The sequence below is a fragment of the Polypterus senegalus genome, chromosome 16, assembly GCF_016835505.1.
Source record: "Polypterus senegalus isolate Bchr_013 chromosome 16, ASM1683550v1, whole genome shotgun sequence".
In the NCBI taxonomy this organism is placed as follows: Eukaryota; Metazoa; Chordata; class Cladistia; order Polypteriformes; family Polypteridae; genus Polypterus; species Polypterus senegalus.
The window spans coordinates 51,641,627-51,785,805 of record NC_053169.1 but is presented as its reverse complement, the minus strand read 5'-3'; the positions used below and the strand labels follow the sequence as shown (position 1 = coordinate 51,785,805).

Sequence of the window (144,179 nt, the reverse complement as noted above, 5' to 3'; positions counted from 1 at the left end):
GGTGAAGAAAGAGCTGAGACAAAAGACAAAACTCTTCATTTACCAGTTGATCTGCATCCAGTCGATCTACATCCTTACACTCACCTATAGTCATGAGTTTTGGGTAATGACTGAAAAAATGAGATTGCAGTTGCAAATGGCCATTAGGTGGATGAGTTCTCTCTTAGAGATAAGGGTGAGAAGTGTAGATATCCAGGAGAGGCTTAGAGTAGAGCTGCTGACCCTCCACATCAAGAGAAGTCAATTGAGGTGGTTCAGGCATCTGATTCGGATGCCTCCTGGATGGCTCCCTGTGAAGGTTTTATGGGCACACCCAGTTGGAAGTAGACCTCAGAGAAGACTCAGGGCTCAATGGGAGGATTATATCTCTCAGATGGCCCGGAATGCTTTGGGCTCACACAGTATGAGTTGATATGTGTTTGATAGAAACAGAATGTATGGGCCTCACTGTTGCCCCCACAACCTGGCTTCGGATGCAGTAAGTGGTGGAAAATGGATGGATGGAACAAATGCATAAGCAACAGATAACAGCAAAAAGAAGTTCATCCTACACAAAGTGAAAACCAGGGGTAATCTGGTGAGCTGGATGTTGCTTTATTTTTGTTTGAGTAACTTATTTTTCTTTTGGAATCCTTTTGGTATCTTAAGTAGGTTGCTGATAGAGAAGAAAGAAATTGACTTATTGTTTTTTTTTCTTTCTAAATGTTTGTTTGTCTTATTTACAAGTTTTTAACTCATTCACCATGGAAACATTATTTAATAGACTCGGTTGATGGTTTGCATGGAACCTTGAAATCTCATTTTTTAATAAATCTCTCCTCCTTGTTTGTCCTCAGTCATGAACAATTAAATGCCCCTACAGTAAGACGAGTTTAAAGGAGGTCGTCTGTATGGAGTATCAGTGTTCCCCTTTAGACCTGAGCAAGAAAGTCTGGTGGAACCATGACGTCATTCTTCACTACTCTACTGTTCATTTGAGGGGGTGGTACCATGAAACGTCCAACCTAGAAGCTATCCTAATGGACGGACAGTCCACAAACCTTTTTGTATTCATTTTTTTGCTACCTCCCTGCCATTTATCATGATACCAGGTTGGCACCCCAGCCCTCCTTATGACTATATTTACTCATTTTCACAATAACTACCTGACATTTCTATTAAGGGTGACTTATGAGGTCAGGATATATTATATTTTTTACAGTTAGAGCACACCACAGCATACCTGAATTCCTCTGCTAAAAGCAGATGCCCCCCTCCCCATCTGAAAAGAGCAATCCACTGTATTCCAAGAAAGAAACCCGAGTCTTGAAAGTACTGATCTTCATCCCAGCTGCTTCACACTCAGCAACAAATTGCTTGAGTGCATGCTGAAGGCCAGAGTCAGATGAGACAAAGAGGACATCCATTATACTTTATTATACTTTACTTGTCTCCAAGGGGAAACTAAAACCTTACAGAAGCTCCAAAGATAGATAGACAGATAGATAGATAGATAGATAGATAGATAGATAGATAGATAGATAGATAGATAGATAGATAGATAGATAGATAGATAGATATGATAAAATCAAACAACAGCCCCCTAAAAGCACATATAAAAACTTCTGGCAAGGATAAAAAAGAGCTGCTACTGTCAATGGGAGGTCTGTAGGTAGCAGTAAGATGATGTCAGACCTGCTTGGATTGTGCCACAGGTTTATATTTAAAGTCATTAATATTTGTTCATGAATGAAAACAAACCTAAAAGACACTTGAGTCTTTGTTTTAAAGCACTTACCTTCAGAATGATTCATCATTAAGATATTGGCACAAAGTGAATCATGACTGTTGATTTTATAAAGATTCTTCCAGGACCTTTTTGCAGCTAGCTGGGATCAGCCAGGATGATGTAACTTACTTTCCAACGCAGTGACATGGACAAATTCAGTCCGCAATTCAATGTCTGAATCACACATTTAGTTTTAATTATACTGGGCTCGCTTTCTCATCACTACACATTCACAAAAACCTCCACTCCTCCTCCTGCTTTTTCCACTCAGTCTGATGAAACCCATCCAGCATTAAAATATCATCTGAAATGTGAGGTGTAAGCCAGTTTTCTGCAATACCCAAACATCATAGTATCTGAGTTCACCGTAACTCACTATGAGATATTACAGTTCAAACAATGTATATGAAAACAATCGAACATTTCTCATTATGTGAAGTCAGCCCAGGTCTGAATATTTTCCATCTTACTTTAGTCCTCGCTCCGCATCTTCACCTCTTCTATCTCCAGACGAGCTTGTAACTTTTATTCTTGTTCGGGATATTCTTCCTTTCGCCTAATTTCATTTATGTACGAGCAGCTCTTCCGACAGGGCGTAATGGCGGGGCTCTTTAGGCAGCGGTGATCCCAGTGCTACTAAATAAATATGAGAAATGTTTAATACATCCCACTTTTAATTTTTTTAGTCTTTGATATTCTCTGATGTTATAGATTTAGACAGCCATCAGATCTGTTACAATCACCGGGAGACACTTCTCAATTATGCAGCTTGTCTGAGAGGCAGTTGAGGTATGTCGGTGTACAAGTCTGCATTGACAGAAGCAGTCTCTTCAATTTAGTTTAAAAAAAGTATTCAAAATGTGTGGTATCAAGTCACAGGACACATTTTAATGTTATTAATTAATAAAACCATTAATAATTCTAAATACACTTTAAGAAGAGAAAGAGAGGCTCGGTAATGATATACCGATGACACATAAAGCAATGATGCTACCCTTGGCCTCCTCAAACGGACACCTTCATATTCTTGGCTGCACTTTGATATCCTGTCTGTGAAAACTGCAAGCTGGAGCAGTAGCAAATCACAGCCTTGACGAACTCCAACACATATGGTGAACAAATTAAACTTAACGGCAAGTATTCGGACACAGCTCTCACTGCCTTCATGTAGTGTAGCCCACAAGAGTGGCCCATATTCCGTACAACACATGCTGAGGGACACGGTCATATGCTTTTTTCTAAATTTGTTAAACACATGAAGACTGAATGAGAGTTTATTTGAGAAATCAGAAAAGGCTCCCACCAAACAAGCAGACAAATGGGAAAATGTATTTTCTTCATATTGGTTAATTTTGCTTGTCTTCATCACACTCCCATTCATCACTCCATTCCACACAATAAAACTGAATTCCTCTGTTGTGTTGGTGTTTCTTTGTCAGGTTGGGCTGACGTGAGCATCGCCACCCCCCTCAGTCTCTCCATTTTAATATACATGAAAACAAACACATGCTGTAGCACTCCACCTCTACAGACTATACAGGATGTTACACAACAAAGACCAGTCTCCTCTCCTCAAAAGCCTTGTCTTAAACATAGGGCCATAGAAAGAATTAATTTGTCAGCAGCACACTTTCTTTAGCATATGGAAATTGCACATGGGCGGCCAAAGTAATTGACGTGACCTTTTGAAAGAGCTGGCGCAGCCCACAATTGCTGTTTTCTAAACTTCTGACAATAGCCTGAAGTCTTGAGACACAAAGAACTGCCTGCGATCAAGCTCCACGTCGCAGCGTGCTTCCCGTTTTAATTAAGTTCTGGCGGGTGATTGCGTCTCATACAAAGGCTCACTCTAATGACCTTCACAAATCTCACAGTGGGTTTTCCATCACGGGAGACAGGGACCAGCCAGGCAGCGGTTGTGTAGTTCATACCAGCAGTCTGCACAGAAGACCAGCAAGATCTGCATGGGTGGTGAAAGTCACCAGAGGCGGAATGCAGTGGACTGTTGATGTCAATAACAACAACAACAATTTATTTTTTGTATAATGAAATATTACACAAAGAATGCTTCAATGGGCTTCAAAAGGTTATTTTTACTTGACAGTCCCCCAGCCTTGACTCTTCAAGAAGACAAGAAAAAACTTGTAGGAAAAAGTGGAAGAAATCTTGGGAAGAGCAATTCAAAGAGAGACCCCCATCCAGGTAGGCTGGCCATAGAATGGGTGTCAAAACACGGGATAAATACAACACACAAAACAGAATACAAGAAGGCCTTTTCTCAGAGCTAGATGGCCAATCTACCACTGGCACCTCAGAAATACAATACAATAATATAACAGAATTTACTCTTTTTCACAGAATGCAGGCACAGAGAGTCATGACAACTCCTATGGCAAAATAAAAGGAGAGATTATACCAATCACTAAATACAAAACAAGCACATACAAGCAGAAACTGATTAATGCAAATGGAAACCAACTATATCTGTGTATGGTTCTTCAATTGTCTTCAATTAATTCATTGGAGATCTACAGCCAGTTGGCAACGGAGGAGATAAAATTATAAGAAAAAGAGTCAAAGACAAAGTCAGACGCAGTCAGAGCTCTGCTGACCGTAGCCAACTAACCACCTACACCCTCCTGGGCATTCTACAGCAGTGGTAGTGCTGGGCCATCCAATCTGATCAAAGGGCCCTTCAACCCGATGATTCCTTTATCTGAATTTACTTTTCCATAGACAAGAGAACAACTTGGCAGTAGAACTGTGGCACCAAGTGCCACATCAGGACACCGGGAAAAGAAATAGAATAGAGCAAGGGTAGTGATGGTTTATAAATATTGATTATTTATATTTTTGTACAAATGGTTAACAAACATGATGCAGTGTGCATAGCTAACAGCAGCTCTAGTCAGGGTATGCTAAACTGAAGTCTTCAGCCAGGATTTAAAAGCTGACACTGAAGGGGCTCCACTTATTTTAGCAGGCAGATCAGTCCACAGCTTCAGGGCCCTGTAACTAAAAGTCCATCCTGGGTATGACATTAATCTGCATTAAGCCCTCCAAGCAGGTCCTGCAACTTGCAGGAAAAACTCAGGGGTTGGTGGCAGAATTGGCTCTCCAGCCACTGTAAAAAACCCTCACACTGTTCAGTGTGATGCTGAGGTGTTGTAACAGTGCTACTATTAGTTAAAACTGCATCTCCCAGCAGTCCCTGCAGCGGCTGTTGAGGTCAAAGGTGGTTCAGAGGGGCTTAAAAGGAGGGCAGGTGTCCAAGGGAAAAACAAAAGTGTTTTTTGTTGTTGTATTTTGTGTTCCATTTACCTGTCGGACTGCCTTCTGTTGATTAAACCGTGTTTAGTCTTTGAGTCCTGGATTGTTTTGTTGTTCGGGTCTGGATCATCTTCTGTCTACCTGTGTGCTGAGGACTCATAGTGGATTCATTGGCTTCCCCGCAAGAAAAGGAGCGCTCTTGAACCAACCATCTGCCTTCACCCTTACAGTGTCAAGTGTCATGCAGATCTCTGGACTCACTATCATCATCTTTCATTGCAACCGGTGTTGGTTGCATGGACTTTGCTGTGTGGAGTTGTCTTGTGTTTATATGTTTAATGTAATATCGCCGTAGGGGTACAGGGGTGGCATTATTGTTTTCATTTATATTATTTAATTGCATTATATTCTTTGATTGTTGTTAGTTCCCAGTGTGCTTTATTTTGTCTCTGTTTTTGAGTGTGTGCAGATCGGGCCAAGGCTGGAGGCATCCCTGGGATCTCCTCTACAAAAATAAATAAATCACCGTCATATTGACGGTGTGAATCTTAGCGGCACCGGACCGCTACAGTGTCACTCACTGCACTTGGATCCCAATCTGTTTAGTTCATCGTATGGTGGGTGCGGCAACACGCTGTAATCAGTGTATAATCCCAACCTAAACTTAATCGTAAAGCAAAGCAAAGCCGTGTGCCTTTAAAAGTCAGTTCCCCTTACGTCACACCAAAGCACATTTTGGCGAGGACCAACAGGTGTGGTTTGGCCCCCTTCTAACCTTAAAGAGATATCCCACAGACAGTTATTCACTTGGACATAAACTTCTAAAGGGAGCAAGAGGCAAAAACAGTTAAAAGCACACAAAAAAATATGTGACAGCCGTTACACAGGTGTCCCGGTGAGGCAGGATCCCTTGTCACCTGCCACACTGGGAGCCATTGCAAGGACTTGAGAACTGGAGTTATGTGTTCGTACTTTCTTGTTCTTGTAATAATTCTGGTAGTAGAATTTTAAATTAACTGAAAGATGCATAAAGAATGTTTTGGACAGCCAGTGAATAACAACGCAGTAGCCAATCAAACCAGAAATATTGTAAATATTGCATTACCTATATTTCTGTACAAATGCACAACTAATCAGCAGTTCTAGTCTGGGTATGCCAGAGTTAAGTCATGAGTCTTCAGTCGGGATTTAGAAGCTGAGACTGAAGGAGCATATCTTATATTAACTGGTAGATGGTTCCACATCTTCGGGACCCTGGAACTAAAACCTCAACCTCCCACTGTTATTTTATTAATCCTTTGAATCATAAGTAGAACGGCGTCTTCAGATCTCAATGTGTGCTCTGATTTTTAAATAATAATAAGTTCAGATATCATTCAGACACCTTATATGTTCATATTTTCTGGTTCTTGTAATGATTCTTGCAGCAGCATTTTGAATTAACTGGTGAGTGTTTGTTGTAGCAAGTATCTAAGTACAGAAAACATTGTGGCTTGTGTGTTACTTTTGTACATAAAAATATCACATGGAATTATTTCTTTTGGTGGAAGTATTTATGTAAATTGAGTTTTTAGTGCACTGTTAATCTTTGTATATACACTTATTTCATTTTTGAATAGTTTTGTGAATTATTTTTTTTTGGACTGAGTATTGTTTGGGGATCATCTTCCTGACCCAACTGACATCAAGGAAGATTACCTTTAGAGTTGTGAATATACGTTTTTTCATTTATTGTATATATAATATTGCATATATTCACCTATTTTTTTCTTTATTGATTCTGTGCATCATTTGCGGTGGAACAGTGTAAAATAAAAGCTTGCATGACACTTTCTGTTTGCCAATTTAAATAAAACTGCACCATTGCTTTTGAAAAGCTCAATGTTTTTGTCTGTATCTTCCTATATTTGGTTAATATCTGGGATCTGACGAGGCCACTCCAAAGGTTTTTGAAGCCATTCTGTAGTAGATTTACTTTGATATTTAGCATCATTGTCCTGCAGCACTACCCAACGTCAAAGGAGCTTCAGTTGGAGGACAGCCTCCCTGACCTTACAATGTAGAATACCTTGTTAAACTTGGGAATTAACACTTTCAAGGCAGATGTTGACAACAGGCAACATATGAAGAATTGAAGGCTAATCGTCAAGAAAAATCACCCTTGAATTTATTATATAGCTTAATCCATTAGGTGACAGCAAAGACCATGAGCTAAAGATGAATCGCCCTTCATTTTTATTGCAGCATTGTGTCAAATGCCGGCATCTGCTCTCGTCAAGTAAATCCTCCGCCAGAGACAGTTGTTGTATTGTCGATGACTATGATTCTGCACTGTCAGATGAGGATTTTGATCTGTCAGAGGAGAGTGGCGATGAGAATGCTACTGAAAAAACAATTTGTTAGTTTTATGTTTTTCATAATCCGAGTAATAAAAAGGAGTTTGAGAAAACAAAAAAATGAAGTCTCCAAACAGTTAATTTTCCCTTTGATGATGGCAAGCTGTCCAGACCACAAGGCACCAAAGCAGTCCTAAATGATGATGCTTCCTTAACCATATTTCACTGTTGGGGATAATTATTTCATGTTGATGTGCGATGCCCATTGTACTATTGCATATTCTACTAGAAAGATTTAATTCATCAGTCCACAAAACTTGCTCCCAATGACACTGTGGAGTATCAAGACGGTCTTTGGTAAACTTTAGTAATGCAGGAATGTTTTTTATAGAGGGTGTGGAGCTCGGCCTGGACACAGACAGGTAGACATCGTTGATTCCAACCCACACACGGTTATTTATAATAATATTTACAAAAGTGAAGCACACAACCCCAAAACTCCCCCAAAGTCCAGGCCTCTTTCCTTGTCGTCTTTGCCTCTCAGGTCCGGCTCCACTCTCCTCCCGAGCTCTGTCTTTCTTTCACTTGACTCCTTCCATTGAATGGAGGGAGGCAGCCCCTTTTATACACACCCGGACGTGCTCCAGGTGCTTCCCGATTAGCTTCCACCGGGTCTCCCAAGTGTGACGGAAGTACCGGCTGTGCACCCTTAAGCACTCTGGTGTCCCTGGTCTTCTTCCCCCCCAGCACTTCCAGGTATGGTGGAAGTGCTGAGGGCCAGGGCTCCTCAGACATTGGGGCACCCCCTGGCGGTGACCACAGGCCCCTATAGGGTTGAGCTTCTAAGCTCTGTTCCCAGGGTCCCCAAAGACACCAGGGTGGTCGCCCCCTCATGGTCTGGAGGAGACGCAATCCCTCCTCTGGTCCTTCTGGGCGTCCCGGCTGGGTTCCACTTGCCACAAAGGTAATGGCTTCCTCTTTGGTGTCCTGCCATGGACGTTCAGTGTTTTGCATGTAGTGGACTCATAAACAGAGATGTTCACCTGTTTCAGTGATTCCTTCAAGCCTTTAGACGTTACTCTAGGGTTGGTTTTTACTTTGCTGGCCATTCTTGTCTGGACGGCCATTTCTTTTGAGAGTAGCCACAGTACTGAATTGTCTCCATTTATACACAGTTTGTCTACCTGTGAACTGATGAATGTCTAAACTCAATGAAATTATGTTGTAACCCTTTCCAGCTTTTTTCAAAGAAATAATTGATTATGGATCTTCTCAGATCTTTTTGTGAGGCATTTCACACTTCATTGACTTATTTGGCTGACCCCTTTCTCCAAGGTGACTTACAATATTTAGGATTCAATTGATTACATTTCTTTTGGTTTTTCCAAATGGAGCACAGGCAGGTCAAGGGACTTGCCGATGGTCGGACAGTGGTATCACTAGCTGGGTTTGAAGTCCAAAGCCTTAACCACTACGCCACACTGCCAGCACTTCAGCAGATGCTTCTTGTGGATCGCAAACTCAAAATGTTTAAATCTTTTTTTATAGATGAAAGTTTCTCTAAGCCACACCTCCAGTCTTGTTTCATTGGTTGGACTCCTGCTTCCCTAACTCTTGACTTTAGTTAGTGTTTATTGAAGTCATCAGTCTTGGGGTTCACATATATTTTCCAACCTACATATGTGAATGTTTGAATAGTGTGTTCAATATGTACAAGAGTGTTATAATAATTTGTTTGCTATTAGTTAACACAGATTGTTCTTGTTTATTATTGTAACATAGAATAAGATCAAACCATATTTTAAGATAATTCTTGCATAAATGTGGTAATTTCGAAATGGTTCACATACTATTCCTTGTCTCTGTAAAATTCTCAAACCGTCTTAATGTAATTGTAGATGTCCTACCAGGATGTTTAAATCTATCCTTAATTATATATAAAATGTGATTATTTACAAAGGGTTCACATACTTGTCTAGCCGCTGTACATCACTACACTTTCCCACTGAGCACAAACATTCAAACGTTTGCTCCATGGCTGTTTGTTGGAATTGTGGCCATAATGGAAGCCATGGCTGCATGTGGTGAACCTTTTTCAAGGCTTTTTAGTAGAAACAATAGATTCGAAAAAGCCTCTCAAGTCTGAAGTTATTCTTCATGTCTAAGGTTGGCTGAAAGTTCACAAATTAACAGGTCTTGCAGTTTAGCCGTTTAATTTTTAATACTGATTAGTAACCCGAAATCCATAAAGCTCAACCTGAACACCTGAGAGCCACGGTAAGTCTGTCAGGCAAAGCAAACTCCTTCTAGTTAGCGAGAAAGCCATTTAGGTTACCTGTAGGCTCTTGAACACAATTAAATCGTAATGGGAACCTGAAAAAGCCTCCCGTTTTCTTATTAATGCTTCACACTCACTGTCTTCAGTGATTTAAGCACCGACCACCATGACTTATTACACTACATGGACTGGTGAATGTCAAGGAGGCATTGCTTGAGTGATCAAGGCCTGCAGATCTCTCATGGAGACAATTAACTGCTGTGTTTTTTAAAAAGCCTCAGTGTGCTCCCCGCTGAGTGACTGTAGAATGTAATTTTTTTTGGCCTTTGATGGATCCATTTCTTTTGATGGCTTAGTCTTGTGATGTGCAGTTGAAAGTTTCTTCATCCTGAACCCCCAGTATGTGTTTTTTCACCTATTGGAATGATCTGCACATTTTGCTGAGGGGAATAGATCAACACTGGGAGTCAATCGTGGGACACTTTTGCTATTAATTTCCTTCATCCAGTATCTGTTTTGATTTGAAAAATGAAGTCTGTGTTTCAGTAAAGATAGAATGTTACAGGATACAATACAATACAATACAATACAGTTTATTTTTGTATAGCCCAAAATCACACAGTAAGTGCCGCAATGGGCTTTAACAGGCCCTGCCTCTTGACAGCCCCCCAGCCTTGACTCTCTGAGAAGATAAGGAAAAACTCCCAAAAACCTTTTAGGGAAAAACGGGAGAAACCTCGGAAAGGCAGTTCAAAGAGAGACCCCTTTCCAGGTAGGTTGGGCGTGCAGTGGGTGTCAAAAGAAGGGGGTCAATACAATACAGTACACAGAACAGAACAAATCCATAATACAGCATAATAATAAAAATTTTAGAAGTACGGAGCAGAATTTAACAGTAGATGATATCACATAATAAGATTTGGATATTTTTAGAGTTCTGGAGACCTCATCCATCTAGCTGCCTCCCCATTTGGCCATTCCACGGCTGAAACGTTGCTCCGATGAAAAGACCCTCTTTCCCATGATTCCTGTGATCCTCCATCAGGGATGACTTTACCATAGGCAGGCAAACAACTTGGCAGGTGGGCCGTGGCACCAATTGCCACATTTGGGTACCGAGAACAGAAACAGAATAGGTGAGGGTTAGTAACAAATTATGACAATCATGTTACTTATGTTTTAGTGCTAACAACTAACAACAGAGATGCAGTCTGTACAGTTAATTAGCAGCTCTAGTCAGGATATGCTAAACTAAAGTAGTGAGTCTTCAGCCGGGATTTAAAGGCTGAGACTGAAGGGGCATCTCTTATGGAAGCAGAAAGACCATTCCATAGTTTAGGGGCCCTGTAACTAAAAGCTCGACCTCCCACTGTTATTTTATTAATCCTTGGAATCCTAAGTAGACCGGCATCTTGAGATTTTAATGTGCGCTCAGGTTTCAGGATAAGATCAAAATGCTACCTAGTGAATATGGACCAGGTTAAAACCTTAAAGGAACATGGGGATGATGCATGAAAAAAGAAGAATTTAAATAACCGTGGAATTCAGCTGCTCAAAACTATGGCCTCCTAAATACTGCAAGTAATCAGTAGCTGATGTTATACAGTGGACAACTGCCACTTACCACCTGCAGATGAGTGGTGTCACAGCATAAAAGAAATGGGCCTGTAGGCGAGCTCAGGGAGGATCTCTTTGGGAACTTAAAACCACAAAACATCTATGGGCAGTGAACCCATTACATTACTTAGATTCAAAAAGTCAGGGGAGCAAGGAGGACATTTTATAGTATGTTCACAAGTCATTCCAGGGACGGCAAAGAAGTAACTGGGCACTAGAGAGAGAAGCTGAGCTGGGTGAAGACTCCTTTTGGGCTTCAACAACTGTTATTCTGTGTTATCGTCTTTTAAGATTTAGACTGTCTATCCACCTCCAGGTCTATTTTAATGTATTTTCTGCACAAGTGTCCCTGGCAGAACAAAGAGATATTTTTAATATGTGAATTTACCTTAATTTATAGATATACTAGTCTTCCCCCAGCGGCTTCACCCTTGGAGTAGTGAAACAGGACAGTGAAGAGGGCCCGGCCCAGCTTTCTACTCGGCACGCAGCCTCTGTCTCGGATTAGCACGAATATATCCCTCCTGCAACTGAACTATGATTCTTAGCACAATGAGAGAAGTCACAAAATCAACCGGAATGTTCAAGCAAATTAAAGAAAAAAAAAAAGATCTAACTCCGTTAAGTAGTTCTCTCATTTGCTAACTAAGCAGAGTTAAGGTTTCACCCCGAGGCAGACGCGTGAGTGAGGATGGTCCCACCTCCCGCTCTGCAGCCCGATGAGTCTCTCTCGGATTCACGCTAATAAATCTGTACCGCAAGCAAACTATCATACTTTACCACGATGAGAAAGTCGAAAAACCAATGGAATGTTCAAGCAAATTATAGAAAAAATAGATCTAAATCCATTAAGTAGTTCTCGCGTAAAAAGAGGACAGACATAAAAATGGTTCTAAAAAACTGTAAGAAATTTTGCGCTTGGACCACGAAATTTTTAAAATCGTTTTTAAGTGAGCACCTATGGGCCAAGGGTAACCTACATTCCAAATTTCAAGTCCCAAGTCCTCATGGTTCAGGAGATTTCGTGATGAGTGAGTCAGTGGTATTTGGCTTTTATATATAGATAACATATTGAAACAATTACAGCATTTTCTACAAAGGTGCTATCATTTGAAATTCAAATATTCTTCTTCAACAGATCATAACACTTCATTAATTCCCCATATTTCATGGAAGTCTTCAGGTTGATTTATCATACAGTAGATAGATAGATAGATAGATAGATAGATAGATAGATAGATAGATAGATAGATAACATAGCATGTGCAGTGCAGAACAGGAATGAATGGTTAAAAAGACAGTCAGAAATGAAAGGTACCCTATACAGATAAATATACTGTAAATGAAGCAAAGCGTTCACCAGATATTTTCTGTAAATTTCATTCTTTAATACACAAACACAATGTCTCTTTAGTCGGGTGCTGAAGGCACTGCAACATGAAGCTAGGAGCGGGCCTGTTTATTGTTTGGCCTCGGTTTCTCATTTCCTAGCAGCGTGGAAGCAGCCTGGTATGCCCTGTATCTAGGGCATCCTGTTGCCATGGCAATTTAATCAGTGTGATGGCTTTGTCGTTGTGGCAGCTGTTTGGGACATGCATTTTTCAGTCCAGTAGATATTTTATTACCCAGAGGGCATGTGGTGTACAAAAACAAGCAGCACCATGCACAGCTTGGAGCAGCGCCAGTCCCGGCGACCCACACTAAATATTGAATGCCGCTCTTTGTTTTTGTAGCCTCGAGCTTCTGAAACATTATTGTTATGCATCCAGCATTTACGCTTGCATGCTGCTATGAATGTTATTTATTATCCCTTTAGTGGCGTTGTATCCTCAATGTGTGTGTCCTGGTCGGATGAATATTTGGCAGAGAGCGTGTCATCAGAGAGAGTCCGGCCCTTCATAAAATATGTAGCCAGGATCTGCCATGCAGCATTCCCCATATATCAGTTTGTGTCTTACTCCAATTGTGAATTCAGGCAGTGCCCTTCTTGACCAGAAAAAAAGATAGTTTATAGGTCACATAAAATATTAAAAACAGCATTATAATTTAATAACAAAGGCCAAAAAGAGTTCTGTGGCCAGTGAATGCTGAACCAACAGATATTTAAAATCAGTTGGAGGTTTTCTGTGTGGTTGTGATGGACAGGCTCTCTGCGTGGGTTTGTGTTGCTGCTTTGTGCCCAGTGATGTCAGTAAAGGCTCCAGCTTCTCCAGAAATTAATTGGATTAAGTGGGTTTCCCTAATGGTGGCAGACAGAGTTTAGAGTTTATATAAAATATTCAAAAATTGCATTATGTAGAATCCAGTTGGTAAAAGACGGAGCTTGGTGCCTTTGCTGGAAACCCTTTTACAAGACAGGAACCAACTTTGGTGAAGGTGGCAATCCATTGGTACATGCACACTAACACCAAGCTGTGTTAGAAGGGCAAACTAATAGAGGACATGATAAAAGGGAAAAAAAAAAATCAGAAATCCTGGATGACAATGCAAACAGCACACAGACAGTGACTGGGAGTGAGATTTGACTAAACACTGCACCCTCCTGCATCTTATTGTGTCACTCATAAATGTGCGTTCTTACTGGTTTCCAAAGTGGCACAATGAAGACACTGACATACACATTCCCAGCTCCTCCGCTGCTAGATAACACCTCTCAAACTCAGGTATCTGCCTACCAGGCTGAGATTTGATAATCCAAAATGGTGAAGGTTGCACATCTTTAATTTGACATCCACCCATAGGTCATTCAACCCACTGGTCAAGATGAGGGAGTTAAGATGAGCAGAATAGCCTTTCCCCCAGCATCATAGCGATTCTGCCATGTCCTTTGATGTTGCAGGGTCTCTCCTTAGTGTGCTGTGCCCATCTTAACCATCACTAAATCATCTCCACTGGCACCTTGTTATGTGGTGGTTACAGCAGACCCCGAATTGCCCAGAGGGCCTCATGTCTGACACTAGCAAGCATGATCTGAAGATTTTGGTCACCAACATTATATGAAGAATTTGGTGCAAAAATTCAATCCAGCCACTGGCTCAATGGATTGAGCCCCAGACCCACACACCTCCACTAGGGGGTAGCCACCCTGGCATTAGGTGAAGAGAACAGCCCACAGAATGAAACAGGAAGGCAATAAACCAACGAGTCCAACTGAAGGCTTGTCATTCCAGGTTTGATCTTCATTTATATTACTGGTCGTTACTATGTGGGCTTTTGTGCCCCCCTCCTTCCCTCTCTCCCACCCCCACCACTTAAAAGCTGAAATGAGAAGCGGCTCCGTTACATTTTTTTTTTTTCCCTGAATCAGCGGCATTTCGCATCACTGGCAGACAGAAGCACTTAGCTCGCAGACTGTTTCATTTGATTGTGCGCTCCCTGCAGCCCCCGAGGGATGACCGATTCAGACAGAAGATAACTCTGACATCATTACAGGCAGAGCAGTCTCACATCCCCAGAGTCGGTGAAAAAATATCTAAAATTAAATTCCGTCTGCTCCAGATAAAATATAAATGGGGTGCAGTAAGGTCGGAAAGTGGGGGAGAAGATCAGGAGGCGCAAAACCTATTGTGCTTCTAAAAAAAGGAACCCAAAATGGCCGTCATGCCAAGTGGTGTCTCCATTCTTGCCTAATAATGACATTTTCTGATCTGTGACGCTGATGGTGTACATTACAGTTGCAAAACACACAACTCTGCACACCTGCGTAACAGTTCACTCTTTGGAACACACTGGAAGACATTATAAGTGGACCATTAGCTTGCACTTCCACCTCTCATCACAATTTCCAGCAGTGCATAATCTGCACTGTCTATAGACAAGCATTTGATGAGGTGCAATGTGAGAGGGTGGGCATCAAACAAAATGAGGTGGCAATTCAGGGTGTAGATGGGTGCAGAATTGCCTCAGATGCAAGAAGCAGAGGGTGGTGGTGTGAGGAACCTCATCAAAACTGGATGACATTAAGAATGGAGTCCAGTGTTAGAGACACCGCTATTTTTAATTTATAAATGATTTGGATAAGAATATAAGTAACAAACTGATGAAGTTTGCAAATGATACCAAGATAGGAGGATTGACAGATCATCTGAAATCTGTTGAATTATCACAGAGGGACTTGAACAGCATACAGGCTTTTAAGAAATTTAATGCAAGTAGTTGTAAAGTATTACATGTAGGACGTGAAAATGTTAGGTTTGAATACACAATGGGGAGTGTTAAAATAGAAAGTACACCTTCTGAGAAGGATTTAGGAGTCGTAGTGGACTCGACATGATCAACTATCAGACTGTGTTTAGAAGCCATAAAGAAGGCTAACAGAATGTCAGGTTATATAGCGCCTTGATGTGTGGAGTTCAAGTCCAAGGAAGTTCTGCTCAACCTTTATATCGCACTGGTGAGGCCTCATCTGGAGTCCTGTGTGCAGTTTTGGTCTCCAGGCTGCAAAAAGGACACAGCAGTGCTAGAAAAAGTCCAGAGAACAGCGACTAGGCAAGCAAAAGAGGATTAAGAGGAGACACGAGTGAAGTGTTTAAAATTATGATGGGAGTTAGTGCAGTGGATCAAGACTGTGACTTTAAAATGAGATCATCAAGAACACGAAGACACAGTTGGAAACTGGTTAAAGCCAAATTTCACACAAACATTAAGACGTTTTTCTTCACACAGAGAACCAAAGTCACTTGAAATAAGTGGCCAAGTAGGGTGGTAGACATTCGGTACCTTCAAAACTCAACATGATGTTATTTTAGAAGAATCAAGTGGTTAAGACTGGCGAGTTTTGGTGGGCTGAATGGCCTGCTCTCATCTGGATTGTTCTAATGTTTAGTAACACTTTAATGTAGGTACTGCAAAAATCTATTACTATTTTACTTTTATCTAGCAAGACTTTAACAAAGGCTTCCTTTGGTCTTAATAAACTTATAAAACATCCATAGATAGGTTTTCTTCTCTGTGCTGTGTGGCATATTGACATGCTGGTAAATGACTTGTTAATATGAAGGATTCACAGGTATGATACTAAATATGGAATATTGAGCAAAATACATTTCAGTTAAGCCACCTCAGACCACACCAAAGTGTCGTTTTGTTAATTACTCACATTGCAGAGATGAAAAAACACTTTACGGATGCTTTTTAAGTGTTATGAAGACCCAAAAAGGTGTGTTTTTTTAAGGTCTTGTTACATGTAAATGAGAAATAGATGCATTTTTGCAATACCTAAACTAAAGTGTTACCTGAGGTTCTAATGTATGTGTTCTCTTCAAATATTCAGTTTTTATCTCTGTAGATTCATGGTGTGTATGAATGAGTGCCCCATGTTGGTGGTAAAGACACATTAAGGTGCCCAGAGATTATTGTGAGCACAAGAAATACTGAAAGATGATAACAAGAACCTGACATGGACAAGAAAAGCAGGGGTCAGCACTGTGAGATGAAAAATATAACCAGGCTATCAAGAAACCTAAACACAACATTATGAGGTAAGAGGTGTCTGAGGATTGTTGTGAGAAAGGTGAGATGATCACATGACATAATGATTATAGTAAAGGAAAAAGCAGCTCAGAGCTGAAAATAAAATAAAACAAGTATCAGAAGTAAAAGGCAGAAAGACTTTCAATAAACCGAAAAACGAAACCTGATACTAGGGCCTACTTGTTCAAGAAGCTAACAACCACTAGATTTGAGATTGAAGATCTTTTATCAAGCAAGTTGACAATCTGCAATGTGAACCACTAGTGAATGATGCAATGATCGTGGTAACATGACACATTCTGTCATGTCGCGTTAACAAATGGAATGACAGCAAAGTACAAAATGATAAAACGAAAAAAAATAAAAAATTTATTCTACCAATGCAAAAACTTAAAGTTTAGAATGTCTTAATTATTACAGACAAAGATGATACTCAAAGTCAAAGGCAAGACAAAGACACAACTGTTATGTTTCAATTACAGTTTATTCACTCTCTTAAGTACATTTTCCTTTTTACTTTCTCGTATACGAAGTATAAAGAAAGTATTGCAATCGTCCAAAGATTCGATGTTGAGATTTTGATAAATCTCATCGTTTTAGACCTTCCTGACTTTCTCATATACGAAGTATATTGGAATGCTCCAAAAATTTCATTTTGAGGTTTTGATGAATTTCGATGTTTTAGACCTCCTAAAATACCATTTTTGGAATTATATCTGTGTGTGTGTGTGTGTGTGTGTGTGTGTGTGTGTGTGTCTGTGTGTGTGTGTGTGCGTGTGTGTAAACACGATAACTTGAGCATGCTTTAACTTAGGTCAACCAAATTTTGCATACAAGTATTCGGTACAAAACATAGATTTCTGTCAACCTTTGGGCTATTTCCGTTAACCGGAAATAGTACTTACCTTTAGTTCATGCAGCTGCACAATCTGATTTATTATTAATTTGACTTGATTTGTTGTTGATGGTTCTTTAATGTACAGTACAATATATAAAAATATAATCATTGTCTTGTGCTTTACTCCTCAAATATCTATCCCCATATCTGAGTAGACGAGAAAGTCAAAGGGAGACCACTACCAATTTTTTGTTTTTTTGTTTTATTTTTCGTGTGCATTTTTGCTTTTATGTAATTTTTGTTAAAATTGCTTTATGTAAATACTAGGTGGTCTACCTGTTATCAAGAGATAAGGCAGTAGACCACAAAATGGTTTGGGGATGGCCGCTCCGTATACTTGAAAGAGAGTATGAAAAAAAATTCAGACGTGAGCGTCAATAGGCTTTGTGCCATAGGAACCAAGTTACCCGAACTGTTCTATAACATTTCAGTAACTATTTACCACTCAGATGCTGAGCTTTCTGATCATAAAAAAGAGGTCATTATGATAGCAATTGACGAGAAGACTTCATAAATTAATTGCAGAATTACGATATTTGAGGCTTTTGCATGATTTGGCTCAAAAACTAATCAGAACATCATTAGCTCATAACAGGCTTAAGTTTCGAGTTTGGTATTTTTTCCATCCAGCTGTTTTAGCTCCAGACCTTCCTCAGGAAACCGTGACACACAGACACACACCCATCATCGAGATATCGAGGTTTTCGGTATCAGGGGACCCTAAAAAGTTGAGATCCATTGAAAACCAGAGATTCAAATTTTTGATGAATCTAAAGCTTTTGCTCTTCCCCCATAGAAGATAGGTTATGGTAGGGGAGGGCGCAAAGCATAAAAAAACATGCCTTTACAAATTGTAAACAGCTAACAGGATTAGTCTGGTCTATAAATATAGCCAAAACAGAAAGAGGTGGGATGAGGGAATCCAGAACAGGAAGTGATGTTGTCTCTAGGTGGGTTGTCGATGCCAGAAGTGATGTCATCAGTGGCCTTCAGCTGGTGTGCACCAGGACAGGAGGAGAAAGGCACAGATGACAGAGCGAACCCCTGGTCCAACTCAGAAACAACACTATTTGAGCCCATAAATTGTCTCTGCATTGTCTAGTCTGACATACACAATGATTCAGTCTGGCCAGTCCGTGACTTTTTTAGTCTTTAGTTATAGGTCTGGGCTCTGTGTGCATGAGAGCTGACACCCAAAAAATGCTCATCTAAAAGTATAATGCATGTAACCAGTGACGAGGAATAAGGAATGGACCTCACAAAGAGAAGAGAAGCTTGTCATTTGGACGTCTGGAAGGTGGTCACACAGTCATTAAATCAGACCTGTCCAGCGATTTTCAGTCATTTAAATTGACATGGTCTAGCGATGTAATCAGCAATTGTGGTTGGCAAGTCCGACATACCCAATGACTAGAAGTGGCGTAATGTGATATTGGCTTTAGTTGCCAGTGCGATGATCAAGGTCACATGACTTTCAAAACAGGATCACATAAATAAAGGTGTTAACTTTCATAGCCTTAATTTGAACCTTAAAATGAACTTCATAATATAGTATATGCATCATAGGCCAAAAGTGATGATTTGTGTATGTCACAACCAACCATTTCTCAAATTTTACACCACACTTTGAACGCAGATCTGTACATTTCCCCACCCTTGGTGCCGGTACAGGCAGTGAGAGGGGCATTTAAGGGACTCATCATTGCAGAGACATCTGGGTCCAGTAGAGGGCATTCTTGTAGAGGAATTAGAAGATTTTTAAAAGGCATTTCTAACTCCGGAACCAGTGTGGTGTTACTCACAAAAAGTTTCAAAGTCTGATTGCTCCAGATTTTAAGTCGGAAGGTGAGTTGGGCAGAGTGGTAGAAGCTGTTGTTGAACTGTTTGCTGGATGTAGGATAATTTCCTAAGATCCTAGGAATCCCTTAGATTCCTAATATCCTAAATGGTCAGGCTTCATGAAGGGCGCCATTCCATCAAGATGGCTCTATTTACCATTGTCAACACGTTATGGCAGGAAAAACACTTCCAACATGGCATCTGTCCTCTTCCTGGTAGATCTCTCCTCTGCTTTTAACACAGTCAACCAACAGATCCTCCTTGCCACCTTCCTCTTGGGCAGATCCTACCAGGTGTTGAAGTGTGGAGAGACTTCAAGGGTTCACCAGGTGAGCACAGGGGTGCCTCAGGTGCTGGGCCCTCTCCTCTTCTCTACACATCTTCCAACTAGGTCCCATCCTGTTCCATGGCTTCTCCTTTCAGCGCCTTGCCAATGATGCATGACTGTACCTGTCATTTTCTCTCCAGAGGACCACACGGTATCAGCTACAATCTCTGAATGTCAATCTGGATGAAGGAGCACCATTTCCAGCTCCACTTGGCACTTTCATGTTATCCCAGCTCATCTGTCGATTGATCACCCCATCTTTCTTCATCTCATCTCAGACTCCCGCCAAGTCTGTTCTGCAACCTTGGAGTGCTGATCAATAACCATCTGTCCTTCACTGACCATGTTGCTACTGTCCCTCTCTCTATACAACACCTTTAAGGTCAGACCGTATGTATCAGAGTACACAGCACGACTCCTGGTCCAGGCTTTGGTCTTGTCTTGTCTGCACTACTGCAACTCTCTGCTGACAGGAATTAACCAAGGCTCTACAGATGATTCAAAATACAGTTGCATGTTCGGTGTTGGACCAGCTGAGGCGGGCACATGTCACTCCACTGTTCAGACCATGGCATTGGCTTCCCGTTGCAGGATATATTAAGTTTAAAGCCTTGACACTTGCCTACAGAGTCATCAGTGAGTCAGAATTTCAATATTATTGGTGATACTTCTGAGGTCCTGTGATCTTTTCCTGACCAATCAGGTTTGCTGATACATGGCATCTACTTGGCATCAAATCTCAATCTAGACTCTTTTTACATGTAGCACCTAGCTGGTGGGAGAAGCTGTCCACCTCCATTTGAAATTCTGACTCCCTCATTGCGGTTTAGAAGCATTTGAAGACTCTCTTGTGTGGTGAATTTCTGTCTAACTGATATTTTATCCTGAGCTCTTCACTTGGGATGGTCTGTTTGGTACCTTTATCCTTTCACCCTAGTTCCCAAACTGTCCCCCAGACTGATGTTTACTGGGTTACATTAACCTCTTTTGTAAGTCGCTTTGGATAAAATCATCTGATAAGCAAATACATGTAAATGTCAAATGTAATGTCATTTATTTTTAGTTTGACCGGCCTGCTCCCTGACAAACCTTTACACTTTCTACCTGCTGCTGTCGTCTGCGGCGGATCACATTGAAGTAACTCAAATTGGACTTGGCTGTCAGCAGACATTTACAGCTGATGCTTTTCTGTTTTTTGTTTTTAGAGCATAGTGACAGGAGAGAAGAGACTTGACTTTAATAAGGGTCAATCGGTGACTACAGCTGAGGGGTCCCTGTAAGGTCATGACGGGCAGATTCAGGACATGCCAAGCATCGTAATAGAATCTGCTCTGCAAAGAGACGATATTTAAACATTACTCTATTGATTTCTCCTCACAATCACAAGGCAAAGCTATCCACACCCCCTACCAACCCAACAATAGGAATCAATAAAGCTGTCTCGAGCTGCTTGGCCTCTTTAAACTGTAGTGTGATAGATCTCAAACTGTCACGCTGAAATGAAAACTTTAAGTCATCCCGAATGCCTGCTGCACAGCCCCCCGAAAACATCTTAATGTGCTCCGAGTTGAAACGCATGGTGCTGAGTGGCTAGACAGACTCCCGTCCAAGGTAAATGTCTGAAGGGCGTACATTTGCACTTTCTGTTAAATGGCATCATAATGAACAAAAGACCCCCCAACCCCACCCCCCATGTTCATTGGCATTTCTTGTGATTGTTCTTCCAGCCCTGTGGCCTCCTCCTCTGTGCACAGAAGGGATGGCAGCTTCCAGTTTCAGCAAGACTGGGCTCACCAAGACACGTTCAACTGCCATTTTTAATGGCAGAAGTTGAGCGTTTGCAGTTGTGATTATTTTTGTCTTCCTCAGAGGTCTTAAGCTTTGCTTTAAGAAGGGTCTCAGCAGGTATTTGTTATTATTCAAGTTAGGTTTGAGAAGGCCTTTCACTGTCTTTAATGAGACTCTCTTTCACTGAGCCACTCGTCTGTTCATCCATTTTCTAAGTCAGGTTCTTCATGAGGGTGTATAGCATTTTACCCCCCATAAACCGTTGTCCAAGCTGAACTGAGCTTTTCAATCCTTCCTTCATCCCTTCACTCTCTTCTAAACCTGTTTATTTCAAAACAGACATTGTGTTGTGATCCAGTAACAACATAAGAACCGCATACAGCATGGCAGTATTCATTCAGTCATTCTCTGAACTGACTTACTCTCTTCAAGAGTGGCATGGTGCTGCCAGTATTAAACAAATAGCCAGAATCAACCACGGATTTGACATCAGTCCACTGAGGGGCATTCGTTTATCCATTCATTTTATAAGCCCAACACTGAGCGACAGGGTTTCATTCACTCATTCATTCATTTATTCATCCACACATTCTGTAAGTATGATTGTTCCAACATAGAGAGACATGTTTTGTTTCATTCATTCATTCATTCATTCAGTCGCTCAGTCAGTCATTGTATAAATCTAATTGTTCCAGCACAGATCCAAAGCGTTTCATTGATTAATTCATTCATCCATTCATTTTACAAGCCTTGCTTGTTCAAACACAGAGCCTTAGTGTTTCATTCATTCATTCATTCATTTTATAAACCTAATATGTTCCAACATAGAGGCAGAAGGTTTCATTCAGTCAGTCAGTCAGTTTCATCCATTCATTTTATAAACTGAATTATTGCATCTCAGGGCCACATGTTTTTTTTTTCATTCATTCATTCTGTAGGCCTGATTGTGCAACACAGATCCACAGGGTTTCATTTATTAATTTATGCATTCATTTTATAAACGTAAAAATTCTAAATCTGAACCACATCTTTGCAAAACCCATTAATTCATTCATTGTGTTTACCTGCTTATTCCACTACACTTCTATACTGGCAACATCAAATAGACAGCAACAACCAACTCCGCTTGTGATGCCAGTCCATTATCAGGAATTCATTCCTTCCAGTATAGGGTGGGAGTGAAGCCAGTACTGGCAGCATCAAACACATGGTAACGTCAGTCTATTTTAGGGCCTTTATTTGTTCACTCACCTATTGTTGCTGCTTTGATTACAACGGTAAATGGGTCCCTATCAGGACATTCATTCATTCATTGTCTAAATTCACTCAATCCAGCACAGTTTGTGGAAGTGAAGCTTTTTCTTTCAGCATCAAGCACTTAGCAAGAATCAACACTCAGAAGTAATGGCAGTGCATGTTGGGACGTTCATTCATTCACTTACAGTGCCCCTTTATTTCGAAACTAAGTCACAGGGTCACCAAATCTCTCTGGGCTGCATCAATGCAGAAATCGCACCCTAAGGACCCTAAGAACATGTGCAGCCTTGAGTGATTCATTTAACTTTAGGGTGTTTCAGATTTAGAAATATCTGCCGTAAAAATGTCAAGTGATTTAGGATGGCATCTTGTATAAAAAGGCACTATATGCATAGAATCTTGGCATTGTTGCTTTTGCTCTTCCTTACTGATTAGGGCACTGGGTTTACTCAGTCTCCCTGACTTATTCCCAGTTAGTGAGCCCATTCATTCCTCTTCCCAGTGCACACTTTATGCAAACAGAAACAAGCGTATTATGAAAGTAAAGTGCCTTGGATGGCATTCACTATGGAACGATGCTACATAAATTCACAATCGTGCCACTTCCCGCTTTGCAACCCTGAGAGAGTCATTCAACCTGAGGGAACTTCAACACCTGGCCTGGATATGTCAGGTGATTAAGGGTGGCATCAGGTATTTGAAAGGCGCTATATACACTGAATCTTGATGTTGCTGATTTTGCTTTCCCTGTTTTAACATGCACAGCCGCTCCTCCTGAAGCGCTAAATAGATAACCATAACAGAACTGAAATATAGGTCAGCTGTTAAAAATAAACTGGTGACCCACTTTGAGGTGTTTGAATTGCTAAATGCTGGACTGGAAACACGTGAGGTCGGTTACAAAACCTGGAAGAAAAAGAAAGCCAAAGTGCATCTTCCAGCAAGCAAAACATGCTCTTTGTTACTGGATTGGCCTTTTCAAGCTGTTGTCACCCAATCTCTTTTTTTTTAATTCTATGGGCGCTGTGCCGTGTCAGCATGTGCCCAGGTGACAATCGGCAGAATGAGGACGCACCATGGCACCTGCCTACAGCCCTGTGTGTCGATTCAGAAAAAGCAGTTGGATGAAAACCTGCAATGTTTGGCTGTCTCAGCTGTAACTAATATGCTTAGAATAAGCTCAGCACTGATGACATTTGCATCCATGTGCGCCCAGCAGCTATTTATAACAGCACTTGGAAGGCTAGCCATAAAGTGAAGTAAATGAGGGTATCGATCCTAAAATCCCAAGAAACCCAGACTGCCTAGCCTGGCGAATCACAGCCTCATAACAATACACAAAGCGATGAGAAGTCCAACAATGAGAGATAATCAGAGATGACGGGGGAGTGGGAGCAGATCGTTAGCTGAACATAACCCCTTATTTTACAATAAGTTTGGCTGTCTGATAAAGAGCTGCAATGTCTTTATGATTTCTGAAAAATGCATCCCTGCGAGATCCCCAGCCAAAGAAACTGATCACTCATTGAGTAACATGCTGTCATTCTCAGTGTGTAGTGCAGCACGCAGTCAGTCAGGGTCTGCTTTGTCCAGCGACTTCACACTGTGGAAGACAACCAGTGCAGCTTCTCCACTTCATAGCACCTTTCACAATAGCATAGTGGTCACCAGAGCGCTTTATCATGCACCTTTCGTACAGGGTGGCCAAACGGCCTATGGGTCTCACTGCTACTGTGGTAGACCTCTTTAAATCAGGAATCAGGCAGGACGAAGCTTGTTCAATGTGTCTTTTATTACTCTTTAGAAAATGCTGAAGAGGGAACACCCTATACAACAGTCTACTAAGGGAAAGTGGCCTGGGCAGAGGTTGCCAGCAAGTGATCAAACAATAAAGGCAGACAGTCATTCTTATAGATAACGAAAATTGCATAACAGTGCCCAATTAATGCATAGTCATCACCTGACATTTACTCTGATTGGTTACCTGGCTTACACACCTAAATACCTTATCCAAATAAAAGTCTCACTCTACTACACTTTTGGTCTTGTCCTAGTATCTCTAAGGTTCAGATCGTACCCCTTCAATTTCTGTGTATGTGACAACTGTCCAGTCTTGCTGGGCGCAGGATATCTGCTGATTTCTTAATCCTCCTAGAATCTCCTATGTATGACATCAGCCATCTCCTAATACAGTCTTGTCCGTTGTTGGTCACTTGACCTTTATCTGGCTTGCAGATATGCTTCAACAACCTTTTATGCTACTTTTAGGATAAAGCTATATTTTAAACTGTAAAGCATATCAAAACACTTCATACACAATACTGTATCTATATTACCCCTAAATGACAATGTGACCCCTAACTCTAATTTTTCTTCCACATTAACCTCACAGATCCAGATGGAAGGCTTGGAGTTTTCATGTTCTCCCTGTGTCCTCCATGTCTACATGGATTTTATTTTTGGTATTTTGGTCTCCTCTCATTGTGAATTAGCTTTCGCATTATGAGCGAGTGAGTGAGAGGGTGTGTGGATGTCAGTGGACCTTCTCACAGGGCCAGCTTAACCATTTAGGTGATCCAGGCAGTCACCTGTGGAGGCAAAATCTTGGAGGCAACATTTTTTTGCACAATACTGACCCTGACTTACGAACACTTGGACTCAGTGCTACTTCTGTTAACCCCATCTCTATATATAATCTTCATTTGGATCTTGATCTTTGTTTGTCCGCGAATGAATTAGAAGAAGAAGCACTAGATGGCAGTAGAGAGACAGCTAAAACATAGGCATTGCATTAAGAATCTCCTCCAGGCTTATACTACTGAAGACTGTAGTACACCAGTCACAACTCAAAACACAGACATTCAAACTAAACAAATTGTTGTGCTTTAAATTAACTAAAGAGATCTTCATTTAGATCTTGATCTTTGTTTGTCTGCGAATTCCACGCATGCGTAGACCACCTTCCAGTTTAGTACGTTGTTGTTACTCACGGATGTCAACTATGTGCCGGAATAACGAAAGGGGTTGTGGACAGTGTTACGCTGGTTAGCTCCTGAGGCCTGGTTAGAGAATGAGATTGCCGAAGATAAAAGGTACGTGCCTACGTAACATATGGATGAAAGAAAGACAGTGGGTTAAATGAATGACAACGTAACAGCACGTTCCGGAAATTATTATTGTTACGTTGTAGCCGGCGAGTGCTGTGCGTCTCACAGTTGTACTGTGGCTTGCTCACATGTCAGTGAAGTGATCCCTATTTATGCTTTAAAGAGCCTGGATACCTATGTGTCCACCTTTTATAACCATTGCTCCCTGTATATTGCCTTACTCTTTGGATTGCCACAAAGCAACCTGCGAGATTGGTGAAAGGTTGAGAAGATATCGTGAGAGGAAACGACAGCGTCGTGAAAACGAGACGGACTGTGAACGGACAGAAGCAGAAATGCTCCTACACCACCACATAATTACTATTTGGACAGTGATTCCAAGTAGGCCGTTCCTATCGAATCAATGTCCAAGGGTTTTCTTTTGTAATTTTGTTTCCCTTATAAAAAATCATAATGCTGTGCGACGAAGGGCCCAGTTGACAACTGGCAGCCACATTTAAACAGGGAGCCCTTCACAGACAACTTTAACACGTGAAGCATAGTTGGGCGTACATGGCTAGTTTTATTGTATTCACTGTGATACACCAGCCTGGATACCAACAGACGGACACTGGCAGTTCTAAACTACACCCGGTTTATTTACAGAATTGTCCCGCACACAACACAGTGCCCCCTCTCAGTGGTCCTTCCTTCACCGCCTCTGCTCATCTCTCCCAAGCTTTGTCTTCTTCCTCCCGACTCCGGCTACTGACTGTAGGAAGGCGGCCTCTTTTAAATCCACCCGGATGTGCTCCAGGTGCGCTCTGATGATCTTCCTGTTGCACTTCCTGGTGTGGCGGAAGTGCCGCATGAGCACCTGGAGTCACTCCAGGTGTCCCTGGTATTCCTTCCAGCAGCACTTCCAGGTGTGGCAGAAGTGCTGACATCCAGGGCTCCTAAGTCCTTGTGGTGGCCACAGACCCCAATAGGGTTGAGCTCCCTTGCTTGGTTCCCGTGGCCCCCATACAGACCAGGGCGACTGCCCTCTTGCGGCCCAGGGGAGTTATTATCCCTCTCCCGGTCCTTCCAGGCATCCCGGCTGGGCATAAGCCCCCATCCGACTGCCACATCAGATAATAGCAATGTCTAAGGACAGGTGGTCTTCCACATCCCAGGATGCACAGAGGTACTCTTTACATTGAACGTTCTTGTTTTTTTTTATTTTCTTCAGATGCAAGTTTGCATTTTTTTTTTCTTTTAGTATTATTTGCCTTTTGGCCAGTTTGTTCTTTTAAATTTTTCATCTTTATCTTGACATTTAATTAATGCAGATTTTAAATACATATTTTTTCCTTCCATTTCTTCCTTTATTTTGCAAGCACTGTGTTTTACCAGCCGTATTAGAGAGAGCTTTCTGTGTCTGTTAGGAATCCTTCCAATATTTAACCACAGCAGATAAGGAACAAAAATATTCCAATGGTAAATGTCTGCCCAATTTTTTGTTGGATAATTATTATTATTATTGTAGCAGCCAACAGATTTGTCGCACTGCCACATAAGCAAAATATTATAATAATATTTTACTTACCTCGCATGTGCTTTGTTTTGTACATTGTCTGCTCTTTTTTATATGCTGTGTGTCACTGCCTGGGCTCCCACATACATACATGCAGTATATATACTGCATTTCTATATACAGGTGGGGGAGCTTCTTACAGGACAGGACTGTGAACTGCAAAGCATGTGGGTGGGATCTGGGAGGAGCCATCTGAAACTTTTCTGGTCATTAGCCAATGACAGGTGTGGCCGCCAAATTTCAACCGGGGAGAAGGAAGTAATCTGGAGGAATGGCCAATCTGCGTAGCAAGCATAATTAAGGCAGAGACCAGAAAGACGGATTCTATCCATGGGCGCCGGCAGGGGGGTGCAAGTAGGTGCACGTGCACCCCCCTAGCTTTTGAAAAAAAAGGAAATGGAGAAAAAAAATAAATCTTTCAATAATAAGAAAAAACGCGAAAAAATAGTTTTTATTTTAAATTTTAAATTACAATTAGACGTTTACATTTTACAACTATACATAAACAATCATTCACTTTGTTTCTAAAAGAGCATTTCAAGCCTTCTTTTTTGTTGTCCAAACTTGTCTACAACTTTGTCGATAAATTTTGGACAATTATTTATTCTTTTTTTGTGTACACTAAGCATACATAATCCACTTAATCTATCGTCACTCATTATAGATCGGTTCCAGGTTTTGACGCGCCGTAATGTGCTAAAAGATCTTTCAATACTGCAGGTTGTTGCAGGAATTGCACGTGCACCTACTTGCACCCCCCTGCCTGCGCCCATGTGCACCCCCATGAATTAAATCCTGGCGGCGGTAATGATTCTATCGCCTATCAAAAAAATGTAGGAACGACCCTCCCACTGCCAGCTAGGACATGGTTAGTAAGGGGGCCAGCTGCACGCCTTTTTAAGGCTGTCATTACACCCTGGTTAACCACTTTTCAGAGGGTGAGATTCAAAGCTTTTTTTTTCATTTCAGGATAGTGCCATCTAGCTTCATTCATAAAACAATCTGTTGTCCATCTTCCACCAACTTCCCCGCTCCTCATGCACATTACAGCTTTGGACTCTGTTATTGGAATTCCTGGAGGAGATAAAGTTTGTCTTGAGTGTTTTGTGCATATTTATCATATATATGTGTATGTGGGTTAGATGATCAGGAGAGTCTTTTGTGTTGTAAGTTCATATCGCAAGTTTTTATGTATATTTGAGTATATATACTGTATATGTGGGGCTATCTGTACAGGGCATCCTTAACAGTTAAATGCGGGATTGAGTGCATGTGTTTATGGGTATTTTGGTGTATGGCCAGCCGTTCATCCCGGCCAATACCCCCAAGCTGCCAGGTGGAGCCCTCCCTGCAGTATGGAGGTGCCCCGAAGACCAGCAGGGCATCATGGACATTGGAGTCTTTATGCACAGCCCTGCTGAATACCATGGGGGCCACTAGATGATGCTGCAGGGAGGAACGACGTTTATTTGCCTTACGGCCCGGAAGTACATCTGAGTCACATGGACAAGGGGAATGACATGCTTCCGGGGTGAAGAAGAAGACTTTTTATCTGACCCGGAAGTGATAAGGAATCACATGAACTGGGGATTGGGAACACTTCCGGGTCAGGGAATATAAAAGGACTCTGGGAACTCCAGACGACGAGCTGAGCTGGGTGGAAGGGTGGCAACGCGTCTGGGAGTGGTGGAGAGTTTATTGATCGTGTATTGTATTGTTTAATGAGTATTGTGGAGGAGAGGGTGTTTTGTGCACTGTGCAGAATAAATATCTGGACTTTTATCTGGTGTCTGGCATCTTGGACAAGGGTTCAAGGAAGCGATAGCACCCCCAACCTGTCACCGTATTTATGTGTGGGAAACTGATTGAGGGGCAATTCAATGTGACTTTATTTAGTCTGCACTTTGGAAAAAGAAAAAAGTAATTGAATGTTCAGGCAAAATATATCCATTTCTTTTATTGTAAATATCATAGTGAAATTATTTTCTCTTGTTTTCAGTCTTTACTTAACCACAACATTTGGTAGTGTAACTGCAGGACAACCAGGACCATTGTTATAATAAGAATTTAATTCCATTGAGTTTCGGGGGGTTGTGACAGACTGAAACACTTATTAATTGCATGAGGCCAAGTATCCGCAGCGTTAGTGGATGGGGGCCTCCTGGTTGACAGCAGGCTCTCTAGAAGTATTCTGTCTCTTCCACAGTTTTCAAGCCCCAGATTATTAAAACGGGAATACCATGAGGGTCAAGTGGATCTGCCATCTGTAGCAGGTGATGGTATGGAGCCCTGATGATTCACATACAGGAAAAGGGATTAAGAAGAGATAACCATAAGTCAGCAGTCATGGGTAACTTGCACATCTGGGAGGACACCATTAACACTGAAAGATATGTACGCATTTTGGAGCAACACACACTGCCATGTAGGCGCCATCTTTTATAGGGACATCCCTGTATTTCCAGCAAGACAACGTCAAACCACCTTCTGCCCAGGTTACAAGTGCAGAGAGTGCAGGTACGAGTTTGGCCTGCCAGCAGTCCTGACCTGTCAAAGACTGAGAATTAATGAGAGAAAAATACGGCAATGAAGGCCCACACAAAGGTGCAACTGAAGACCTGCATGATGGACGAAGGGGAGAAATTCCATTTGATGCGCTTAACTAAAGTGTGTTTTCAGCTTCCAAATACTTCATCGGTGTTATAACAGAAATGGTGATGGGACACAATGGCAAACACTCGACTGTCCCAAATTTTTTGCAGTCATAAGATTTGATATGAGTGTAAATTTTCCAAAGAAAATAGTTAAATTCAAAAGGTAAAACACCAAATAATGTATTGTTGTAGGGATTTTAATATGGTGCAGGGTAAATACTGAAGAATTTACAAATTGCTCCTTTATGCTTTATTAGAATTTTCCATACTTTTCTTAGCTTCTTTGGACTTCGGTAGTATTTTTTTGGTTGGTAGACAGGTATTTAAACCCACTGTATAATAATCTCTTGAATGATGTCACCTTTATAAAATTACCAAATCCTACTATTGCTGATGTCCTGCATTATCCTTCCTACAGCAGATGCTTTTCTTGGTTCTCACACTCAAATGTTCAGAGGTAGAATACAAACTACAAGCACAGACAGCTGTCACATTGCTTTCACAAGTTATTTTTTTGAAACAAAAATATAACAAGAACAAACATCATTATATTAAAAGTACACAAAACATGTTATAAATAACCTACACAAAGAAATGAATAGCCAGAAAAAAATTCCAAATATTCCATTCCTATTAACCTTGTGTATCATCACACACAGTATCCTCCTCATTTAAATAAAACCAAAGCCCAGTCAACCCAGATTCCCAATGTTGTTCAGAGTATTACTTGCTACATATAACTTCCTTTTTTTTTACAGTTTTTCAATAGTGAGTTATAAATTGATTTTCAATTCTCCCTTCTCTATAGCACACAGTACCCCTTTCGTATACCACACATCCTCAGAAATGTCCATTTTGTGCATTAGTTTATAATAAGTAAATTCTAGTTTGATCCTTGAGTTAAAACGTACTTCCTCCCCACTTTTGCACAAGAACAACTCTATTAGACGCCCAGTATTTCAAGCTTTTGCTTTTGCTTCACATTCTTGCATTGTTTTATCTATTAATGTGTGAATTTCCCCTTGCAATTAATAAAGTATCTATCTATCTATCTATCTATCTATCTATCTATCTATCTATCTATCTATCTATCTATCTATCTATCTATCTATCTATCTTTTCAATAGCACATTTCTTTAATTTGGGACTTCCATACACTCCACCTCTTACCATATGTTTAGTTCCTTTTTATTTGAGTTCCAGACAAACACATCCACACGAGCCTTTATTGATATTCCCCCAGGGCATTTTGCTTACGTGTTCAAAATTCATATTCAACTTTATTATTGTATTATATTTCCTTTCATTTGAGGACTATATGTCTGCATGTTCTACTGTTTATTATTATTGATATTATATATATTACACTTGTGGTGAAGCTGTAGCATTAGTATCAGAAAACTACCCAGCATCATCATGATTTCCATGAAAACTAAAAAATACTGTGGTTGTCCAAGAAATTACAGGTCGATACAATTGGGGTACCAAGCCGGCTATCCCTGTTTATTTGTCAACATTATACAAAATTAAACAACACTTAGTGGATTTTAATATACATATTTACAAAAATAAGGTTGTCTCACAATAATCAGGTAATTTAAGGCTCCTCTCAAGGTTCTGGTGAAGCTCCTCTCCTTGGTCGCTTACTCCACTAGTGACATTTTCCTCAGGACGGCCAAGAGAGCAGAAGGGGCAGAATTAGTTGCCTTCAATGGATAGTCTTTAGGGGCTGCAGAATAAAGAGAAGAAAAGGTAGTTAATGGAGGCAGCACCCCCTCTCGGGTTGGGGTGATATCACCTACCTGCGAGGAACTTGGAAGGTGAACCTCATGGTCCAAAAATGGCTTAGAAATGAGAGGGATTTGGGTCTAAAGGGCCAAAAATGAAGGGGAACCACAAAAAACTTGATATGTTGCACAAGTAAACATTAATACGAGTTGAATGGTATATCATATGTGGGGGTCTTCTGATAGTGGTGAGTCAGGAGGCACCGGATGCAAAAAAAAAATCTGAAGTAATTTCAAAGTGTGAGTAATTCTTATGAACACAATAATACAGAATTAAACTAATAATAAATGAACAGAACAATATTATAAAAAATGAACAATTGTGAAAAAAGATCAAAGAAGACAGAAAAATAAACTTCAGTATAAGCAGAGGAGGAACCCCAGCTTAACCAGAACATCGTCTGTGCATAGCAAGGTGGTAGCACTCACACACAAAATGAGCAACATCATGGCAGCGAGTGCTTGAAAACAATTAAAGAAACAAATTCTACTGATATCAAAAGGTTCTGACTCCTTGAGGCTGAAAAGGCACTTTATAAAATTAAGACTAGGTGGTCCATAAATCACTGCGTGATTGGCTTGAGAGTGACTGGAGTGACTGACTGCATGGCTATGCTGGCCCAAGGCCAGTCGCTCTGACAATTACTGCTGTGTGTGAGAGGTGCTTAAGTTAAGCTTGACTGATTACTTTCTGATTGTGCACGAGTGCTATATAAAACCACTTCATGATGGTCATCACTATGAAGTAATTGACCTGAAGCACTCTTTATGATTGTTTCATCAATGAGTCCTTACTATAAATGGTGCATTATTAGTTGCCTTGTGGCTTTGTTGCTATATAAACTAAAGCTCTATCACTCTGTGTAAAGACACTATATGAACTAAAGCTATATGCCTGCTGGGAATAAGCAAGATGGATCACAGGAGAGGGTTCTATGTAAGTCACCAACTCAGAAGTAGAGCATTGACTCCTCATAACTCCACCCACCTCTCCACCTTCAGACACACCCACCACCGCTCTTATGAAAGGTTCACAGTTTCCAGAATATTCAGTTTTATTATGACCATGAGTTATCTGTCATTTGTTTTCAATTGTGCAAAAAACCAAACCAAAGAACTCCTACAATACTTTACTAAGTGTGGACTTTTCCAGATTTGGAACAGTGGTGAAGTGAACGAGCATCGTGAATCAGACAGGTGGTACTTGAACATGCACTTTAAACATCTACCTGAAAACGAAAAACGTTGATGACATCATGCATGCTCTCTGGCACTCTTGTTGAGCTCACAAATCAATGCCTATGTCTCAGAGTCAAAAGAGTCAAAAAGAAAACACATATCATTTGTGAATTACCCATCACTAATTTACTGTATACAGTGGCGATCATAGCATAGAGACTCAGAAAGCAATCCAGCAGTCTGAATTTACTGCCTTTCACTATGAGGTCTGCTCTATGTTATACAGATAGATAGTTATGAAAGACACTATATAACTGATAGATAGATAGATAGATAGATAGATAGATAGATAGATAGATAGATAGATAGATAGATAGATAGATAGATAGATAGATACTTTATTAATCTCCTCAGGGATATTCAGGTGTCTAGTAGGTCAAACACGTCAATAAAAGTCGTTAAAAAGTTTTACATAATTAAGGGGAACAAACATAAATAAATAAATAATAAAAAGTCCAAATGGGTCAAATCTCATGGCAGCAGGATCTTCTAAAGTGTTTTTTTCTACAGCGCAGTAAGTGGAAATGACTGCTCCGTTTACTTCTCTGACCCACCAGAATGTTGTGGAGAGGGTGACTGCTATTGTTAAGGATGGCCTGTCCCTTCTTCCCCATATGCCTGTCTACCACAATTCCCAGTGAGTCCACAGTACTGCACAGCACCAAGCCAGCCTTCCTCACCAGCTTGTCCAGCCACTTAATGTTCTTATCTGTTGTACTGCTTCCCCAAAAAATGGCAGCAAAGAAGAGGACCATGGTAATGACTATCTGATAGGACACAGATAGCATTTTGCTACATACATTGAATGATCTGAGTCTTCTGAGGAAAAAGAGCCTGCTCTGCTCCTTCCTGTAGAGGACATCTGTGTTCACTGACCAGTCCAGTCTGTCATTAAGGTGGACACTTAGACATTTATAAGTCTGCACCATCTCAATATCCTCCCCTTGGATGTTGACAGGCTGAAGTGGGAGCTTAGATCTGTAGAAATCGACAATAATCTCCTTGGTCTTTGTTGTGTTCAGAGCTAAGCAGTTCTTATTACTCCTGTTACTGAAAGCTCCACTCAGACCCCTGTACTCCTCTTCCTGCCCCTTCCTTATACACGGCACAATAGCTGCATCACCAGTGTACTTCAAAAGTTCAACTTATATTTAAGGATTGCTATGTATAGTGTGAACAGCAATGGGGCCACAACAGTCCCTTGTGGTGCCCTAACGGTATCTTTCAGTGTGAAGACTGTCACACAGTGATTGACAGAGTTTTCAACTTCATGTTATTTAATGCATTTCACACCAAGAGCCAGAAGGTAATGCAAGAGGGTTACTTCATATAGCACCTTTTACAATGTGAATATCTTTGTTTTGAGTAGCACAGCACAGCAAGCAGTATTACAGGGTGGGTAGTTATAATGTGTGACACTAGGCATCCGTCATGGAGGAGATGAGTTGCTATAGAGTGCCATTCATATTGAGGAGAAGTAAAAGGCAATCAGTCAGGATTTACATTATATAGTGCCACTCATGCTGAAGATGTCAAACAGTGATTTATGTAGCAAATGATCTAAACTGTTTACAGCACCTTTCATACCAAGCAGCATGGTGCCACAGTGTTAGTGTTAGTAAGGAGAGCAGGGTTCATATCTCGGGTCCTCCCTGTATGGAGTTTGCACATTTCCTCCAGGCGCTCTGGTTTCCTCCCACAGTCCAAAGACGTGCAAATTAGGTGAACTGATGACACTAAAGTGTGTTTGGTGTGCGTGTGTTTGTGTGTTGTGGGTTGGTACTCTGTCCAGGGTTTGTTCCTGCCTTGTGCCCTATGCTAACTGGGATAGGCTTCAGTACCCAACCTTGTGACCCTATTCAGGACTAAGCGGGTTAGAAAATGACTGACAGGCCTTTCATATCATAGAGAAACAGAAAACAATTCATAAGATCAACATCATATCCATTACTGCTCAAAAGTTTTAGAAGCCCCCCTCCTACCCCCATGTTTCCAGTTTGTTGCAATTTAAGCCAAGTTAGTAACCTGAAATGGTACAAAAGAAATGGTAAACTGCAAGAGGTTAAAAAACAGAGGCCAGATGTTACCATCCATCTAATCATCTTTCAACACTTTTTATAATGGTCCTCCTTTGTTAATTGACTTTCTCTCGCCATTACAGTACAAACAATACAGTGCAATATTGTGCATGTAAAGCTTCAGAGGGTCTAGCAGCACAGTTTGTCCCAACACTGCTTTTATGCAGATGGGGGGTTTGTAGTAAGTAATCCACAAAAGTCAGGACACCTGCATAAATTGTGTGCATCAACTTAATGAACTTCCATTGCTGCAGAAAAGCAATTGCTGACCCATTTACTTACAACTTGAAAACAGCCTTTTGGTATAACTCTAAAAATTATATTCATTTCCAGTTTTGGATGACCTCAACTTTTTTCTAAGCTTTAGTAGGTTACTGTATACCTTTTGTACCATTTCAATTTATCGACAGGACTTGAACTGCTTAAATTTCAATAAAAAAACTTTAACAATGGGGGTCTTTTAAAGATTTTGACCAGAAGTGTAGTTCCTTTCACGATGAACTCTATCACCTAGCGGTTAATGGAATGATGATCTTTATCTTATAGCACACCTGTCACTCTAAAAACAAAAAAAGCAATCTAAAAATTTCATTTTAGAATCCCTTTAAAACTGAAGGTTACCATATACGTTTCTGGTACGGTTCATTTATACTGTATACAATGCCTGTTATTTTTTTTTAAATCCTTTATTTGCCAATTATACTACCTTGTATTAGGACTTTGTCATTTTTTGTATACCCCCACTTACGCTCCAGAGAGTTTTGGGGTCAGCTGTTTGTATAGCACCCTGGAGCGATTGCTGGTTAAGGGTCTTGCTCAAGGGCCCAACAGAGTAGCAGTCATTCTGTCACTGCTACGATTCGATCTCCAACCTTCAGATCCTTTAGTCACAGAGTCACCACTCTGCCAGTCACAGAGTCACCACTCCATCTTATAAACATTTTTGCTTTGCTCTCTCCCCCACCATAACCTATCATCTGTCGGGGAGGAGTGAAAACTTTAGGTTCGCCAAAAGTTTCAATCTCTGGTTTTCAACGGATCTCGATATTTTAGGGTCCCCTTATAGCGAAAAGCTTGATATTTTGATGACGGGTGTGAATCTGTCTGTTAGTGTGTGTGCCATGGTTTCTTTAGGATGGTCTAGAGCTAAAACGGGTGGACGGAAAAATACCAAAGTCGAAACTTAAGCCTGTTATGAGATGATAATATGCTGATTAGTTTTTGAGTGAAATCGTGCAAGAGAAAGAGGCCCTCTGGAGGAACCTTCAAATACCATAATTCTGCACTTATGAACAATTGCTATCATAATGGCCTATTTTATGGTCACAAAGATCAGTATCAGAGCAGTAAATAATTACTGAAATGTTATAGAATAGTTCAATTAACTTGGTTCCTCGGGTGCAAAACCTATCGACACTTACGTCCAAATTTTTTAGATGTCTATTATAGCATTTTTTGGTGTTTGGTACACTTTAATAATCCCCAGAGCAATTTTCAGGTTAAGTGTTTGCTCAAGGGCCCAACAAAGTAGGATCCCTTCTGGCAGTAACAGGATTTGAACCGGCAACCTTCCAGATACCAACACAAATCATTAACATCACTTTACATAGCACAAAGCATTTTCTTATAGCATAATGAAACAAAAAGAAATTCAAAAATGAAACCGAAAATAAACATCAAAAATAGAATAAACTCAGGATGTAATATAAAATCAGCAGTACTTTCATACCAGAGTGGCATGTGTGATATAGCGGGTCCACAGCACAGAATAAAAACCCAGTTTTTAAATAAATAATCGCCACACTCACTGTATAAAGAGGGGGAGTGATAGTGTGGCCAGAGCGGTTCCTGGACACAAAATGAGGCGGGTGTTTCCTTGCTTATGTGTACAGGTGAGGAATCGTCCACATCCATAATTGAAGCTGGGAGCTGCTAATCGCCACACCTGACCCACGTTCCCAGGATAAATAGGAGAAGTGCGAGGTGGAAGGGGGCACTGTAAAAGAATGATGGAAGACAAAACAAGAGTAAGAGGCAGAGAGCGAGAGGGTAGCATTGGGGAAAAGAGTGTATGAGCCATCCAGCTGAGGAAGAGAAAGGTCAGCACGATCAGGGGTCCCAGATGGAGACGAGTGATCAGCGCTCATGGGACAGGACTGTACCCACTGAGTCAAGAGAGGAGTGGGTACAAGCAGGGAAAAGTCCGCCCTAGTGATCCAAGGGACAACTTCGAGTGCAAGAAGGAAGACGGGAGGGACAACTGACCCCGGGCGGTCAGGCAGAGCCTGGCGGAGGCAGCCAATATGGGGTAGTATGAGGACTGTTGTGGCTGAAGTCTCACCCCTGAGCATAACTTGAAAGAGCTGGTGAGACTGGGAAGGAGCTGAGCTTGGCTGGTGTTACCCCAATGTCATCAATAGGATTTTAATCTTGTTTTAGCCTTGTTTTAACGTCTGGGATTTTTACCCTTTTATTGTATTATTTATTTATTTAATAATGTTTTCATTGCACTACACTATTCATTTGGACACTGTTTTGTTGGATTGTTTTAATAATAGCACTTTGCACCTTTTTGCCCCATCCCCTTGCTTTGTGATGTCTTCACAGTCCAGCTCATCCGGTGACATTAATGACAGTTTTGGGTTTAAGAGTTCCTAAAATAGAGATGGGAGCATGAAGTGGAACCCACATCGTCACAGCATGGTGGCGCAGTGATAGTGCTGCTGCCTCACAGTAAAGACACCGGGATTCACATTTGTGTCCTCCCTTTCTGGAGTCTGCATGTTCTCCCCATGCCTTTTGTGGGTTTCCTCCCACCATTCAACGCCATGCAGGTTAGGAGAACTGGCCATGCTAAATGGGCCCGTGTGTGTGAGTGTGTGTGGCACCCTGTCCAGAGTTTGTTCCTGCCTTACACCTTATGCTAGATGGGATGGGCTCCAGCCAACCTTCTTTGCGACCCTGGTCTGGATTAAGTAGTTTAGAAAATGACATGACTTCCATACCATCCATCCATCCATCCATCTTCTAACCCGCTGAATCCGAATACAGGGTCACGGGGGTCTGCTGAAGCCAATCCAAGCCAAAACAGGGCACAAGGCAGGAACCAAGCCTGGGCAGGGTGCCAACCCACCACAGGACACACACAAACACACCCACACACCAAGCACACACTAGGGCCAATTTAGAATCGCCAGTCCACCTAACCTGCATGTCTTTGGATTGTGGGAGGAAACCGGAGCGCCCGGAGGAAACCCACGCAGACACGGGGAGAACATGCAAACTCCACGCAGGGAGGACCTGCCATAAGGAAAAACAGTATGGTTATGTTATACAGTGCCATTCAAACTAACTGTAATTATCGAGCTATCCATCAGGTGTCACGCGCGTGTGCAATGGAAACAGCTTGAAGGTGGTGGTAATTCACCATTGAGACAGGAGGTGGCACTGTGCACTAATGACCTCTCTTTCTTCCCTTCTGCAGAAAGGATGATTGACACCATTCCATGTGACATCACCTCTGGAGTTTGTCCACCTGGACCCGCCTCTTCCTCCCAGAATGTCTCAAAAATGGAAAGAGCCACTGTCCTAATTAGTCAATCATAGATGGAAGTCAGACCAACTCAATTTAGAGTCATAATATTTGCTTTCTTTGCATTGATTGTTGAGAATTATATGACGCTGGCCACAAGGTGCCCCAAAAGTCTAACCTTGTCCTGTTGTTCCTTTAATACAGACCTCACATAGCATAGCACCATTCACAATAAAGATCATCACATGTAACAAGTCTTTATTCTACTAAGTAGAACTAGAAAGCATTCCAGCTTGCTGTCACCCGCTCCTTTTTGAAGCATCCAACACAGTTTTTACTTTTTACCAGTGCTGTGCTGTCCCTCTGTTCACATTTTTTAACAGTAGGTGTGCCGACAGGTTAAGCTAGTGACCCAGGCAGGCACTTCACCGGCTGATTTACGATTTACACTTTTACCTACTTCACATAGCGCCTTTCACCATGGAGTCCATAACCTAGAAAGGTATTAAGCAAGACCTCATTTTTATTATCAACACGATGGTGCAGATTCTGTCTTGTGGAAATGTCTTGTTTTTTTTTTCTTTTATGGTTGCTGAGGAGCAACAGGATGTCCACGCACATCGAGGGTCAGTCCACCGATGGCAAAGGCCAAGTGTTAGGGAGGTCAAGTAGTAAGAACATAAACCATTATTATGCAATATTGTTTTTTAGATGCATTCTCCTATTAGTAGCAAAGGCCTAAAGGTTTCAGAATGACAGAAATAAAGAAAATAATGACAATTAGAAGAAGACCTAAAACAGAAAATAACAAAAGGTGATAGCCGCTGGTGTTGGAAGCCTAATGGCAGTTTCAGCTGAAAGACCTCAGAAACCTTTGAACAACCTGTCAGGGAGGCAAGCGTGAGTGAGAAAACGTGAGCAGTCGAGGCGGCGCTGGGAGTGATGAAGCAGTAATAAGTTGACTTCTTAGCACCTGGGTAATGCTGGAGTTTATTAACAGCTTGTCTGGGGGGAACGCTTCACGCCGAGCTAACAGGGCCCGACCGACACCGTCAGCTCGGCACAATTAGCAGCTTGTGCAGACGCCCCATGAATGCACACTGAACTCAAAATAGACGCACTGTTATCAAATTGCAATACCAACTCCTAGGGGACGAGGGACATACTGCCACGTTGCTTTCTTTAAGGTGTTAATGGAGCAATTTTATTTGTGTTCATCGGCAGGCAGTGAGGCCCCTCTGTTTTGTGAGTATCAAGATATTTCCATCAGCCCTTTAATTAAAATGAGGGTGATTGACTGTATGAAACATTAAAACAAGACAAGTGATCAATCGATGAACATTTTAAAGTCAAACACTATGTTTTCTTGAGAAGTTTCTCCTTTATATTGTCCTCACAATACATAAGACAAAGGGTACAGATAAGAGGAAGATGCTTCATATGGAGCAAAACATCAGTGGGGTCGCTCGGGGGTCTGTCTTTGGCCCGTTACTTTTTCTGATTTCTATTAATAACAATAATACTAGTAAAGTAAGTAAACTTGTCAAACTTGCAGATGACACTAAAATTGGAGGGTTTTCAGACACTGAGGAGGCAGCAAATAGAATTCAAAATGACGTAGACAAGCTTCAGAACTGGGCGAACACCGGGAACGTGCATCTATCTATCTATCTATCTATCTATCTATCTATCTATCTATCTATCTATCTATCTATCTATCTATCTATCTATCTATCTATCTATCAAATTTCATATGGGCATCATACATCCTTTAAAACTTTTATAATAAGTTTTTACTTAATGCAAACTCAGGTTTGTAGAAAGCCAATGCCTATCCTGGCAGCACTGGGCACAGGACATGAAGCAGTTTCACAAGTGGCATCAGACTATCAGAGGACACACACACACACACTCACTCGATTGGGGGTCACTTCAAGTTACATATTATTAGCCTAGAATGAATGATTTGGGATGTGGTGAAAAGCTGGAGTAAGCAAAGAAAAGTTCCCCCAGGAATGGGGAGAAACTCCACACAGAGCAACCTGGCTGAAATTCAGACTAGAAGCATTCATCGCTGTGCCACCTGCCAGTATTAACTCTGTTAACTAAAGCAGTGACTGCCTCTCATGAATTTCTGTAGCAAAACAGCTGCTGATGAACTCCACAAAGTCTAACGGTCTTTGATCTCCTGTAATCCTCAGTCATGTGCCATGCCACTTGCATGTTAGATCACGTGTCATCTCCCAGCATGTTGCAACAGTCATTAGAGTTTACCAAACGTAAAGTCTTGAGAAAACTTTTGAGGGTTTATTTTAAGCCATGGTTTGCTAATGGATATTAGAACACTTGGCCTGAATTATTAGAGAAGAGTGCTGCGTTGACGGAAACACACACGAATCAGTCCAGAAAAACGGCTCCAAGTGAGCTGGCGGTGGTATTTCTTTATTCTCCTTAACTCCGTTCCAGTTGCTTAGTCACCAGACTGCACAGCCAGTTAGAGGTTCATCATGCCAATAAAATGAAAACAAGCAATGAACCACTGATGCCAATGTACCCATCAACAAGATAATTGGCACTGCCAGCTGAAACCCAGGTCCCGCCGTGTACAGGAGGCCCTGAAGGATTAGACTAGGTGTGTGCCTGATAGCATGCAGTTGTTTGTGTTAAGCAGTCCCCTGTGGCCTTCGCAGGAGAAAGCTTACATGATAAGTTGAGTTTTTGTATTCTGAGGAGACAGAGGGCTTGAAATCCCACTTATGTGTGTCCCTCAGCAGAGCATTCATTGCATTTAGTTATTTACAGAAAAAAATTAAAAATCATGGTAGGCTTATGTAACATAACATTGTACCACAGTGCCCCCTGCTGGACCTAAAAAGTATCAATAAAGGAATATGAGGCCAAGTTTGGGCTTATTCTATTTATTTTCATAGATAGATAGATAGATAGATAGATAGATAGATAGATAGATAGATAGATAGATAGATAGATAGATAGATAGATCAGTGCATACCAGATGGCATAAGAATCTTGCAGAATTAGAAGCCTTTTATGAGGATGAAAGGGTGAAAATGCCCCAAGTAAGAATTAAAAGATTCTTAGTTTACTACAAAAGGCCTTTACAAGCTGTGATACTTAGATAGATAGATTGTACAGGGTGGTCCAGATCTAATTATGCAATTTTCATTACGCTATACTGTAACTTATTAAGTTTATTACATAGAGAATTCACAACTGAATGGAGGACAAGTGGGACTTTACATGGAAAATCAGTGAATTAATTCAATGTAAGTCCATTTTTGTTTATTACAAGATATTTTGAACAATTCGTTTGTCTTTCATTTTTTTCCTGCATTGCATTAAAAGTTGCATAATTAGATCTGGACCACCCTATACTTTATTGGCTTAACTGGTGTCTCTATACTGGCTGATGTTAATGTGCCATTTGACAGACTGGCAAACCATCCAAAGGTGACTCCATCTCAGACTCAGATGCTGACAGATCTGCCATTGGCTCTTCCAGACTAAAAAAGCACACTAAATAAAATGAATATGGAATAACCATTTTAAACATTTTGTAATAGTGCCTACTATAAAGTGGTACATGAGTGAGTGATTTGTACCATACCTTGTGAAAGTGCTGACTTTAATATCCAGCTGTCCATTTTGTGATTCTAGTTATGGATGTACAGGGCCTATGCCAGCAGTTTTGTGCCCAATGTCCCTGCATTAGATGCTAATACCATTTAAGCTACTCTTAAAAGTGATGGATTTCTTCCTGGTTTGTGACAGACATGTTTGTATGCTTTGGGGATGATGCCACCTCCTCGTTCCACAAGTCTTGGTTCATAAATTGGCCAGTACTAATCTGTAAGGAGTTGGCATATTCCCTCTTTCTCATGGTGTCCTTCCCTGCATTTGAGTTTTCCACTCACATCCCAATAGTTATTTTGTGACTACAAACTGTTCCAGTATGTCCTGCAATAGACTGGCATTCCATCCTGGGTAAGCTCCTTCACTGCACCCAGCACTGCTCAGATCTACAACCCTGATCTGTAGAACCAGGACATTGATGGTTGATTGCTTTATGGAAGACTTTGCTGACTATGCAAGGTGCCAGGTAAGGTGATGCTTGACTGGCTACTTTACAAAATACTGTGATAGTGTGGACGTCATTAGTTAGCTTGTGAAGTACTTGAGATATGGGTGATAATAAACAGTGCTGTATCATTTAAACAACAAATCCGTCGAGCTGATTACTGCTACTGGGACGGGCTCCATCCCCCGACACTCCGTGTAGAGTTAAAGCAGATACACATCATGGCTTTGTACACTGTTATGGAATTTCAGCCACTTCGAAGAACTGGGCATAAAAAATGGCTGAATATTTGATTCATAAAAGGCGATCGCATATAGCTCAGTATTGATTGATCTCTTCAGAACTTGAAATATGTCTGATTTCCTAAAGATGGCAGTAAAGCCTTACAAACATGAATACCAAAAAGACGCGCTTCCACATCTTCAGTCATTTCTTTCAAAAATCAGGAATTATTATTTATCGTTACTCATCTAATTCTCCGTGAAAGTCTCTTGTCTTGTCTTTTGTTCTGCAGATCGCAGGTGAGCCAAGCGCCGGGCTGCGTATATTTCAGAGATGACATTTATAAGCTTAACTTTCTTCTGCTTGCCGTTGTCAAAAACAGCGCCGAGTGAAGAAGCGACAGAATCGGCAAAACTAGATGGAGAGCGACTCCTAGTGGATGAATGCGTTGTTTCTGAAGATACTCCTTATAGTTTATCGAGTTCATGTCACAGTCTATTGGGAACGGTTAAATTATTGCGTGCATCATAAACAAGTAAAAATTAAAATTAGTATCAGATTTCAAGTTGAAATTAGCTATACACATCTCAATGTTGAGCGCAGAAAGAGGCATTGTTTTAAAAGTATACTATAACTTGTGTCATTAAACCAGGTCAGTATTTTAAAAATGAAATATTGTTGCGTGGTGGTCGGACACGCAAATAAAGAGTTTTGCACTGATGGTTTTACTACAGGACTTCTAGCCACGGCCGGACTTCTGCACGGGCTAATTTGGTCTGTGACCCGGGGTCCCCCAATAATTTAAGGTGTTTTAGAGAAAGAGTCGTATTTGTTATTAATTTACCTCCCGTTAGACGGATCCGGGCTTCCTTTACCTCCATTCCCCCGAGGCTGCGCGTCTCCAGTCACCTGCAGGCAGTAGCGAATTGCGGCTGTCGGATAACAAGCAGCAGGGGAGCTGATCAGCGCGTCCAGAACAATTAGGCCACGTGTCCTGTTACAGTACTGACTGTTTTTCAGAATGATTAGTGACAGTATCATAGATTCTAGTTTTTATGATAGTGAAGTAGAAGGGGGTGATGATTTATTTACATATATTCTTCTTTCGGTTGCTCCTGTTAGGGGTCACCACAGCGGATCATCTTCTTCCATATCTTTCTGTCCTCTGCATCTTGTTCTGTTACACTCATCACCTGCATGTCCTCTCTCACCACATCCATAAATCTTCTCCCAGGCCTTCCTCTGTTCCTCTTCCCTGGCAGCTCTATCCTTAACATCCTTCTCCCAATATACCCAGCATCTCTCCCCTGCACATGTCCAAACCAACTCAATCTCGCCTCTCTGACTTTGTCTCCCATCTGTCCAACTTGAGCTGACCCTCTAATGTCCTCATTTCTAATCCTGTCCATCCTTGTCACACCCAATGCAAATCTTAGCATCTTTAACTCTGCCACCTCCAGCTCTGTCTCCTGCTTTCTGGTGAGTGTCATCGTCTCCAATCCATATAACATAGCTGGTCTCAATACCGTCCTGTCGACCTTCCCTTTCACACTTGCTGATACCCACCTGTCACAAATCACTCCTGACACTCTTCTCCACCCATTCCACCCTGCCTGCACTCTCTTTACAGTATAAAATGTGTGTGATGGAACGAAAGTGATGGACAACTTTGAAAGCTGCTGATCACTGATCTTGAGGCATGGGACAGAAGTATCAGATATAGATGGTCCCTTACAAAATTTCAGTCTGTTCATACTGTAAGTGATGGCACTTAGATATCATAGTGACTGAGCCCAACAGAGGTGCAAAGAAACTGATCTAACAGCACATATTTAAACAAAATGACAGGGCTCTCCTGATGACAGTTATGACAAGCTGCTAGCTTATACTGCACATATCGCATAGCAGCATAGAAGCTACAGCCCTTACTTCATTCAGAACAAGAAGGAATCAATATGCTAAATTGCATGCGTGTACTTACTGTGTGATGTCATCAGAGTCTTTCATTTCGCTGATAAGATGTTTAAAGCGCATGCGCCTGAACCATCAGACTCATGAGTGTTGGCTAAAGACAGGTGCGGACCACCAGAGTTCCCCTCTATTGAGGATAATCAGTCTAGCGATTCTCCTTCCTTTGATTCACAAACCAATCATGTGCTCTACAGGTCTCATTCACTGATGATTCTGTAACAAAAAAGTTTTATTTATACTTCTTGAATTTGTTATCATGCCTTGTGTATGGAAACAGGATTTCTGTTTCTTTCGGCTGCTCCCATTTAGGGATCACCGCAGCAGATTGTCTGTCTTTGTCTATCCCTGTCTTTTACACTGATTGCCTTCATGTCCTCCCAGACCACATCCATAATCCTTCTCTTTGGCCTTCTTCTTTTCCTCTTGCCTGGCAGTTGCAACCTCATCATTCTTTTCCCAGTGTACCTCTCAGGTCTCCTCTGCATGTGCCTAAACCACCCCAATCAAGCCTCTCTTGCTAAGTCACCAGACTGTGTTGCCCCTCTAATATACTCATTCCTAATCCTGTCTACCCTCGTTACTACAAGTGAAAATCGTAGCATCCTGCCTTGCACCTTATGCTAGCCGGGATTGGCTCCAGTCAACATCCCTGCAACCCTGGTCTGAATTGAGTGGGTCCTTAGCCTCAGAGCCACTACTCCATCTTTAAGAAGCATGGCGTGGTGGCACAGTGGTAGTACTGCTGCCTCGCAGGAAGGAGACGTGGATTTGCATCGTGAGTCCTCCCACTGTGGAGTTTGCATGTTCTCCCTGTGTCTGTGCAGGTTTGCTTTGGTCTCCTTTCATAATCTGCTTCCAGCAGGGGATGCTGTTTCTCCCCTGGGATGTGTTTCTTGATGCAGAACAGACTAGACCAATACCATCCCTTTGGCAACCATGACAAAAATAATTACAAGGTAGAAATACAGTATGTATTTAACTTGCTTTAAAAGGTAACAATCAGTCCAAATAATACAATGTATAATCCTATATACATACATATTCAGGCTGGAGAGACGCCAAGGGGCATCACAGACAAGCTGGGGAATGCTGGCAACCAGGTGTCCCATCCAGCAGAATGTCGATGTCATAAAGGCTCCATGCTGGAGCCACGTCATTATAACCACTCACATATTTACATATTCATAGAATTCTTGACAGATATGGCTAACTACCAGACGGGCGGTGTGCCAACGTAACATCTTCCCCTGTTCTCATTATTGGTGGCTCTACAGACTGTGGCTCTGTTTTGGTCTTGCAGGCATCAGCACTTTTAAAGCAGCCTGCTTGTGTGTCCTTCACGTATTTTCTGTCCATCTCTCTTGCCTGCCAAGTCTACCCTTCTTCCATATACAGAAACCAGGAGTGTGACCTCTGAGAAAAGACGGTTAACACAAGTAGATTTCTAAGCAAGTAACCCTGTTATGTGGCTACGTAAACCCTAAACCGGATTGCAGGTAGGGATTTTGTAGTTGGCTTGGTTTTGGAATTACAATGGTCAATGATGACGTTTAACTCTTTTGTGAGCAGTTTAACCTCCTTGGTGTTAACCCACTGCGGTGGGTTGGCACCCTGCCCGGGATTGGTTCCTGCCTTGTGCCCTGTGTTGGCTGGGATTGGCTCCAAGCAGACTCCCGTGACCCTGTGTTCGGATTCAGCGGGTTGGAAAATGGATGGATGGATGGATGTTAACCCAAAGCAAAATTCTATGTTATTGCTGTTAAACCTGAGTCATGGTTGGGGTGAATGTAATGATTTGCTTTACAGCGTTAAACCCAAACAACTTTTGGGACAGTATCCTGCTGCCATCTATTGGATGAAATAACATCATGCTGCAAAAAATCATGAACATTTCTATGCATTCTACCACTATATGGTAATATTCATTAGTTGGGTGGAGCCTTCAACCAGAAACACAATGGCAAATGAAAAGCCATAAAGCCAGTTTTACAACAAACTGAAACTGAACCATTGCTTGAATTGGGCGCTAGTGACATTGTGAATTGGTTATCAGATAGCGAAACTGATCCATATGACACTGACATGATGACTAAACCGCCCAGTATTCTCATTCATGTAAAGCTTCTCCGTGGTGCAGCAGTAGCTGCATGCCAAAAAGACAAAATGATTATGGTCAAATGCATGGAGAAGACCCCTAAGCACTGTTCACAATGCAGTCAATGTCAGTGGAAATATGGAAGTCCCTAAGCCTTCCACTGTGGTAGCCCACAATGACACAAGAGGCACACTGATGGTGCAGCACTGGCATTCGATGTTCTCATACACAGACATCAGAAAAAATAATGTGATAAAAACGCACAAAGAAGCACACATCTACATTCAGTGACTGTTTTCAAAACGTCATACAAAGGACACATACTAAATCTGCCGCAGTACAGCAGTGGACACAAGACAGGCCTTTACTGCTGTATATATTTTGATGAATTGGCCTTTCCATGTTTCTGTTACACGTAATAACATTTTTCTTGTTAACAAAATTCAACATTTTTGGCTCGTTCTTCTGTAGGTAAACATAACACTAAGGAAGCTCCTGACGTCGGAGCGTTTTGCTGAAGTAGAACTCCCTACACAGACTTGCACATGTAATTGGAAGTTTTTAAGAAAGCAGGTCTCTCTCTAATCTGAGTGTAATCACCAGGGTGTGTTACAGCACCGGAGACACAATTGCACACACACAAGTCCCAATATAATGAAAGGTGTCAGGTTTCTGAACTCTTTTGGGACCTCCCTCCCCTCAATGGGACGACACCTCAAAGTGTGTCCCGAAGTGGGATTGCTGCATCTGTGGAAGATTACTTGTCCCCTGCTGGGGCAACCACAGGTTGCAGTCACGCTATAAGTGCCTTTCGTCGATGGGTGATGCAAGGAAAACTATAAATGCAGGGAACAGTATTACTTGGCCACTAACCTGGCCACAACCCTAACTGACTACTGTGTCTGTGTATAGGAGAGCAGTAGCTCCTGCTACAATAAATAACCGGGCTGTCCCTTTTTCAAGCTGAATAAAGCTGGCTTTGCTAAAGTACTGAGACTCGGCCTCATGTTTTGGGTTTGCAAGACTGACTCATGCATCACAAACGGCTTATTTGTTTTCAAATATCTTAAAAAGCTTTTGCATACCAACTATTTTCCTTCCACTTCCACTCTTCCAGGTAAGCTTTGTCCTCTTCCACCCAACTCAGACTTGCCTGGCTGAGATCGGGTGGCTTCTTTTATTTAAGACACGGGAGTACTTCTGGTGCTAGGTCAGAGCCTTTGGAAGCACTTCCGCATCAACAGGAAGTCCTGGAAAGTAGGAACTACAAATCTCGGCAGCTCCTCCAACAGGGCTTCCCCACAGGATTATAGACCCCAGTATACACTGCAGGTGTCCCTGTGGGAGTCCCAGCCCAGGGATACTGCCATCTGGTGTATTGGAGGAGAAAAATGTTCAGCCATACTCATCTCCTCTGTTCCTTCAAATCAGTAAGAATCTTTGATCAATCCTGGTTGAGATGCCAGTCCATGTGTGCCATCTATTACACACCAGTCACTGTGACGTGTTCATTTGATCTGTGCACATGCCAAATGATCAGTGCAGAGTTTCTTTTTCTCACTGAACTGTTAATTCATATTAGGGCCTCCAAGGGTGGTGTGAACAGTCCTGATGTTTTTTGTTATGTTTCTGGAAAGCCTGTAGCAGAATAACAGGGATAGAATATAACAGACGTGAAAAAAGATTATTACACCTACTTTGGAATAAAACTTGGTGACCAAGACAAACAGTGGGCCCCTCAAAGTGTCTGCTCTATTTGTGTTGAGGAACTACGACAATAGACAAAAGAAGGTGCTTGCTTTTAGCTATTCCAGTGATACGGAGAGGACAAAAAATCAGCGTGATGACTGTTATTTCTGTTCCTGCAAAATTCAGGGGTAGAACAAAAAGAATAAGAATGAACTTATTTCTCCTAATCATCCATCAGCAACAAGACCTGATCAACATGGACCTGATGTACCGATGCCTACTACACAGGAGAGTCTCGATTCTCTAGAAACTCCCTCAAGTATGTCAGTTGGAGATAATAAAGAATATGTTCAAGCATTGAGTCATCGCCATTCAGTCAGGATGAACTTAAAGATTAGTAAGAGATGTACAGTAGGCCTTCCCAAAGACAGGGGCCTGATTAAAAGATTAAAACTTATTACATCCAGACGCCATTTTCTATTGGTACCAAAACAGCATGTTTCAAGGAAGATGGATCCATCATTTACTGCACAGTGGCCTTGTGCAGAGATCATAATGAAGAAGCAGATAACTTACAAACTTCTAAAAGATGTCATTTTACATAACTGCAATAAATACACATCAAATCCTAAGAGAATATCGAAAAATCTTCTCAAGAAAATGAACCACAAAGAGTACCAAAGGGAGGGGACATGCAAGTTCTGTATATCTCACTGGGTTGGCAGTCACCAAATTCCCATTTGCATGGGACAGCAGAGCTACAAACTGACTTTGGGATCAGAAGGAATGGCCGGCTAGATAAAAGCTACAGCTTAGTCCCCAAAACATCATCAGACCCGACTTGGTGGATCCAGATAAAGTGCTGCTAATGCACCCTTGGACACCAAATACTTTTTTCCTGCACTTTTTTTTTTTTTTTAATTAATTTTATTACAATCCATACAAAACAATCAAGTTTTTACAAAAAGAATTGAGTTAAGAACAGATCAATCCCCACCCCTGAGAGAGAGAGCAAGTCAAATTTTACAGCTTGTAAACATACCTAAATTAATAAATTCTCTGTGTTTTATAAACTTATTTTAAAATATTACTGATTAGATCCTGCCATGTTTTGAAAAAATTATATACGGATCCTCTAACTGAGTATTTGATTTTTTCCAATTTCAAAAAATATAACACATCGGTTTCCCACCGACTTAAAAGAGAAGAGTTTGGGTTCTTCCAGTTTATCAGAATAAGTCTGCGTGCCAACAGTGTAGTGAATGCAATCACAATTTGTGTTTGTTCTTCTCCACTTTAAGCACCTCTGGAAGAACCTCCAACACAGCTGTTAATGGGTTAGGAGGGATTGTGAGTCCAAGGCTGTCTTTTGCTGCACTTTTTAGTAAACATCACAATTCACAAAGAAAATGTGAAATTTTAGTAAAACACTTTTTTTTTCATGCAAAGAGCATCACAATTACTGCAACATTGATCATTTTACACACTGCCAATGAACTGTAAAAACTATTTAAAAACTACTGTAACAATCTATTATTATACAGTATGTACAATGTGAAACTGGTGCCATTGATGAAATTCACAGAGCCAACTGTGCTTGAACTGGCTGCACGCAAGCACAGAGAAGTAAGCTCTGATGTTACTGACTAGTCTAGTGCAGTGGCTGAATCCCAGGGACAATTATGCTGCAGTTCTGCCGCGGTCGGCAGTGGTCATGAGCTAACTGCACAACAAATGTACAGCACTGACCGATCAGTTCCGGCATGCTGGCAAATTGATCCAGGAAGTAACTATAGCCGGTTGCGGCATTCAATATATATATGTCACTGAATATACTCAGCTCCGGCGTGCTTCCAAATTGCACTGGAAACCGACTTTAGCTGGTTGCCGCGTTCAATAAATGTACTTTGCCAAATATACAATGCTCCGGCGTGCTGGCAAATTGCATTGGGAAGGAACTATAGCTGGCTCCAGCAGTTTAAGGGTTACAGTAAGTTTGTTTTAATGCAGCAGCAAGATGGAGTCCATGTTATGGATTTGTTCTAAACAACACTGAATTGAAAAAGGGACCTTATATCTCTTCACCCTTTCCCAGACGATTTTGCTATACTTCACTGCTTTTGGTGGAGTATGTGAATCGAACAGCAGGTCAACCCCATATCACCCTTGACAACTACTGATAGATTAAATAATATAGTTTACACAATATCAACAGAATAACAGTGGAAAACAGAAAAGGTAAAAATAATTCTTGTGGAAGACAATTGCTACCCGCCCTGGATGCCTCCACACTGGAAGGACCTGGGGGATGGAGCATATCCAGAGCATTACCTCCCCCAGAGCACTAGGTGGCAGCCCCCCTGGGTTGCAGCAGTGCCTCAGACTCCCACAGGGCCCTGTTGAGATCCGTGGGCACCACAAGTGCAGCCAGAAATGCATCAACAAGCACCTGGAGCACTTCCAGTTGCCTTAAAAAAGGAACGCACAGCCACTACTTTGAGAGCCAGAGTAAGGTGGAAGAAGACAAGGCTTGCCAGTAGGAGTGGAGGAGAAAACACAATAGAAAGAAGAGTGTTGTTTATTGCTGTGACTGTGCTATACTTGTGGGAAATGGGGGAAGGCGTTTCCCACGAGAAAAAAAAAACAATAAAAAGCGGTGTATGCCTTGAACTTGTGTCCCATGCTTGTCTGTGTCGGGTTGGGCGGTGGTGTGCCTGCCTGGTGGCCCACATTTTATTAAATCAATCTTATGAAACTATACAAACATAAATAGCAGCAACCATATATGTAAAGGCACCTCCCCCCATACCCCAACATGAATAACTTCAGTAAATAAAATAAATTCAGTATACAAATAATGGGAAAGACAGAAACCACTTCACCACGGACAACCCACGAAGTCCAAGCAGTTCTTACACTTGTGGTATTATTAGTCCTTTCCCTTGTTCATGTTCTCCAAAAGTCTCCTATCCCAGACGGGCAAGGACAACTTTTAGCTCACCCACATTTATTTCTCCTGACTTTCCCAACCACTTCTATTCCAGAGTGGGTCAGGTGGCAAAGTCTTCAAAGTGGCCACCTCCCTAGGTGGGAACGGACCCCAATCTGGGTGAGGCAATCTTTTCTCTGGCCATGGATAAGCCTACATGTGCTGTTTTTTCCCGTTTTTGCAGTTGTGTTTAACTGTATCTTAGCGTCCTTTCTCCATGGCAACCCTCAGAAGCTACAGCAAGAGAAGATAAAAAAAAGTCCTCCTTATGACCATCTGCCCAATGTGGCTAATCCCAAACCCAACATCACCACTATACTATAGGTGTTTGGGCAGCAACAGGGTTTACATTGAGGATGGCAAAGAGACATAAGGCAAAACAGATAACATTTATGTGGCAGTGCTTCACCCTGATATTAGAAAACTGACTTCAGGCACAGAGTTTGATGGTGCAACAAACATCCTGGATCTAGAGGTTTGGGCATCATGCAAAGAAGCTTTTTTTAGGTAACAATAAAGATGGAAATTATGAAAAAATTGTGAAAAACATAGTAGTTATGTTTAAGGAAATGGGCTGTCAAATGAGTCTTAAAGTTCACTTTTTGGATTCATTTTTGGACGCATTGCTGTTTGGCATTTTCAGCTGAAGGTCTTGGAGCAGTGAGTGAAGAGCAGGGTGAACGATACCATCAGTGACGTCAAATGGGAGGTCAGTATGATGGTGATTCATAGGGACGCTCCAGAGAAAGGGTACAAATGACAGGCCGCCAAATGAAAAAAGGGACAAAAACAAGAGAAGGTCTGTATAAGTCAATGAATTGTTTTCTTCACATCTGTGTTTAAAAATATTAAATTCACTAAATATTCTCAAGTTAAATGGAATTTCAACACTATTGTATACATCAGCGTTTCTCAACCTTTAAGTATTTGCAACTCGAGTTTTCATAACAGTTTTAATCGCGCCCCCCTAACATTTTTTTGAAATGTAAATGCATGTTTTATTATACCTACTTAACTTTTATCGACATTTATCTAACTCTGTATTTATTGTTCTACTGTCAGAATGTAGTTTAAGTTCATTTGTTTTGGTTTCAACAGATGTTTTTTCCATATTTTTGATTCTTGTTTCCTTTTTATCACATCTTCGCACCCCCTTTATGTTACTTTGCGCCCCCCTAGGGGGGCCCGCCCCACAGGTTGAGAACCACTGGTAAACATGAATAAGTGCTGTGATTTGTTGCATTTTAATTACATTTCTTTTCCATTTTATACTTAAATGTGGCAAGATGGCAACATTCTAATTACATTTTCCATCACGTTCCTGAATACAGATAAAATAACCATTCACAACTAAAACTTTTTATGAGTTTAATTCTTTTGTGTTTTAAAGTGTGATTCAATATAAAATTATGTTTGAGCTTTACTTTATTTCATTTTAAAGATGACTTACAAAATGTAAAAAGCATTGCTGTTTGGGTCACTATAGACAATGTGACCAGTAGGGGGCACCCCAAACCTCAGACACCACAACACAAACACAAGTCCCAGGTTTAAATAAGTAATATATTAACAGCTATACCTTCACCTTCACCCTTTCCCTCTTCTCCATGCCTCCAGGAGAGCTTTGTCCTCCTTCTTCCCAACACCGACTCCCTGGATGAAGTCAAGGAGCTCCTTTCATCTAGGACCCAGAAGTTTTTCCAATGCCAGGGCATAGCATAATGGAGGTACTTGGAGGTCAGTGGCAAGTCCCAAAACCCAATGAGCACAGCTCTTAGTAGCACCCCCTGGCTGCTCTAAGGCACTACAGTTCCCAGGATGTCCTGCAGGTGTCCACTGGTGTACTGGACTTCAGGGTTGCAGCCACCTAGCACTCTGGGGAAGCATGTAGCTTGGACAATTCAGCTCACCCTGTCCTTCTTTCAAGCAGGCCACCCAGCTAGGTAATGTTTCTCCATCTAATACTGCAGGGATGCCAGCATACCCACTCTTCACATGACAGCCTATGCCCAGATCCTTGTTTTGGCAGGTAGCCTCCTATCTGTTTTCATGCCTGTTTACCACCTGAGCCTCCTGGCCTAGCATGGGAAGGGAGTCCACCAGTCCCTGCCTGCCTTCCATTTATTTACAACAACTTCCATAAAAAAACTACTGTGAATTTCTACCATTATTTTTTTAAATACTAATTCAATTAAAAATCAGTAACATGAAATCAAGCGTAAGAAATCTGCATATCCCACTGTCTAACCTGCCATTTCTAGGTCTGAACTGCAGTTTAAAATATTACATTAATCTATTCCCTTTCCTTTTTTTCTCTTACCCATTTTTGTTGATCCAGATTACAGTATAAAATATTCCATCACTTTTTCAGCCCTTAATGAAGCCTGACATTTCTGATCCCTTACTGTCCCTCCCATTTTCTCCCAGTGAACAACATTACATTCCTTAACTCACTTTTTTTCTGGTCTTGAGAATGGGATAAAAATACTCCATAAATCGTCCAAATGCTGGTTGAACAACCCCTCCATTCTCTAACTCACTTTTTCTCTCTTGTATTATGAAGAACACTTTGCATCTGACATTTCTGATCCCTTTGTCCCTCCCATTTTCTCCCAGTGAACAACATTACATTCCTTAACTCACTTCCTTTCTTCCTTTTTATTTAAATAAATTTCCTTAGCTCAGGCCACACAATAAAATATTCCAAATTATTCATTCTCAGAACTGTTTTTCTTAATGCCAATCAATGGATAAAATATTCTGTCTATCCTTCTGTCTTTGAATTTGCTGTTTTCTTTTATTTATCAGGCCTAAGTGCCGGACTGGATGGATGGACTTTCCGGCTAGGGTTGAGAATGAACTCCTACCTGGCTGGGAAGCCATAATGGACAGAGAGGAGGCATAACTGGCCAGGATGCTCCTCTGTTTCTGTCCCAGATTCCGTCCCCAAATATCCATTTGTCCCTCGTCCATCCATTATCTCAAATGCCCAGATAATATACAGTATGTGGAAGTTAACCCTGACACAGACAGGCAGACCACACAAGTTCAAGCAGACATGTTTTTATTTTCTTCCTTTTTTACAGGACACAGTGCACAATCCCCAGCAAACACTGCTCCGTCTTTTCTTTTTTTCTGTCTCTCTTTCTCTTTCTCTATTCTTCTGCTGCTTCTTCTCCTCTCCTTGCAAGCTTTGTCCTCCATCTCCCGACTCAAGCTCCCTGAATGGAGTGAGGCGGCCTCTTTTATACCACACCCGGAAGTGCTCCAGGTGCTAACGGATTGGCTTCCGGCAGCACTCCCAGTTGTGGCAGAAGTGCTGCATGTGCATCCGGAAGTATTCCAGTGCTGTCATCCAGAGCTCTGCAGGCATCCAGGCACCCCCTGGCGGTGAAAATGGGTCCCGGCAGGGCTGAACTTCCACACTCCAAGCCCATGGTCCCGACATACTCCAGGGGGGTCACCCTCTCGTGTTCCGGGGTGGTATTGTCCCCAATAAGTCCTCTTCCCCGGTCCTTTCGTCATAGGGGTGACCTGGTCGGGGGCCTTTCCTGGTCGTCTGCCACATATAATATAATATAATATAATATAATATAATATAATATAATATAATATAATATAATATAATATAATAGATTTTGAACAGTTTGTAGTGGACTAAAACCCAGCTAAGGTTCGCACCGCCTTTGACGGTGATTTATTTGTTTTTTGGAGGGGATCCCAGGAACGCACCCACCTTGGCCTGACTCACACACACTTCCTCACAGAGACAATAAAGCAACTGGTAATTAAAACAGAAATAGTAGACTTTATTAAACAATAATAAGCGAAATATAACTATGCAAACTACAACAATCCCACCGCAGTTCCCTTTACGGCAATATACAATAAACACGAATTCAACAACAACAAACCACTAACAAAAACCACACACGATGAAGTCCATGAAAAATGGCAACTAATGGAATGAAATAATGAAGATAGGTAGTCCAAGGATCAGCTTGCTGTAATCAAATGTAAAGACAGTCCTACTGGTATTTCCTGAAGATGACGAATGATTGCATCAGGAGCGCAGCTTTCTTCGAAGATCGACACAGAATCCAAATCAGTCCTCACGCAGGACAGAACAAGAATCCACTGGTAGTAAACAGGAAGGCAAACAAACAGGCAACTCAAGACACTAAACAACAAAAGACTTTTTTATCGGTAGAAATGGCCTCCTTGTTTCCAGCAGCCCCTGCACCCTCAGCAGACAAGCTATCAGAGCCACTGCAGGGACTGCTGGGAGTTGAAGTTTTATTACCCAGTAGCACCACTACAAATTTGTCCCCAGCACAATAGATGACAGTGCCTCCTCAGGTGGAGCCCAGTCTGGACACCCGCAGGGTTGCCTGGGAATTGTACATTGTACTATGGTAGGGTGACCCTGTTGGGGTCCTTGGGTGCAGCAGGGGGCACTGTGCAGAATAGACCTCCCTATTTTGGAGAGCTTCCATATGACCCAAAGGTGCTTCCAGCATGCAGTGCCATGACACCAGAAGTGCTCCTGTGTCTGACATGAAAGGAGGTGTCTTGCCTCATACTGAGAACCAGAGTCAGGCAGAGGCTGGACGGCACTCACAGGTGAGGCACAATAGGAGTAGGAGGCACTTTATTGGCTGTTGGTATGGTGCTGGACTGAGATGTTATTGTGATAAGGTACTGGCACCAAAATAAACAGCACTTTTGTTTTATCTTGAACTGGTGTGGAACATGGGGCAGCATGGTGACACAGCATTAGCGCTGCCACCTCACAGTTAGGAGACCTGGGTTTGCATCTCGGGTCCTCCTCGTCCTCCCTCTACCCGTGTGGGTTTCCTCCAGGTGCCCCAGTTTCTTCCCATAGACCAAAGGTTAGGAACATTTGGCAACACTAAATTGCTCCTGTGTCTGGATGGTGTGTGTGTTCACTCTGAACTGGTGCACTGTTAAGTGTTTGCTCCTGCCTTGCACCCATTGCTAGCTGGGATGGGCTCCAGCACCCCCCACCTCCAAGTTCAGGAATAAGCAGATTAGAAAATGACTGACTGCCTGCCTGGTGTGCAACTGAATTGAGTCTGGTGTTTGGGCTCTGGATGCCCCCTAGTGGCGACACAGGATTAAAGAATGAAATATTCAATGTTTTTGATATGACAACAATAGTTAGATGTGTTCACATGGAATCAAGCTGTCTCCAGCTGCTGGGTGTCTTCACTGTGCTCATGTTTGCATATTTTCAAAGAGAAGAAAGGTAAACTTGGCTTTATTTGTTCTGAAGATTTTCCTATTTGTTTTGTTTTTTTTTTTTCTTTAAAATGGCACTTCTAACCTCCCCCTCCCCCTCTCCTATCTTCAGTGTAATTTATCTCTTAGCTGAAAATTTACGAGACAGCATTACACAGGCATTGATAGTCAAACTTTGCCTTTAGTTGCTCAATTTGGTGTTTGTACAAAGTTTTTGGGGGGATTAGCTTTATTCTGCTTCAACTGCAAACAAAGCATAAATTGTTCCCTTGACATTTGGAAAGGCAACTTTATGGTGTGCTGCTATTATCTATCACTTTTAAAATGGTGTTAAAAAAAAACGAACAAGTGCACAGGTCGAAAATGTGCAGAGGTCTGACAACGTAAGGCTGAAAGGAGATGATAAGCGAAAAAAAACCTTACAGAATGAGTCCAAAGAAATAACAACCAACTGTAGCTACCAGGATCCAACATAAACCTCCCCATAATGAATTAGGGAAAGTCCACAACAGCAAGGTGGATATAGTGATGAGGGCCAGAAACGTGGCCATATCACCACATAATAACAACATGAATCCCAAAAGTGTGCAGATCTGGCTAAATTGCCTACGAAAAATGTGCACCCTGTGATGGACTGGCACCACATCTACAGTAGAACTGGTTCTTACCTAAAACCTAATGCTGTCGGGATAACCGACTAATGTTACCCTCAAACTGTATTAAACAGGCTAAGAAAGTGGATGGAATTCTTTGAAAATTGTGCTTTTTGCATTTTGATGTGTATAAATTGTGGTTGAGTGAGGAATCTTATTTGATAAATGTTTGGGTGCCAACCTGGCCATTCCCATTTAAAAAAATATGAAAAGCACAAAAACTCAATGGCACAGAGACAGTGAAATAATCAAAACAAAAAGCTTCAGGCTTTATATCTGTTTGAGTAAGCCATTTGTGCAGAAAACCCATCCAGTGTCGTGCTCTGCTCACAGAGTAACGTCTCCTTCTCTCGACCCCATGATGCATAGATGGGAGATCAGAAGGGGCAGAGTCAGGTGCCCTCACTGGGCATCTTCTCTGCGCTTTGAAAGGGAATAGGGCAGGACATGATTAGTAACAGTGCCCCCTCTCAACCCCAGGTGGTATCACATACCTTAGAGGAGCCCTGGGTGTGATCGACAGATGCACATGCGTGACAAAATTAAGGATGCAAACAGGGACTGACCTGTGATTAATTTGCGTCACTAAACCCAGACCAAACTTTTTAAATGTAATATTCCCTCTCTTGGCCCAGTAGTAGCACTGCTGCCTTGAAGTAAGGAGACTTGTGTTCGCTTCCCGGGTCCTCGCTGTGTGGAGTCTGCATGTTCTCCTCATGTCTGCGTGGGTTTCCTCTGGGTGCTCCGGTTTCCTCCCACAGTCCAAAGATGTGCAGGTTAGGTGCATTGGCGATCCTAAATTGTCTCTAATGTGTGCTTGGTGTGTGGGTGTGTGTGTGTGTGCCCTGCCCAGGATTTGTTCCTGCCTTGCGCATTGTGTTGGCTGGGATTGGCTCCAGCAGACCCCTGTGACCCTGGGGATATAGCGGGTTGGAAAATGACTGACTGACCATTCCCTTTATATGTGGAACTGCCATGGTGGTCCATCTCAGACCAAGCCTTCTGTTCTATCAATACTTGATGCACTCATTAGTGTCATTCTGAGAGATGTTGTGGACAGATGGAGTGATTAGTATTCAATATTGTTTATGGAAAGAGAGAATGGATATGTGTTCTATATATGTTACATGCTTATATATATATAAATATATATATATATATATATATATATATATATATATATATATATATATATATATATGCTGGCTGGCCAGGCCCAGGGTTTGTTTCCTGCCTTGCACCCTGTGTTGGCTGGGATTGGCTCCAGCAGACCCCATGACCCTGTAGTTAGGATATAGCAGGTTGGATAATGGATGGATATATTATATATATATATATATATATATATATATATATATATATATATATATATATATATATATATATATATATTTGCAGCTGGAGATCCACAAAGGGAAAAAATGACGTATCAAAAGTAGTTCTTTTATTCCTTTATTTAGTTTATTTTATTCATCAGAGGATAATGTTTAGACTTACAAGAATCAAAGGCAATACATAGCAAAAAATTATGTGTGGGGGGGTTGAGGTGCGGGAAGTGGCTAAGTCAGTGTGGTCGGGTTATTGGATGTAAAGTCTTGTTTATTATGAATATGTTCTTCTTAAGTTTGCATATGCTGGATTTATGTCCAAGTGTCTGTTGATGGCGTTCTCATTTGATAACCAGCTCTCTGGCACTTTTCGTACTGGCCTTGAATTTTACTTGCTGTCCCAGTTGTACAGTATGTCCTGTTGATTCAGTATGCGTATAGATCAATGATAGTGGGTCCTTTCTTCTGACGGCGTTGCGGTGTTCCTGTATACGTGTTGCGATTCTTTTTGATGTTTGTCCAATGTATACCGCTAAATACGAACTGCATGGAATGCTATAAACTGCGTTCCGTGTTTCTGCTGTCGATTTCTTGTTTATAGCTTTAAAGAGTACCATGCGCAGATTGTTCGTGGGTTTGTGTGCTATTCTGGTGCCTGACTTGGCCAGGATTCGTGCTGCACCTTCATACACATTGTGGTGATAAGGGAGTGAGTGCCAGGTAGGGTGGGGGTTCTGATTCAAGTCAATTGTTTGCTGAGTTTTTTGGCGTCTTCTGTGTAGACTTCAACTAATGAATGTTTTTGAGTATCCGTTTGATAAAAATGGAATAAACTCACTGGAAATCAACATACTAACAAACCCCAATCCGGAGTACACAACCTATCCAAAAGACAGCTCTCCACCACAGAACACAATATTCTCTCCAGAGGATTAAAATTCAACTACAAAGACGCATCCGACATGAACCTCCTAGGTTCCTTGGAACACATCTTATTAACCGAAAAAATACCAACAGATACACACAGGACAACCGACCACACATATTTCGTCAAGTGAACAGTAAGCTCTACGATCGCTATGACAGCAGCATCATTACCAGCCGACAAAGGAGCCGCAACTGTCGTCTTAGACAAAGAACAATACACCACAGCTATGGAAGAAATGCTTTCTGACACTAACACTTATCAACAGCTGAGTAATGACCCAACGAAAACACTTAATAGAATAATCAATACTCTGACCATACTCCGAAATAACAACCACCTGGATGCACAGAATTATTACAAAATGAAATTCAACGATGCCAACTGCCCTGAATTTTACGGACTCCCAAAAATATATAAAACACCACTGAAATTCAGACCAGTGGTCAGCCTAATAGGCGGACCATCTTACAACTTGTCAAAAAGAATTTTGCAGTTACTCAAACATTTAACTTATGACTCAGAATATTTGGAGAACAGCGCTGACTTGGCATTACAGCGCATGGAAGATGTATCCATCGCCGAGGACGAGATCATGGTCTCGTTTGACATTGTGTCGCTATACACCATGATACTGATTCATCTGGCCACAGAAACACTATTAATGAGACTGGAAAGCGACCCCACCATAGAGACAAGAACCAAACTGTCCATTAATGACAAAATGCACCTAATATCACTTTGCCAAAAAACTCACTTTCATTTCAACAGCAAATACTACACTCAGAAAGAAGGCATCCCAATGGGATCGCCGTTATCAGGACTTCTAGAGGAACTGGCAATGCAGCGATTTGAAAACGTGGCTCTATCCCAGTTCACACCTAAAATTTGGATAGGCTACATAGACGACATATTCGTCATAATAAAAAATGATCAGGTGAATTAATTCTACAACCACATCAACACAATATTCCCTGCAATCCAATTCACAATGGAAACAGAAATTAACCGACACATCAGCTTCCTGGACATCTACATTGAAAGAAGTAATGACGCCACCCTGACCACTAGTGTTTACCGTAAAGAATGCCACGCAGACAAGATATTACACTTCACCAGCAACCACCCGGTATCTCATAAACGGAGCTGTGTTAAAACTCTATTCAGAAGAGTCCACACCCATTGTAATACGAAGGAAACAAAAATGAATGGGAGACGCTGTCTCTTCCATCTTTTCACTTCAAACGGATACTCAAAAACATTCATTAATCGAAGCCTACGCAGAAGACGCCAAAAAACTCAGCAAACAATTGACTTGAATCAGAACCCCCACCCCTCCTGGCACTCACTCCCTTATCACCACAATGTGTATGAAGGTGCAGCGCGAATCCTGGCCAAGTCAGGCGTCAGAATAGCACACAAACCCACGAACAATCTGCGCATGGTACTCTTTAAAGCTAAAAACAAGAAATCGACAGCAGAAACACGAAACGCAGTGTACAGCATTCCATGCAGTTCGTGCTCAGCTGTATATATTGGACAAACTTCAAAAGGAATCGCAACACGTATACAGGAGCCCTGCAACGCCGTCAGAAGAAAGGACCCACAATCATTGATCTATACGCATACTGAATCAACAGGACATACATTTAACTGGGACGATGTACAAGGAAAGTTCAAGGCCAGTACGAAAAGTGCCACAGAGATGGTCGAATCCAGGTTATCAAATGAGAACGCCATCAACAGACACTTGGACATAAATCCAGCATATGCAAACTTAAGAAGAACTTATTCATAATAAACAAGACTTTACACCCAATACCCCCCACCCCCTCCTGACCACACTGACTTAGCCACCCCCAACCCAACCCCCCCACCTCTACCTCCCCGCCCCCACGTAATTTTTGCTATATATTGCCTTTGATTCTTGTAAGTCTAAGCATTATCCTCTGATGAAGACCCCTGGCAGGGGTTGAAAGCTCAGGAATAAAAAAATAAAAAAAATACTACTTTTGATACGTGATTCATTTTCTCCGTTTGTGGTTCTCCAGCTGCAAATATGCAAACCGTATCACAAACCTTCTCTTCCGTATAAATATATATATATATATATATATATATATATAAAATCCTGTGACAAGACATGACGTTTTTGAAGAGAATTTTTTCAAGTCCTGCAAGACGAGACTTTTGACATGAGATTGTTTCAAGTCACACCCTCCTCTCTACCATATTCAAACATGCCCACGGTCAACTCACATCTCATTCATGCCTTTGACAGACAAATTCTCTGCTCTCTTGGCTCTTATAAATGCTTACATTTTCCTCATTTTAAGTTCCCAATTAAAGAAGACTTATTATATCCAAATCATATTGATGAATTCCATCCCGAAGGGATATCAATAGAAGAAATGAGTACAATCTTAGCACCGAGAAACGATGAAGTCAAATGAATTAATGCGAAAATTGTTGATCGGTTACACGGCAAATCGGTTAAATGTGTATCAGTAGACATAGTTGGTGGTGACCATGTGGAAAATGAAAACATCAGCTCACAATATTCTGAAGAATACCTACAACTGTTAACACCGTCTGGTCTTCCACCACCGAATTACTGTTGAAAGAAGGATGTATCCAAGAAAGGTAATGTAGTACATCTTCCACGGATAACATTAGACAACAAAGGAGATCTTGATATGCCATTCACACTAAAACGTTAACCGTTTCCGGTTAGAATAGATTTTGCAAAGACAATTAACAAATCACAGAGACAAACATTCGAAAAATTTGGTTTATTTATTAGTGACAAAGAAACGAAATTCTCTCACGGGCAGTTATATGTTGCATTGCCATGATGTAAGTCCAAACACAGAATCAAAATTCAATGCGATATTAACGAAAACTGAATTCAAACAATTTTTAACTTATGTTTTATAGTAAAAATGTAAGTTTAAAAAATATTTGCGTGCTAATTTTAAAGCCAAACAGAATGAAACCATATAATGCAACAAAAAACTCGAACGCAACATGAACAATGATTTTCTTTCAATTTATTATGCTTTACTATTTTTTGGTATGGTTAATTACTCTCTGTAATGTAAAATTGTTAGTTCTATTATGCATATGTTACAATCCCCATGAAAATAACAATCTGTTTATATTGTATATACGCTTGCTAGCACCGGCCTGGGGGTTGGAGAGCGAAGTGAGCAGGGGGCAAAGCTACCTAGTGTATACATATATATATATATATATACATATATATTGTGGGAGCTGGCCTTGACACGGACAGGCGGACACCGTAGGTACAAATCTCAGCACACGTTTATTATACATATTTATAATTAGTGCTCACACACAACCCCAGTACTCCCCCAAAGTCCAGGCCCCTAGCAAATGCCTCTCTTCAGGTCCACCTCCACTCCTCTCCTCCAAGACTTTGTCCTCTGCACTCCTGACTCCAGTCATCAAATGGAGGGAGGCGGCCCCTTTTATATACAACATGGCGGAAGTACCAGCTGCACACCTGGAAGCATTCCAGGTGTCTCTGGTCTTCTTCCCCCTGGCACTTCCAGGTGTGGCAGAAGTGCTGAGGGCCAGGGCTCCTATAGGGTTGAGCTTCTAAGCTCTGTTCCCATGGTCCCCAAAGCCCCAAAGCCACCAAGGTGGTTGCCCCCTCGTGGTCTGGAGGAGGCATAAGCCCACCTCCGGTCCTCCTGGGCATTACAGCTGGTTACCACCCCCAGCCACTCGCCACAATATATATATACTGTATATAATATATATACTGTAGAATGGATTGTTCCTTACCTGGCCAGGTGACCTTTTTAATAGACAGCTGTGAGTGGACTCCATATCCATTATAATGGATAGACAGGGGGAGACTGCTTCACAGGGCCATGTGCTTCTCTAGTACACTGGGTGATGACATCCCACTGGTATGTATTCCACTTGGACCCCCACAGGGCTGCATGGTTGTTGTAGATTTGGTGGGCAGCTCTGTTGAAGTGCTCAGGTGCCACTAGGGGTGCTGCTGGAGGCAGACTCTTCTGTCATGACTCAAACTGTCCTCCAGAGTCCCTCTGACCCTGAGGTGCTGTAATGTGGTAGCACCAGAAGTACTCCTGGGTCCAGTAGAAAGGAAGTTGCTCTGCTTCACCTGGGGAGTCATTTGGGAGAAGCTCACCTGGGAGGAGTGGAGAAATGCAGAGTCATATTGTTGGCAGTTGTGGAGGATGTGTCAGTGTTGTATAGCGGGTCCGTGGCTCTGAATGAAAGGGCAGTTTTTAAATAATCCATTTGGCTGTGTCAGTATCCATGGGCACAATTGTGAAGGTGCAGGGAGATGATGAGGTGAGTCGCACCTGCACATAAGAGTGTGATTGTTCTCAATTGCTTAATCAGTTTCCTGTGATGCGTGATTGAGCCGCTGTGCCCACAGAGCTGTATAAATACAGGCCGGCACAGGAGAGACTGGAAAAAAGAAATGGAAAAAAAGAGAACAAAAAAGAGGCAGACAGCGAGAGTAGCATTGGGGAAAAGAGTGGACAAGCCAGCTGGCTGAAAGAGAGAGGTCAGCTCAGTTAGGGGTCCCAAGTTAGAACAAGTAATAGGCGCTCATGAGACAGGATCATGCTCACTGATTAATCAGAGGAGTGGGTTCAATCAAGGGGCATCCTCCCTAGGGATCCGAGGGGACGACTGCATGTGCGAGAAGGAAGATGGGAGGACAACTGAACCCAAGCGGTCTGGCAGACAAGACGGGGTTAATAGCAAGAGGACCACGGCGGCTGAAGTCTTTCCAGCTGACCGAGCTGGAGAGACAGGGAAGGAGCTGTGTTTGGCTGATTTGCCCCAAAGTCTGCTTCAGGCTTTTATTCTTGTGTTTTAGCCTTTTTTTTTTTTTATCTCTAGTGGCACTCAAGGACCCCGACAGGGCTTCCCATCAAAACTACAACTCCCATATAGCCCTGCAGGTGTGAGAGAAGGATGCATGCCAGAGGGTTGTCACTACCCAGTGTACTGGAGAAGCACATGGCCATGGGAAGCAGTATCCCCCTGTCTATCCATTATAACAGCCTTCTGACCAGGGAAGGTACCACTAACCAACCTGGTCAGGATGCCCTTCCACGGACATACTTCTATTAAAAACAGCTCCCGACCAGGTAAGGAGCATCCATGTTATCTATTACAATTAATATATTTACTGTACATATCATTCAGCCCCTTCACTTTTTTCAAACTTTGTTATGTTGCAGCCTTATGCTAAAATTGTTTAAATTATTCTTCCCTCATTACACAACACTCAATACCCCAGAATGACAAAATGAAAACAGGATTGTTGGGAGTTTTTTGAAATAAAAAAAAAAAAACACCTGAAATATCACATTGACACAAATATGTAAACATTTTGCTATGACATTTGGAATTTGGCTCCAGTGCACCCCATTCTGTTGATCATCATTGAGATGTTTCTACACCTGGTTTGAAGTCCACTTGTGGTCAATTCAATTGATTGGACTTGATTAGGAAAGGAACACACCTGTCTATATGAGGTCTTGAAAGTTGAGCAAAAATCAAAGAATTGCCTGCAGAGCTTACAGACAGAATTGTGTTGAAGCACAGATCTGGGGAAGGCTACAAAAAAACTCCCATAGCATTCATTGAAGGTTCCCATGAGCAGAGTGTCTTTCCCAATTCTTAAATGGAATACGTTTGGTATAATCACAGCTCTACCTAGAGCTGGCTACCCAGTCAGACTGAGCCATTGGGGGAGAAAGGTGGAAAAGAACCCAATGGTCACTCTGACTGAGCTCTGGCCAGCCTGTTTGGAGATGGGAGAATCTTCTAGAAGGATAAACAACACTTAAACAGTCCACTAATCATGGCTATATGGCTGAATCAACAGAAAACGCACAAAAGCCATCTTGGAGTTTGCAGAAAGGCACCTAAAGGACTCTTAGGGTATGAGAAACAAGAATCCCTGGTCTAACGAAACTAAGATTGAACAGTTTGGCTTCAGTTCTAAAGAAAGCAGGCACCATTCAACACCTGTGCAATTCTACTTCAGCAATAAAGCATCGTACCTTGGTGTTATGTATTGAGGGCCCACAACCCGGGGGTGTTTGTTTAGGCAGATTTTGCATAAAGAAATCATGAACATGTACTTTTGAGTGGAGCAGTTGTGAGCGATCTGCGGAGAAGACGGCTCGTCTCTGGGTTGTTGCAAGTGGTTGACCATCCGTGTGATGCCTTGCCAGCATGTGGTCCGATTGTCTTAATATAAGCTCGGGCAGCAATCAGGCTGTCTCACCTGCAACTGCTCCCCAGCATGTAAAGGGGGAGAGCAAGAGTGAAAACAGGACAACCAAGGAAAAGAACAAGAAACAATTGAAGGTTAAAAGTAGAGTGTGAAGCAGGCAGGAAATGGGAAAGAGCCAGTGCAGGAGTGAGGAGGCAGAAGCCAGTAGGAGGAGAATTCAATCCCTATTAATAGACAAAATGGTGGATAATGCTTTTAAAGGCAGGAAAATCCAATCGTTTTCAAATAGTCTGCAAACATCTACTCATTCATTCCAGTCTTCCTCTTAGAGAAGCAAGGCAGGAACTGAAAATCCTTGCATCACAACAAAACAACCTACCAAGGATGGGATACAAGTCCCTCAGAGCAAACAAACGCAGACCCAAACTAATATACTTAAACTTAACAAGTACACCAAATTATCTGTGAACCATTTGAACAGGATCACGGCAGGAGATAGCAAATGGACCATAAACTCAGGCAATAGAAAATCAAGTGATGCAAGCAAATTATGTACTACAGTAACAAATGTTTAAGAAAGTGGTTGCAAGGAGAATATGCAACCCTTTAGGACCAATGCCCATCACTAGTTTGGTAAAGCAAAATAAATCTCCATACATAGACTTTGTAGTTTAAAGTGTACATCACCATTTATAGTACTTTTGACCCATAATTTAAACATCTTTCCAATGGAGCTCCAGAAGGACAGAAGTGAAGATAAAGGACTTTATTTGTAGCATCTCAGTAACACTACACACCAGGTTAGCAACAGGAGCACTTATTGAAACAAAGGAGGTTCTTTTCCATATTCTGCACATGAAACCCAAAAATACTGTGTATGGGGGATACTGGGTGGGGAGCAAGACAATTTAAAAAGCAATCAAACGTAGTGATAAAGGACAATGTTATAATGGCAATTACAGAAGGCACTATCAAATTTTAAACATTAGTTTACACATTACCAAGCAATGCAGAAGGCCACACAATTAAGCCCCATCAATTCATTCTCTTGGCAGATAAAGATAGAAAGCAAATGAGACGTTCTTGAGGTCTTTGACCCGTTGCCCTAAAAAAGTAGAATAAACCTTTGAGAAGCCTACCACACTGGCCATGAACAGAAATCTGCACTCTTAAACATGACCTCTTGCATATTACACTTGAGATCTGTAGAACCTCTGGAAGTGGAGGCACCTTAATATTTCCTTTAATATCAGTAAAGGGAGGACATCCCCAGCTTTTCCTTTTGGTCCACTTTCTCAGGCAGGACTTCAGCAGTGTAGTTGCCCTAGTGGTCAAGTTACTGCATTCATAAAAGCCAGACCATCTCCCCTAGAAGTTACAGAACAGCTGTTGGCATAAACCAAAACATGCTGTACCGAGTCTATAATGCAAACAAAATGCAAGGATCAATTGGGAATATTAACCCCTATTATAAATAAAAAACACCCACACCCCTCACACACACAAAACACCCCACACTGACCCAAAGACACACTGTATAAGTCAGTCATACATTAAGCCATTAGGACACTTCACAAGCACACAATACAATGATTAAGCCATCCCAACTCAGAGTGGTAGAGACTCAAAACTGCAGCAATTGTATTTACACTCAACTCAAAATGCATCTTTAAATGTAGAAGTAGAGGATCAACTGGTGCAAACACACAAAACGCCACACCCATTTAAGGTTGATCAGGATTTCTGCAGATCATTTTTGTAAAATTTACAACAAAGGAGCTGTTGTATAGTACACTTCTAGTTTGTATTCTGAAACTTATCAAGCCAATTTAGGATAAGAAAACAAATAACTCAAATGGTTTAAACCACATCACTCCAGTTAGATTCCCTTCAAATGACTCATTCTAGCAATTCATCCCAATTCCATAAATATAATTTTATTTTCATTAATTATAAAATTTAAAGGTACAAAATTTACATATAAAAAGTCACACAGTAAGTCGATCCATCCCTTGGACCTGCCAATGCACGGACACCAAAACAAGCAAAGAAAATTAAAAAGTTAATGTTCATTAAAGAAATTGGCAACAATGGACCCAAACATTTCCTGGGATGCATAGGTCATGTAGAGGAAACCATCTTCATCTTTGTGATCTCTATAGACTTCAGCCATAATCTGGGACATGCTAGCCAGGCTAGTGTTATTCACAAGGAGATAAAATGCTTGACTTGGCATCAAGGACATGCGATTTCTAGGGAAAGAAAAAAAAAAAAAACGTCATTAGAAGTGCAATTACAAAAGCTTTACAGACCGGACAGCTTTTAACAGTTTCAATCTTACTACTAAAATCCCCTCAAAAGCCTTAGATAACCCAAAGTTACTGTAAAGTTGTATGAGGATTATCCTACCACCAAAATTAAACAGTGCTACAAGTTGAATTGATAATTCCAAGGGCCAGTTTATACATCATAGCTGCCACACCTTCCCAGCATTCCTTTGACCCATATTCCAAGCACCTTGACAAAAATGAATGCAACATCCGCAAGTTGAACAGCAGAAATATGGGGGTGTGTGCACTCAAGTTTTGGCATTCTGTCAGCATCATTTGACAGAAGGCTTGAAATCGAACAGGACCCATCTGTATGCTTCAGTGTTTGAATGGTTGATGTGGTGAAATAAAGCAAACTCTAAAGCGGACATGCAAAAAGTTAGAGGGGTTTTTCTTCATTTCTTGCATGGGCAAAACAAGCACTGCCTATTCCCCCATCAATGATGCAAGCAAACAAACAAACACCTTAGCATTACTCCCAAGAGTCACTCCAGCAACCATATAGATTGTCTCACATAAGCCTTAGATGCAAGGATTACTCTGAACACACAGGCAGGTCTCGTCTAAACATGCCCAACTGTTATCCAGATAAGGGTGCAGATGTGTCTTGTCCTACCTCAATTATCTCAAAACGTTTTCCAGCAGCCCAGGTGTTGTATACTCGAGTGACCCTGGTCTTCAGGCAGGGAAATTCTGATGAATATGAAATTGATGCTCACACACATACTTTTCAAAAGCTGATCGATCTGGAAAGAACACCTCCAAGGATTCACACTATTGCCCTGACAAATCTAGATCGTGCATTTTTCCATGCTTCAAGGTGTAACACCACTTGCAGCCAGTTAACACTAGAATCCCTGAAGCTTACAACCCCGCCCCCCCATGATCAGAATGGCAATGTGGAGAGATGAGGGGGAATTAGAGAACCAACATCTTAATTAGAAGTCAGTTAAGCCCATTACTTAATTCCATTGCTGTAATCCCAAAACTGCAGATTTTCAAGAAACCCATCAAAATAAAAAAAAATTAAAAAAAATTGTGGACCTAAGATCATCAGCATTTCCAAAACCTTCACCTTAAACTTCCAGATTTTGCAATTGACAGATTAGACGATTGGCTCACATTACAGCTCATTTGACTAAGGAGTCAGTTTTAAAAAGCAAGTCAGTCATGGACAAAAAAAAATAAATAAATCTTTCCAGCTTTGATTTCTAGGTAAGTGATTGGAACAAATTACTGCAGCAGATTCAGCCTTTCAGTTGGGGAAAAGAATTCCATGCAGCCACCCAATTCCTACTCACAAGGGAATTTAGCAGCTGGTAAGCCAGCCATTCTCTACATACATTAGTTAAGCAAGGATATTTCCCAGTGTTTCGCACCCATCCACAAATTACAAACTGTTTAGGATATAGGTAAGCAAACTGAGTTTTAGGCAATTTATAATTTCAATTTAAGCTGTTTGGTCACAATTTACTAATATGCACAAGTGCATAATATTGAACTAGATGCTCAATTCTGAGTTATTAGTGCTGGCGTCTGCTATACTTAAACTGTATTCAGCAAGAATTAGGAAAGCAAAATCCTTAAAGTCAAACATTTAGAAAGATACAGAAAAAAGTTTGACACAAAAGTACTTTTCTAAATAAAAAAAAAAGAGTATACGACGACAATGGGTTTAATTAAAAGTAAACGCTGACGGATTACAAAGCTAGCTGGAACAAATCTGCAGCAGCAGAGGTGCCCTCCGGGCCTTAGCTGGAGAACCTCGGTGATAAAACAACGGTGTATGCAGACCGGCACGTCACTACGACGCAGTTATTGGAGGCTACACTTAGACCCATGTCCACTCACCGGATGATGGTAATGAACTGAGTCATCGTAAGCTCCTGCGGAACCAGAAACTTGGTTTTATCCAAGAGTGGCAGGTACTTCTCCTTCGGATACCGCTCTACGATAACCTATAACAAACATTTAGAAAAATATTACCCACTACTGAAATAAAACTACACTTGTACCCAACTGATACAGAAAGCAACAGTCTTACCGGAATTTTGGTGGGGAACTTTGCTCGAATACCCGCAACTTCTTCCATCCTCGTGGCTGTTTCAGTGGAAATACAAATAAATCAGTTAGTCTAAGTGAAGGCAAGTGAATAGGGGCAGCGATTATTATGCAAGTGGGGAGGGGAAAAAATCTGACTCACCTAAGCTTTTTCTTTGCTTGAACGGCTTGGCGTGTGGGCACTTATCCAGGGGAGGCATAATAAATATTTCCCGACTTTACTTCTCCTCGCACACTGTAAATCTTCAAGTACGTCCTCCTTCTTACCTGTCGCGAGAATGAAGCGTTTGCTACCCGGTGGGTCACTTAAAGAGCCCGGCTTAGTGTCGTCAGCAAACCCACGTGACGAGCACCGCCCTCTAGATCGTTCGTGAGGAGTCGCGCCGTCTAGTGGCTTAGTGCTGTGAGTTGTGGGCGTTTTCGGTGAGATATTGTTTTTTGTTATTAATCCATCCATCCATTATCCAACCCGCTATTATTTTAATCAGATTACTCTTTAAAGAAAGCCTGATATAGCTGTGTTATTTTTTTACTCAGCAGTGGCACTGGGGAACAATGGGACATATTTGACTCAAATTGTTTCTTTTGAGACTTGTACAAGACGAACAACGAAATCGATACCTGTTGATTTACGTATTGTTCGTTTGGCAATTATTTGCCAAGTGGGTAGATATTTAAGTTTTTGTGAGGCCTTCTTTATCCAGGTTAGTAAATCGTACTTTAACAGTGATTACTTCTAACGATGATATTTAGAACTGACCAACTCGGCGTCTTGGAAATTATAAATTAGTAATCCAATAACGATGCGGGTGATCCTGTCGTCTGCCTTGTTTATTCGTTTATAATGGGAGAGATAGGCGATAAATTAATGGAGCTACGGGTTAGTAAGTTTCACCTCAATACTGATACAGTTTCAAAGTTTTATACCAGGGCACACTGGAACTAACGTTTTTTCATGTATAAAGCCACTGTATAGTTCGTTAAATCCTTAAATGTTCGCGCACAGTGCCTTTCAGATACATTTTCTATACATTGGGACTGTTTATTTAAAATAAAACGCAATTCAGTGAGATTGCAGGATATTTAGCTGATATAATGAAATATATTGAGTTTGAAGTTCTGAATATAAAACACTGCAAAAATGTAAAAATTTATTAAAGAGGGAAATTTGTTTTATCAGCAGATTTTACAGCGAGACTACGGTGTAACATTAAAAGCACATCAACAAGAAACGCAGTCAACAAGCATAAATTTATTTCTAATTGACATAATATATTGCTGAACATGATACAGAAGGTGATTCATTGAACCAAACATATTACACATAAAAATTAAACCAACATTTAGACTTGAATGATGTAAATAATAGCACTTCATCAGATTATTTAAGCCTGTTGATGTTTATTAAAATTAATCTTATTTGGAAGTTTAATAGCTGTTGGAATGATAGAATATTTCTCATGGCTGCTTTTTATCCCTAGAACTTTGAACTTGTGACCCAATGGCAGCAACTGAAATTGAGAAGGTAGTTGGGTTAGTCCTGGCTGACGAAAAAACTCTTCTTGGTCTAATACTAGTTTATTAAACAGATTTGACTTTTGAGACCTTCTTATTTGTGTTCCATTTTACAATTTTCCATCCATCCATTTTCTAACCCGCTGAATCCAAACACAGGGGTCTGCTGGGGCCAATCCCAGCCAACACAGGGCACAAGGCAGGAACCAATCCCAGGCAGGGTGCCAACCCACCGCAGGACACACACAAACACACCCACACACCAAGCACATATTAGGGCCAATTTAGAATCGCCTATCCACCTAACCTGCATGTCTTTGGATTGTGGGAGGAAACCCACGCAGACACAGGGAGAACATGCAAACTTCACGCAGGGAGGACCCAGGAAGCGAACCTGGGTCTCCTGTGAGCTAGCAGCGCTACCACTGTGCCACCGTGCCGCCCTTACAGTGTTCCATTTTGATGTATTCTGTTTTTGTTGCTGACATTAAGATGTCCAAACCAAGCCAGCAAAACATAGGCCAGTCAGTCAGTCATTATCCAATCTGCTATATCCTAACACAAGGTTCACGGGAGTCTGCTGGAGCCAATCCGAGCCAACACAAGCACAAGGCAGGAACAAATCCCGGGCAGGGAGCCAGCCCACCACAGGGCACACACACACACCAAGCACACATTAGGGATAGTTTTGGATTGTCAATGCACCTAACCTGCATGTCTTTGGACAGTGGGAGGAAACCGGAGCACCCAGAGGAAACCCATGCAGACATGGGGAGAACATGCAAACTCCATGCAAGGAGGACCCAGGAAGCGAATCCAGGTCTCCTTAGAACATAGGTAAACAGGCTCATTAAAAGATCTATAAAAGAGTGACATAAAAGTAGGACTCCGAGGTACTGCTGTCACTTTTTGCTGATGGCTTCTATATTTTAATTAAAATCAGTTTTGAGACAATGATTGTTGACAGTTATAAATATCTGGGGACAATCTTCACTGCCTGGTCTTTGATGATTGTTCCTTGTAGGTGAATGGTGTTTCTTCTAAAAAGAATGATTTTTTCCTTAGTTTTTGTATTTTTTAGGAATGGAAAACACGCATCACACCAGTTAAAAAAATCATCAATCACTGGACCATGACTGGTTCTATTCTCAATCAATAGTCTGAGAATCACTGAGTCATCAGCAAGATGAACCTGTTTTTTAATTTATAGCGACTGCCATTATTGTAGAGGATATAAAAAAGTGGTGAAACAGCACACCCCTGAGGGGGCCCTGTAGATGAGGAAAGCATGTGCGACAGTCAGCCACTGACTTTCAGTCTTTTGAGTCCTATCTGATAAAAAGTCAGTCAGCCATCATACCAAACTGAAATCCAAATTAAAAACTTTTATTTGAGTCTCTGCAAGAAGGTGGTGCTGGATGGAATAAAAGATGAAGTATACAAATAGGTGCCTTACATGAGTCTTGATGTCCCCCATCTCTCTCTCTCTGTATCTATCTATCTATCTATCTATATATATATATATCCAGGGCCCACAGTCTCTGTGCCTTTGTCCTGGCCGCCTCCTGTCCGCTCTCCAGCTCAGTCCTTCTGCCTCCCGACTTCCACCAATGACTGAAGGGAGGCGCCCTTAAATAAGGCCCCGGATGAGCCCCAGGTGCTTCCGTCTCTAGCCACGCCCAAGCGTGGCGGAAGTATCGGCTGGCTTCCTGGCAGCCTCCGGTGCCACACAAAGTCTTCCCCGCACTTCCTGGTGTGGCGGAAGTGTCGGGTTCCCGGATAATCAGGCATCGGCGCCGCCTGGCGGTGGCCACGGGTCCCTACAGGGCTGGGCTTCAAAGCCCTGTACCTGAGGCCCCTGCCTAACCAGGACGGACGCCCCACTCTGTCTGGAGGAGGCACTCGCCTCCTCCGTCCTCCAAGCGCCCCGCCGGCTCCTGCCCCGACCGCAACCGCGACGGGATAAACCGCATCGGGCGCCGCCTGGCGGTGACCACGGGCCCCTACAGGGAAGGGCTTCCATGCCTCAACCCGTGGCCCCCAACAGAACCAGGACGGACGCCTCGCGGTCTGGAGGAGGCACAAGCCCTCCTCACGCCCTCCTGGCCCCGCCGGGCTCCAGCCCGCCGGGGCCACAGTGCCCCACCGCTAGCGAGGACACGGGTCCGAACGGCACAACCCGAAGGGCAGCACGCCCCAGCGAGGGTCCTACTATGTCCCCAGGGTCCAACACGGCACCCTGGGACATCTGTCTTCGCACCTCGCCGGCGCAAACGCCCCTGTGGTCTGCGCCGCTCCGCCCGCCGTTCCCCAGCGGGTCACTGTAGGCCTCCCGGCGTGGAGCACTCCCGCGGAGCGGCCCGCTCCAGGCGGGCAGGTCCCCGCCGACGCCGGCCTCAGCGCCGCCGGGCTTCGGGCCTGTAAAATAAAGAAAAGAGGGCCAGAAGCACAGCCAGGACACTCATCCCGAAGCGCCCGCCGGTCTCCGTGATCGACCGTGCTCCTGCCCCCTCCGACAGCCCCCAACTTGCCTGCTGAAGTCCTCCGCCGCAGGTTCCATGCCCGTCCGCCGTCCGCTGCACGCTCGCAGGCGGCTCGCCCAGCCGCCCAGGATCTCCTCTGCCCGCACAGCGGATCGCCCTTCTCCGGACGCGCGCACCCAGCGCGCGTCTTCTTCCTATCGGAGGAACCGCATTCACCCGCCGGTTCCTCCTTCTTTCTTGGACGCTGACGGTCTGGGTCTGAGCACAGCAAAGCTCAAATCCAGCCCCGCTCTGCGCCCAGGCAGAGCGACAGGAGACAGTTACAGGCTTGGAGCGCAGGGCGCTAGGACCCAGGGCACTCAGCAGCCCCGATCCTACCAGCCCCTGCATATTCGAGCTCCTCGCCTCGCTAGCTGTCTGCACCGCGGCGTCTGCTGTCGGGAGGTTGCTTACTTGGAGCTGATCGTCCCATAAACGGTCACAGCCATGTTCGGCAAACCTCCCCGCTTGCTTTACGGGGACGGTAATACTCACCACCCCGCCGTGTTCTGCCGGCCTCCGGTTCCAGCGCCGCGCCGATCCTCCGTCTCACTCGGTGTCTTTCTCGACGCGACCGCCATCTCCATCAGCTGCTCACACTGAGCGGGCGAACCCGAGCAGCTCCTCTAAAGGCGGCTTGGCGGGCCGGGACTCCTCCGACACACGCCGAGCCGCTGGTGGAGAGAGAGACAGACGCCGGTGGGCTTACCTGTCCATCAGCTCCACGCGACGCCTGCCTCCTCTGGGCCACTCCTCTGGCCCAATCGGGTCTCGGTTTGGCACGAGACTGGCATTCCTTGGGCCCGCCTCTATCCAATCATCGGCGGCACGCAAGACACACCGCCAATCCGTGCCTGTCAGCGGCGGGACATCCGCCCGCGGCCAGCTTGCCTCCCTTGCTCCGAGTGCGGAGACGTGCCTCTTCGCCGCGCTGTGACTGCGGCGATCCCTTGAGCCGCAGCGGCTCCGAATCCGCAGCCCTCTTCGCTGCCTCCGTCGCCGCGCTGCCGACAGCCCGCGGGTCGGCGCGCTCGCCACGACGCGGATCCGTTCGTCCCTCCCTGTCGAAACAAAGGTAAGTCCGACCCCGGGCCGGCGATTGCAGGGCAGGGCACTCACCTCCCGAATCCCGCCATGCCTCGGCGTGGCCTTCAGCGGCAACGCCGCCTGGCTGTCCGTCCCGACAGCGCGACTGGAGCCGCTGCGCTCCGGCGATGTCGAGTTCTCCTCCGCACTCGGGGAAAGCCATTCCGCTGTCCGGAGGCGGTTTCTGGGCGAACGCTCCGCTGGGTTGCGCGGGCCTCCGCTGCCAGTGTGTGGGTCCGCTGCCGCGCCGGGCCGTTCACAGAATTATTTTGTTTCAAGAACACAGGTCCCCGCCTTTGAACCAGGCGCAGTATCCTGCCGCTACGCCACTGTGAAACCTGGCCCCGCACAGACAGACGGACATCATTTTGCACCCACACACCGTTTATTTACACTATTTACAGTCATCAAGTGTCACGTGCACTCCACGAACCCCAGTGCCTCTTGCACGAATCCCCAAAGTCCAGGGCCCACAGTCTCTGTGCCTTTGTCCTGGCCGCCTCCTGTCCGCCTCCAGCTCAGTCCTTCTGCCTCCCGACTTCCACCAATGACTGGAGGGAGGCGGCCCCTTAAATAAGGCCCCGGATGAGCCCCAGGTGCTTCCGTCTCTAGCCACGCCAAGCGTGGCGGAAGTATCGGCTGTCTTCCTGGCAGCTCTCCGGGTGCCACACAAAGTCTTCCCCCCGGCACTTCCTGGTGTGGCGGAAGTGTCGGGTTCCGGGATAATCAGGCACGGCGCCGCCTGGCGGTGGCCACGGGTCCCTACAGGGCTGGGCTTCAAAGCCCTGTACCTGAGGCCCTTGCCTAACCAGGACGGACGCCCCACTCTGTCTGGAGGAGGCACTCGCCTCCTCCGGTCCTCAAGCGCCCCGGCCGGGCTCCTGCCCGACCGGCAACGACGGGATAAACCGGCATCGGCGCCGCCTGGCGGTGACCACGGGCCCTACAGGGAAGGGCTTCCATGCCCTCAACCCGTGGCCCCCAACAGAACCAGGACGGGCGCCCCTATCTATCTATCTATCTATCTATCTATCTATCTATCTATCTATCTATCTATATATATATAATCTAACATCTGTCTATATGTCTGTCCACTATTTACGAGAAAACTAATTAACAGAGTTAGATAGGGTTTTTTTTTCTAGAAGTTGCTTGAACATTCTGGTTGATTTTGTGACTTCTCTCATCACACTAAGATTCACAGTTAAAGTTTGTCCTGTTTCACCACTATGCGGGTGGAGCCGCTGCGGAGATGGCTAGTTTGTTATATACCAGATGAAGCATAGTCCATCTGGTGTCCCCAGTCCCTCTATAAGAATGGTATATGAACTGAAATGGATCTAGTATGAGATTTCCGTGTTAGCTTCCTCTTTATAAGTTTTTCAAATGATATCGTAATCAGTGACATCAGAGCCACTGGGCTGAGGTCATTTAAGGTTTTTAGTTACTGGAACTACTGCAGCCTGATTGCATAGCTTTCAAACATTCTGCTTTTTAAATGTAAAAAAAGATTTCAAGAGCTTTTCACTGAAATGGTCTGGTCCATGACTTTTATTTGTTTTTCTAAAAATGTTGTCAAACAATCAATAAAAAATGCCTGTCCCTTATTCGAATCCATCTGCCTCAAGCTTATCACTTGTTCAGTAAAATCAAACAGCCCAATTATCATGCGAGATTCATTAAACCTACTAGCGATATATTTTTTGGATCCTGCTTATTTCATTTCATCACAGTAGGGAAAAGAACATTGGGTTGGCAATATTATGTGATCTGCAGGTTCCAAACCTGCTGCAGAGTAAATCCATGCACATGTTACCCTTATTCATTCAGACTGGACAACTTAACATTCTAAACTACTTTGTGACAAAACTGCAGTCACTCGGGAAGAAACCCTTTTCACTTCTATCACAGACAGTAAGTAAATTCAGGAGTTGAACTTTCTAACCACTGCTCCACTGTCTTTTTAGTGTTCAATTGAACATAATTGTTTTATATGAATCATCTTTTTCGGAACAGGCATATTCTACAAAATTATGTAACTGTTTATAACAGATGCATGGCATTTTATGAAAAATGTTATAAAATTAAAATTGGATTTTGTTTCTACCTAGTAACTTAGCATAGCATGATATTGTAGTTGAGAGCATCACCACTTCATGGCACCTAAATTTCAGTTTGACTTCATACTAGTTCCTTCTAGTAGTTTCATGTCCTCCACATGTATGTGTGGACTTTCTCCATTGACTGCAATTTCCATCTGTCTTCCCACAATCTCTATACATGCTGTCAAGTTGATCCTCATTGCTAAATTTTGAATCTACCTATTTTAGACTGATATTCCTGCCGGTTTTCTTTCCTATATTGTAGGCATGGCTGCCCAGACAAGCTATGGAATGCCTTGAATCAATATTTGTAATTATGGCTTGTTATCTAAATGTTCATTTTAGAAAATAAGCTTACTTCCAAACAGACACACTGTGTGTGTCAGTGTGAGCTCTGTGATGGAATGGTTTCTTGTATTGCTAAGATAGGCAATAACCCTGAATTGGATCTTATGTTAGATTACTAATGCATTTATTATTATTCTTTCAGCATGATATTGAACTTTTTAATATACAGTTCTTTCTTTTCTGTTTAGCATGGTTTTATAATGGTAGATTTACAGAAACAGAGTAGAAATAAAACGTGATGAATAGAGTAGAAGGATTTAATTGAATTTCCTGTTTAAAAAGTGCAAATTTTTCAATAGTATATTTAAATAATGGAGACTTGTTTAAAGTAAATATCATAGCAGCTATAAAATGAATTTTGTAAATTGTTTTATATATATATAAAAGACTGCTTGGAGGCATATCAAATCTATAATTTCTATGAAATAAAAAATGACACATAAAACTTGAAAAATCCGTGTACAGTATATTTTTTCATATTATAGTGCTGTAGGTTAAATGTGATGTTGAGCTTTAGCAAATGCTATTTTTTGTTTTGTTTTATGTAACCAAAGTTAAAAAAAAAATAATATATATATATATATATATATATATATATATATATATATATATATATATATACATACAGTATAATGCTTTTAAAGTGTTCCTTCTTGACAGAAAGTACAACAATCAAAAATATTTTGCAATTCCTAATCATTCATTCACAACTTGAGTTTTTTATTACAGAATACATTGCTTTTTTTGTTTGCAGTGTTTTAAACTTTAAAAGAGTAATACTTTTTAGGTATTTTATGACCACTGTAAGTCATTTTATTCATTTAGTTATTTTTTTACTCAGTGCAAGACAATATTCTTATTGTTGACCTAGGAATTATATTAGGAAAACCTTTTATCTTTTTATTTTCTTATCTGCTGTCAAAGGTAAAACAGTCAATTCACCTTTTTCTTAAACATTGTTTAATCATTAGCTTTTTATCTTGTTTTCATGTCACACCTTATTCTTGTTTTGTTGTTTGTCAGTCAAAGTAAAGCATGAAGAAGAGGAACATTTCTTACAGTGATGGAAACAAATAGAACAAAATGAGCTTAAGAATATAGAATGTCAAACTGAGAACTTGCAAGCATCCAGTGGGAACATACAGTTATTATAAGTAAGCATTATAGAATGTATTGAATTCTATTAAGAATACTTTATGAATAGATTATTTTATCTTTTTCCGATCCTCAGGAGGATTTGTTAAAGTTGTCCATTTTACGAAGGGCATTGGTTCCAGTTTTGTACCAAGTGTTAATTGAAGCCCTTCAGCTGTATTAAGTAGTTTCAATAATGGATGAATAACAGATTGTATTCTTTATTAAATGCTGCTGCTGTGTATCAAGTGTACCATGGATAACTCTTAATCCATCCGCCTGTCTAAATGTGATTAGTAGTGGACTTCAGTGCACTGAAGCCAATACGAAGGGCATTGCAAGGCAGAAACCAGCCTTGGGCAGGGCCCCATATATTGCACCACAAACACACACACACTTACACATAGACATAGAAACATAGACGCAAGGAGAATGTGCAAATTCCACAAAGACAGTGACTAGGCCATGCTTTAGATCAGGGTTGTAATCTTGAGAGGCAAAAACACTGGCGACCGTGCTGTCTGATTAATCCTCATACTAGAGTTTAGTAATGTAAACAATATGTACAGTATTTATATAATCACAACTGTTTTCTCTGAAAACCGTGGTTTTAGCAAAAGGATGGATTGATTATCTGAATATGTTTTACATTGGGAATGGAAAAATATTTAATAATATTAATGAACCTTTTGTATAGGATATTGGTTAATGTAATATGTACTGTACACCTTAAGACGGTCAGAAGAGACAAGACTAAACTGAGAAGAGCCATGCAGACACAGAGAAAATGCATACTTCAGACTAACAGTGACTGGGCTAGAACCATATTAAAAAAAATGATTGGTGCAATTTTTAAGTTTATTATTAGTAGTAGTAGTATTATTGTTGCATGCAATTTTGTATGTCTGTATATTGTCTTATTGTTTTGTCTTTGTCCTAGCACAGAGTTCCTCTAATTGTCATGTGCATTATCAAAATGTAACTTTTTAATAGTTTTTATTTGAAATGATTGTCTTTGTCCAAAACGTTATTTTTGAGCCTGGAAATGTGGATGTTTTATAAGTAATTGCCCTTGCATTATCTTTAACAATGGAGAAATATTGACACATACTGTAACAATATTACTTTATTATAATTTTCTTTCAATACCTTGTAGAACAGAATGTGACATACCAGGAATAATATAATGCTATATGCATATTACCATCTTTGCATGGAATACACTTGGCTCAGATTTCAGTGTAATGTTTTGCTCTAGAATCAAAACCAATGTTAATTTCTAATCATCAAGACCAGCCTCTTTATTGAAGCCTATATTTTTCATAGATATCAAACTTCATTTTCTGCATTGCCTTTTACAGTAACAACTTTTTCAGAGTAGTAGTATTTGTTACGTATTGTTTTTTTATACAGATACACTTACACAGGTGTAGTGCATGTATTCTAAACAGTTTGATTAGGATTAGTGGGGATGGGTTTGTAAATATATGTACCAAATAGAACTCAACAATAGGCCTGAGATAGCCTTCAGTTAACTTATTAAACAGGCCAGCTTATGATTGCTTTACTGTATGGATATACAGTGATGATTATATTGAATACATATGGTACAGGCAGTATTTTGTAAACTGTTAACAAACTATATTTTTCATATTTGTTTGATACCTAACAACCAAATGTAATTTCTCTACATATACATATTAGATCTGGTAAAAGGTTTTGTGTGACCCTTTTTTAATTGTTGCTACAAATTTGCAGGCTATGATGCATTATTTTTGCTTCCATAATAATATGAAAGTATTTACTGTGTAAGCAGTTAATATTTTTTAATGGAAGCTGAGCTATTGTAGGTCAAAAATTAAAAGGCATAATATAAAATTCTCAAACCAGTTTTAATAACAGCAGCATACTAAGTTTATGTGACATGGTCCAGATTATGCAGCAAGGCAGAGGAAAGAACTAAACCAACAACCTTGGAGTTTAAAACCTAATGCCTCTACCACTACACCACAGTGCCTGTATCATTTCTGGTAACCTAACGACCAGCTGCATTTTTAGATTTCATAGATTTCAGCAGGAAAAATTAAAATTTTCATATAACATACTGTGGACTTGAACCCCGACACACACAGACGACATTGTTGGCTCCACCACACACTGTTTATTTACAATTATTTACAGGTAGTCACGTGCACTCCCCAGTGCCTCTTGCACCGTTTCCCCAAATGTCCAGGCCACACAATTACAATGCCTCTCTCCTGGCCGCCTCCAGTCCTCTCTCCAGCTCCGTCTCTCTTCCACCCGACCTCCGCCATTGACTGAAGGGAGGCGGCCCCTTAAATAGGAACCCAGATGGGCTCCAGCTGCTTCCCGGCACTCTTCCGTAGCCACGCCCCAGTGTGGCAGAAGTGCCGGCTGCGCACCCGGAAGCCGTCCGGGTGTCCCCTGTCGTCTTTCCCCCAGCACTTCCTGGTGTGGCGGAAGTGCTGGGCTCCAGGGATATTCAGGCACCGGGGTGCCGCCTGGCGGTAGCCACAGGTCCCTACAGGGCTGGGCTTCTAAGCCCTTTACCCGTGGCCCCCAACATAACGAGGGCGGACGCCCCCTCGCGGTCTAGAGGAGGTACAAGCCCTCCTCCGGTCCTCCTGGGCGTCCCGGCTGAATGTGTGGATATATTAACAAGCTGAAATGAGTCAGTATACAATATGGATAGGGAATGAGTCCCTAGTATGTGGCATTATCTATGTTATGAAAATTATTTTCACATTAACTGGCCATCCATCTAAATGTGGTACATGAAATCTCACAAGGAGGGGAAACCAAATCATGTGGTATGAGATGATGAAACAGTTTTGAAAGCTCCCAATTTTTCTTTTCTTTTCTTTGATGAAAATCTTCCAGACGGACGCTTCAGACATAGGTCTTGGAGCCATGCCGAGCTGAAGGATCAACGGAGTTGAACATCCTGTCATGTTCCTGAGTCGGAAACTGCTGGACTGGGAGACCAGGTATGCAGCCGTGGAGCTGGGATACTACCTTTTGGGTCGTGAGTTCACCCTGGTGACAAACCATGCTCCTTTACAGTGAATGGCCTTGCACAGGGAGTCAAACCCGCGAGTCAAAAGGTGGCTTTTAGACCTACAGCAGTACAAGTTTTTGATCCTTTATTGCCAGGGTGTCCTGCAAGCCAATGTCGATGCCCTTTCCCACAGTCACAACCTCTCGGCCTGGTACACCCGACCTGATGGGTCTGGGCTGAGAGCAAGGGGGTGGCAGGGTGTACTAACTCTTTCTCTGTTATTCTTGTAACCAAACACGGGAAATTCTGCCTGATTCCGGCCACAATGATGCCACTTCTGGGTCTGGCCACAAAGACGTCACTTCCAGGTCTAGGCATGATGACGTCACTTCCGGTTCGGACCACTCGGACATCACTTCCGGTTCCCTGCCTTAAAACCCAGACCACTTCCTATGTTTCCTCAGTTCTATGTTGGACTCAATTTTGTACACATCTGTGCAATCTATTTTGCCTTTTGCAGCCAGGGCTCTAGTATACTGTTGGCTGCACCAAACCTTTTTTCTATATATCAAAGCTATTTATTTCACAACAGTATGTAACTCTTTTAGGAGTAGGGTCCAGAGATTCATATGGATATATAGATGTCTGTTTAAGAGAAGCCAAACACCATATCAGTCAGCCTGAACCAGCTAATCTGTACTGATCTTTGTTCAGGGGAATGTGGGTGACTTTCAACACCAGAAAGATCATGACAAATGGAGATAGAACATTATGAGATGAATCACAAACAGGGAAACAAAATCTTAAGAATGCCTGATTTTTATTACTTATTGTGCAAATACAGTACATGAGTTAAGCATATGGAACAATATCAGAATAACAAGACCGTATATGCTAGTGGTATTGCACTGTCCACCTTTCTTTTAGTGATATGCAGGAGACACTTATCCCTTGGACAAAAAAAAAAAAACACACAACAAGCATTTACTGTATGTTGCTAAATTTCTGCATTAAAAGATACAGATAATTCAAAGATAAATGTCAGTATATATTAGAATAAATAATATACTAAAGAATACAAATAATGCAACATAAAAAAAAATCTTTGGTCTTATTGACAGGAAAGCTGACGTTTACTCCTGGTACCAAAAGCACCAAAATGCTAATACCGTACCATTTTAAATTTTGTTTTTCGGTACTTTTCTAGTACTGGTTTTTAATTGCAGCCAAAGTAAAATGTATAACAGTTTCTATTTGATAACTGTAAGTAATCTGCTCTTAAAATATTTGTTTTCAGAAGCAGTCTATTGACAAATAGTGCCACGTTTATTACTCCATATGCATTTTGGCATTCAAAAGTCACTTCAAGTCAACACAGAATAATTAAGAAGTGACAAATTTTACTCCATTTGGACTCCTAGACTACAAGTAACTAGTTATATTGGGTTCTGCGTAAGGTGTAAAATAATAGTGCCTTGCAACAAGAACACTGGGGTTCAAGTCCTGGGTGCTCCCTGCATGGAGTTTGCATGTTCTTGCCATGTCTGCATGAGTTTCCTGCAGATGGTCCAGGTTCCTCCCACCATTCAAACACATGCAGGTTATGTGGATTGGCAATACTAAATTGGTGTGTTCACAATGTGATGAGCGGATACCCTATCCAGGGATTATTCCTGCTTTATGCCCAGTGCTTGATGGGATTTGTGTCAGCTTTCCTGAGCTCCTGCTCTGGATAAGTACTGTAGGTTTGGAAGATGGTTTGATGCATTGGTTTCTGCATAACCAGAGGAGCACAAACTAAGGAATGATGAAAATTGTTTTCTGTTAAGGATATTGTTGATAAAATGGAGCAAATAATAAACATAAACTATTGATTTATAGTCAATAAAAATAATTTGCTCAATAAAAATAGAAAAAAACATGTAAAATTTTTTACAGAAAAGTTAAACCGTTCATATAAAACAGAAGATCCAGTTTTCCACTGTTGGTAGTAGCTGGCCCTGCAGCATAAAGAAAACATAGATTTCCTATATAGTTTTTGAAATCCGACCATGATTTGAGATTATCTCTTCCACTCTTTCAGCAACAAAGTCAGCTGTTGGCCTCATTTTTGGGTCTTCAGACAGCATTGTTCTAATTAGCACACTCTGAATAAATATTAAAATTAGTGTTAAAATGTTGTTTTACTTGTGAATGTTGCTTATTAAGAATAGGTAAAATAAAAAAGGTACTTACTTCTTGTATGTTCTTCTTATAAAACTGTTCAGGAAACGTTCCTTTTCTTACTTCAGGCCAAATCTGGAACAGAATAGGAATATGCTTAGTAATTGTGTAAAGAGCAGGGACCACTGTCAACACTCTGATGGGAGGCCATTTAAACTTGGAAAAAAATAAACTACTAAAGAGTCAAGATATACCAAAAATGCAACAGTGAAGGTCGGCAGGTGAAGAACACTTTGTTTCAAATAAAACCAGAATAGAAAATATACCTTCACTACTTTAATGAACATGGGTGTACTCACTCTGGTTGCTGACAGGATTTACTGAATCTGCTCCTATACTAACATCTAAAATAAGAAGCCCAAACACCACTTGACACTCCTCCAGTCACAGCCCATTCTGTCTATTCCCTATTACCTTCCTGCATGAGTGTTTGACACAATTCACTTCCCAACTCCACATTCAATGGGTCATTGGCAAGGAGTGGCCTTTAAACTCCATCCAGGGCTTTTGTCTAGAAAGTCCTCTGCATCACCTCAGAGATCAGGAATACCATTTGAAAGTCATGGGTTATCCCAACAGAGATCTCTCTGATATAACTGCACCATGTATGCCTGCATCCATGACCATCTATTTATTTAAGGGTGTCTGCCATACTGCATGCTGACAAAAAATTAACAGTAGACTGTCTGTACTGCCTCTTTATGGTCTAGATATGTTCTTCTGTACATTTGCCAGCCCCCAAATGATCTTATTGTCACTCTGGAGCATATACAGTAAGTATTCCTTATGTATTTGTGTTATTACTTCCACATCTTTTTTCTGTAAGAAGACATGCTGCACTTCCCAGTAGGATTCTTAGTAGTTATCCAGCTAAAAAGTCAAGCTAAACACACATCAGAGAAGAACAGGAAGATGATTGTGTATGTTTTATTCACAAGTGCAGTTGCAAAGTGATTATCACAGGTATAAAATAACATTCTTAACAGTGTTTAAAAAAGTGGTGGGCCAGAGCTCATCCTGGCAACATTAGGTGTAAAGCAAGAACCAACCCTGAGTGAAACCAGTTTATCACAGAGGCACAGTATAATTGTTCTTTGTTGCTGCCTTTCTTAGAGCTCTAGTATGATAGAATAGGCAACTAATTAAATGTTAAAAGAAGTCTGCACCTAATTGCTGTTTTACCCATGTATTGTCATTTTTGAACAAGGTCACATTCCCAGCTCATTAATGTGCATCTAGAAAGTAAGCTCAGGGTTACAAAATATAGTTATTTGACCCTCAGTGCAGCACATACAATGATGTTTTTCAGCCATGAAATCTGTCACCTGTACTATTCACAATAACCCTGTCATAAGCCTGAAAGTAACACAATATGAAAATTATCACTTCTGTAAACCACAAAGTACTTATAATATAGGGACTTTACTACATACAGTTAATCTGTATTCTAAGAGAGTTATCTTAATGGTGTGTAAGATGCTAATATTAAAAAAAACACATGTTAATGCAAATTTTAATACTTGGTCCTCAGCAACTAGTTACCAGTACTAAATGAAGTTGTTACTAAAGTCAGTAAGGCTGGGGAACTATTATGGCAGAACAGTTAAGTAGTAAAGAATAAATGACATAAGAGCTGCACAAAACATACTTTACTTCTTTCTGCTTTAGTTGAAGTCGGCCAAAGCATCTCAAAGAAAATGAGTCCTAGGGCATAAATGTCCACTTCATTTTCATAATTCTGCTGATTCATCTATTGAAATACACAAAGTGAAGTGTTCATTATTATAGTGAGAGGAAGTGAGATCCCTCTGTACAATACAATCCCCTTACAGCTGCTGTTTAGAAGGCAGCTCTGTTTAATCCAAATGGATGCTTCAAAAGGTGCTGCTTACTAACCCACTGATGACATTACACTCGGCAGTATCTCTAGGTGATCTGTTGTAAGGGCTGTTATGAATTTAGTACATTTTTAGAACTTTAACTTTAAAACAGTACAATTATTTCTTATTATGTACTTGACATACTCTTTGTGTAATTTTAATTACAATGTATTTATAATTCTGTACCTAGCCTGTAAACATTAGTGTGATAGTAGTAAAATTGAAACAGTAAACAAATTTGTAATTGTAGTCACACAGAGCGTTTCTCTGTTATAAGAGAAAAAATAAAATTGATGGCCATTATAAACTGGTAGCTTACAAATTATTAATCAGAGGTTTATGAAGGTTTACTTTGGGACAAAAAGTATATCTATTATATAGTGCCTTACACTATCTATCTATCTATCTATCTATCTATCTATCTATCTGTAATAGATGATTAAATAGGGGTTTGTTACTATGAACCAGAATCCAAACAACAGTTGAGGCATGGTTATTTTCCAATGGTAAAAAATTTCAGATCTAAGCCAGTGTTGGCAAAATTGTGTACAGATTTCTTTATGATGCCGAGGGTGTAGTCCATATGGATTATATGCATCAAAATGCCCACAGAATATGCCAATATAATGCTGATTTGCTTTGTCATTTGCAGTAGTCAAGTCTACTAAGGTTTGTGAGGAAAGCCATTGGCCAGCACCACATTCTGTTTCACCTTCATGGGCTGCAAAGGCAAGCTGCAGATTCAGTGAAATACTACCCCCAGCAGGTTCTCCAAATATGGCCGTGTGTAACTGACACCTGAAGGTCTATCTCTGTGGGATGCACTTTACCAATGAAGATGTCAAGTCACCTAGAGAGGTGAAGATAATCAAGCATTTTAAAACAAATCATTTTATTTGAGTAGCATAGAAAACCATTGTGAATATTGCAAAAAGTGTACTAGTGCTCATTGGGGATTAAGTTGAAAATTAAAATCTTTATGGTTTCACTGGTGTCTCTGTTAATAGGTGAAAATTTAAAACGTTTTGATCATCACCTCTAGTATTTATCTCTTCTGGATACTAGGGTGTTGTACCGTGTTAGCCATTATGAATGTAGAGAAAAGCCAAGCAAAATGACACTTTTTACTGGCTAATTAAAAAGATTACAATATGCAAGCTTTCGGGGCCACTCAGGCCCCTTCTTCAGGTTACATCTTGCCTGAAGAAGGGGTCTGAGGTGCCTCGAAAGCTTGCATATTGTAATCTTTTTAGTTAGCCAATAAAAGGTGTCATTTGCTTGGTTTTTCTCTTCTGGATGAAAAGCAGATATAACATGTTTCATGTGTCCACGTATAAACAGATTTTATTATGCTTGTAGGAGTGGGTGTGGTTGTGTTTGGTGTCAATATGATCTTAACTGGATTGGCATTCCATCCAATTTTTGTTCCTGCCTTACCACCTGATGTTTGAAACATAGGCTTCAATCCTCAGGATGGGGGACTTGATTAGAATGATTGATGATTCATGGATGAAAGATAACATGCATGTACAGTGTATCTGTTCATGGTCTCAATGTGAGTCAGAAACAACAATAACAGATGCAAGGTACTTGCTAAACAGCATGCCATCTCTTTAGAGAACACCAGTACACACGTCCCCATACCAAAGCTATTTGAGACTTGATTGTTGCTCTGGCAGAATGTCTTGCATTGTGAAAGGAGACTAAGAGTCCTCTGAAAGTGACCACATAAATATGAGAAGATGCCTGCTTCACTCAGAAAGCCTTTTTTAGCTGAGATCCAAGACACTTTATCTGCCATGACAAACTGAATTTTAAAAAGTTGGCTAAACAATATACGCTAAAGCCTACATTTAGCTAACGTATGCAATGTTTGAAAGCTATCACATAAAGCTTTCATGCAGTGCAAACCATCAACAGTAAACTCAAAATGTTAACATATCAAATAAAATACTGCATAAACTACACTTTATAAAATAATTAACTGTGAATGTGTTGCCTGACTACCAGAACAAAGCATATGTTAATTGATTTTGCTGAGAATGTATTTTATAAATGACAAAACGGTCACTTCCTTGATGCCTGACATCAAGGCACTTTTTGTTCAAACATATCAAAGCAGTAACACTACTTAAATAAGCATTCAGTTTTACCTGTTCAGGACTCATGTATATCGGTGTTCCTGTTCCTGTTGTCCTTTGGAGTAAAGAGTCATCATTTTCATCACTTTTTGAGGTGGCTAAACCGAAATCTCCAATTTTTGCAGTCTCATCTTTATCTAGAAATATGTTTTTTGGCTAAAAAAACAAATGCATATATGAATAAATTAACAATGTTTAACTGCCCCTAGTGACACTAGGTGGAAAGTTCAAACTTTTGTGTGCTGTTTTTTAAACAGTTCAAATTAATTTTTCATTGGACTGAATTTTACACAGTGGACACAATCACAGTTCAGTATAAAATATACAAACTAAAGTTCCATACATCCATTTTCAAAGCTTCTTAATCCAATTGCAGGGTCAGAAGCAGAAGTAGGTACTTCCTCTGGATTTGACTGCTCTCCATTACAGAGCACATTTACCTTAAGACCCTCTAAAATATTAGTCATATAATAATCTAATACATGTGTGTTAAGGTTTTGGGCTGAAATCTTGCAGACACATAGTGAACATGCAGACTGCCCACACTCAGTGTCCTGGGGCCTCATGTATAAACGGTGCGTATGGACAAAAATGTTGCGTACTCCTGTTTCCATGCTTACATCGCAATGTATAAATACTAAACTTGGCGTAAAGCCACGCACATTTTGACACCAACTCAATCCCTGGCATACGCATTCTACACACTGCATTATGTATAAGGACCCTAGTGAGGAGTAAAACTGAGCCACCTGGGGCCTCATGCATCACGCTGTGCATAGAATACACTAAAACATGCCATACAGACAAAAGAGGAAATGTGCGTATGCACAAAAAAATTCAGATGCAATAATCTCTGCGTTCGCCAACTTCCGCGTTCTTCCGCTACATAAATCCCGGCCATCATGAAAAGTAACGCACATGCACGTGCCTACTGCCACTCCGCAACTCCTCCCAAAATTACACCTCTTTGAATATGCAAATCAATATAAATAGCCCTTAAGTGCAGCATTCTGTGAAAAGGCAATGGCAAAAGCACGGGGGAAAATAGAAGAATTTCAGTGAATACCAAGTGGAGGCAAGGAAAAATGTACTATTTGTTGGTTTAAACAGTGGGATAAACAACAAAAGGAAGTTGATCGAGTGACACAGAATGTTGGTGAAACTCGAAAGCTCAAGTTCACAAAGTCGCACAGTGCCCGAAATAAAAAAGAAGTTGTCAGATATCAAAGTCGCTGTGAAAAGGCAAGTCGTAGCCCACCATCTGAGTGTCATATGAAAGCTGATTAGGGTACAGAGAAAAGAAAATAAATAGGGACACAGTGGGGAAAAAGCTCGAAATGTCAACTTTAATCTCGAAATTTCCACTTTAATCACGTAGTTGATTTTGTAATTAAAGTACAACATCATAAACTTCATCTTAAATTTTTTTAATTTACTAGTTTCTCAAATACCATTGTAACTAAAGTGGCACATTAAATGCTTTGTTTTGTATATGTTCTTCTATGTGTGTGAATCACTAAGTGGTTCTTAAACGGGCTTTCTCTTCCTCTGACAGGACAAAGAATACATAAAATTTGTGATATTACAGCTGTCTGAATAATTTAAATACTGAGATGTATACTTCATATAATTTTCATGATACTAGGAATTAAAGCATGTATTAAACATGGGAGCACAGTGGTGCAGTGATTGTGACGAGCTGGCGCCCCATCCATAGATTGTTCCTGCCTCCCGTAAGATGCTTGCTGTGCCATGTGCGACCTTCGATAAAATAATTTATTGCAGCAGTACTGTCTCTTTCAAACATATTAACCCCCAATTCCTGTCTTTCCTTTTTTTTTCTCCAAGTACCCAATTTCCACACAATCATCTCTGTAATAGATGTTAAGCCATCTGTAAGCTTAGATCGCCAATTCTTCAAAACATTTAAGGAACATTGAAATATCTTCGTAGTACATGTTTAATTATTCTATCCATTTATCCTTCCAATATCATGCTAGCCCCAGCAAGAATACAGTGCAAGGCAGGAGCAATCCCTGAATGGGGCACCAGATCGTCGCTAGCGCTGCGCCACCGTGTCCTCACATGTTTAATTATTAACAATATAGATTATTTAAATGATGTTAACATTTTATCTGTATAATGGAATAAACATATTTTGCTGCATTTCATCTTAAAAATGATATCGTCATAACGTTGCTCAGGTTGTGCAATATTATAACTATCGCAAGTTTACAGTGAGGTAATTGTACTTATAAGTACAAACAGTTCTACAAGGAGCACTTGATTGACTGATTGATTGCGTTTATATTTCTTGGGATGAAACTGTTTCTGAACCGCGAGGTCAGTACAGGAAAGGCTCTGAAGCGTTTTACGTATGGGAGCAGTTCAAATAGGCAGCATGGGTGAGGTGACATGTGCTTGATACTGTACACCGATAGTTCTCTTTCTGATCAGCTGCTGTAGAGCTGTAATTTCATACTCAGATACAGTGATATAAGTACTCCATGCTGCAGTGAGAGTAATATGGGAAAAAAATGATCTGCTGTGGCAACCCCTAACGGGAGCAGCTGAAAGAAGAAGAAAAAGAACAACACTAAAGCAGCTATGGTATTTGGAATAGTTTGGCCATTCCATGGACCATTATATTGTTACAGGTTAATTACAGTCAGATGCATTAAACTAATAAACAATATGCAGTTAATTTCAGTGTATATGATAAAGCCATGTCAGGGATGTGGATCTAAAAAAGAAAGGGAAACCACACTGGAACAAAAGCACTGCTTTGACGCTGAGTGCCACGAGTTTGCAAAACCGAGTGGAGAACTTGCGTATATGCCAGGGTTTGAGTTACCGTGAAAATGTGTATGACTTTACGCCAAGTTTAGGTTTCATACATCTCGATTTGAATATGGAAACATGAGTATGCAACATTTTTGTGCGTATGCACCATTTATACATGAGGCCCCTGGAGATTTCAGGGATCGGTTCTCATCCAAGTATCAATCATAAAAAGAAAAAGGCCTTATTGATTTTTCCTGCACTTAAAATTAATATTTTTTCTTTTATCTTAAGATCATCCTAATATTTGTAGGAAGATTTGCTTATTAAATGGGCAGCATAATGGTACAGTTGCCTCACAGATCTGATCCCTTAGTTTCAAATCCATCTTCTGATCATTGCCCCAATGGAGTCTGCATGTCCTCCCTGTGTCAATTTGATTTTTTGTTTTATCTGAGTTCACCGGTTTTACTACCACATGTAAGTGTTGGGTAATTAGTGAGTCCAAATTGGCCAAATGTGAGTATGTGCATAAGTTGTGCCCAGTACAGGGTCGGTTCTTGCCTTGCACCCATGCTACCAGCATAAACTCCAGGACCTGTGACCCTGAATTGGATTAGGTGGCTGTAAGACTGTTATTGTGTTATTTATATTAGAGTGCCTTACTTATGTTAGGGTGAGCCGAAAGTTCTGATGAACTGAAATTGGCACAATACATTTCTGCTAATGTGAAGAAGATTCACCAGCACCTCTGCTTCTTCAGTCTGGGTTGATGGCATAAAAGCTAGGTTTGTTTAATGGGAAATATGGACACTCCTCCACTGCTTTTCTCTATTGTTGACCCTTCAAGAAAAGATCATGTTGGAGAATGATTGGGTCTAATTGGTACAAATGGTTAAGCAATAATTGCAAGGCAGATATTATGTCCAAAAAGTTGCAGACTTCTGGTTATCACACCTATATGAGCTTGATGAACATCCCATTCCAAAGCCATGGGCATTAATATCGACTTGCCACCCTCCTTAACATCCTCCACTCTTCTGCGAAGGCTTTCCACCAGATTTTAGATTTTGTCTGTGTGCCCATTCAGCCAAAAGAGAATTTGTGGGTTCAAATACTAATGTTGGACTAGAAGATCTGGTGTTCAGTAGGATTGAGGTCAGGCTCTGTTTAGGCCACTTTGGAGTTCACCACACTAAACTCGTCAGACTATGTCTTTGTGAACCTGGTCTGACAAATGGAGTTGGGTTTGGTTTTTAAGGGCAACTCCATAGTAATGTCCATGGTTTTCTAATGAGATGACCAAAAATCTCATATAGGTGTGATTTCCAGGTGTCCATAAGCTCCTGAAAAATAGTGTATTTTATTTATATAATCTTTTTTTCTACAATCCTTAAATGAAGATGAGTAAATAAATTACATTATGCATTAATAATCTCCACACTCCTTTGAACAGTATACTGTGTCTTTAATTTTCACATTCTGCATATAGGGATAACTCAGGAATAAGGCTGTAAGGCCATTAAATATTTTTTGTAACATTTAAAGTGAGATTTTTGTCATTTACAGTTCCAGTCACCTAACTGTCAAATTTTTGTAGTCATCTGAATACTTAGGTTGTAACCTTCTCTTAAGTATATGAATATTATTCCATCCATCCATTATCCAACCTGCTATATCCTAACACAGGGTCACCGGGGTCTGCTGGAGCCAATCCCAGCCAACATAGGCCGCAAGGCAGGAAATAAACCCCAGGCAGGGCACCAGCCCACCGCAGGCACGCACACACACCTACACACCAAACACACACTAGGGACAATTTAGGATCGCCAACGCACCTAACCTGCATGTCTTTGGACTGTGGGAGGAAACCGGAGCACCCGGAGGAAACCCACACAGACACGGGGAGAACATGCAAACTCCACACAGGGAGGACCCAGAAAGCGAACCCAGGTCTCCTTACTGCGAGAATATTATTATTTTTGAATAAATTATGATTATAGAATCTACACTGTGTGCACAATTATTAGGCAAGTGAGTATTTTGACCATATCATCATTTTTAATGCGTATATTCCAACTCCAAGCTGTATTAACTTGAATGCTTATTGGATTTAAGCACGTCAGGTGATGTGTATTTGTGTAATGAGGGAGGGTGTGGCCTAAGGAGATCAAGACCCTATATCAAGGTGTGCAGAATTATTAGGCAGCTAGTTTTCCTCAGGCAAAATGGGCCAAAAAAGAGATTTAACTGACTCTGAAAAGTCAAAAATTGTAAAAAGTCTTTCAGAGGGATGCAGCACTTTTGGAATTGCTAAGATATTGGTGTGTGATCACAGAACCATCAAACATTTTGTTGCAAATAGTCAACAGGGTCGCAAGAAACGTGTTGAGAACAAAAGACGCAAATTAGCTGCCAAAGATTTGAGAAGAATCAAACGTGAAGCTACCAGGAACCCATTATCCTCCAGTACTTTCATATTCCAGAGCTGCAACCTACCTGGAGTGCCCAGAAGTACAAGGTGTTCAGTGCTCTAAGACATGGCCAAGGTAAGGAGGGCTGAAACCCAACCACCACTGAACAAGAAACATAAGTTGAAACGTCAAAACTGGGCCAAGAAATATCTGAAGACAGATTTTTTTCAAAGATTTTATGGACCGATGAGATGAGAGTGACTCTTGATGGACCAGATGGATGGACCTGTGGATCAGTAATGGGCACAGAGCTCCACTCCAACGTGGAGGTGGGGTACTGGTATGAGCTGGTATTTTTAAAGATGAGCTAGTTGGACCTTCTTGCATTGAAGATGAACTCAAAATCAACTCCCAAACCTACTGCCAGTTTTTCAAGACACTTTCTTCAAACAGTGATACAGGAAAAAGACCATGATTTTTATGCAGGCCAATGCTCCATCACTTGCATCGAAGTTCTCCACTGCGTGGCCAGCCAGTAAAGGCCTTAAAGATGAAGGAATAATGACATGGCCCCCCTTCCTCATCTGACCTAAACCCTATCGAGAACTTGTGGGCACTTCTTAAACGCTAGATTTACGGGGGAGAAAAACAATACACCTCTCTGAAGAGTGTCTGGGAGGCTGTAGTCACTGCTCCACAAAAAGCTGATCGTCAACAGATCAAGAAACTGACAGACTCCATGAATGGAAAGGCTTATGACTGTTATTGGAAAGAAGGGTGGCTATATTGGTCATTGATTGATTGATTGATTTTTTGAAATGTCAGAGATGTTTATTTGTAAATTTTGAGGTGTTTGTTTATTATTCTCACTATAACAGATGAAAATAAACAAGTGAGATGGGAAAATTTACATTTTTCCTTTAGTTGCATAATAAATCTGCACACTAATAGTTGCCTAATAATATGTATTCCCCTGATGATGTTCACACTCACATTTCCGTTGTGAAACATTCAGGTTTCAGGTTTATTAACATTTTGGATTGACTGATAGCACTGTGTTTGTTCCATATTAAAATTAATCCTCAAAAATACAACTTGCCTAATAATTGTGCACACAGTGTATTGTATATTCATTCTTTATACTCGACTTGCTAAGAGTTACTTAGTGAATCAGAGGCAGGAACTGAACTGGCAGCTTTGTGATTTTAAGGTCATTTTCCTAGCTGCTGCGTCATACTGCATGCCAGATATCTATATTTGAATTTCCCCTTGAGGACCACTGGGGCTACAAATTTGATCATGGTCTTAATCGAAAGCTTATGGCATGATTGAGTCTGATGTAGCATTTCGCTGACAGCAGACCATAGAAAGTTATCAGGGTTTGTGTCTCTTTTTACAGCAAACTCCATAGTCAAATTGATGAAGAAGGTGACATAGTAGAGGGAAAAAGAAGAGCAGTGACATCTACTGAGCATGAAGTATATTGCAAAAGTTGATTACATGATAAGAAGGAGAAGAATGGTAGCTCCAGCTTCTGTTAAACATCAAGCACATGTGGCATGGCAAGCTGTTTATATGCAGAAATTATCAGGGCTGGAACTTCAATCTTAGGAGGAATGGGAGATACATGTGTTGCTAGTTATTAATAAATTTATAACTTCTGACAGATCAGTGATGACCATTCAGAATGGCAGTCACTTTCATTATTAGGCTTAGATCTGAATGTTTCACAGTTAATAGAATACATGGATGCTTGTTGGGACAATACTGGATAAGGAAATGATAAGGCAGCAAAGTCAGAGGCAGCTGAAAGCTATCCTTCTAGACAGGGTTAGTTTGAGGGTCTTTTAGCAAGAACAGGTTGACACTCTGTTAGAATGTACTGTTCAAATGTATTTGACCTTTAACAAGACTGAGCACAGACACCCACTATCAGAGAAAATGTATTGAATGTGACACAACATGGAAGTGTAAAATAAAAATACCTTTAGATCTCTGTGAATTAGATTATGTGAATGGATGTACCCAACTCCAGCAACAATTTGCTTAAACATGTGCAAAGCCTCCATTTTACTTTTCTTGGGATTTCCATAGATCCAGTTTTTCAAAGTTCCTTTGTCACAATATTTCATTTGAATATACAGATACGTCTGTGGAATGCTGGGATCAGAACTGTTAATGAAATGAAAAAATAAGCTGTGTGACCAAACATGATTATTACAATTACAATTGTATTGTATATTTTATGAGTATCTTGGGAGACATCATTTTCATTCTGCATTTTATGATCTTAAAGACAATAATAATTATGTTTATTTACAGGTATTTTGGTTGTAGGCTGCAGTTATATGCTGCCAATTATGTTTACCCCTTACACTGAGCAGAAAGCCTATGTAACATGTAAGTGTTAAAAGAAACTTCAAATAATATTTAAATGTGTATTCAGTTAATTTAAATATTAATAAACAAAGCTCAACATGGCATAAAAATTAAAAACTAAGAAAAAGTAATATAATGACCTCATTAGCACATGTTCAGGTTTATAATTTCTATATATAAAGCAGAATGTTTGTCTATCTGTATATTTGCTATAAAGTCCTACACCTTTTGACCAATCTGGACCAAATTTGGTATCATTGCATTGTAGGAACATACAGACAAGACGGGCAACTTTGGAACCCAAAATTTTCACCCTGGGGGTCCCAGTGTTTTTTTGTTTTCCCTGTTTGCTGCTTCTGTCTACTATAATATAAAGAAGGAGTATTATGTGCTTTTGCAGGAGAGTGTTGGATGAGGCTTGATTGAAAGTGGAAGTGTGGCACAACACAAAGAAAATTCAAAGGGTTGATTTTTAGTTTGTTGCCTTTTCTTTATAGTTTAATTGGAACTTGGAACTGTCTACCTTGAACTAGGAGGACAAGTCAAACATGACAGTGTCTATGGTTACAACCCAGCAAGGTGTTACCGCAATTCTGGAATCCAATCAGATCCAAAAAGAACACATTTTTAGCTCAAGAATATAGATTTTGGTGGAAAGTCAGTGTGGATGACATATTGAACATCTATCAATAACAACAGAGACACCATTTTAAAAACACATAAACCTTTGCTTTCTTTTTTAATCCATTCTGCAAATATAACCAGGCAATACCGGGTACTTCAGCTAGTGTTGTAATAAATTCTGCGTTCATGTTTGTGTTTTAACAGCATTAAAATGTGAAACTGAACCCACTGAGATAGGATATGAGTTCCTGGAAAATGATGATTCATAGAGATTAATGCACAACTTTATGATGTATATAGAAACAATTTTTGTTCTTCCCAAAATCTCTCTTACCTGGACATGTTACAGATAAGTTTAAAGTAATTCCTTGTTAACCCCACACCTGAAGCTGATAAGCAAAAAGCATCACCGGCAGATTGAAGAACAAGTCATTGACATCACTTTTAATATACAGTATGGTGTTGTTTTTGGTCCTCTGGTGAGAGGAAATACAGCTATGAAAAGGAATATGAAATAAACAGGGCATCATAATAACTTAATAACCTGTATAAGTATAAAATAAAGTGGAAAATAAAAAAAACTGAAATCAGAAAAAGCTGACACCATTGGTGCCTCCTTCTTCTTTTTTATTTTGTAGAATGACTAGCATAACTTAAGCCACCTGCTGAGCACACACAGTGAGAATGGCACCGACAACTGCCACAGTAAGAACACGACAGTACAGTCATCCTGCAAAGTAGGAAGATAGCAGCATACAGTAGTTAACAAAAACAAGTAAGACATATTAATAAAACAAATGTGAAAAGTACACCAAATAGTAGTACACAGTAGTTGTGCGGGATGATTGTAAATTACCCTCCATTGTAAACATGAATAGACTTGCAGTTTGAACTTTTGGAGTGACCAAGTTTAGGTTTGCAATTTTTAATGCAGTTACCTTGAACTACTGGAGCTTACTGACAAACTCATAGGGTTTTCTGGTAGTTCTGTAGATATCCATGAAGTAAAATATCGCACAATATTTGTATGTTCCAGTTTTGCCAATGCAGCAACTTCACGGGAAGCTTTCCTAAAAATGGTTAAAAGTAAAATAAAGTTCTTTATAATATACATTAAATACTGTAATGTAATGTAATATTATACTATATTGTACATCCTATCTATATAATAAAAGCCCAGAGCGGTGTCCATGTCCGTGTCCGGGTCCGCGTTCCTTTTGGCTGTATAGCCGCCCCATAGAAAAGCCCCAGTTCATCCCCTCTCAGAATTCCTGCTTACCCCCTCCGTTCTTTCCCCTTTGCTTTTATTTTTCCTGTTCCCGAAAATCTTTTCAAAACAAAAGTAAAGAAATAGACAGAGCGTCACATTAACGTCTTCTCCCCTCTGCCTATTAAATAATCAATAAAATGAAATAAAAAAATCACGAAAGAAATAGAAACCACAACCTACCCTTACAGCATCCACCGCGCTTCTGGCGTTACAGCCAAACACATGGTGTATGCAGGTTATGAGGTGTGACACTAATTAACGCCCGTACTACAACAGATTATATTGTTGATATACTATTAACTATTTACAGGGATCAACTCTTTTGGGGGGACGGCACGGTAGCGCAGTGGTGCAGTGATAGCGCTGCTGCCTCGCAGTTAGGAGATCTGGGTTCACTTCCCGGGTCCTCCCTGCGTGGAGTTTGCATGTTCTCCCCGTGTCTGCGTGGGTTTCCTCCCACAATCCAAAGACATGCAGGTTAGGTGGATTGGCGATTCTAAATTGGCCCTAGTGTGTGCTTGGTGTGTGGGTGTGTTTGTGTGTGTCCTGCCCAGGATTGGTTCCTGCCTTGTGTTGGCTGGGACTGGCTCCAGCAGACCCCCCGTGATCCTGTGTTCAGATTCAGTGGGTTAGAAAATGAATGGATGGATGAACTCTTTTGGGGAAGTTCATAACAAAAAAAAAAAAAAATTATAAATAACATTACTATGTGCAATGAAGGTGATGGACACGATGACACAGTGCTGCATGTCACTGACGCAGTTAATGAAGACCACTCAAATAATCTACATCGCTTTGCTCTTCAGAATGAACTACCACTACATGCCCCCTCAACAAGCACAGAACATCCTCAACGGTATCATCCTCCTCTTCCTTACAACCTTTTACACAACGTATACGATTCTCATTAGTTTGGGTCCCACACTTCGTGAATCGTAGGTTTTATTTTGAAATTTTGTTTCCCATGCAAAAATCAAATGTGGTGCGATGAAGGACCCAGTTCACGAGTGGCAGCCGCGTTTAAACAGGGAGTCCTTCAACTGTGGTCATCCAATGCACAGCGTAGCAAGTGCCAAGTTGCTAGTATATAATAATATGATATACAGTATATCTCATGTAACTGCACATGACCCAGCCTCTCCCCACAAAGCTGGCTTGATTATCAAGTCACCAAAAAGTTTTTTATACAAAAAGCACTTCATGTAGCATGGAAGAAGTAACAGATAGATGCTACGTCATTTGGCCCAAAAAGGAAATTTAGCTTTTTACAAAAACTCAAGAAATATTATAAAAAAAAACAACAGCCCTCCTCAAATACACACAAGAATTACAAAGAAGAACAAACTCCAGCAGTATTTCACTTCGACTGAGCAATTTATTGGCTGAAGGTACCTAATGACAGTGTGTCTTCCTTTTATCTTTCACTATATCTTCCATAGGTCGAGAGTGCATCCTATAACTAAGCCTGCTTTCTTAACACTAGAATTACCAGAGCCTACGAAAAAACTCTTAGATCCGTCCCACCTTAAAACGTTTCGCATCTCTCCATCAGCGTCTTTTGTCCTTTAAATGTGTTGACAAGCAGCAGACAGCAAGCAGTCTGCCATCACATCCCTGACCGGCGCACAGTTTTCTCAACTCAAGTCTGTTTGCCTGCGTGTCAGTTACTTAGAGTTGTATAGAGTGAGAAGTCAAACAAAATGACACCTTTTATAAATACTATATCGTTATTTGGAACACTTGCATTTCATTTGTGTTCCGTGTCTACAACAATCTATGTAAACACATCATTAAAACAGAAACGTTTTTCATGTTTTAGTAATAATCATGATTTACGTAATGATTACAAATGATTACGGCTTTGACATCATGGATCAGAAGGCGCATACTAATTCAGCGTGAGTAGGAACAGTCAAGAATAAAACTGAATAAAAAAAATTCACATTCACAGTCATTCTCAGTCACGCACAACACTCACATCCACATCCACAGTTTTCCCAGTCTCGTTCGTGCAGTTTGTACCACATCTTTATTTGAAAACGGCGTCAGATCGGAAGGGGGTGTGTGTGTCTGGAAGCTTGAACATGAGTCAGACAATAAAACTGGGGCGCTGCACTGAATAAGCTCCAGTTTTATTCTCTCAATCATGATCACGCTCTAACACCCCCCCTCCCCGATCTGACTCTAAGTAGCAGCACCAGCGTAAATTCATACCAGATCTGACACTGTTCGTTTTCAAATAATATTGCATTAGTGCGATGATTTTTTCTGATTAATTTTATACCCAATGTCCCATATATTTGTCTCTTTCTTTTTTTTCTCCGTGCTGCGTCGACATCATGCACCAGAAGGCGTGAGTTTATTCAGTGCAGCAGGAACACTCAATAAAACTGAATAAAAAAAAAATAAAGTGACAGTGAGATACAAAGAAGGCAGATTCACCAGCGTTTGTATGTCAGCTTTTATCCCTCCAGATCAGAGAATGTCCATTTCGATCTGGCTCTTACATACAAAGGACGGTGCATGTGCCCAAAACATTAACATTTATACGTTACTTACATAAAAGCCAGATCGAATGTTATTTACCTTTATTTATTTACTTACCTCCTACAGTCTCAAGTAGAGTGCAGAGCTTCCCATGTACATATACAAAGTACAGCGATTTTTGATCTGATGTAGAACCGCCATCATGATTTAAGTTTACCTCTGTTATAGTGTGTCTATGTGAAAACAGCAGTGTCAAATGCGGTGGGTGGGGGGGGAATTGGGATTGTGAACACGGCTGAGAGAATAAAACTGAATAAAAAAAAAATAAAGCTAACCATAACAAGTACCATAAATTACACCGGCTGTTACAGACAGGAATCAAACGTATGTTATTTATGTTTTTAATCTGAAATAGGAAGAATACGAGCAGCTCACTTCTCAAAACGGATTCGTCCAGGATCGAACCGTGAAGCTTTGATTACCAATCAACAGTTGATACCGTTGCATTACTGAAGCTGTAGTAGCAACTGCGTGACAATGTTGCACACTAACGCTAAGTTGTTTTTCTGCAGTTATATTTTTGAATGGAAGCGCATTTGTTCTTTTATATTTGTACCTTTTGTGAAAGTGTTTCTTTGATATTTTGAATTCAGGCTTCACTCATTATACACTTCATGTTTATATTTTGTCAATTATTACTAAAACATGAAAAACATTTTTGTTTTAACGATGTGTTTACATAGATCATTGTAGACACGGAACACATGTGAAATACAAGTGTTCCAAATAACGATATAGTATTTATAAAAGGTGTCATTTTGTTTGACTTCTCACTCTATACAATTCCAAGGAATTGACACGCAGATAAACAGACTTGAGCTGAGAAAACTGTGTGGGGTGGGGGATGTGATAGCAGGCTGCTTGCTGTTTGCTGTTTATCAACACATTTATAGGACAAAAGACGCTGACGGAGAGATGCGAAGCGTTTTAAGGTGGGACGGATCCACGAGTTTTTTCGCAGGCTCTGGTAATTCTAGGGTTAATCAGCTTGTTGATTCACTAGGCCTCTCTTGAAGTAATGTTACCAACTTAAGTATACTACAGTTTAGAAATTTTAGACAATGTAAAGATGTCACTACCCACATTAACAGAACACGGGCTCCTATGATGAAAGAGTCGGCTCTGTCTGTTCATTGATGTGGACCCCCGAGCACTTACAGAAGTGAGTAACTGACATAGCTACTCCCTGAATAGTAACAAAGCACCTCACAGTACAAATACAAATTTGCCTGAACTTGTGTCAGAGTCGCTCGCTAGCTAATAAAGTAGCTGGTTGGATTTCCCATCTCCCTCTGACTTTCTCTCATTAATTACCATGACCACTATCACCTAAGTGTATTAAGAACTACTCCTGCTCTGCCCTTTCTAATGTCCAGTAGGACAATGGCAGTCCCCCTTTTAGAACATTCATAAATAACTGTTATTTTACTCAAGATTCCTTTCCACAGATACAACATGTCCAATAGTTACAGGACACTACCCATTCCTTGTTTTGCTGAGGCCAAGCTTTAAGAAAAACAAAATGGATCAGTTGTTGAGGGAACATGCACAGAAAACACTTACTTATTATACTTGACTCTTTTCACTGCATAAAAAGTCTTGTCGATTATCTTCCTAGCTTTCCATACATTTCCAAAACCTCCTTTGCCAAGATGGCTTATTTCCTGAAACTCATACTCCAATCTGCAAATCAGAAATAGAATATTTTCTTTCTCTGTCATAAATGTACTGTTAAGAAACATTAATTAGTGTTCATCATCCTCTCATGTTCTGTTCATGTAAGTTATAGGTCTTTCTTAGGTAAAGTCATATATAACTTGAGCTTGTTAGGCCAGGTCTTTTATTTTTGTGAAGATAAAATCTGTGCTGCTTCTTTGTAGCTTAGCAAGTCTGGTAAATGTTTCAGTTCAATTCATTTTTTTAAGACCTTTTCCAAACTACATTCTTGGCAACACTCCAGTTTAGGTTACTGCAAAAATGCCTCTATTACTCATATACTGTCATATAACAAGACCGTAACAAAGGCTTCTTTTGGTCTTACTAACTTTTACAAAGCATCCGTAAAGAGATCATTTAATTATGTGCAGTGTGGCATACTGACATGCTGGTAAAATTAACTGTAAATATAAAGGATTCACAGGCATTATATACACAGATATGCAGTATCAAGAGAAATGTGTGTATGTTAAGGCACCTCGGACCACTCCAAAGTGAAGGGATTTTAGAAGGCCATATTGCAGAGATGAATAAACACTTAAGTGATGTTTTGCAAGTGCTTTAGTAATAGACGTGTCGTGGTATACGCCTCCACACTGGAAGGACCGGTGGAGGTAGCATAACCAGAGCATTACCTCCCCCCGGGCGCTAGGTGGCAGCCTCCCTGGGTTGCAGCAGTGCCTTGGACTCCTGCAGGGCTCCATGGGAATTGGAGTGTGATACAGCCATGTTGGGTTCCCTATTGCTGAGCTTTTCTAATTGATTTTAGCATCTGATAAGCAAAAAAGAAAAATTGCTTGTACTTACCCTGGGACATTTGAGGCAGGAACCATTCTTGTCACTTGGTCACTTTTGGCTTTAATAAAATTGTTTTCCTTAAACATGCAAGTTAAAAGCAGATTTTACACATCATAATTGCTTGAATAAAATCATAGACTTTATTTAGCTTTAAATGATTTAGTTCCTGTATTAAACAGATGGGTACTAAGTACAATCACTTTCAACTACTAAGTAACATGAAACTCAATATAACAGTGCAATAACAGTATGAGTATGCAGTAAGTGCCAGAAATCGTCAAAAAGTTTTTTTTTTCCAAGTACCTGATTTCTTTTCATTTACCAGCCTAATACAAAAACACAGAGTGTTATTATTATTAAAATAAATACTACTTTAGGTAATTGTAAGCATTCTGCAGAAAGTGGAAATTTCATTTTCTGACATTTTAAATCTCTTACATTTTCACTTCTGGACAAATATAGGCTAGCTCACTGCTCTTGAAAATCTCACTTTTTATTGTACATTTGTAAATACATATACAAGTGAGGGAATATGTAGAGTGATGATACATTATTGTACAATACCAATAAAACAATAAAGCAGTTGTAGCAACAGCAGTAAATGCTCTGTCATATACAGAGCACAGTGAAATTCATACTTGCATGTCCAACCAACATAAATACATCCCCGCACTCCTGCACTATGATCAACAAGAATACATAAAAATACATAACCTTGTGTTATTTCATAGAAAACACAAGTCAAATCCCTGATACACTAGTTACTCTTATTCAGCTAGGTTCCTATGCATAAACACACCCAAAGGGTCCTTTGTCACTATCCAGTCAGCTTGACAAGACAGGACAGGGTCAGTTTGGTTTTTTGCATCTCCTGATGACAGAAGAGATAAATAAAAAGCTAGCTAGAGCTTTTTTATTAGCATTTTTGCATGTCGTTAAGATGTAATAATATTACAATAAAATATAGATACTTATTAAAAAATAATACTACAGGTTAGTACTAAAATTAGTATAGAAAAAAACTGGACAACTGGTTGGTCACCTAACCTGGGGTAATACTGTTGAACTGCGATGAAATTCTCCTAACAGGCTGGCATAACCTGGACTGGAAAGCAGGTTTGAGAAAGTTATTTGTGACCAAATCATCAGTGTATCCTTTCTTTCTTGCTTGTCTAAAACTACACTTGTCCATCCTTTGAAGCTGTAGAAAATGTTGATAAGAACAACCCTTTGGCTGTACTTAGGGGGACTGGGTCATGCCTAAGTTGAGTCTTTGGGAGCTGCACCTCAACACTTTTTCAAGATTTGTGTCAAGAAGCCACTGGAAAACTTTAAATTAAGGCTGATAAAGAAGCTTAGTCTCTCTCTGCTATTGAGGAGAGGCCATTGCAGAAGGCATGCTGGATCTAGGGCTATGCCCAACCACATTGGATCAGAGACTGATTAAGGCAGACAGCCACCTGGTAGCCTAAGCAAGATGAACTATTATTATCTTATTGTTCTGGTATGGTGGTCCTACTTGCAGTTTTAGTTTGCTTATGTTTAGGCACAATTGGAGATCTTAATTTAATCTGTATATAAATAAATTTGTAACTTTTTTTCCTGCCTGTTCTAGTACTCTGAAGTCTGAAGTCATAGATATAAAAGGTAGTGTAACAAATGATGGCTATAGGAGAGATTTTCTAGACATTTTGATCAGGTCTACATAATAAGGAGTATAAGGAGAAAATAGGATCATCCTAGGACCCTTCCATGACAAACCTCTTTTGAAGACTGTACTCATGTGATGGCTGCTCACATGGTCATCCTGTACCTTTAAGTGCCTGTAGTGGTTATAATGACACTGCCCTTCCCTGACAACACAGTGCAATCATTTTAAATTTAACACAGATATAAAGAGTGATGTTACAATACGTGTACCTTTCAAAGCTAGTGTTAAGACCAAGCCACAAACGAGGATGGTAAGCCCTGTGCACATAGTGAGTGCCCATTAAGTAATACAAGACCAAAATAGAAAGAGCAGCATCTAGAAAAGATTTGGAAAAGACTCACTCAGCACCATACAAGGGTATGAGGAAGCAGGTGATTGGGCCCCATTTGGGCCAAGAACACCGGGCCATTAATTATAGAGAGCCTGAACAGGTCCTGGACAATAATGCGGAAATCATGGTCCCAAATTAAGAGACACTTTTAAGGGTGAGGAATGGCAGGAGGCCAGTTATTATTCTCTGTCTTGTAAGCTGGCAACACATGGGACAGGCCCCAAGTGCTTCTTAGAAGAAAGACAGACCAGGCAAGAGACCTTATTGACATCAGGAGGAAAGTGTGTGGCAAACCTGAATAATTAGATAGAAAAAATAGCAAATCTGGGGAGGGGCAAGAGGTGAAAAGGGGGAAAGTTTGGTGTTATTTTGAAGGTGAAAAAGTAGTCGAGCTGCCCCACTACAAAGGCATTTTCCTTATGTTGATTTTCCTTATATATTATACTCTTTAATAAACACACTGATATTCTACTTGTAGCTTTCTTAGCATTATTTGGGGTATGGATAGACCCTATCCTTTATCTTTTTCTTCTTTTCTTTGCAGAAATATAATATTATTTTATATAGTAGAAAAGCAATTGTGAAAATGTTTACTTAAGCTTTCATTGCTAGGAAGCAGAGAAAAAGTATATTTTAGATGGTGCAGATAATGTATCACATGCTGCTTATGAGCTATGATTTTGGTTGTTTAGGGTGTGGAGATATGCTCTGCCTTGAGAGGATAAGATTCTTGCTTTAAATCCCATAAATAGAAATAGCAACACACATTCAAGTAAAGTGCTTTTATGAAAAGAATAAATAAATAAATAAATAAATAAAACAGGGGATTCCATACCAAATTAGGAGGACTGGTCTTAGATGCTTTATGTCTGGGTTTACTGTCTATAATGGACTCATCCTCATCACTGTCATCATGACCACCACTTAGATTTTCTTCATACCTTGTTTTCTTATTAGAGCTTAAAAATAAGTAACGTAAAATCAATTGCATGAATTTTACATAACTAAAAACATACACTACTGGTGAAAAGTGTTGACATCTGTTTTGTCAGTTTTTATGGAAATGAATACAGTTTATTGTCTTAATGTTTTATGAAATCAAGGTATAGAACAAATGAACCGCAAATAAAAAATAAGAAGTGTACAAAGGTTTATTCAAATTTTTAATTCATCAAAGTAGCCTGCGCCTTTTGCTGATATAACCAAACTGTGGTAACCCTTTTGATTCAGAATTTCAGTCACTCTGCCTCCAGCTAAAGCACCACAAACCATCACACTTCCTCCTCCATGTTTGACAGTTGGTGTCACAGACTGAGGAACCATCCTTTTACCAACTTGACAGCTTACATACACCATGTGTGATGAACCGAATATTTCAAATTTTGACTCATTGGTCCACAAGACTTCCTTCCTGTCCACAGTAGTCCATAGCCAATACTCCAAGGCACGATTTTATCCTTTGTCACACATGTGTGCATGGGAGAGATGCTAAAGGGCTTGAGTAAGGGCAGTTCCGAGGCATATAAGGATGTGGCAGAGTGCACTGACTATTCTTCTCCCTTTCCACGGGAGATTCCACCTGGTTCTCTTGACGTCACTTCCGGGATCGAGCCTATGGAAGGAGACCTTGCCGTCTCCGGCCCCTGTGATGTCACGTCCGAGCTCGAACCAATGCCTGAAGACCTTCATGAGCCTGACCCCGATGATCTCACTTCCTGTCTTCCCCTTTAAAAGCCTGCACATTTCCCCTATTCCCTCAGTTCTGTTTTGGACTCGGTTTTGTGCACATCAATGCTGTATACAATTTTGCTACTTTGCAGCCAGGAAATCAATTATACGGGTGGTTGCCCCAAACCTTTCTATGACTCTGTGTCAAGTTTCTGACAACTTTAAGGAATGGCTTTCTTCCTGCCACTCACCCTGTCAAACCTGCAGCACAAAGCCTCCTCTTCACAGTAGAAACTGACACTTTTTTTGACCTGCACTGTTGATCTGTGCTTGAAGCTGTTGTGCAGTGAGGCGTCTGTGATTGAGCAAGCTGGTGACCCCCAGAAACTTGTCTTCTGATTGGCTTGTGACTTTGGGTCTGCAAATCTCTTCCTATTAGACTTTTTTCCAGTTTCCTGTTGCCTTTGGATTGTGTAGTTCACCACTGTACTCACTGACACTTGGATTTTTTTTTTTGGAAAGGCCTACACTTCTAAGGGTAATAACGCTCGGTCTCATTCCATTTGTTAATTGCCATTTTATTACCATTATCACTGGAATTTACATCTTTCTACAGTGTAATACTGTACAAGTAGGATTCCAGTGGGTGTAGTAGTAACGCAGTCTGTTCCAACTCTGCTTTAAGACAAACTGAGGGTTTTAAGAAATCAGCAGAAGTTGGGACACCTGTGCAAAGTGTTTGCTTCAACTTGCAAGGCTTCATTTACTTTAATTGCTGCAGAACATCTGTACAATGTAACTTTTTAGTTGTTCCCTAAAGAAGGCCCTTTTGTAATATTCTGAAATTTCCTTTTTTTCAGTTTTCGCTAGCCTAAACTTTATTTTTAAACATCTGGCAGTTTACTGCTTACTTTTTCACCATTTTAGGTCATTCATTGCATTTCAACTAATTAAATTTGAAGAAAAACTGAAAAAACTGAGGTTTTGACCTGTAGCTTATACTGTTCTATTTCTGAGAACCAAGTATCATTTAAGGAGATAAGGACATTGAATTTACAAATATATATTGTGGACGCTGGCCCAGGCACAGACAGGCCCAGGCCCAACACACTGTTTATTTACAAATATTTACAAACTGTGCACTCACACCCCAGTGCCTCTTGCACTGATTCCCCCAAGTCCAGGCCTCACAGTCTCTGTGCCTTTCTCTCCTGGCCGCCTCCAGTCCTCACTCCAGCTCCGTCCTCTTCCACCCGACTTCTGCCAATGACTGGAGGGAGGCGGCCCCTTATATACAGCTCCTGGATGAGCACCAGGTGTTCCCGGCATTCCTTCCTTGACGCCTCAGCGTGGCGGAAGTGCCGGCTGTCCTCCCAGCAGCTCTCCGGGTGTCTCCCAAAGTCTTCCCCCCAGCACTTCCTGGTGTGGCGGAAGTGTTGGGCTCTCGGGATATTTAGGCACTGGGGCGCCATCTGGTGGTGGCCACGGGTCCCTACAGGGCTGGGCTTCCAAGCCCTGTACCCGAGGCCCCCAGCATAACCAGAACGGACGCCCCCTCTCGGTCTGGAGGAGGCACAAGCCCTCCTCCGGTCCTCCTGAGCGTCCCGGCCGGGCTCCAGCCCCGGCCAGGTACCACACGGGATATTCAGGCACCGGGGCGCCGTCTGGCGGTGGCCACGGGTCCCTACAGGGCTGGGCTTCCAAGCCCTTTACCCGAGGCCCCCAACATAACCAGGGCGGACGCCCCCTCTCGGTCTGGAGGAGGCACAAGCCCTCCTCCGGTCCTCCTGGGCGTCTCAGCCGGGGACCACAATATACCAGTAACGGCACATTGCACGATGATATGCAGTGACTACACTTGATTTGAGTATTCCTAGTTTTCATCCTCTTTCTCTGTACGTTTAGCATTTGTTTGCTCAGAGGTTGAGGTGCTTGCTGCTTCCTGAGCAGCTCTTTTTTTCTCCACCCTAGAGGCCTGCTTCTTCTCTTCTTTCGTCAGCATCTTTTCACATTAAAACTGATTAAGTCATTGTTTGTGTTTGAATTACTTAGTACATTTTCTTTAATTTTTCATTTAAGCTGGCATTTAAGTATTCAATCTGCCTCAAGAATTATGTAAGATATGAAGAGGTAGGGGAAGTGATGGCAAAGGTGGTAGGGATGAGAACGGTGCCCATACACATGCGCTACACGGCTGTCCTGCTGCTGAGAGTTGAAATAAAGTAAAATAAAAATGAAAAGTGTAATAAAAAATCATCACCCCAAAAGCAGATTGTAGACGTCACATAGTATATGTGTACCAAGTTTCAGGTTAGTAATTCAAACGGTTTGTGAGCTACAGGTGATTTAAAATCCTGGACAGACTTTAATTCTCATGGATATGCCTCTTCATTGGGAAGAACAACTACTTTTTTCTTCCCTGATGGCAACACGAATTAGACGATCTACAAGTCTCCAACTTAAAGTTTAAATCCAAACAATATATTCGATCTCTTTTCGCTGTTCTGTTATTTCACCGAGTAATGATTTCCATTTGTTTGCGCTAATGCGATCTTTAATATCCTTTTTTTGAGACTTTTGAATTTTCGTACTTCCATTATCTCTAACCTGCTCAGCATGTGTACTGTGCCATTTTTGAATTCTTTACGATGTTCTACTTTGCCATCTAATCTTCGTCTTTTATTTCTGGCCCCGGTCGTGGTTAAATCTCTTGGCACAAAGACTCGTCTCGCAGGATGTGAAAGTGTCTCTCTGAGAAAATCATGTCTCGTCTCCTTCCAAGATTTTTTTTTATAATATATATATATATATATATATATATATATATATACACAGAAATACATTGTCACACTTGCATATCGGAGGATCCCCTTACAGGGTCTATCAAGGTATGTAATAACACTCTGGGACAACAGGGGGCACTAACACTAACATTATCATCTCCTTCTCTCTCCACATTGCTGAAGAACTGAGAACAACTGAGTCTGCTCCCTCCAGTTCATTCACCATAAAAGCTCGGGCTTCCCAGCAGGAGGTGTCATTTTTGACAAGAGCTCCTGAGAAACTGACCGAAGATCAGTGGCTAACCAGTCAATATATCTAGCTAATTCTTGCCCTAATCCTTGGAGGGCTAGTATGCTCAAGGGTGTTTATTTTTGTTGGACATGTAAAAGTTAAAGAGGACAACCTGATTGGTTTCCCAAATTTTGCTTTTTGTGGAGCTGTTGTTACTGCACCCAGCTACAGCCTATTTACAAATATCATCAGATTAGGTTGTGATTTTGGACATGAATATTATCTTTATTATGTGTGATCATAGTTGTGTGTGTCATTATGTGCAATATTTTTCCATTGGTTTTGTTGTTATTCTACAACACCATATTGTTTATGATTTTTGAATATGACATTGTTATTTTGTAGCTTGTTTTGTCTTTGGAACCCAGTATGCCAGTAATGTTTTCCTTCTCTGCCATCCTTCTCACTCTGGCAGATCAAAAACTTAGACTGCTCCATATGAGCAACCCCAAGATGAAAGATGTGTTTAGTGAACTCAAGCAAATGAGGAAGGAAATAAAAGTCTTTCAAAAACAAGTGAGTGATATTATGGTATCATTCCAGCAGATGGCACCAGAGTTCAGCCATGTGCAGAAAGGTCTACAGTCTTCAACTAACCCACCTCTGTAATAACAGTCACTGAACCTACATCCAAATAGATTTATAGATTTTAAAAAAATGTAGAGGCTTTTTAAATCGGTATTGACTGGTTTTCAATCAAAAACTGTAAGCATATCCAGAATTTCTTGTAATATCTCAGTTTGGATGATAATCTGTCAGAGCAGGTCTGTGCATTGTGTGAGGCAAATCATATGTGCTGTTTCTCTCTTGAGGTCTTCTTAAGTGAATTTACAAAAATGTTTGATTAACCAGAGGGAAAAGACATAGTCATGAATTGCATATTGGATTTTAAGCAGGGGAATACATCCATTAATGATTATATTGTGACTTTTAAATCTATTATAGCAAATATGAGTTGTGAGGAAACAACATCAGTTTCTCTGTTTAGAAATTATAAATGTAACAGTAAGAACTACCAGCAAGCAAAATGCAAACGCAAATCGTTGCCAGGGGAATCAAGGCCAGAGCTGAGAGACCTGATATGTGAGACATATAAAACATGAGGGAAAAACGAGAATCAAAAGTCAAAGATGAAAAAGTGTACAAAAAAAACAGAAACCTGACACTAGAGCCTACTTGGTACACAAGCTATCACTAACAGGGTTTTACTTTTCAAGATGTGGGAGGGATAATGCACAAAGGAACCACAACCATATTGGCTAAAGCCAATTTTATATTGATGGGCATTTTGCATGAATCAGCAGTTGTTTGATCAACATTACTTTTAGTGGAGAAAAGCTCCATTTTGGTATCCTGTGGTGGTGCCTCCATTTTTTAATTAGAAGACAGAGATGGCTAAGACGATTACAATGTGAGTGTCTGTTGCCTTTCTTTTTTACTTGTTAAACACCAGCAGCATTAGGGGATGTGGGATTGAATGAATTAAAGGATAAAATCTTCAGTATGCTGAAAGTAATGACCAAATATGTCAACGTGATCACCAAGACACATGGCCAGCAACTATAAACATTAAAGCCACAGCAAAGTAAAGGCAATTGCAAAATCAGGGAACAAAAATACAAAATGTCATCACCAAATTAACAAAAAATAAATAATCAACAAGATATACATGCACAAATATTCTTCAACTGAAACAAAATTATACTAAATGTTTCAAAATATAGATTCAACGCATCAAGTCTCATACTACGTATTGGGTATTAATTACTTAAAATGTCAGCGGTGGTTTGGCACCCTGCCCAGGATTGGTTCCTGCCTTGTGCCCTTGTGTTGGCTGGGATTAGCTCCAGCAGACCCCCGTGACCCTGTGTTCGGATTCAGTGGGTTGGAAAATGGATGGATGGATACTTAAAATGTTTCTCATCATTTTAAATAAGTCTCAAGCTTTCAAATCACAGTACATTTCCTGATGTTGACAGTCTTGTTTCAATTGGTCACACATACAGCATCAGTGACATTTCTGCTTACCTTATGCCTGAAGATGATGATGTTTTTCTGCTTGGGGTTTGGAATTCCAGCTGAAAAATATAACAAATAAAATATAGTAATATTCCTACCAAAGTATCTGTTTAGTTCATTTTTAAATTTTATGGCACAATATACATTAACTGATTGATTGGTTGACTGATTGGTTGATTGGCTATATTATTTGCCCTGTGAGTCTGTATCCTTGTTTTTAAGTTTCTGCTGCTGCATGCATTTGGGATTATTAAAGTTTATGTAATCTAATCTAATAAGCAAAATACATACAATTGCATTTATAGTTGTATTTGTCTCAAGGGAAATATATTTGTGTGTTTTGTCCTGTAAATGTGTGTATCTCTCTCAAACAATGCTTTTAAGTTGTAAAGTTATATTTTTATTCTCATTACAGTGTAACACATACCGGTCTACTTATTGAGACTGACTTCATTTCAACATCTGCTTGTGGTCCCATCACAGAAGGACTACAAAAACATGATAAATAAGAAAGGTAAGTTGTTATTGCTGTGAAAGTAGCATTTATTCACTCATTAGGTGGCAAATATAAGATACTAATCATCTCAAAACTTGAACAAGCATACAAGACCAAAATGTAACATACTGTAGGTAGCATGAATATATATTTTAAGCATTTAGAATTAAAGCTGGATTGCATAGTGGCCTACAATCTTCACCCATGAAAGCTGAGAGGGTGGGCTCTAGAGTTTTGACTGGTGTGTCATCTTTCAGGAGTGCAGTGAGTGGCTCGTAGGCTGGATGTGCAGTAGACACTCCAGATGCCGACTCCTGAAATGACACTGAATCCAGAACTCCACAAATTAAAGCAGACACTTCACACAGTAATTTTGTGCAATATTTTCACTAATGTCCACCAGACAGTGGCTTCACAACTCTAAACAATAATGCTACAGGAAAGTAAAGACAGATACAAAAGGGCGGTGACCCAAAATGAGTAACTAAAAAGAAATAATCGACCAAAAATGCAATGTGCAAATGAATTGCACGTGTGTCAAAATGTATAGTGATCAAACCAAGACAGGTATTGATTACAGAAAAATCTGACTATCCTTGGTATTAAATATTTAAAATGATTCTCATTTAAATTTAATATAAGTCCCCAGTACATTTCATAATGTAGAAAATCAGATCTAAATAACATTTTTAGTTTTGATAACTTTTTTTTAGTTGATCATACTGTATATACAGTATCAGTGTTATTTCTGCTTACCTAATTCTTGAACAGGATGACATCTTGCTGCTTGGAGTGTGGGATTCCAGCTGGACAATATAAAATAATAAATAAAATATATATACACAATACAAATAATTGCATTTCTAGTTGTGTATTCCACAAAGGAAATATATGTGTGCTTTGTCCTTTTAACGTATGTACATCACACAAAACAATGCTACTAAGCTGTAAAGTCATATTTTTATTCTCATTACAGAAAAACACATACCCGTCTTTTCATTGTCACTGACTTCATTTCAATATCTGCTTGTGGTCCCTCCACAGACGAACTACAAGAATGTGAAAAATATGAAAGACAAGTGGATATTGCTATGTAAATATTGTTTCTTCACTCATTAGTCAACAAAAAAGACTCTGACCATCACAAAATTGAAAGAAGCCTTCAAGACAAAATGTAGCATATATAAATACACATTTAAAACATTTAGAATTAAAGCAGGATTGCACAGTGGCCTTGAAATTTGGACTGTCGCTTTCATCCATCATAATTGAGAGGGTGGGCTCAAGTGCTTTGATTGGCACATTGTCTTCCAGCTGTGCAGTGAGTGGCCCATAGATAGCAGACATTCCAGATGTTGACTTCTGAAAGGACACTGAATCCAGAGCTTCATGACTTAAAGCAACCACTTCACACAGTAATTCTGTGAAATATTTCTTGCATTAATGTCTGCCATGGAGTCTGTGGTTACAAGTTTGAATTTTATCTATTATTATATTCACTAATCATGGCAATAGAGAATGGCAAAGTGTTTTCATGTTCATTAGCACGTGCATGTACATATTTCAATATACAGTACTCTGTACACATGACAATAATGATGTTATAAATGAAAATTTTGAGCACCAAATTCTTCCAATCTCAATCCCTACTTGACATGGTACCCAACACAATTAATTGACACAATTAATTAACCTTTGACTTGACACGTATTTTTAGGAAGCCACTGTGCACTGGAGAGATTCCAAAGGACTGGAAAATGGTAAATATCATCCCATTATATAAAAAGGGTGACAGGGCAGATCCAAGCAACTATAGGCCAGTAAGCTTAACATGCATCCCAGGAAAATTAATGGAAGGAATTATTAAGGATAAGATTGAGCAACACATGACAAGGACAGGAGTTATTCTGAACAGTCAGCATGGGTTCAGAAGAGGGAGGTCATGTTTTACTAACATGTTGGAATTCTATGAGGAGGCAACAAAAGGATACGATCAAAGTGGAGCTTATGATATTATTTATCTGGACTTTCAGAAAGCATTTGATAAGGTGCCACATGAGAGGTTGGGCATCAAGTTAAAAGAAGTGGGAGTTCAGGGTGATGTTTTTAGATGGGTGCAGAATTGGTGGTGATCCACAGGGGTCAGTGCTAGGGCCGCTGCTATTTTTAATAAATATAAATGATTTAGATAGGAATATAAGTAACAAGCTGGTTAAGTTTGCAGATGATACCAAGATAGGTGGATTAGCAGATAATTTGGAATCCGTTATATCATTACAGAAGGACTTGGATAGCATACAGGCTTGGGCAGATTTGTGGCAAATGAAATTTAATGTCAGTAAATGTAAAGTATTACACATAGGAAGTAAAAATATTAGGTTTGAATACACAATGGGCGGTCGGAAAATCGAGAGTACACCTTATGAGAAGGATTTAGGAGTCATAGTGGACTCCAAGCTATCAACTTCCCAACAGTGTTCAGAAGCCATTAAGAAGGCTAACAGAATGTTAGGTTATATAGCGCCTCGATGTGTGGAGTACAAGTTCAAGGAGGTTATGCTCAGCCTTTATAATGCACTGGTGAGGCCTCATCTTGAGTACTGTGTGCAGTTTTGGTCTCCAGGCTACAAAAAGGACATAGCAGCACTAGAAAAGGTCCAGAGAAGAGCGACTAGGCTGATTCCAGGGCTACAGGGGTTGAATTATAAGGAAAGATTAAAAGAGCTGACCCTTTACAGTTTAAGCAAAAGAAGATTAAGAGGTGACATGATTGAAGTGTTTAAAATTCTGAAGGGAATTAGTACAGTGGATCGAGACTTGTATTTTAAAATGAGTTCATCGAGAACACGGGGACACAGTTGGAAACTTGTTATGGGTAAATTTCGCACAAACATTAGGAAGTTTTTCTTTATACAAAGAACGATAGACATTTGGAATAAGCTACCAAGTAGTGTGGTAGACAGTAAGACGTTAGGGACTTTCAAAACTCGACTTGAAGGAAACAAGTGGATAGGAAAGGCGAGCTTTTTTGGGCTGAATGGCCTGTTCTCGTCTAGATTGTTCTAATGTTCTAATGTTCTAATTTAATCTGCATGATCATTTGGTTTGGTGATATCTTCTAGGTGCTAATTTCTTTTGGTGGATATTGCCGTTTTGCATTGCTTTTACTGCCAGAAGCCACTACCAATCAAGGTATAGTACACCCTTACTACTCCGATGATTTTTGTTTTTCTTGGGGAGCTGAGAGGAAGAGTGTATGGAGACAAAGCAAGGTGGGAGAGAGTGTTGAACAAGTGTGTAAGAAAGGGGGAAAAAAAAGTTGTGTCACTGAGGCTTACTTCTAAGTTTATTATTATACCAAACTAGGAGGGTGCTACACTTGTGTAAAAAATACTTTTCAGCATGAAAAGCACACAAACAAGCACACACACACACGGTATCTATTGAACTAATAATGGCTCTTGAGAGTGACAATATTTGCTATGTTGATTAGAACATGATGCAGAAAAAGCATTTGACATGATTGAATGGAAATACCTTTTCACTACATTATAGAAATTTGAGTTTGGCCCAAACATTTGTGCATGGATCAAACTACTATATACCAATCCAGAAGCTTCAGTTTGTATTAACAACATTTGTTCAGACTACTTTAAACTAGAACATGGTACCAGACAAGGATGCCCCTTGTCACCTATATGCAATTGCCATTGAACCACTGGCAATATACTGTCGAAATGCTGATCAGATAAAGGGGATTTTCAAAAAAGGACTGGAACAGAAAATTTCTCTATATGCAGATGATATGGTCCTGTATATATCAGACCCACAAAATTCTGTGCCTGCAGTCTTAACAGCACTTACAGAATTTCAAAAGATCTCTGGTCTCAGAATTAATCTGAATAAAAGTGTACTCTTTCCAGTGAATTCTCAAGCATATAATATTAGATTAGACACCCTACCTTTTATCATCGCAGATCAGTTTAAATACCTAGGGGTAAACATCACAAGTAAACAAAGTTCTTTATCAACAACGCAGTCTGTATGGAAAAAATTAATCAAGACTTGCATAGATGGTCAACCATTCATCTCACTCTAGCTGGAAGAATTAACGTTGTTAAGATTAATATTCTTCCTAAACTTCTTTTTTTATTCCAATATACATCAATAAATCATTTTTTAAGCAATTAGATTCAACAATAACCTCATTTATTTGGAACTCAAAACATCCACGTATCCAAAGAGTGACACTACAAAGAAAAAAGGCAGAAGGTGGCATGGCTCTACCTAACTTTCAGTTTTATTACTGGGCAGCAAACATACAAGCTATAAAAACCTGGACACAAATAGATGAACAAACACAGGCCTGGTCCGCAATAGAAGTAAAATCCTGCAGTACTTCTTTATATTCCCTGCTTTGTGCCCCAATAAATGCAAGTTATCGGCAATATACTAATAACCCAATTGTGTTTCACTCACTCAGAATATGGAACCAATGTAGAAAGCATTTTAAGATGGCGAAGCTTTTATCTGTGGCATCTCTGCAAGAGAACCACCTCTTTCAACCCTTGCAAACATATGTAGTTTTTAATATCTGGAAAAGATTTGGGATTAAACTGCTTAGAGATCTTTATATAGACAACGTCTTTGCATCCTATGAACAATTACATTGCAAATTAAACTTTCCAGCTACACATTTCTTTCACTATCTTCAAATTAGGAACTTTGTTAAACAGAACCTGCCCGATTTTCCTCATCTTACACCCTCGTCCATGTTGGAAAAAATATTGCTCAATTTCAAGGACCTAGGCACCATCTCTGCAATATATGAAATTATTTTACAGTCCCTCCCTTTCAAAGATCCAAGAGGAAAATGGGAAGAAGATCTCTTAATCAATATATCAGAAAAGGAATGGAAGGTAGCAATGTAGAGACTTCACTCGAGCTCCATATGCACAAAGTATACAATTATTCAACTCAAAATTATATATCGAGCACATCTGTTTCACCTAAAACTCTCCAAAATGTTTCCAGGGAAAGATCCAACCTGCAAACCTTGCAATCAAGTCCCAGCCTCACTGGGTCACATGTTTTGGGCCTGCACCAATTGAACATCATTTTGGATCAAAGTTTTTAAGTACCTTTCAGACAGCCTTGGTCTCACAATCCCTCCTAACCCATTAACAGCTGTGTTTGTGGTTCTTCCAGATGGGTTTAAAGTGGAGAAGGACAAACAAACTGTGATTGCATTCACTACACTTCTGGCACACATACTTATTTTGCTAAACTGGAAGAATCCTAACTCTCCTCTTTTAAGTCAGTGGGAAACCAATGTTTTATACTATTTGAAATTGGAAAAAATCAAATTTTCAGTTAGAGGATTTGTACAGAATTTTTTCAAAACCTGGCAGGATCTAATCAATAATATTTTAGAATAAGCTCTTAAAGCACAGAGGAAGCAATTATCTCCTCATTTCTTTTTCTTCTCCATTCATCTCTATTGGTCTATTAAACTCATCAATTTAGGTATGTTTACAAGCCTTAAGTTTTACCCCATTGGCCATGCTTGCTCTATCAGGGGTGGGGGGTCGACTTGTTTTTCAATCTCAATCCTATTTTTTGTAAAAATTGATCGATTTGTATGGAATGATTACAATAAAATTATTAAAAATTAAAAAGAAAGAACACGTAAGTAACAGTTTCACTGTACTCTGATACTGCCCTGTGTGGTGCTGAGGTGTCACCTGTTGCATGGCTGCACTCAGGTCCTAATCTGGGATCCTGAGGTAGTTTGTCATGTGGTGTGTGCGGCAACGCACTGTATCAGTGCATGCTTCTAACCTCCTCCTCCTTATCCAGATATCTTTTTAAATTTTGAATGGTAAATGGTTCAATCTCTGACTCTAATTGATTTGGTACCCTGAGCACTTCATTTATGCTTGTTGACTGTTTCACTGTGCCATTTTATTTTGGTGGTTCTCTCTACCATTTTGCATGTTTTTTCATGGCAGCATCCACTTTATTTGTGAGGGTTTATGTATATTCATAAAATAGTTAACGTTTTACAATTGTGTACAATCATTTAAACTTTTGTCAGTTATGTAAAAAAATATATCTTAGTCTGAAAAGTATATACAAACAGATTATACTGGTGTCTACTGAACTAATCATGCAGCCAGAGAGTAGTATCGTGTTGTATGTTCATTAACACCAAAAGCAAGACAGAAAATGAGGACCACAATCAGAAATAATTGAGGAAGAGTTACTAATCAGACTAGTTTGGAAAGAATATATCCACAATTCTTTTGCTGATGGAAACATTTCAAATGAGATTAAATAAGCACACTTAAAAAACAATCCCTAACAGCTAAAACTCTTGTATTGTCCCGGAGATTGGGCAAGTCTGTCACAAAATCCATCAGAATTGACTGGTGCATCAACTAGGGGGCAGAATTGCCTGAAGTAACCCGAGTGAGAGCCCCTGGGAAAGTTTTACCCTGTTAGACCCTTCACAGGCTAACACAACATCGTGTACTTTTTATCCCATCTTCTCCCATCAAAAATGTCTTTTGAATAATTCTAAAGACTGTGACACCAAACTGTCCATACATGGTGGATAGGTGTGCCCATTCCACACCCGTTTCCTTAATTCAGGTGGCACATAGTATTTCCTCACAGGTACCTTATGCTGGTCCGAAATTTGTGACTATGCATCCATTCTCCTCATTAACAAGATGTACATAACATTTTTACTTACCCTCATGCACTTTAGCCCTTGAAGAGCCTTGACCTCGCTTATGACACATTCAGCTATAGTGACACGTGCTATATTGTAGAGGGGCATTATGTTTTCTGATTCTATGATAGTTTCGTCTGGATCATAAAGTCTTCAAAGAGCATCAGACTTCACATTATTCCCTGCACTATACATGATTGTAAAATCAAACCACTTAAAAAAGAGAACTTACCTTGATTGCCTGGCATTCAGTCTTCTTGGCATTGTGAATGAGTTCATTTCAACATCTCCTACCACAGAAGAGCTACAAAAACATGGTAAATAAGAAAGACAGATTGTTATTGCTGTGTAATTATTCAATATTCACTCAATGGGCAACAAAATGTAGCACACTAGCTATCACAAAATGAAACAAACATACAAGACAAAAAGTAACACAACTACAAATATACATTTAAAAGAATGAATGTTGAATTGCATAGTGGCCTAAGGCCTAGAAATTTGGACTGTCATTTTGATCCATCAAAGCTGAGAGGGTGGGCTCTGGTGTTTTGACCAGTGCATCATCTTTCAGGAGCACAGTGAACAGCTCATGGACTGGGGTGCCACATTTACAGTAGACTCTCCAGATGTGCACTCCTAGAAGGACACTGAATCCAAAGTTTCATAAACTGAAGTAACCAAATCACACAGTAAGGCTGTGTCATGTTTTCTGGCACTAATGTCCACCACAGATCCCGTGGTCACAAGTTTGACTTTCATCTGTCTATTGTTATAGTCATTAGAGTTGTGATGTGTTGCATGTTGGTTAACACATGCAAACAAAAACTTCACTGTACTCTGTACATGATGCAAACCTTTAAATGTTTATAATTTGAACAATAAATATTTTCATTTCTGAGTTTAATTGATGTGGTACCCTGACAAGTTTATTTAATCTGCATGATCATTATGTTTGATGAGGTGTTCATGGTGCCATTTTGTTTTGGTGGACACTGACATTTTGCATTGTTGCTTGTGGCAGCAGCCGCTTTACTGATAGTAATAGCACAGGGGTTTATATATATTCATAAAATAGTACATGTATTCTTATTGTGCACAATTAATCAATACTATATCTCTTACTTGTTTTAAAAACATGTTTCAGTCTGAAAAGTATATACTGTACAGGCACATTACACTGGTATCTGCTGAACTAACCATGGCACCAGAGAGTGGTAACATGTTGTATGAGCGTTAGCTTATGTACAGGTAAGTATGAATTTCACTGTATTCTGTACATGTGACAGTAATGACCCTATAAACCTAAATAAAGTTGTTGCCAGCTAATTGCATTCCTACTGTTTAAAGACAGTGGCCTACATTAGTAATTTCTTCACAAGTACATTTCCCAGAAGAGATTTATTTAGCAAATTTTTATTAAAATATATGTTTGGGACAATGTGAGGTAACAAAATGATGACATGACACATGGATTAGGCGATATGAGCAATGTGAGATTTTTTTCATGGATGGATTGGTGTTGTTTGCTGTTTTTCGATGTTGGTCCTTTATTGTCAGAAACCTTATTTTCTCCATTCTGCATGCAAACATGACATTAAAGAATGTTCTTGCCAATTTCCACAAACTACATGGGTTAAGCAACATACTAAAAATATTTTGGGTAGAATATTCCTTTAAGACAAAAAGAAGCAATTAAGAGCTAAGAATCGTAACAAACTGAGTTAACTAAAATGAAGCACGTAAATATTACTGATTTAGCAGTAAAAACTGGCTTCTTAAATATGAAATAAATCCCAGAAGCTTCTGTGCCTCTCCACTACCAAACATGGGCTCTAAACTTATAAAGCAGAAAGTATTTAGTTTAGAAATGGGATGTATAGGTTAAGAATTTTTGTATGTAATTAAATCAATTATTACTGTACATGTTTTTTGTTTTTTACTTTCATATCATACTGTACATATTATAGAGAAAGTATACAGTAAGAATCGTGAAAAAAATCAGCCTCAAAAGTTTGATGAATCTTGATATTTTAGACCTTCCTGGGTCTGAAAATACCATTTTTGAAATGATATCTGTCTCTGTTTAAACACGATAACTTGAAAACGCTTTCACCTCGGTCAATGAGACTTTGTACACCTGCTTTATATGAAATATAAGGAATCCTATCAACTTTGGGGTCACTTCCGGCGACCAGACGTGATACTTTAACTGAATACTTTCGCGAATTTTCAAGTAAACTGTGGTTATAATCACAGATAGATGATTCAAATTTTATATAGATATTTATAATGATTAAAAGCAAGCAGATATGACATTTGAGAAAAATTACTCAACTGGAAGTAGAATTTTATTTAAACAACTATCCAAATTTTTTTTATCATGAAATATAAATGTGTACACGATATTAAAAACTGTACTCAATATAACACATATTCTTTCAATAACTATTTATTCATTTTATTTTAATTTATACATCATCAGTTTAACAATAATGTGTAAACATTGAACATGCCACATAAATATAAAGATGTAATGGGAACAATAAGCTGCTATGTTCCTGTCATGTTCCTGGTAATGCATCTAATTTTATAATTTTTTTTATTTCTGCCATTATTGTCATAATTAATGTAGCTAAATGCAGTTTTACCTATAGCAATTTATTGTCACAAATATTATATAATACTAACACTTTTTCTACGTTTTCAGGTCTCTGTAACTGTTTTTACTTTAGGTAATACATATGTAATCATGAAAAAATTCGTACCTCCATTTTCGACCTCCCTAAGTGCGAAAATATAATTTTAATATAAAGTTTGGTTACAAATAGAGATAAATGACTGTGTCAATTAGTTATGATGTGAAACAAAGACATATGATATTTGAGAAATATTGCGCAATTCTGATGACCTTTTTCTCTATCTCAGTATACGAGAAAGTCGAGGGGAGCACACTCCCATTTTTTTATTATTCTTAACTAACAAAAAAATCTAAATTTACCTTGGTGTTACGGTGCTGGTTCCATGTAGATGCTTCTGTATTTTAGATTTTTTTGTAATCTAGGAAAAAATAAAGGAAGGCATCTTTTAAATTCATTTCTCATGTGTCTTTTGGCCACTTATGACTACCCTGCTGTGATTCATGTTGTAGGTTAGACAATGCACTTTGGAATGCAAAACCTACTCACAATGTAACACAGAGCATGTCTAATGTGGAATATTAGATACATCTCTGAGATCACAACTCTGTTGCCACAGATCATCAATCCATTATAGACCTAGGAATGTATTCAATAACTAAGGCACTAGAACAGTATTGCATAAACATTAGTAGAAACAGTCTATATTAAATGGCAAGGGACCTTGTATGTGGCTGTAAGATGAGTCACAGTATTATGTGCCTTTAATTTTCTCTCTCAGTAATACTGGTTTGTATTTCTGTAAAATGCATGTAATTTTGTCTGACAGTAATACAGTGGAACCTCGGTTCACGACCATAATTCTTTCCAAAACTCTGGTTGTAACCCGATTTGGTCGTGAACCGAAGTAATTTCCCCCATTGGACTGTATGTAAATACAATTAATCCGTTCCAGACCGTATGAACTGCATGTAAATATATATATATATTGTGACGGACAGCCGGGTCCCATGCCCGGCCGGGACGCCTCTGATGCATACGCCCCGGGGGAGCCATCATGGACTTTGCAATACCTCCCGGGCGCTTGGGGCAGTCTCCTGGCACTGGATTCCTCCTCAATCTCCCCCGTGGCTCCATGGGACATGGAGTCCACCACAGCAGCCCGGTTGGGAGATGGGGTGGCCGCTAGGGGGTGCTGCAGAGTTCCAGCCACCACACTGGACGGTTTATCAGCCCCACCCGGAGGTGCAATTAAGACCAGCTGGTCAGGCACCTGGATCACTTCCGGGTGGGGCATAAAAGGGCCTGCCTCCCAGCAATCGAGGCCAGAATCGGGAGGAAGAGGACGAGGTTGCCTGGGAGGAGTGGTGGAGCAGGAAAGTGTGGGTTTGTGTTTGGCTTCTTTGTGGTTGTGCTTTGGACTGTGTTTGGGCTGTGTGGCACGGGGAAGACGTGTCACACAGCTGAAGAAAAATAAATATTTGTGAGTGTGAACACGTGCCTCTGCCTATTCTATGCCGGGTCGGGCGCTATAAAGCGCTTGTTTACACTGGCGTAGTCGTGCGGATCCCGGCCCGTCCATTTGGGTCGGAACCTGCGTTTTTTACTCTTGCTGACCCGGCATAGCGAAGCGCAACAGCGCGGGGCACGGTTCTCGGCTCAGCGGCGTCGGAGAGCGCGCTCCCGACGCAGCTACAGGCAAGCAGTCGGGCAGGACTGCACAGCACAGCGCACTGAAGCGCGCACACGCAGGAGCCGCAAGCCAGCACACGCGGTACAGCGCGCACACGCGGCAGGGGCCGCAAGCAGGCACGCGAGCCAGCGGGACTACCCAACCGAAGCCGCCGAGGAGCTGCTGCAGGCGCCTTTTGTCATGGGGAAGAAAAAAGCCGGGCGGACACAGAGGCCAACTGGCAGACGCCGCCACGCTAGTCCGCCGCACGGGTTGCAACCGGAGGTAGGTGACGAGTTGCGGGTATGTTTTTCCGCCTGCGGGTCATCCTACCTCCTGGACGCCGAGGGGCGGCACCCGTGCGGGCAGGGGACGAGTGTCCATGGCGTGACGACGGTGCCAGCTCGGGGTGAGCGAGGCGGAGCTGTGTCTTCCTCGGCTTGAGCCAGCGGCTGGCGGAGGAGAGCCCGGACGAAGCTTCCCAGCGCGGCGCCCTGCAAGTGGGGCAGGAGCGGCTCCGCGAAACAGGTAAACGGGGGGGGGACGTGTGTCAATCACCCGCCGAGGAGGATCGGCAGGCGGGGATGACGGACGCCCTTCCCTCTCCTCCAGACTACCCGAAGGGCCCTGTGGGGGATCCACAGGGTCTTCTTGGCACGCGGTCGGCGGAGGGCGACACGGAGAGCCCAAATCCACCGCCGCCGCCACTATTAATGTTTCTTGGGCTGTAGGGGAGGTGAAGTCCGTTGTCCTCGCCCTACAGTCCCTTTTACAAGTTTTTCAGGTCCTGTCGGAGGCGAAGGAGGGGCTGGAGAAGAAGCTCGGTATCCCGTGCGGGCCCTGGCTGAATGGCCGTGACGGCGGGTGGCCAGCCTCCCACCGGCAGGACAGAGCGGTGCAGGTAAGTGAAGCCGGCACCGCAGAGAAAAGGGGGCGGGACGCGACGGCAGCAGTGTTGCTTAGTACTGCCTGTCAGGCGGACCCGCCCACCACACGAGGCTGCTGTGATGACTGACAGCAAGGCGGACGGCGTGCGGGGAGGCAGCAGGTGGAAACCGGCTGCCAAACAACCCGCCCCGACCGCTAGCGCCAGTCTTGCGGCAGTCCAAAGGGACGAGGCGGCGCGGGTCCCTCCTTTCTCATAGGGGGACTCAGACCGCCAGTGCGACCCAAAGGAAAAGGGGGAACCGGAAGAGGAAACCGGAAACCCCGTACATAGAGCAGTGTATGCCTGACGGCTTGGAGCCGAAGGAGGGCTGCACTGCAGAGGGCGGAACCGTCACAAGCCCTCCTCGGAGGCGGCGGGCAGATGTTCCCTGCCTGCTTCCGCATGCAGAGGGGCCGTACTGGAGGGAGTCGGCGGGGTTATGACTGTGGCCGCGGTGGCCATGTCTGGCGGGCTTGTCCCGAGGGACATTGGGGCAACGCCCCAGACCTGTTTATTCTGTCTTTACAGGGCGCAGCCGCGGAACCAGGAATGCCGACTCCCCATCCTGGAGAAGACCGGCCCTCGCGGGGCAGGCCGATGAGCCCCAAAAGCCTCATCTGAGGGAGGGGCCATGTGACGGACAGCCGGGTCCCATGCCCGGCCGGGACGCCTCTGATGCATACGTCCCGGGGGAGCCATCATGGACTTTGCAATACCTCCCCCGGGGCGCTTGGGGGCAGTCTCCCTGGCACTGGATTCCTCCTCAATCTCCCCCGTGGCTCCATGGGACATGGAGTCCACCACAGCAGCCCGGTTGGGAGATGGGGTGGCCGCTAGGGGGTGCTGCAGAGTTCCAGCCACCACACCGGACGGTTTATCAGCCCCACCCGGAGGTGCAATTAAGACCAGCTGGTCAGGCACCTGGATCACTTCCGGGTGGGGCATAAAAGGGCCTGCCTCCCAGCAATCGAGGCCAGAATCGGGAGGAAGAGGACGAGGTTGCCTGGGAGGAGTGGTGGAGCAGGAAAGTGTGGGTTTGTGTTTGGCTTCTTTGTGGTTGTGCTTTGGACTGTGTTTGGGCTGTGTGGCACGGGGAAGACGTGTCACACAGCTGAAGAAAAATAAATATTTGTGAGTGTGAACACGTGCCTCTGCCTATTCTATGCCGGGTCGGGCGCTATAAAGCGCTTGTTTACAATATATATTTTTTTTTTAAGTTTTTAAGCACAAATATAGTTAATTATACCATTGAATGCACAGCATAATAGTAAACTAAATGTAAAAACATTGAATAACACTAAGAAAACCTTGAACAACAGAGAAAACTAACACTGCAAGAGTTCGCGTTATAGCCCTACGACCAGCTCAGAAAAACACTTTTTTTAATGAGTTTTAAGCACAAAATGAACATTTGAAAAATCCGTAATTTAATAAACAACCAAGAAAAGTAACATTGCAACAATGTACACATGCGCCTGTGTGTGTGTGTGTGTGTCTCTGTCGCGGGCCTGCGTGTGTGTCTGTGTGTGTGCCTGTCTCGCCTGTGTGTGTGTGTGCATCTGTCTCGCCTGTGTGTGTGTGTGTGTGTCTGTCTCGCACGCGCCTCTGTGTGTGTGTGACTCATGCGCGTCTGTGTGTGTCTCGCGCGCCTGTGTGTGTGTGTGTCTCGCGCGCGCCTGTGTGTGTGCATCTGTCTGTCTCGCGCGCGTCTGTGTGTGTGTCTGTCTCTCGCGAGCCTGTGTGTGTGTGTCTGTCTCTCTCTCTCTCTGCATAGGGAATGCACAAGAAGAGACTGAACACGTGCCGTGTGGACCCGTGCATGCACTCTTCACCAGAAGACACTCACACGGACACCTGGACGCACACAGAGGTTTTTGGAAACCATCCATGTAAAATGATGTCAAGGTGTCTGTTCTGTCCCATGAGAGCTGTAGTAGTAATAAGAATGTAAAAAGACATAGAGAGGGCCGGACTATGTGAAACATAACACCATCATGCTTCATTGTAGCCAAAAATTCTAGCTTGAAACTTGAACATAGATTGTAACTTTCATTGGGGTGTGTCTATTAAAAGTTCTCCACAGTATACTATTCACACCAAAGAAAAAAAATATATTAACTGCCAAGTCCTTGTGTGGAGCAAAATTAGTTGTTTTTTTTTAAATCACTAATAAAAAAGGCCATCAGCATAAAACTGAGTTACTAACTTAACAGTGTGACAGCTGAGATGGACTGAAGGACCTGTTTAACCATTTTTGCAAACTTGGTGGAAAGGATGCCTTTGGATTTTAGAAAGAAAAAACTGACATAGCCATGTTATTATAGGCTGCCTTTTTTAACCTTTTTCACAGAAATGTGTACTTGAATTAATTTTCAAATATTAGTCCCTTTACAGATGAAATGCTGTATTTAGGTGGGTAACTACAGTATTTTTGTAGAAATAGGTATTTACACATTTATTCATGCCTAATGACAACTAAATTAAACAAAATGCCACTGTTTTCACTGTTTTGTTTCTTTAAAAATCCAGACTTACAGAAATTTATGAATTTTGAACTGTCAAGATGTCTCTCATTACCTGTGCATGGCTGTCTTTAGTGAGTTCCTCGTATGCCATCTTTGCTGCTTCATGTTTTGCTTCCTTTTTTCTTTCAGCTACACTATTACCAAATTCCTGGTTACCAATTATGAACTGTCCAGCAAACCTGACAAAAAATGTATAAAAGCAAATGAACAAAGACAAACATACAGACACTTATCTTTTTTCATTTTCACTTATCTCTTTATTTATTTTTCCAAGCTATTCTGACAATCAAACATGTTGTAATAAATGAAGACCTTTATAGAAAGATCAAGCATAAAAGTAATCCTGTATGGCTTTTGCCTCTAAGCTCCTTATTCACATAAGACAGATCCAATTTTGTGTTTAGTTTCTCAGCTTCATTATAATTACAACCCCAAATCAGAAAAAGTTGGGACAGTGTGGAAAATGTGAATAAAAAAATAAAGCAGTAATTTACAAATTTCCCTTAACTTTTATTTCATTGCAGACAGTATGAACACAAGATAATTCATGTTTTTTTGGTCAACATCATTTGATTTGTAAATAAATATCCATTCTTGTCATTCAGGCTTGCAACACATTCCAAAAAAAGTTGGGATGGGGGCAATTCAGGGGTAGTAATGAGGTATAATAACTAAATAATGATGTGATTTGAAACTGGTGATGTTAACAGGTGATTGCAATCATGATTCGGTACAAAAGCAGCATCGAGGAAAGGCCTACTCCTTTAGGAGCAAAGATGGGCAGAGGATCGCCAGTTTGCCACCAAGTGCGGGCAAAAATCTTTGAAATGATGAAGAAAAACATTTCGCAAAGACAGATAGGAAGAGATTTGGGCATTTCTCCCTCTACAGTGCATAACATAATGAAAAGAATCAGGGAATCTGGAGAAATTACCGTGCGCAAAGGCCAAGGGCGTAAGCCTAAACTGAATGGCCGTGATCTCCGAGCCCTCAGACGGCACTGCATTAAAAACCGTCATTCATCAATAAATGATATAACTGCGTGGGCTCAGGACTACTTCAGGAAGTCACTCTCAAGCACTACAGTACGTAGTTACATTAGGAAATGCTAGCTAAAACTGTACTGAGCCAAAAGGAAGCCCTACATAAATAGTGTCCAGAAGCACCGTCGACTTCTCTGGGCTCGGAGGCATCTGGGATGGTCTATTGTGCAGTGGAAACGTGTATTGTGGTCAGACGAATCGGTTTTTCACATCTTTTTTGGAAGAAATGGACGACGTGTGCTGCGGATCAAAGAGGAAAAAGACCGTCCAGACTGTTACCAGATACAAGTCCAAAAGCCAGGTTCTGTCATGGTATGGGGTTGTGTCAGTGCCTTCGGCAAAGGTAACTTGCACTTCTGCGATGGCACCATCAATGCTGAGAAGTATATCTAAGTTTTGGAGGAACAAATGCTGCCTTCAAGACGTCTTTTCCAGGGACACCCATGCTTATTTCAGCAAGACAATTCCATACCACATACTGCGCGCATAACAAAAGCATGGTTGCGTAAGACGAGGGTGCGGGTGCTTGACTGGCCTGCCTGCAGCCTTGATTTGTCTCCTATAGAGAATGTTTGGCGCATTTTGAAACGAAAAATGTGTCAACGAAGACCCCGTACTGTTGCGCACCTAAAACATTGTTTGCAGGAAGAATGGGACAAACTAACACCTGCAACACTTAGTCACTTGATTTCTTCAATGCCTAAATGTCTTTTAAGTGTTCTTAAAAGACGGGGGAACCGTACAAAGTGGTAAATGCTGTACTGTCCCAACTTTTTTTGAAATGTGTTGCAAGCCTGAATGGCAAGAATGGATATTTATTTACAAATCAAATGATGTTGACAAAAAAACCATGAATTATTTTGTGTTCATACTGTCTGCAATGAAATAAAATTTGAGGAGAATTTATAACTTGCTTTTTTCTTTTTTTATTCACATTTTCTACACTGTCCCAACTTTTTCTGATTTGGGGTTGTAGAATTTTTAAAAGAATGTTTTATTGTCATGATAATCACCAGAAATATATTTCAAAATATTTTAATCTTCTTTTTATTTTATATTAGGACTTTCATGAATATTGGCCAGCATGGTGTTTCATTAGTGTTAGTTGATGCTTCACAGATTTGTCATCCTGGGTTTGAATCCTGACCTTGTGTGTGTGCAGTGACTTTTTTCAAGGCCACGTTTACTTCTGTTTTCCTCCCATAATCTAATGTTATGTATATGAGATTAATAATCTCACATGAGTGAGGGTCTGTGTTTGAACAGGCACAGATAAACTAGCACACTGCCTGTGTCTGGTTCCTGCCTTATAGGCTATGGCACTCAGACAGCTCTAACTGGTGTGTTTTAGAATGTTGTTGTAAGAAAATTAATGATAGATAGATAGATAGATAGATAGATAGATAGATAGATAGATAGATAGATAGATAGATAGATAGATAGATAGATAGATAGATAGATAGATAGATAGATAGATAGATAGATAGATAGATAGATAGATAGATTCACACATACATTTTTGCATGATCACACACCAGAATGACTAAAAAGGAAGTTAAACTTCTGACTTGGCATTCACAATGATGTGTTATATAGCCATATTTCCGTTGGTATGAAGGTGTCCCAGTAGCATTTCCTAACAAACCACTGCTGAATATTTTGTTGGCTAAAAGTCCTCAGTGTTAGCGTGTCATGGAGATGATCTGCAGCACATCCATAATGGTACACTACATGGTCAAAAGTTTGTGGACACACGGCTATTACACCTATAAGACCTTGGACATGCCATTCTAAAACCATGGGCCTTAATATGGAGTTGCTGCCCTATTTGTGGTTATAACAGTCTCCAGTCTTCTGGAATGAGTGTGAATGAGGTGAAAATAAAGCAGTGACAAGCCCCTAAATCAGCTAAATTAGTGTAACGATGGGTTCACTAAAAACTTAAGTTTTGTTGGTGCACCAATTACTGCTTTTTCTGCAAAGACTGCCTGTATGGTTAAATTGACTACTGATTCTTAATAAGCTTTTGAAATACTAATTTACAAAAGACCCTTTTCTGAGATATCCAATGCGGTGGGCGGCCATGGCCATTACCTGGCCGGGACACCAGCTGGATGGAAGGGCCGGTGGAGAGAGCATCTGCAAGACACTATCTCCCCTGAGATGCTAGAGGGCAGCCCTCCTGGATTCCCGCAGGGCACACTGGGAGTTGGAGTTTGGTGCAGCCCTGTTGGGTTCCATGGTGGCCACCAGGGGGAGTTGCAGAGCTTTACCTTTAACTTCCGTCACACCTGGGAGTGATTCTAGGTAACGCTACTGAGCCACCTGGACCACCCCCAGGACCAACATAAAAGGGACTGCCTCACTCCGTTCAGGGGCCAGAGTCGGGAGGAAGTAGATGAAGCTTGCTGGAAGAGGAGTGGAGGTGGAAAGAGAGAGAAGAAAAGGACTGTAAATTGTACTGTGGTGCATTGTACTGTGCTGTGCTCTAGTGAGCGAGAAAAAACTGTCACTCCTATGTTAAATAAAGGTGTGTTGTGTGCTACATTTGTGTGTCTGCCCATCTGTGTCAAGTTAGGGCAGCCATACGCGCCCTGGTGGTCCACACCAGATATAAGTTCACAGTTGAGGTTGATGCCTCCATTGTTGATGTAGACACCATTCTTTTTCATCTCTTCTTAAGTACCAACATATTAAACCCATGTACATTTTTTTTTTCAAAAAAATAAAACACTCACTTTGGCAAACTAAAATTAAGATTTTTTTTACCAAAAAGTTAGCCTTGGGAGAGCAGTGTCACTGGCTGAAAGGAGCTGAACATCCATTCATCATATTCACAGATCCGAAAAGCACAAATTATTTGAATTCTGCTAAACATCTGAAGTGCCAACAAGCTCATTGGGTTTTATTTATAAGTCAGTTTACTTGCATTGTTTTGCGCTGAGCTGAAGTAGAAGCATGCCAAAGCTAATGCTCTTTCTAAGCAGTATGAGACTGAAAAACTGCATTTTGAATCTGAAAGTATAATTCTATAGGAAAGGTTTATGGCACCTATTTATGTAGAACGGCCCTCTGTTTCATTAAACAAAATCCTGTCTCCAATGTAGATCCTCCTTGCTTTCTGGACACTCTGGTAGTAAACAGACTCTCAGGTTTGAATCAAGACACTTCTGGTGACCAATTCTTTGTTCTAATATAAAGGAGTATTGTTATGCTTGGGATAGCAACATAACTGAGCTATTAATTGCAAAACACAACACCAGAAATAAAAAATCCAAACATCCTGCAGCTATGTTTAGAGGTGCAAGAGTCCTAACCTGTACAAAGACACATATGTCTTGTCCACACTTTTTACATGTATCACCAGAACTGAAATCATTCACATTTATTTATTCATGCATTCATTTTCTAATCCTATTTTTTCCAGTTAAGGGTTACAGAGAGCTGAAGCCAGTTCCAACATCACTGGATGAAAGGTATGGACCAAAACTGGTCAGCACACCAGTCCCTCTTAAAGCACACTCTGACCCACACTTGCTCACACCAGGCCTGTTTAGGTGTAAGCAAACATACATGAACAAGTGAGATCTTGTAAATTGCACCCAGACAATGATTAGGCCAGGAACTGAACCTTGGACTCTGAATGGCTCACCACTATGCTGAGGTGCCACCTAATACTGGTATATAAAAATTAGACTTGTTCAAGGTAACAGTGAGTAGCCACATACCTTTCCACAAATCTGACAGAGGTGCGGTTCTTTTTCCCATACTGATGAAGCCAAGATATATAGTCTTCACTCACTGATGGCATACTCCACTTTGTTCTACTCGCAGACTACAGGAAAGGATCCAGAATGACACAGTGAGCAAACATCATGAAATATACTACTAAGAGCTAATTCATTTACTGGAAACATTATTGTTATTCACAATCTGTTCTTCTTACAGGAAGTCCTCATATGGGTAGAAGTTTTAAATCCCTGCAAATGCACAGTAGATTTAAAGCAGGAGGTGTTTCTGAGTCACCTCTGAGACAGAAGAAATTGTAATGAGAGGACCGGGAGATAGATGTGGTCAAAAGTCAAGATGATTCTGCTAAGCAGAAAGTCAACGATATCTTTCATTAAATCCAGCACATTAATATAGAGTCAAAGTCATTAAGCCAGAAATATTTTTCGTAAAACCAATAGAAATTAATTACGCACTAGTGAATTGCTAACCTACGCAAAGTTTATCTAATTTTGGATACTTAAGGAATCCTGATTCCTTCTGGGTATGTCTTCATGGTAACCATCACAAAATTGCAATATAACAATAAAAACTTTTCAGGAACATAAAAATGTTAAAAATGAATTCCTGAGGCAGAAAAACTCCAAAATGGATGCATACATATCATAAAGGACTCCATAATTCCCACAAAAAATAAAGTAAATATCAGATGATAACATGGGAGGGACAAGATCAGTAGTCTTATGTCTGGGTATAGTAGGCACCACAGTTTTTTGGGAACACTTTAGTTTAGGTACTGAAAAATTACACCTCTTACTCCTTTACTTTGTAACAGGACCTTAACAAATACTTCTTTGGGTCATCATAACACTTACAAAGCATCCGTAAAATGTTTATTCATCTCTGTAATGTGACCCGCTAATAGAATGTCACTTTGGAGTGGTTTCTCTCGTTATTTCATATTTAATGTAAGACCTGTGAATCCTTCATATTGACAAGTCATTTTACCAGCATGTCAGTATGCTACACAGCACATCAATGAATGCCCATCTGCTGATGTTATAGAAGTGTTATGTTGAACAAAAGATGCCTTTGTTAAGGTTTTGTTATATAACAGTAAATAAGTAATAGACACATTTTTTCAGTACCTAAACTAAAGTGATGCAGGCAGTTTTATGCTTTTTTGGCACATTTATGGTACTCTGCACAATTACAGTACTGCTTAAGCTACTAATACCCATATATACTGTACATACATGAACAGGCTGGTCCTCAAATCAGAACTGGGCCATCATGAAGCAGGCTCAGGTTTCAGAATGAGTTGTATTCTTTTTTTGTTGCCCTTAATTTTTATGTAACTTGTGAGCTATTTTTCTACTTCTTTCAATCTGAATTTGTGCGTAACAATATCATTTTTGTAAATTTAAAGTTTGGAGCATTTTAGGCTTTCCACTTTTTATTCTATATCAAATCACACTACTGTTCTTACATGAAAAAATAATCCATTAAATAAAGCATATGCCATATATAAGAAAAGTTACAAACCCACACACAAATAAAACAATCTACAGTGTATACATTGCCATATTCAATATGGTTGGAATTGTTGTTGAGTTAAGAACTATCACCTTTAGTTATGTCTAATAAAAGCTCAATACTTAACAATTTAAGACCAAAAAATGATGATACAATTTTTGAAAGGGTTCCAGAACTAGAGATCCTCTGTAGTCCATCTAGGCACCGTGAAGGCCAATGGTCCATTTCCTTCTTTTACAGATGATTTCCAGAATTCTGTTCTTTCCTTGGTCATCTTTATGGCTGTCCATTCTCCTCATTCCAGCCATTCATTGATGTCATCAACCCATCTTCTTGCTGGTCTTCCTACTCTTTTTTTCCAATTTCTTTTTCTCTTTTACCTTGTTCTGATTAGCTTCTACTCTCCCATTCTGTATTTGTGCCCAAAAAGACTTAGCCTCTTCTTCTTAATAACTTTGCAAAAATTTGTTTTTCATTTAGGATCTTTTTGAATTGTTTCATTTTTCACTTTATCTCCACCCATTTTTCAAAATCGTCCTGTCTGTTTGAAAGAGCTACATACTACTACACTACAAAAGGTCTTATCCAACCTACGGTCTGCTGTAGTTAAATGGTTGCTCTGAATAGCTGGTCTACTATTTACCAAACCTGCTGCAGTGTGACAACTGTTAGCAGTAACCAAGATTATGCTCTGCATTGAAGCATTAGGGTACACGGACTAGTTGGTAAAACATTTTTGGAACCTTAGCTTAAACTGGTTTGGGAAGCCCTGGTCCAGTAGACACTTAGGGTACTTAGGGTGTCTTCAAATATCAATCTGACAGCATTTTAAATGAGTTAGGTGAATAAGGTTTAAAAAGCTATTCAGAGCTGAATGTTTCATTTTGATCAGAATCTTTCTTGAGAGAACTCCTAAAACTCTGTCAGGGGTAACAGCCACATTCCATCATTCCTGCTTGTTGTGACGCGTGAGTCACTGTCTTGCACCCCAAAACACGAGGCTGAGTCTCAGTACTTTAGCAACACCAACTTTATTCTGCTTGAAACAGGAACTGCACGGTTATTTATTGTAGTGGGATCTATCATTCTCCTATACACAGACACAGTAGTCAGGCAGGGTTGTGGCCAGATTAATGGCCAAGTAATCCTGTTCCCTGCATTTATAATGTTCCTTGCATCACCCATCAACGGCAGGTGGTCATAGCATGACCGCAGTCATTTCAGTCTTGTTTTCTCGGCGAGCTGCCACAGCGATAGGAGCCCACAGTTGCCCCGGCAACTGACAGGCTATCTTTCATAGTTGCGACGATTGCACTTTGGGACGCTCTTCAGCATGTCGTCCCATTGAGGGGAGCCCGAAAAGAGTTTAGAAACCTTACAATGTAAGCATGTTTCATATGTTTATTTTGGGTTATTTTATGTTTTTGTACTCTGGTCTTTGTATGAGATCATTTGATCATTTCAAAGCAAATTAGAAAACCTTTATTCCCATTTTGTTTGTTTATGCGACGCATTTAAATACATCACATGACCACAGTCATCACGTTAATTACATCTCGGGATTTGACACTACAAATATGGCCGCAGTGATGTCATACTTTATCCCTCAGCAGATAAAAGATAACTGAGATGACTATCAAAGTGTCTTGTTATTTAGTTATAGATAAATGAATATCTTTAACATGTATTGGTAGATGTGTTTCAGAGAAGGGTTTCATGGTTCTGGCCCCCCCCTTTGCAGCAATCACAACAACGTCAACACTTTCTGGGGCAGGCGAAATCAAGCCTGACCAGGAAATGCTACTACAAAATAGAGACATACTGATATGAATTAAAAAAAGAAACAAGGCTTTGTGTCTCGAAATTTACATTAAACCCACTTCTTCACAAAATATGCTCCAAAATTATATTTGCCTATGTACTATGCACTAGCTCCCCTATACACATAATATAAGAGGGCAATACCCCTCCTTAAGTGATAAGGTGGTAAGAAATCACAGGACAAATAACTTAGCTATCTTTAATGACAGCTTACGCAGCGTAACAGATGAAGTAAGCCATGACAAGAACCCATTTCGGGAGTGGGGGTTCGATGTGTAGAGTCTGCAATTTTCATTGCTATGTTGGAAGGATTTTCAGAATTAGATGACGTTATCTCTCATCCGTCCGTTGGCTTCAAAGGTGTCCTGGGCAATGTTCCCAGGCTTTATACTCTTTCTTCACGTGCAGGCCCCCACTTAGGTGAATCATGCCATTCCAAACAAGGCAAAGAGGGTACAGTTTCATGCTGACTTTGACACACAGAAATAGTATACTGTACAATGCCTAATTCGCAGTTGTCCCTGTCTTGTCTTCTAATGCCTGCCTAACAGTTCTAAATGATGAGCCCCTATACTGAATCTGGCTTTGTGTTAGCTGTGCATATGAGTAGAAAGAAAAGTAGATTTTGCAAAATATTTGTACAGAGCACAGTGACATATTAAAAATATACTTATTATAGCCTATAATTGTGATTGTGGTTTATTTTTTTTACATTACCTGTGTACTGCTGTCTTGTGTAAGTTCTTCATATGCAAGTTTGGCCGCCTCATGTTTTGCTTCTTTTTTTCTTTTACCTACCACATTAGCAAACTCTTGCTCATCAGTTCTTACGTGGCAGGAAAACCTAATACAAGAGTTAAAAAAATCAAATTAATAATTGATGTTCCCCATGTGCTTCTGTGCTCAAGCATCAACTACTATTATCTGAATTTGACACACGGGGTTTTGACAGTTTGTATGCATACTGCATAGAGCTGCCATGGCACGTCAATTCTAATCCAGCAGGACAAACCCTTCATTTGTATAGTGCTGTCCATAATTTTTCATTGATTTACCCCTGCGCGCCACAATTTAAAATTACAAATCAAACAATTCAGACACCGTGATTAAAGTGCACATTGCAGACTTTCATTTAAGGGTATCTGCATACGTTTCAGTCACACCAGTACTGAAATTCTCAGCAATTGAAATGTAAACAAGTTTGATGAATGAAAATGAAGCCTGTCACTGCATGAATACTCCACACATATTGTACTATGATCCCAAACCGGACTAAGTAGATTTGAGAATGGTAGCTATAAATGGCTGGGTTATTTATACTGTAGATGAAAAAAATCATTAAAAATTATTCTTTTTCCTGTTTTGAAGCCTCGGTGTGTCATGGCTGTCAGCTTGCTTGATCTGGAAAGTTAGCAGTGCAATATGCTAAGGTATCTGGTGGACGACCAGGTACGCCCTAATTATGGAAGGACCGGGTGAGAAAATATTTCCAGGACATTTTCTCCCCTGGACCGATTGAGGGCAGCCCCCTTGGCTATGGGTCATGAGCTTGGGAGCTTGTATCCAGCAGGGGGCTTAGGCTCCCTCGGAATGAGTTCTTTTGTAATTGTGGCGTGTTACATAACCCAAATATATATAGATATGATATAAAAAGGTGATACCCCTCCCATAGTGATATGGTGGTAAGAAATCACACAGGAGAAATAACTTAGCTTTCTTTAATGACGGCTGATGCTGCATAACAGACAAAGGAAGCCATGACAAGACCTTCAGGAGTGGGGGCCCAATGTGTAGAGTCTGCCATTTTCACCATGCAGTGGAAGGATTTTCAGGATCGGATAACGTTATCTTCCATCCGTCCGTCAGCTTCAAAGGTGTGCCGGGCGATGTTCCAAGGTTTTATACTCTTTCTTCACGTGCAGGCCCCCACTTAGGTGAATCATGCCATTCCAAACAAGGCAAAGAGGGTACAGTTTCATGCTGACTTTGACCCACAGAAACAGTATTCAATGACCCTCAGTGTGACTGCCCATTTCCCAGTTGTCCCTAACTTGTCTTGTCTTAAAATGCTTGCCTCGCAATTCTTATATGGTGAACTCCTGTGCTAAATCTGTGTCCACTGTGCATGTGAGTAAAAAAAGGCAGATTTCTAAAATATACATTTGCAAAGAGCACAGTGACACGTTAAACTTATACACTTATTACAGAGCTCAACCCTGCTGGGGCCCGTGGCTACCACCACCTAAGTAAATGCAACTGGAAGAAGCTCATTGGTCGCCTGGAGTCCTTCCGGGTGCCCTATATAGCCTAAAGGGGCTGGTCGCCAGAAGTCAATGGCCAGAGTCAGGAGGAAGAGGACAAAACCTGAGGAGAAGTGGAGATGGAAGGACTAGCAGAAAAAAGGGACTGTGTTGGGTTGTGGTGATTTGTGCACTGTGAAGAACTGTAAATAAACTGGATGTTGTGTGCTAAACTCACTTCACTGTCTGTCTGTGTTGGGTTAGGGAGGCTGTGCGCACCCTGGATTTCACATGTAGTAAATGCCAATTTCTATATCAACTCAAAGATATGACATTTCAGACTTGCATCTTTCAAGATTTAACAATGAATCACAACTTACTGTTCCAAAAACTTGATGTCTATGGAATTTTGTTTCCCATACTGATAAATCCAAGACACGTAGTCCACACCTGGAAGACACATTACTTGCATCTTGTTTTTTGATGTGAGCTAAAAAGAATCCAAAGGAAAAACAACCATGAAGACCAGTTTAATAGGCATGGCCAGTGCCCCCTGTGTGCTTTGGATCATTTCATAATGCACTTGGTGCCTGACAGCAGAATAAAAGAGAACTCATAGGTGCAGGTATTTCCTTTACAAAGCCCTCAAAAGTCTTATACCACAAGGGACAGTGTGGGGATGTGACAGTGCGGGTCGGTTCCACAGTACCGGGTGTCACCAGGAGCCTCTTGAACCCACCACTGTCGATAGTCATGAGCTGAGCTAATGAGGACAAACACACCAAGCAAGGAGAAGATGTAATGTGCTGAGTGTTTTTATTAAAAAGAAAGAAATAAACAAAACAAGTGTCCAAAAACTGCAGTGCTTCAAAAACGTTCGGTAATAAATAATGTAATTAAAACAAAAATAAAATTTAAAATTAAAAACGAGGTTAAAACTCAGCTGGCAGGGAAGCCCGGTGTAGTGCTCTTTAACTGGTGGCTCCTCTGCTTATCTCATACAGGCCTTGCAGCAGTGGAGTCACCCTAACAAAAGGTGCAGCTGACCTTCAACCAGATCTGGGTCCCTGCCGTCCCACTGCTACAGTAAGGCTCCCTCTCTGGACCTAGGCTTGGGTCCCCAATGACCATGGTGCTCCCACTGGGGTTCATGCCCCCTCGACCCCTGCTGCCTTCCCGGTCTTCCAGACATGTTCAACCCCTGAGAATATCGACCATGCACTCCTCTCCTGGGGCTGTCTTCCCAGCTGCCTGCCTTCTCTCTCCTGAGCCTGCTCTCTTCAGCTCGCTCACCTCCTGCTCCTTCCGCTTCGTCCTGCCTTCTGTTCTCTCTTTCCCTTTAACCTCCTCCAATTAGGGTCACGAGCAATCCCACACCTGTGCACTAACGGCAGGACCATCCGCTCCCCCATTGTGCATAGAAACCACTCTCACCACACTACCATGCCCCCAACACAAAGACATGACTGCAGCAATTATTTATTTAAAAGACGGAAATCAGCCACAGACCTCACTTTACCACAGGCAGATGATTGCCTGCTGAATTACATCAGCTATTGCCCCAGTCAAGGAAGAGGGCTGGTGACAAATGGTCTAAATGAGATGGCGCTTGCTTGGAGCCTACAAATGAAAAAGGCACATGGGAAAAGCAACACTCTAGTTACTTAAAACCAGTGGATACTCAATAGTGTTGAGCAGCTATCTCAATAAAAGCGTAATGGAGCCCAAACAGGTTCTACAATATGTTGTTCACCCATAAAGAACTAGGCCTGATCTACTGTGGATGTCCTTCATTGGTGGGTCCACCCAAGTAACAATACACAAAACGTTTGAATTGTAGTCCTCATTTTGACTCTTCAGCCCTGGGTTGAGAATCTGGACAGTCTTGTGGAGTAGCAATAGCAGACTATGGAAATATGTCCATGCAGCGTCACCATGCTACTACTTGAATTTTTTTGCAGACCTCCTCTTGCTGCCTACTGGCCATATGTGAAAGACAACAAAGAGTTAAAAACCCCAAGGAGGAAACGGCTGTAAGGTATTTATAAAGAAGTCATTACTGTTTTTACAATTTTATTTTAATTTTTATTTTAATTTTTTTTTCATTTTTATTACTATTTAATTTAATATTGTTTCTTTGTATCAGTATACTGCTGCTGGATTATGTGAATTTCCCCTTGAGATTAATAAAGTATCTATCTATCTATCTATCTATCTATCTATCTATCTATCTATCTATCTATCTATCTATCTATCTATCTATCTATCTATCTATATCTATCTACTGACATTTTTTTCAAATGCTGCTTTTATGTGTACTCAGAGCTCAAAAGTTGTGGCATCGATGGAGGAGAGTGTCTTACCTCATCACTGGCTGACCACAGCTCTCCAGGTGGTGTCTCCAGGTTTGCATTTTGCTTGGTGCCTTCATTAGTTCTACGAATTGACTCCATACAGGATCCTCCTGCAGGTAAACATGACCCCCACCCACAAACAGAACAGGTTAACACGGTCACGGCCAAAAGATTTGAGAATGACACAAATATTAATTTTCACAAGGTTTGCTGCCTCAGTTTGTAGCAATGCTACTAGTAGTTAGAAGTGCATCTCCCAGCAGTCCTTGCATGGGCTGTTGGGGTTAAAGGTGGCCAGAGGGGTTTAAAAGGAGGGCAGGTGTCAAAGAAAGGAAAAAGTTTGTTTTGTTTTGGTTCGTTGTGTGTTACGTTTATCTGTCGTGCTTCCTGCTGTTATTTGAACCTTAATTAATCATTGTGTCCTGGACTGTATTCGTTTGTTGAGGTCTGGATCATCTGTCTACCTGTATACTGAGGATTGTGTTTGGTTTCATTGGCTTTCCCGCAAGAAAAGGAGCGCTCCTGAACCATCCCTCTGACTTCATCCTTTCAGTAACTACCGGTAGGACTGAGTTTTCTTTCACCCTTTCAACATACAGATTTCTGGACTTCACTTCACCACCTCTCATTTCATCTGGTTTGGTTTACATGGACTTTGCTGCGTGTTTAATTGTGTTTCTTTGTTAAATGTAATATCGCCAAAGGAGTCAGGGGTGGCATTAGTGTTTTCATTTAGTTCATTTAATTTAATTATATTCTTTATCGGTTAATGTTCCCAGCGTGCTTTATTTGGTCTCTGTAGTGTGCGTGTGTGTGTGTCGTTCCAAGGCTGGGGTTGTCCCTGGTAATCCACCACTAAAATAAATAAATCACCGTCACCTTGACGGTGTGAATCTTAGCGGCACTTGACCTCTACAAATTTTTATGATGGCAATTTGCATGCACTCCAGAATGTTATGAAGAGTGATCAGATGAATTGCAATTAATTCCCAAGTCCTTCTTTGCCATGAAAATGAACTTAATCCTAAAAAGCCCATTTCCACTGCATTTCAGCCCTGCCACAAAAGGACCGGCTGACCTCATTTCAGTGATCCTGTCGATAACACAGTTAAGAGTGTCGATGAGGACAAGGCTGGAGATCACTCTGTCATGCTGATCGAGAAGGCTTCAGGGCACCCAAGAAAGTCGAGCAAGCACCAGGACCATCTCCTAAAGTTGATTCATGGCTCAGGATCAGGGCACCACCAGTGCAGAGCCTGCTCAGGAATGGCAGCAGGCAGGTGTGAGTGCATCTGCACATACAGTGAGGTGAAGACGTTTGGAGGATGGCCTGGTGGGTATCAAGAAGGGCAGCAAAGAAGCCAAGAAAAACATCAGGGACAGACTGATATTCTGCACAAGAAACAGGGATTGGACTGCTGGGGGAAAGTCATTTTCTCTGATGAATCCCCTTTCTGATTATTTGGGGCATCTGGAGAAGAAAAGGTGAGCGCAACCATCAGTCCTGTGTCATGCCAACAGTAAAGCATCCTGAGAACATTCATGTGTGGGGTTGCTTTTCAGCCAAGGGAGTGGGCTCACTCATAATTTTGCCTAAGAACAGAATGGTACCAAAACATCCTCCGAGAGCAACTTCTCCCAACCATCCAAGAACAATTTGGTGATGAACAATGCCTTTTCCAACATGATGGAGCACCAGGTGATAACTAAGTGCCTCCTGGAACAAGAACATCAAAATATTTGCTCCATAGCCAGGAAACGCCCGAGGTTTTAGTGCCTCCTTAGCATTACATTATTTTGTGAAAAAACTTGCAAAAAGCATTACATTTTTTGGCTTGAAAAAATTACATATTTATTAAATCTCATTTTCTTACTGTAAGTCCCGGGTTCGCTTCGGTCCTCCCTGCGTGTAGTTTGCATGTTCTCCCCGTGTCTGCGTGGGTTTCCTCCGGGCACTCGGTTTCCTCCCACAGTCCAAAGACATGCCGGTTAGGTGGATTGGTGATTCTAAATTGGCCCTAGTGTGTGCTTGGTGTGTGGGTGTGTTTGTGTGTGTCCTGCGGTGGGTTGGCACCCTGCCCAGGATTGGTTCCTGCCTTGTGCCCTGTGTTGGCTGGGATTGGCTCCAGCAGACCCCGTGACCCTGTGTTCGGATTCAGCAGGTTGGAAAATGGATGGATGGATCTTCCTACTGTAAAACATGTAAAACGCTTAAAGTACAAAATCAGAAGTATAGAAAGTATAATAATGATACAAATCATAATAAGAAGAAAAAGAATACTAATACTGTCAAAATGTGTCGTTTGTGTGACACAATCCATAGTCAGAGTCAGGACAATCGTAACGTGATCCCTTGCAGATTGATCTGCTTTTGAACAGCACACTGTACATGTGAGATTGACACAGACGTTGTTTTCGAATTCCTCGGACTCACTTTCGATTTCACTGTCTGTTTCCATTCCACTGCCTATTTTCACAGATTCGCTTCGTCATCACTGCTCGTATCACTGCCAAGAGCGTGCAACCCTGGGCTGCTGAAAAACGATTCTTAAGAGACACCATTATGAGGCTAGGTCTTTAGTAACATTTGCAAAACATTTCCTGAGATTGGGAAGATATTAATAATTTACATTTCATATCAGTCTTTTTTTAATGTGCGCAGTTTTGTTAAGACGTTAATAATTTTCATTCCATATATGCTACGATAATGTGAACAACTTGTTAAGATGATTATGTACTGCGGCTTAATCGCAGGCTTTTAGCAGGTAAGAATTTTTGCCGTTAATGTGTCCACAACTCTCTAAAGAACTGACCGAGTTATAGAATGAAAGACTCTAATTATGGTATTCATTACTTTTAGTCTCCTCACAGTCAAAACCTGCTGAATGTCTTTTTTCTTTTTCTTTATTTTATTTTTTTTTTTTTGTCCTCCTGGTTCATGCCTTTCACCCTGCACTACCAGGCAACTAACTGCATTAGCGTCCCTGAGGTGTTTTTCTTTGATAGTTTTATTTCATTTTTGGTGTTGTACACCTCGTTTGTTGTTAGTACTTTGTTACTTTCACTGGTCTATTGGAGAACTGCCGCCTGCATTCACAGGATAATAAATTTGGTCTTGTGCTTGATTTACTCCATCGCTGACCCCCTAATGGAATAATACATGGATGGATAAACAAGCTTTAATTATATGGTGTCTTCCTGTGACAAACCCGTCACAACTCACTTTGCAAATTAGAATTACAACTGAACGGCGACCTATGCACAGTATCTGTTTTACATTTACTTATTATTTGGCTGATGCCTTTAACCTAGACAACTTACTGTACATTTGAAATACAACTGGTTACATTTATTTTCTTTTTTTCCTACTGGATTACAGGCGGCTGCTATCAGTCGCAGGATTGGAACTCAAAACCTCAGGGTTTGAAAAGTCCAAAGCTTTAATCACTATGCCACATCCCCTGGTATAAAGTGATCAAATACTAAAAAGTAAAATACATTTGAAAGCAATAAGAGCACTTTATCTATAAATATTGATACATAATAATTAAATTTACACCGCGCTTAGCAGCCCGCTGCCGTCGGGTCCCAATCCGGGTGGCTTGTCGTGTGGTGGGTGTGGCAACGCGCTATCAGCGCATGCTCTTTACCAGCCAGACCACTTTTTCTGTTTCAGTTGCACTCGCAATCGTGCAGTGTAATTCACGTCTGGACAGGGTCCGAGGAAACCGGATGGGCACAAGATGGGCACAAGGCGCATGTCTGTCAGAGGTCATATTTGGAACATGCCCAGACTGTTCTCCAGCTAATCATAATCAAAACACAAATCGTGCACCTAAAATCAATTTGATGACCGCCATACATACAAATATGGATATTTTAATAAGAGATCTGATAACTTCACATGTCGTTTGCGCTATTCCATCCTGAGGTGAGACCTCTACCAAACCTCAAACTCAATGCTTATCGGACCACAAGGAAGTCGTTTCCGCCGTGCTGTACGCTCATCAAAGCTGCCCCGTCGCCGCCCTTTATTACCAATAATAACACCGTATGATATTACACTATTTCAGTCACACACAGTACTCACTTTTGACTGTGTCCACTGTGAAATCTGCCAGTCGGCGCACACACCCGAGTGTCACTCTGCGCTGTCACTTGTCAGACTTCTTCTAAACTTCATATTCAGTTTCTCCGCCGTTACGTCACGACAAGAAAGAAGTACCCAACGACCGATTGGATACCAAAATCTGATTGAAGGGCCTTCCTAAAAAGACATCACAGCGGGGTGGGTTTATGAAACTTGATCAGGCGAACGATTCCGTTTATTGACATAACGACTCAGTCTTCGTGTTCTTCCGTGCTCTTCAAATTAGGTAGAGTATTTTATAGTGTCGCTTTAAAAAACAGAAAGTGCGCATTAAGCCCTGCAGTGTGTCACGCAATCGGAGCCCGTGATTGTAGCCGCTCC

General features: G+C 41.1%; 2 protein-coding genes and 1 long non-coding RNA gene across 4 annotated transcripts; 1 reads left to right on the top strand and 2 right to left on the bottom strand.

Moving 5' to 3' along the window:
• Window positions 1-68,240: 68,240 nt before the first annotated feature.
• On the bottom strand, window positions 68,241-70,988 carry map1lc3c (microtubule-associated protein 1 light chain 3 gamma). The gene is made up of 4 exons (XM_039738844.1): window positions 70,829-70,988; window positions 70,670-70,725; window positions 70,477-70,583; window positions 68,241-68,547 (listed from the first exon to the last, which is right to left on the bottom strand). The coding sequence occupies exons 1-4, from the start codon at window positions 70,884-70,886 to the stop codon at window positions 68,358-68,360; spliced, it is 411 nt and encodes a 136-aa protein (XP_039594778.1). The 5' UTR covers window positions 70,887-70,988; the 3' UTR covers window positions 68,241-68,357.
• An 8,299-nt stretch (window positions 70,989-79,287) lies between these two features.
• On the top strand, window positions 79,288-87,515 carry LOC120516526. The gene is made up of 3 exons (XR_005630858.1): window positions 79,288-79,413; window positions 82,295-82,401; window positions 87,168-87,515. It is a non-coding gene; the product is annotated as an uncharacterized LOC120516526 (long non-coding RNA).
• Window positions 83,218-143,930, bottom strand: LOC120516523 (interferon-induced, double-stranded RNA-activated protein kinase-like). 2 transcript variants are annotated; one of them, XM_039738255.1, is made up of 21 exons: window positions 143,799-143,926; window positions 139,718-139,818; window positions 137,735-137,844; window positions 135,832-135,958; window positions 131,757-131,863; window positions 127,038-127,164; window positions 122,223-122,281; window positions 119,454-119,525; window positions 113,474-113,534; window positions 113,242-113,291; window positions 112,417-112,477; window positions 111,999-112,048; window positions 106,063-106,186; window positions 103,195-103,262; window positions 102,235-102,354; window positions 97,793-97,924; window positions 95,837-96,023; window positions 88,669-88,812; window positions 86,284-86,385; window positions 84,648-84,710; window positions 83,218-84,559 (listed from the first exon to the last, which is right to left on the bottom strand). In XM_039738255.1, the coding sequence occupies exons 2-21, from the start codon at window positions 139,805-139,807 to the stop codon at window positions 84,440-84,442; spliced, it is 1,974 nt and encodes a 657-aa protein (XP_039594189.1). In that variant the 5' UTR covers window positions 139,808-139,818; window positions 143,799-143,926; the 3' UTR covers window positions 83,218-84,439. The 2 variants fall into 2 exon arrangements, 1 of the variants encoding a protein (XP_039594189.1); XR_005630856.1 differs by lacking the exons at window positions 83,218-84,559; window positions 84,648-84,710; window positions 86,284-86,385 and adding an exon at window positions 92,104-92,280 and having other exon boundaries at window positions 88,731-88,812; window positions 143,799-143,930.
• Window positions 143,931-144,179: the final 249 nt, after the last annotated feature.

Coding starts and splice junctions, on each gene's coding strand:
- map1lc3c (XM_039738844.1), bottom strand. CDS start 70,886: ATGCCTCCCCTGGATAAGTGCCCACACGCCAAGCCGTTCAAGCAAAGA. Junction 70,726..70,828: donor CAAGCAAAGAAAAAGCTTAG/GTGAGTCAGATT, acceptor CCACTGAAACAG/CCACGAGGATGGAAGAAGTT. Junction 68,548..70,476: donor CAGTTCATTACCATCATCCG/GTGAGTGGACAT, acceptor TTCTTTCCCTAG/AAATCGCATGTCCTTGATGC.
- LOC120516523 (XM_039738255.1), bottom strand. CDS start 139,807: ATGGAGTCAATTCGTAGAACTAATGAAGGCACCAAGCAAAATGCAAAC. Junction 113,292..113,473: donor CAGTGACAATGAAAAGACGG/GTATGTGTTTTT, acceptor TATATTGTCCAG/CTGGAATCCCACACTCCAAG. Junction 84,560..84,647: donor ATAAGAAGAACATACAAGAA/GTAAGTACCTTT, acceptor ATATTTATTCAG/AGTGTGCTAATTAGAACAAT.